The 134,493-nt window shown below is 37.8% G+C and overlaps 5 protein-coding genes across 25 annotated transcripts in view; 2 read left to right on the top strand and 3 right to left on the bottom strand.

Moving 5' to 3' along the window:
* The window catches only part of msi2b (musashi RNA-binding protein 2b), a 337,078-nt gene extending 333,017 nt beyond the window's left edge, over positions 1 to 4,061 (bottom strand). For 7 of the 19 annotated variants that reach the window (XM_051861130.1, XM_051861128.1, XM_051861129.1 and 4 more), the window contains exons 1-4: positions 3,833 to 4,060; positions 3,527 to 3,567; positions 3,221 to 3,302; positions 2,038 to 2,122 (exon numbers count right to left, since the gene is read on the bottom strand). In XM_051861130.1, the coding sequence (XP_051717090.1) occupies positions 2,038 to 2,122; positions 3,221 to 3,302; positions 3,527 to 3,567; positions 3,833 to 3,894 (270 nt within the window). In that variant the 5' untranslated portion in view covers positions 3,895 to 4,060. Of the gene's footprint in view, positions 1 to 2,037; positions 2,123 to 3,220; positions 3,303 to 3,526; positions 3,568 to 3,832 lie in introns of all 19 variants that reach the window. The other 12 variants (XM_051861138.1, XM_051861133.1, XM_051861140.1 and 9 more) reach the window with 5 other exon arrangements.
* Positions 4,062 to 18,300: 14,239 nt separating this feature from the next.
* On the bottom strand, positions 18,301 to 38,153 carry akap1b (A kinase (PRKA) anchor protein 1b). Of its 2 annotated transcripts, none has more exons than XM_051862020.1 (11): positions 37,978 to 38,153; positions 30,654 to 32,212; positions 26,663 to 26,796; positions 25,749 to 25,875; positions 25,525 to 25,652; positions 25,037 to 25,214; positions 24,806 to 24,956; positions 21,591 to 21,658; positions 21,430 to 21,503; positions 21,274 to 21,339; positions 18,301 to 20,971 (listed from the first exon to the last, which is right to left on the bottom strand). In XM_051862020.1, exons 2-11 carry the CDS (start codon positions 32,185 to 32,187, stop codon positions 20,909 to 20,911), a joined length of 2,523 nt encoding a protein of 840 aa, XP_051717980.1. In that variant the 5' UTR covers positions 32,188 to 32,212; positions 37,978 to 38,153; the 3' UTR covers positions 18,301 to 20,908. The 2 variants fall into 2 exon arrangements, with proteins under 2 accessions (XP_051717980.1, XP_051717981.1); XM_051862021.1 differs by lacking the exon at positions 37,978 to 38,153 and adding an exon at positions 37,128 to 37,292.
* A 2,694-nt stretch (positions 38,154 to 40,847) lies between these two features.
* nf1a (neurofibromin 1a) lies at positions 40,848 to 133,994 on the bottom strand. 2 transcript variants are annotated; one of them, XM_051861368.1, is made up of 59 exons: positions 133,686 to 133,994; positions 120,205 to 120,348; positions 119,715 to 119,798; positions 116,117 to 116,307; positions 115,767 to 115,873; positions 115,517 to 115,584; positions 115,323 to 115,398; positions 115,079 to 115,236; positions 114,730 to 114,903; positions 114,496 to 114,624; positions 110,213 to 110,287; positions 109,269 to 109,400; positions 109,058 to 109,186; positions 108,508 to 108,621; positions 107,010 to 107,089; positions 106,800 to 106,923; positions 106,386 to 106,632; positions 106,020 to 106,093; positions 105,808 to 105,891; positions 105,386 to 105,730; positions 103,797 to 103,936; positions 103,544 to 103,666; positions 103,147 to 103,230; positions 102,916 to 103,032; positions 101,787 to 101,968; positions 101,498 to 101,709; positions 100,942 to 101,103; positions 100,248 to 100,351; positions 98,861 to 98,996; positions 94,634 to 94,696; positions 91,297 to 91,455; positions 91,036 to 91,133; positions 90,623 to 90,769; positions 90,282 to 90,428; positions 89,276 to 89,386; positions 68,524 to 68,956; positions 67,062 to 67,402; positions 66,518 to 66,720; positions 65,468 to 65,661; positions 65,184 to 65,324; positions 63,592 to 63,871; positions 61,197 to 61,411; positions 58,785 to 58,846; positions 58,520 to 58,661; positions 56,281 to 56,382; positions 55,921 to 56,061; positions 54,694 to 54,820; positions 53,277 to 53,408; positions 53,064 to 53,199; positions 52,781 to 52,944; positions 52,560 to 52,682; positions 51,795 to 51,913; positions 51,504 to 51,604; positions 49,983 to 50,125; positions 49,633 to 49,679; positions 47,200 to 47,416; positions 46,656 to 46,733; positions 46,101 to 46,154; positions 40,848 to 43,504 (listed from the first exon to the last, which is right to left on the bottom strand). In XM_051861368.1, the coding sequence occupies exons 1-59, from the start codon at positions 133,743 to 133,745 to the stop codon at positions 43,362 to 43,364; spliced, it is 8,418 nt and encodes a 2,805-aa protein (XP_051717328.1). In that variant the 5' UTR covers positions 133,746 to 133,994; the 3' UTR covers positions 40,848 to 43,361. The 2 variants fall into 2 exon arrangements, with proteins under 2 accessions (XP_051717328.1, XP_051717330.1); XM_051861370.1 differs by lacking the exons at positions 46,101 to 46,154; positions 46,656 to 46,733.
* On the top strand, positions 73,437 to 76,253 carry LOC127495011 (protein EVI2B). Its single transcript, XM_051861371.1, has 2 exons — positions 73,437 to 73,684; positions 73,966 to 76,253. The coding sequence occupies exons 1-2, from the start codon at positions 73,665 to 73,667 to the stop codon at positions 75,488 to 75,490; spliced, it is 1,545 nt and encodes a 514-aa protein (XP_051717331.1). The 5' UTR covers positions 73,437 to 73,664; the 3' UTR covers positions 75,491 to 76,253.
* omgb (oligodendrocyte myelin glycoprotein b) lies at positions 78,681 to 86,407 on the top strand. Its single transcript, XM_051861372.1, has 2 exons — positions 78,681 to 80,761; positions 82,646 to 86,407. Exons 1-2 carry the CDS (start codon positions 80,748 to 80,750, stop codon positions 83,823 to 83,825), a joined length of 1,194 nt encoding a protein of 397 aa, XP_051717332.1. The 5' UTR covers positions 78,681 to 80,747; the 3' UTR covers positions 83,826 to 86,407.
* Positions 133,995 to 134,493: the final 499 nt, after the last annotated feature.

The raw sequence follows: 134,493 nt of genomic DNA, 5'->3' as shown, positions 1-134,493 counted from the left end.
AATTAGCCACCTGATCTGATCTAATCAGCACAACTTCAGACTCATAACCTTGGCTTTTACATCTTTATTCTTAAAAGAATGATAAAAAGATACACGTTTTCAAATGTTAAAATAAAACCAGATCATTTTTATTATCTTAATTTCAAATTATATGTTTAACAAAACATATTTACAACAAAGTGTTCCTAGCAAATACCTACTCAACTAGGAACAGAAATTATACATTACACATTTTTTTGAAATGGAAGGCACTGGGAATGCCAATCTGTAGTGTTCTGGGAGAAAAGTATTAGCCACAAAATTCCTAAGGGAAGTTATGAACCTCTGTGAACGCCTTTAAATACAGTCCGTCTCTTGATATGAACTTGCAGCAACATGGCATCCATTAAAATAAGCCAGTGAAGGCAGTATTTGTCCACACCCTAGCTAACACAAATAAAAGGCTCTTTCACTCTGGACTCCTACAGGTAACTAGCAGCTGCATCCACAAACAGGAAAGATGGTGACTTTATTAGAGAAAAAAAAAATAGATTCCACATTAAGTTTACTGATACAGCGTCTGCTCATCCTGGGGTTCAGTGTCACACACAAATCTAAATGCATTTCTGCTTGAATTTAGGTAATCAAACAGGTAAGGCTGAATAAGGCAACCCTACTTCTTGCTGACAGAAATATACATACGACTCAGTTTACATGAGCAATGTAAAATAATGTAAATTATATAATTTATATATATATATACACATACAGTCAAACCAAAGTGTATTCAGACACCTTGAACATTTCATTCATTAATACAGTTTATTGACTATAGTTTAAAAATGGTAAGAAAATATGACAAGATGTGTCAGAAAATATGAATCATAACTATGTCAGATAACACTTAAGCAAAACATGGTCATGTCAAAGTGTCTGAATAATTTTTAGTTCCAAATGTTTATCAATTTTACTGGTAGTCCACTGTATGAAGAATTTTTGGGTATAATATGTCACAGTTTACTTTATTTTGCTATCCTCACTTACATAAATGAACTATAGTGTCCTGAACACACTAGTAAAAATATATCAAAAATATCTGAATAATTTTTGGTTTGACTGTACATATATTATATATATATATATATATATATAAAAATGAATAAATAATAACCCTAACCACTACAGGTAAAAACACACTTCAAAATCTTTTTAAAAATTAGAATCTTTATTTAAAAATGTACAAAAAAATATGACTACATAATCTAAAACTTTAAGTTTATTTCAGGGTCACACGTTTCAAGCACCTTTTAATGTTGAGACAACAGCAAACTCCAGGCATGAATAAAACAACTGAAAGATAAATAAGAAAAAGAAAAAGAAAAGAAAAAAAAAAAAAAATCAATAATTAATGAAACAAGTTGAATGTAAAAATAATTAAATGTATAATAATGGAAAAGCGTACACCAGTGCACACACTGACCTGCACCACAAATGACAAAATAACAACATAACTCTGGAAATACTTTGAAAGTAAAAAAAAGAAACAAAAGTATAATGATATTAGTTTACTATGTAAATAATGTCACATGCACATGAGCAAGGTTTAGAATGCATCCTTGCCCTGAGCAACTTCCGTGTCTGGAAAATTCAGTTATGAAGAAGAGTGCAAAACACTACATCACTGCAAGTCTTACGTCACAAGAGACACAGAACACGGCCGGCGTCACAGCAGGTAATAAGTCCCTTCTTGCCCCCATGCCTTAATGGGATTTAACCCCTTGTTCCCCAGTCCGAGTCTGGCAAGCAAGGGGTTAAATCCCATTGAGGCATGCGAGGAAGACAGGACTAATTATCCGGCTACTTATTTATGTCAAGTGCCCCGCTGTTGTGTGTGTGGTACAATGACAAATGCTGCAGAGCACCTCAACCCGGGAAGAGATATGATAGGGAGACTGTGTGTCTTTTTCTTTTTTTTTCCCCTCACCACTGAATGTCACAGATACAAGCATGTTTAAGCAGCACTTCACAAAACATAAACGCAAATGGAAAAGAACATACCGTCTTTGAGTCTAATTCGTGGTGAGGTTGAGCTAGGACCTTATCTACACTGGCCGCATCCGCAAACGTAACGAAGCCAAATCCCCTGGAAAACAAAACAAACAAAAACACAGACACACATTAGGAGCTGACAGCGATGGGTTACACGTGTTTGACTGGTAAGCTTGTTAACACGTCTATTATTAAACACTACATCTATAACACTTACAATAACGTTACCTTAGAAATATAGTGCGTCAAGGACAAGAGTACAGCAGCGCACAGAAAAATGAAAATTCTGTCATCATTCGCTCACCTTCATGTCATTCCAAACCCGTCTGAGGAACACAAAAGAATGTGTAGAATGACAGCTTCAGTCACCATTCACTTATTTCCATGTATGGGGGGGAGAGATGCAAATGAAAGTGAATGGTGACTGAAACTGTCAGTTAACATTTCCTTTGTTTCACAGAACAAACAATGACAGAATTTCCGTATGAAATATCCCTTTAATATGTTCATCCTCTTATATTATTTAACAAGAACATGGTTGACGAAATAAACATTTGCCATAACGTGTTACCTCCTGTCAAGGACACATAAGGACTTTTCACACCAGTTAATCTTGGGTTAACGCATTTTTAAAGGCCTCGTTTTAAGAATCTTTCATTTTAAAGGTAGCATCATATATCCGAGTTGTTTAGCAAGAAACAACCAATCATAAACCGCTTCATTGAATATTCATACGCAGAAACTTTCACGCGCGGTTTAATTTCGATGTTTAAGCGAATTATTTAACATATCCACAGATATCAAAACAGGTCGCAAATGCAATATGCAAATGTAACGCTAAGGTACAGTACGAACTCCCACAATCTGACACAGCGATTACTAACCCAGGGTAAAGTGCGAACACTGTGAAATAACCCAGGGTTAAAAACGACAAGTGTGAAAAACCCACAAACGCGCCAATGTCAAATCAAAACACATGCAACCCGCATTAACCACTCGTTTACTAAAGACAGTTGAAGAATCCCAAATCAATGTCAAGCTGTATCCTATGCAGAAACACACCGACCGAAAGCGCATAGCAGCCGAATAACAGCGCGAGGGCAAAATCGAGCATTAATGCATTAGGATAAAAACCTCAAAGTGACAGGGATGATTTAAAAAAAAACAAAAAAACAACAACATTGTGTTTTACCTGGAGCGTTTTGTCGTGGGATCTCTCATCACCATACATTCTCTGATTTCCCCGAATTTACTAAAATAGTCTCTAAGGCTGTCTGTGGAACAAAACAGAAAGAAAAGAGCACACATAAGCAATGCATTCGTGCGTTACACACCAGTTTGTAAATTAAACGCCCCCCTGGATGTCTAACAGGGGTCGAATAGAGGACTTCAAATGACGGCACATATCCCGCACAGCGCGCCACGCTGGATACAATGAAAGAAACACAACACAGCCCGACAAACGCGCGCAAATGACAGCGAACCATCGGTCTCTTACCTGGTGAAGTTTGCCAGCTGAGGCCACCGATAAACATTTTACTGTAAGGGGAAAACACAGCAGAAGTGAGTCCAGATGTCAGATCGGCCATTTTGACGTGTAGCTAGCGACAAAAAAGCAGAGCTATACGAAGGCAAAGCAGAGCGGTGTGTGTTTACTGAGCCCCGGCGGGCTGTGCTCACTAATATACATCAAACAAAGGTGTAGTAGTTGCGTGCACCCGGAAGAGCCTTTTTAAAACATGCTCACTGGAGAAAAACACACAAGAAAAAAAGTCAAGTGCTGTCAGCATTGGTTCTGGCTTACCCCGGGTCGTGTTGCGAATCGTTAGGGCTTCCAGATGTGGCTTGGCTCCCGTCTCCCTCCATGGCTAACCCAACTATGGCCAGTAACTAACACACACACTGTCAGAGCTAAGAGAATATTACTGAGCCGGGAATGCGAGCGTCACACGTGGGATCAGCTCTGCCTGGCTCCCTCCCCCCCTCCCGTCACCCACACGGGGCGGAGCGCAGAAGGGGCTCGTCACCTCACCCATTCCATTGACGTCATTAGCATGGCCCCGCCCACCCGGGGCTCACAGCATCAGATCAGATCGCATCACTTTTATTGTCACATCACCGTGTACACACAAGCGGAGCGGCTACAGAACGCGCATTAGTGAATGTAAACAAGCTGCAGAAAGTCATACATCTGAATATGACATCCTGGGTCCTTTAGCAGGCCTACATAATGCAGCCACATTACATCTCAGATAGCCTGATATGTTAATAAGCACATAATACTTTCCCCCCGTAGAGAATTCATAACTTACCTTCAATTTGTTTTGAGTTGCTCGAACATGTCCAAAAAGCAAGTAGGGCGTAAATTAATTTCCAGACATACTTGTTTGATGAAATCAGTGGTTAATGTCTTTTTTTTTCTCCCTCAAATCTACAGGGATTATAATGGGCAGTGACAGTCTGATTATTTCTTTTTAAACTAATTATTTGCGACCACATTTGTAAACATGCCGTACACTCTTATATATGCTTCATTGAACATCAGTGGAATCTTTCCGTTCCACAAAAGGTTCTTTATACTTGAAAACACTATTAAAATGTTCTTCACATTAAGATAAAAAATGTGTTCTTTAAAGAACTGTTTGCTGAAAGTTGCTTTGGGGAACCAAAAATAGTTCTTCTACACTCTAAAAAATGCTGGGTTAAAAACAACCCAGCGGTTGGGTTAAATGTTCACCCAATGTGCTGGGTAGTTTTATTTAACTTAACTATTGTTTAAAAATTACTGTATTGCTTGCTTAAAATTAACTCAAAGTATGTTGGAAATGAACATTTATTAATAAGTTTAATGCATAATAATTGCACAATAAACATTTATTAAATGTTCATCTTTTGATTATTATTGTTGCCTCTAGTAATTATGTGTCTGATTTTTAATTTTAAGACAGACATATAGTCATTTTTAAACAAAAGTTGGGTTAACTAAAACTGCCCAGCACGTTGGGCAAACATTTAACCAAACTGCTGGGTTAAAACAACCCAAGTTGGGTTGAAAATGGACAAACCCAACAGCTGGGTAGTTTTATTTAACTCAACTATTGTTTAAAAATTACTATATTGCTTGCTTAAAATGAACTCAAAGTATGTTAATGCATAATAATTGCACAATAAACATTTATTAAATGTTCTTTTGATTATTATTGTTGCCTCTAGTAATTATGAGTCTGATTTTTAATTTCCAACCTATTTTGGGTTCATTTTAAGACAGACATATAGTCATTTTTAAACAAAAGTTGGGTTAACTAAAACTGCCCAACACGTTGGGCAAACATTTAACCCAACCGCTGGGTTAAAACAACCCAAGTTGGGTTGAAAATGGACAAACCCAGCGGTTGGGTTAAATGTTTGCACAACCTGCTGGGTAGTTTTATTTAACTCAACTATTGTTTAAAAATGACTGTATTGATTGCTTAAACTCAAAGTATGTTGGAAATGAACATTTATTAATAAGTTTAATGCATTGCACAATAAACATTTATTAAATGTTCTTTTGATTATTATTGTTGCCTCTAGTAATTATGTGTCTGATTTTTAATGTCCAATCTATTTTGGGTTCATTTTAAGCCAGACATATAGTCATTTTTAAACAAAAGTTGGGCAAACATTTAACCCAACCGCTGGGTTTGTCCATTTTCAACCCAACTTGGGTTGTTTTTAGTGTATGTCATTGCTGCGAAAACCCCATTTTCTTTCTTTTTTAAAAGTGTATCATGCACTCATCATATAACACTACACACAATACATAAATAATGTACAAAATGTAATAAACGTACATTGGAGTAGATCAAATCACACCGCAGCAATAAATACCATCTCGCTGACCAAAGAAAACAGGCCTTAAACATGAGCACATCATAAATCAATATTTGTAGTCACATTCTCAGGCACGTATTCAAATATTATGTGCCGTGTATACTCATATATAGTAATCGTACAGAATGCACCTCCATCTGTCATGTTGAGATGTTAAACTCGAAATATCTGAGCTATCACACACCGCCTGAGGGTCTGTGGACCCCTTGACTTCTGCAAAATGCAGTTTTACACATCAATTAATGGTCTTTAAAATGCACAAAAAGGTTAAGGGATCTTGTGCTTATTATCCATGGAGAGGGGCGAAGAGAGTCTGGGAAAAAAAAAAAAAAGGGAAAGAGAGAGAGAGAGAGAGAGAGAGGCTCAATTAAGGCTGCCTGCTCAGTGGATTTTCAGTCATGCTACAGTGATTGCTGTTTATTTCCTGTAGCCCTGTTTGAGAGAGGCTCCATGGCCCAAAGACACCTCATCATTCTTCCTTTTTGCTTTTTTCCCCCGTTCTCTATACCTATACCAATTCATATTTCCTCTTCTCACCTCTCCTGCTAAAGATAGCTTCTGAACAACAGTCAGAACTCTTGAAGTAAAGAGCCCATATAAAGCCAGCGTCCAGATGCTCGTGATTGGCAGGTGAACCCGCTGTCTCACCTCACTGCCTAGCGGGCTGCTTGTTGGTAAACTGACACACGGGTACCTGTGGGGCACAACCCAGAAAAACTAAACATCTCCCCTCTCAGTTTATTCTCTCTTGGGCTTTGAGCAAGACAAGACCACCGTTTTAAAAAAGAAAAAAAGCAACAATGTGTCAAAGATGCTCATAGAGCAATTGTTTTCGATCTTTATTGACATTATTAATTATGATAAGTATTAATAATAATCATTATCAGCTGAAATTAAGCTCTTCCTGCGAGTGTCATTTCTGTGAAGTTCAAATATGCATCAGCACTGCTGTTCCATTTCATTGTAATTCAATACGTAATTAAATTTCTGGCAGAACGTTTTACAGGGTATTTAAGATAATCGAAATGACATAATTTCATAATAGGATTTGATAAGCATAATGGTGGGCAAAATAGTTTATTCAGCACAGTTGCCTTTCATTTTGGAAGAAAGTACAAAATAACATTTAATCAGACCACCTGAAAGCATGTTGGGTTTTTACGCCGTTACAATAAAGCGTAATGCCAGATCTTCTCAACTGGGCCATCAAAGCGGGCTTTTTTTATTTTTTATTTTTATTTTTATTTTTTTTTAGAACCATGGCTCATTGAGATTTGGCGTAATTGAACAGGAAATTACTGTTCGGAGCAAGGTTTTAAATATCAACACAAGTGTTTCATAGCATATAAGCCTTAAAAACCATTTAGGGGTATTGTTATTGTGAGGCCAAACATTTACTGGTTCATTAAAGAACACTGAGAACCTCATTAGACCTTTTATTAGCTTCTCATTTACTTGTTAGAAATGCATTATGAACTGTAGAATTAGCTCAAAACATCTTTGACACCTTTATTTGTCTGATCACACGAAAAAACAAATCTATTCATGTACATTTCGCCGCGTAGATCAGCCATAAAATCATCTACATAATAAATACACCGCTGCCTTGAGACGAGGCATCAATTTAATACGCTTATGAATATTACCATTCACCATATGCATATTCATGTTGCTTGTGACATAAACAGAGACACGGCTGTCGGGTTTGATGAAAATTAAATTGAAATTTAACTTTAAAAGAAACACACATCAAGAGGATATTTAAATATACACATTTGCATTCGGCGGTTTTGAAGGCACGCTTTATTAATGCTGCAACCCTCGCCATTATTAAGTTAAATCTAATGTCTCCGGAAATCCATTAAGTCTTCAAAAACAGTGGAGAAATACGTCTGAACTGAAGACCCTTATTAAAGACTAGACTAAGTGCACAACACAGATCTGTCCAATTAGAGCCTGTGCATTTAGCAATTAGAGAGAAAAATGTAATGTGCCAAACATTGCCTAAAATGGACAATTTGACAATGGAGTTAGAAAATATCTGCTCAGATCTTTAAATGGATAATTAGAGAGATAATACTTCATGTTTAAGAAACAGTTTTAATGGATGTTGAAATAATAAAGAATGGAGTCTCATCGCGTTGTCAATTTTCAAAGCAGTCTTCCGGTTCCTAGTATAAATGATCGTAAAAGTTCTTCAATTTGATAGATTTGCTTTCCACATCAAGCCCAGGATGATCACTATTCAAAACTGAACATATTTTACGTATTATCTTCTTTTTTGGACGAGTACCTACTATCCTTTCTTGCCATTGTGAAGAGAATAAAGCACAGATAGACAATCAAATTGATGGTTATTAATTTCTAATTGGCCAACCTTCCTTCTTGTTTTAATTGGTACGCATTCCTGATCATTCCCATTACCTCATTGGTTCATTTTAAATTTGAACTTTGCATTTATTTTCACTTATTTTCCCCTGATAAAGGCCTAAAAATCTGTTAGTAGTGATACCTTTACCTCTTCTAAATGAATAAAAGTTATAGTCTGTGTAGATTTAAGAACAGTTTCTTATTATAAATCACACATTTCCGGTACATACATAAGAATAATTGGGAAAATAATGACCATTTTGTCTTTTGAAGCAAATTGAGAATCAATGGAATCAATGCAGAGATTATCAGTCGTGTTACTGACACGGTCAGTATGTGAATTACAAATAAATCAATAGTCCTGTCACATAATCACTAAACGACCATTGAGCACTTCCTCAATCGTGTTATCTGATGTCCATTATCCTGTCACATAAAAATGCTCTTTCTTATCACATCCAAACATCCATTTGTGTTTTATTTCCCTGCACAGATTGTTCCACAAACAACATTTGGCTGTTGCTTTATTTACAGAAATGTTGCTTCGATGAATCTGTCATATTTTCACGAGCCCAATATAGCATTTGAGCTATTGTGCCCCTGTCGGCATTATGAGATGCCCACAGCTAATGTTCCGACAGCATTATTTAAGCCACGTGCGATTGACTATATTCAAATTCAAATTGGGATCTTTCCTCCTTTATCCACACCTGTACACATCAAGCAAAAAAGGCCACTCAGAAAAGATGTTAGCGCTCATTCTAATGATCTGCCATCAAAGTTATTGGCACACGCTACAAAGCAGACGCTCTATTCATCAGCCGCTTGAGAAGCTTCGCACAAACAGAGGCTGTGCCGTACGTGTGAGTTCACATCAGTGCCGAGCAGATGGTGTCAGTGCTGCTGAGGGCCTTTTACACGCTTTTATGTGAACCTTCAGTTACTTAACTCAATGTCTCAAAGTGGCTGTCCTTTCGTCGCACGTCACTGCAGACTCTGAGGATGTCAGAACTATCGAGAGCAAATAGCATTCACAGAAGCTACAGTCACACAGCAAGCATGAACTTAGAAACAAATGATTATTAGGGTTAGCATTATTTTCCTTAACGTAAGTAACAAACAAAAAGGCCCTTTTCAGAAGTAACCTGACATTGTTGAGCACTTTTGCAGTAGCAAAATCACATGTGTAGCCATGTTTACAAAGATTTCCATTGTTGCATCATTCACTTTCAGAAAAAAAAAGGTACAAAAGCTGTACACTTTTGTACTTAAAGAGTGCATATGAGTACCTCAAAGGTACATATTGGTTCCAAAAGTGTACTTATTAGAACCTTTTTAGAGGCTTTTGTACCATTTTTAGTGTTTAAAACTTTGCAAACCTTGAAAAGCAATGACCTTCATGTTTTTAGGCATCTTAAATACTTTTTACAGCCACTGCGTCTGTTAAAACAGGTGTTTAAAAGTCTAAAAAATAAATGCTCATTGTGTTTTAAAATCAATTTGTTCCTTAGACTGTATTAATGAAAGGATAAATCAGCCTTAAGCCTTGCTGGTCAGAATCGCCCTTGCGGTGGAAGTCTCGATTATTGCGTCTGGAAAGGTTGAGATCTCGGTTCTGCTTGTAGACAGAAGACAGAAACAGAACATTCAGCCTCATAATGGACGGTAATAAAGAAAAGTGTACTTGGTGGCCACAGAATGGACTTCAGCCTCTGCTCGTTCATTACTGAAAATGAGAAGGGAGGTGAGATACAAAAATGTAAGTGTAATTTAGCCGTGCCCGAGCAGAACAATCGAATGAGAAATGTGTTGATGTTAAACGGCCCCTCAGGAGACAATAACATTCATTTAATTCCAGCACTGGCATAACATTGGAATGACAGAAGACGTCTGAATATCCATTGTGTTCGCACACGGTTCTCAAAGATTTAAGGGCCTCGGCTGTCTGGCGGCAGAAAGCGAGACAAGGGTGACCTCGGATAATTACCACTGTCCAGTGATGAGCTAAAAAGCACAGCCTTTCAAAACGCCTGAATAAAGGTTGTGTGTGCTTGAGTGCCTTCATTAGATTCATCTCGGCTTGTGCGAGCGCACGCATTACCACTAGTTGACGGAGATCAGACAGACAAAAAGCTCATTTAAGTGCCCTGTAATGGAGATGGTCCTGACACTCCAGAAGTTGATGATCTCATTGAGCAAAAAAAAAAGATTCAGTATGAGCTGAAATATCAAACTCCAGCTCCATCTAGTGCTGATGTTATCACATCGCATCAGCACCCGACACGTGAATCACTCTATTAGAGTACATGTGTCATATTATATTAAAAGGAAAGCAGAATACTCACAGATTTATTATGCAGAATGAATATTAATAAATGAGGTTTTCTATTCCAGGGATGGCACAGAGTCAGAGGGATGAGTCAGACATTTATATCCGTTCATGAAACCGCTACTGGGAGACCTCTGTGAGTGCTCCTTGATCTCTTATTACTGTGTGAAACAGCACATTATAGTGTGAACAGAGTAGAATTGTACAGTAAATTGGCAATATTACTGAAATAAGGTCCATTGTTTTTACATTACAAGCATCATAACATATCTAAAAAACTGTAAAAAAGAAACTTGGACTTATTAATATATATATATATATATATAAACCCAATTCCAAAAAAGTTGGGACACTGTACAAATTGTGAATAAAAAAGGAATGCAATAATTTACAAATCTCATAAACTTATATTTTATTCACAATAGAATATAGATAACATATCATATGTTGAAAGTGAGACATTTTGAAATGTCATGCCAAATATTGGCTCAATTTGGATTTCATGAGAGCTACACATTCCTAAAAAGTTGGGACAGGTAGCAATAAGAGGCCGGAAAAGTTAAATGTACATATAAGGAACAGCTGGAGGACCAATTTGCAACTTATTAGGTCAATTGGCAACATGATTGGGTATAAAAAGAGCCTCTCAGAGTGGCAGTGTCTCTCAGAAGTCAAGATGGGCAGAGGATCACCAATTCCCCCAATGCTGCGGCGAAAAATAGTGGAGCAATATCAGAAAGGAGTTTCTCAGAGAAAAATTGCAAAGAGTTTGAAGTTATCATCATCTACAGTGTATAATATCATCCAAAGATTCAGAGAATCTGGAACAATCTCTGTGCGTAAGGGTCAAGGCCGGAAAACCATACTGGATGCCCGTGATCTTCGGGCCCTTAGACGGCACTGCATCACATACAGGAATGCTACTGTAATGGAAATCACAACATGGGCTCAGGAATACTTCCAGAAAACATTGTCGGTGAACACAATCCACCGTGCCATTCGCCGTTGCCGGCTAGAACTCTATAGGTCAAAAAAGAAGCCATATCTAAACATGATCCAGAAGCGTAGGCGTTTTCTCTGGGCCAAGGCTCATTTAAAATGGACTGTGGCAAAGTGGAAAACTGTTCTGTGGTCAGACGAATCAAAATTTGAAGTTCTTTTTGGAAAACTGGGACACCATGTCATCCGGACTAAAGAGGACAAGGACAACCCAAGTTGTTATCAGCGCTCAGTTCAGAAGCCTGCATCTCTGATGGTATGGGGTTGCATGAGCGCGTGTGGCATGGGTAGCTTACACATCTGGAAAGGCACCATCAATGCTGAAAGGTATATCCAAGTTCTAGAACAACATATGCTCCCATCCAGACGTGGTCTCTTTCAGGGAAGACCTTGCATTTTCCAACATGACAATGCCAGACCACATACTGCATCAATTACAACATCATGGCTGCGTAGAAGAAGGATCCGGGTACTGAAATGGCCAGCCTGCAGTCCAGATCTTTCACCCATAGAAAACATTTGGCGCATCATAAAGAGGAAGATGCGACAAAGAAGACCTAAGACAGTTGAGCAACTAGAAGCCTGTATTAGACAAGAATGGGACAACATTCCTATTCCTAAACTTGAGCAACTTGTCTCCTCAGTCCCCAGACGTTTGCAGACTGTTATAAAAAGAAGAGGGGATGCCACACAGTGGTAAACATGGCCTTGTCCCAACTTTTTTGAGATGTGTTGATGCCATGAAATTTAAAATCACCTTATTTTTCCCTTAAAATGATACATTTTCTCAGTTTAAACATTTGATATGTCATCTATGTTGTATTCTGAATAAAATATTGAAATTTGAAACTTCCACATCATTGCATTCCTTTTTTTATTCACAGTTTGTACAGTGTCCCAACTTTTTTGGAATCGGGTTTGTGTATATATATATTAGGAAACACTTCCGTAACAACATCATTTTGTGGTAATATAAGATTTTTGTTAAAGGGTTAGTTCACCCAAAAATGAAATTTCTGTCATTAATTACTCACCCTCATGTCGTTCCACACCCGTAAGACCTTCGTTCATCTTCAGAACACAAATTAAGATATTTTTAATGAAATCTGAGAGGATTTCCCTGTCCCTCCACTGATTGCCTTTGCAACTGGAACTTCAACGCTTCAAAAAGGTCATAAGGAGATCATAAAATTAATCCATATGAAGTAGTCTAAATTTTCTGAAGAGACTCTGTCACTTTATATGATGAACATATTGAAGTTAGGTTTATATTCACATGTAAACATTCATCAACTCACACGTCAGATATGGTAAACAGAAGCTTGAAGTGTGCGAGAACCAGTGAGGTTCATCCTCATGTTTGAACTTCTTCAAGAGGTTTGTTGAGTTTCTGTTTCTGTTTGCTGATCAATGTTTATATGTGAATAAAAGCCTAAATTCAAATCTGTTCATCAAATAAAGCGATCGTGTCTCTTCAGAAAATTTGGACTAAACCACTCAATTAGTTTTACGATCTCTTTATGAACTTTTTTAAGGATCAAAGTTCCAGTTGCAAAGATATTCTATGGAGAGACAGAAACCTCTCGGATTTCATCAAAAATATCTTAATTTGCGTTCTGAAGATGAACTTACAGGTGTGGAACGTCATGAGGGTGAGTAATAAATGACTGATATTTCATTTTTGGGTGAACTAACCCTGTAGCAAGATGTTTTCTTTTACTTGTCCCCTTTAATAACCAACTCTTGCTGTGTAAATGTGGTTAAATTCTTAATATTTTTCTCCTAATATTTAGCAGAAGAGAGAAGTGAATCGCGCCGACTGTCTCGCGAGAAGTGAATTGTAGTTCCACTGCTCTGGGGCTTCATCATGTTATTGGCTGTTCCCTACTGATGTCACACTTTCATGTGCGCATGATCCATCTATTTATAAACTCAGGATCAAAGCCTGAGTTGACAGAGAAAGTTGAAGATCAGCATCATGGTATGGGCCCCAGCTATCATGTTCTAAAAACATGTTTGTTGCTGAACCAAAATTAGTTTATCAGCACTACAAACTGACCAGCTCTATCTAGCTAATGACCAAGTTTGAAGTGGAGTTGGACTAGCTAATTATCAGCTTAGACTAGCTTGGCAGAAACTACAACAACACAGGTACCATCTTAAACTAGACTTGCATATCAGTAATATTGATTTCCCAAAATGCACTCTAATGAGATAGTCTATTGTTTTTTTTTATTGTACATATTCCCTGGGGTTTCAGTATGGTGGTTTGACCCAACATGAATGAAAACAGACTGATTATAGTCATATATGATGGCTCGTATATTGACTCTGGATGTATGGTAACGCCAGTATGATTAACTGACTGACTGTTACGTCAATCTTAAATCTCACCCTCATGTCGTTCCACACCTGTAAGACTTTCGCTCATCTTCAGAAACACAAAATAAGATATTTTTGATGAAATCCGAGAGCTGTCTGACTCCTCCAAAGACAGCAATTTAACAACCACTTTCAAGGTCCAGAAAAGTACTAAAGACATTGTTAAAAAAGTTCACGTGACTGCAGTGGTTCAACCTTAATGTTATGAAGCGATGAAAATACTTTTTGTGCACAAAAATAACTTTACGTTCAGCGCTTCCAGGTTCTACGTCAGAACGCCGGCTCAGTATTGGCCGACGCTGATCACGTGATCAGCACGACACATGTGTGTGATGCTGACAGAGGAGCCGGCCAATAATGAGTCGCCGTTCTGAAGTAGAACCTGGAAGCGCTGAACCGGTCTTACGGGTGTGGAACGACTAATTAATGACAGAATTTTCATTTATGGGTGAACTAACCCTTTAAGATGACTTGTTTAGCCAGCATACTGTGATGAATAATCTTCATGTTTTGTGATTTTGAATTGCAATACCTAGCAATCACAGCTATAAAAAGCACATTCAATGATTCACAGTCTAATTAAAATGTACAGAAAAAGCAAACTGGAGAAAGTTTTCCACTGTCAGCGCATTAGTTAAACCAAAGTCGCCATTTTAGCACTTTATTGCCAGATCCATTACCTTGTTTGTTTCTCATCAGATAATTTATTGTGGCATCATTTGCCAATTTTATGATGCGTTTAAATGGCAGAACAGTCATCAGTAAGTAATAAATATACTCTGAGGCTTCTAGAGTTTAAACCCCAAACGAGCCAGTTGGCTGATGATGAGGCATATGTTTCTATTTTTACTGGTTGTTTTTTTGCACTTGCAGGAAGACTTATGATTTGCCAAAACCAAATTGAATAGAATTACAGCACTGGGAGAAGAACTATATAGTCATTGTGGAGTCTAGACATACAGTATCTCACAAAAGTGAGTACACCCCTCACATTTTTGTAAATATTTTATCTTTTCATGTGACAACACTGAAGAAATGACACTTTGCTACAATGTAAAGTAGTGAGTGTACAGCTTGTATAACAGTGTAAATTTGCTGTCCCCTCAAAATAACTCAACACACAGCCATTAATGTCTAAACCGCTGGACACAAAAGTGACTACACCCCTAAGTAAAAATGTCCAAATTGGGCCCAAAGTGTCAATTTTTTGTGTGGCCACCATTATTTTCCAGCACTGCCTTAACCCTCTTGGGCATGGAGTTCACCAGAGCTTCACAGGTTTCCACTGGAGTCCTCTTCCACTCCTCCACGACGACATCACGGAGCTGGTGGATGTTAGAGACCTTGCGCTCCTCCACCTTCCGTTTGAGGATGCCTCACAGATGCTCAATAGGGTTTAGGTACCCTCAGCTTCTTTAGCAAGGCAGTGGTTGTCTTGGAGGTGTGTTTGGGGTCGTTATCATGTTGGAATACTGCCCTGCGGCCCAGTCTCCGAAGGGAGGGGATCATGCTCTGCTCATTCATGATTCCCTCAATGAACTGCTGCTCCCCAGTGCCGGCAGCACTCATGCAGCCCCAGACCAAGACACTCCCACCACCATGCTTGACTGTAGGCAACACTTGTCTTTGTACTCCTCACCTGGTTGCCGCCACACACGCTTGACACCATCTGAACCAAATAAGTTTATCTTGGTCTCATCAGACCACAGGACATGGTTCCAGTAATCCATGTCCTTAGTCTGCTTGTCTTCAGCAAACGGTTTGTGGGCTTTCTTGTGCATCATCTTTAGAACAGGCTTCCTTCTGGGACGACAGCCATGCAGACCAATTTGATGCAGTGTGCGGCGTATGGTCTGAGCACTGACAGGCTGACCCTCCACCCCTTCAACCTCTGCAGCACTCATACGTCTATTTCCCAAACACAACCTCTGGATATGACGCTGACCACGTGCACTCAACTTCTTTGGTCGACCATGGCGAGGCCTGTTCTGAGTGGAACCTGTCCTGTTAAACCGCTGTATGGTCTTGGCCACCGTGCTGCAGCTCAGTTTCAGGGTCTTGGCAATCTTCTTATAGCCTACGCCATCTTTATGTAGAGCAACAACTCTTTTTTTCAGGTCCTCAGCGTTCTTTGCCATGAGGTGCCATGTTGAACTTCCAGTAACCAGTATGAGAGAGTGAGAGCGATAACACCAAATTTAACACACCTGCTCCCCATTCACACCTGAGACCTTCTAACACTGACGAGTCACATGACACTGGGGAGAGAAAATGGCTAATTGGGCCCAATTTGGACATTTTTACTTAAGGGTGTACTCACTTTTGTGTCCAGCGGTTTAGACATTAATGGCTGTGTGTTGAGTTAGTTTGAGGGGACAGCAAATTTACACTGTTATACAAGCTGTACACTCACTACTTTACATTGTAGCAAAGTGTCATTTCTTCAGTGTTGTCACATGAAAAGATAATAAAATATTTACAAAAATGTGAGGGGTGTACTCACTTCTGTGAGATACTGTATGTGCTTAACTTGGCATTTTGCAGAAGCTTGAAAAACCTGAGTGTGGTGTCACCTACAAATCATACAACATTCAAATCCATTCACCATGTGATGCTGCTGATGGATACTTTCATGTCACTTTATAACCAAAGACTGCAACTCATAAATCAGCCAATAAATTAAATAACAATTAAGCAACAAGGAATTGTGATTTTGTACCACACAACAGCGCTACCCTGAAGCCTCTCAAATTAATGTCATACACTTCAAATTAAAGTCATGCTAATGGCTAAACCTTACCTATAGTGAACAGACTTGGAAAAATTCAATTTAAAAACCCTCTGAAATCATCAGGGATTTGCCAGGGGCATTTTGTACATGATTAAAATGAAAATATCAAATCAGTTCTGCACAAAAGCTCAGGTACAAGTGTCACTTATTGTCCCTGTCAGCTGCAGCAGAGTGCAAAGGTGGCTCAAAATAGTCCTTTCTCTGGTTAAAAAACGCTAAATTTTTCAAGCTAAATACCTTCCTCTCTTAAAGTCAACTGGAAGACTCGCTCCACTTTAGCTGTGTAGCAAATAGAGACGATTCGTCAACTAATGCTGCAGAATTAGGATGGATAATAGAGGTCTCTCATTTAGAAGTGTTTACACCGACACGTCTGAGAGAAGATCCTTGTTCTTGGAAATGTCATTGTTGGGATTACACTGCTCAAATGCATGAACTCAGCCTGGGAGAGAAGCATGATCATAAAATGGTATTTAACTCCCTCTACAGGTTAAGAAAAAGAACTACTGACTACTAACAGTTTCTGTAATGGCAAAGCTGAATTTTCAGCATCATTACTCCAGTCTTCAGTGTCACATGATCCTTCAGAAATCATTCTAATATGATGATTTGATGATCAAGAAACATTATATTGATGTTTGAATAGAAAGTTAGAATATTTTAGAACAGTAGTGCACAGACAACTTTATTTTCATTTTTGGGTGAACTAACCCTTTAATGTCATTAATTCCTCACGCTCATGTTGTTCCACACCCGTAAGACCTTCGTTCATCTTCAGAACACAAATTAAGATATTTTTGATGAAATCCGATGGCTCAGTGAGGCCTGCATAGCCAGCAATGACATTTCCTCTCTCAAGATCCATTAATGTACTAAAAACATATTTAAATCAGTTCATGTGAGTACAGTGGTTCAATATTAATATTATAAAGCCACGAGAATATTTTTGGTGCGCCAAAAAAAACAAAATAAGGACTTATATAGTGATGGCCGATTTCAAAACACTGCTTCATGAAGCTTCGGAGCGTTATGAATCTTTTGTGTCGAATCAAAGCACCAAAGTCACGTGATTTCAGCAGTTTGGCGGTTTGACATACGATCTGAATCATGATTCGACACAAAAGATTCATAACGCTCCGAAGCTTCAAGAAGCAGTGTTTTGAAACTGATTTAAATATGTTTTTAGTACATTAATGGATCTTGAGAGAGGAAATGTCATTGCTGGCTATGCAGGGCTCACTGAGCCATCAGATTTCATCAAAAATATCTTAATTTGTGTTCTGAAGATGAATGAAGGTCTTACGGGTGTAGAACGACATGAGGGTGAGTAATAAATGACAGAATTTTCATTTTTGGGTGAACTAACCCTTTAAATATCCTCTAGATACATTTATAGTCTATTACTTACATTTTAAATTAAGCATTTAATCATAAGGCATTATCTTCAGAGCAAAAGACTTTGGTTTGTTTGGTACAGTATATTACAAGCCAAGCCACAATGATTTCATAACTAAAATAAGACATTAAATGTTTTTAATAACTTTATTCTCTTTTCAATAGATCTGTACAACCAAAGAATCAAACCTTGTAATGAGTCTGGCAAAAACTGACCTGTACATGTCTATGCAGGAATTCTTACACTCATTTAAATAATCAAATGATTAATTATCTAGCTAAGCAAACATTGCAAACCATTCCTACCAACAGAGAACAAATGAACCGATTTTGGAAGGTGGAAAAAAAAAAATGTTCCCTTTTGCTTCCTACACTCGCTCCAAGTGTTTTACAAAAGTACAGTGAAACATCTTATATATATATACACACGCTTGGACAAGTCTAAAGTAGCGTGATTTCTCATTACACAAGAGCGGGTAGGAACATGGATGCGTACACATTTGAACTGGTGGTAGGAAGCCATGTCAGTGAAGATATGAGAGTATGCAGAGGTTAACTGGACTTGATCAATACATAAACCGTAAAACAAACACAGACCTAAAGACAGAACAATGAAACGCTTCGAATCTGAGGTCGGTGTGGTTCCTTATTCATTCCCCTACTGTAGTGCAGATATACCTACAATGGGCCGCGAACGTTCACACAGGTAAAGTACATCAATGAAAGAATGGGACTAATAACTCTCCTCGAACACAAAAAGGTAATAAATGAAAGCTCATACCTGAGATGAACGTAAGAGAGTACATAAACAAGATCTTGTGAGGGAAATGTTACAGAAAAACCTCGCAGCATAGTGGAAAACCGTGTAATTCCCCTCACAGACATCTAAAACTGCTTTCTTTCAGTCGACGTTACTTTCCGACGCTGTCAGTTACTTAAAGCTCAATACTTAAGTGAGCAGGGTGTAATATCGTTTCAAAATAGAAGTGTAAAAAAAGAAAATTATTTCTGATTTTGTCCAGAATTTTTCTGGAAAAGACAAATATATGAAGTAACGGGGAGCTTTTATTTATTCCTGACACTGTGGACAATTTATCAAGAGCATTAGAAGCTACCTGCAGTGCCAACAATCAAAACTAATCAAACCAATCATAACTGAACTAAAAGCATGGAAATTTCCTATGCAAGGACGCCCTTAGACATTCTGGAGTCCAACAACATTAGTTTAGCAATAATTCAGCAGCAGAAAAAGGGACGAGCCTTGGCCAAAAAGCCATTAAACAACTTAAAGAGCATGACCAATGACAAGATACAAAAAAAAAGGGAATATTAATCTTTGTGGCATTATACTTTAACAAATTATACAGTGATAAAGCAGACCTAATTACATCCCATGTAAAACCAACATAAAAAAGAGCAATGGATAAGGCTTAAAGCTTTACTGCAAGACAGGTAGGTGTCTCGACAGCTTCTCCTAGGAGCCAATTGGGTGGGTTGTTGGGATTGGACACAGTTGTAACATGTTATTTACAGAATGCAAAGAGACATTAATGGCAACGTGTCTACTAGTCGTGATGTTATTGCGAGAATGATCTTGAGTGAGACGAAAGCAAGCAGCCCATCATACTGATGATAATGCGACATGTGACTTAACGTGCTTTTGGAGCAGAATTACATGCATACAAAAACACACAGACCCATTGAATGCAAATTATCCACCCAGAAGGGAAGTGCCCCGCTGTCCCCATCACGCAGTAGTGTTCTGGTTTTTGTAGTCGTTCTTTTAGTGTTTCCACAGATATGAATTAGGCGTACAGGCCCTTTTGTCATCTACTGCAGCACCATTCAAGCTCTAGTGTCCCTCTAGGGCTGAAGACTCAGTGTAGTCTTTCCTAAAAAGGCCCAAAGGTCAGGAGGGCACAGACGTCTCCTGGATTAACAGAATCAGTGAAGTAAATGAAGTGATGCTTAGTGTCAGGCCTACTGATGTTGAAGGCAGTTGGATTCCTACAGATCCAGAGTGTGGTGAAGAGGGAGGTCACAAGATGGGCTGAGTATTACCCTCTTAAGGCCACACTGTTGTACAGACAGACATCGAGATGAAGGACATGGAGCTGTGGTCATGGATTCCTTGCCGGACTGTACAGAGACCCACCTGACTGGAAAGTGAAACACTGGGACGAAGCTGTGATAACGTAAATGCAAACATGATGTCTCAAGTCTCAGGATTACATCAGCAGCAACAACACTGAGTCTTAACTGCACCATGGTTATCTTCACAAATGTACTTTTTTATTACTACAGATTTTTCATCCACGGCATGATGATCCAGTCTGTTTTGTTTTGTTTTTTTTTGTGCTGGAAGGAGTCTGATCGGACGGAAAACATGATTAACCTTTATTTAGTTGCAATATTTAAATTTACAGGAGCACAGAGTCAAGAAAACCTCAGTCCTTGTTGGTTGTTCAGTCATTTTTTTCTTCCTTTCATACAGTTCATTGATTTCTTTCACAAGGGGATAGAAAAGAAAAAGAAAAATTGGAAAAGGCAGGATGGAGGGGACAGCAAACCAAAAAAGAAATTCCCAGAGCCAGTGACGCAGACTTCAGGTAGGAGGTGGTGGAGGACACAGTGGGGTGAGGAGGACAGGACCTGCTGATATTCATGATGAGTGATGATAATTAAGGGGCAGGTGGGCCACGAGGTGAGTGAGGAGAGGAGAGCGAGGGAGCTCTGGAGGATCAGAAACTGTCCACCCAGGTGCCATAACCTCGCTCTGCCAAAGTGCGGTTGAGCAGGACCAGCTACAAAAAAAAGGAACCAAGTATCATCATGTTATTCATGCGACTCATTATTGAAGACAAATGTGAAGCATGAAAGACGACCCTCAAAATGAGGGTACAGAACTGAGACTGACCACAGTTTCTCAATATTTCACAGTTTTAACCATTACAAGGGTTAGATTCTGCTCAACATCCTTTTGTGTTCCAAAAAAGAAATGAAAACATACAGGTTTGAAATTTGAGGGTGTGTTAAAAAATTATAATTTTACTTCCTTTCCCATTATTAAATAAATAAAATAAAAAAATGATAATGATAATTTTACCTCCTCTCCCACCATGTTCCACATGTGTACTAAAGGAAGTCCTGTATTATTGTCGTAGTTGGTGACCTATATGAGAAAATTGCCCATTAAATGATCTGTTGGTTTAAACAGCATTAACATAAATGTCATCCATTAATGAATGATTTAAAGACTCACTTGTGCCAGCATTGGAACCCCTCTTGTCATCTCCTCCAGCGCAGAATTGGCCTCTGCTGAGAACCGATCCTCTCCTAATGAAGATGTGAATAACAGTGAGATCCAGCTGGGACGAGGTGATGAAAAATTCAATTTATAAGATTTAAAAGAACAAGGCAAACCTGGAAGTGGGGCAATGTTGTCCAATAACACTTCTGTTCCTTGGAAAGGTAATGTCACAAAGTCCGACCTGAAAAAGAAAGTTAGGTGGGTCCACAGCAGAAGACTGATAAAAAGTTAAAAAAACACTGAAAAAGATAATAGTATATAAAGGTGGGAGGTTGATCATGATCAACTTTGATTTCAACCAATCATATCATATATTGCCATCATAACTGCATAAAAATAATGCAAATTACCTGTGTTTCTGTATAACATTTTGTTATGGACAATGCATGTTTACTTCAGTATTAGGAATAGGGCTGTCAACATTAACACACATGATGTGATTAATTCAAAATCCTTAATGCGTTAAAATAATTTAACGCAAATAAATTACTGAAGCATGTGTAATTGCGTCATTAACGTAATTTACGACATGCGGTTAGATGATCTTCAAAGTCAGGAGTTTATCATGCTGAGCATCTACAATGGTGCAAGCACTTATAACCGTAGATATGTATACGTAGATGCCACATTCGACTGCTCCTGACACATCGGTGCTCCGGCCATATTGGAACGGTCAACATGTAGTCACTCACAGTAAGAATCAAAGATGCCACAACATTGTGCAACTTCTCGAGATTTAAATTCCCAAAAAATGGCATAACCTTTTATAGGTGAGAATGTGTTAGTTGGTGTTTTTATATGTATTAACTCAATGTTACAGGGTTATAAACTATGGTAACTTTTTAGTGCTGTGTTAGCTGACGCCTTCGTCCGTCTTGTATCGTGTTAAAGGATTAGTTCACTTTCCAATTAAAATTTCATGATAATTTACTCACCCCCATGTCATCTAAGATGTTCATGTCCTTCTTTCTTCAGTCGAAAAGAAATTAAGGTTTTTGTTACAAGTATTCCAGGATTATTCTCCTTATAGTGGACTTCAATGGTCTCCAAACGGTTGAAGGTCAAAATTACAGTTTCAGTGCAGCTTTAAACGATACCAGACGAGGAATAAGGGTCTTATCTAGCGAAACAATCAGTCATTTTCTATTTTTTTTTTTAAATGTATATGCTTTATATAAACAAATGATCGCCTTCCAAGTGCTTCCGCCAAAACCGCACTTTCGTATTCTTCAAACAGCTTACGCTGAATGTCCTACGCCTTCCCTATTCAACTTAAAGAACGGTTCATTCAGTTCCGTTTTTCCGCAAGTAGAATAGGGAAGGTGTAGAACATACAGCGTAAGCTTTTTGAAGAATACGAAAGTGCGGTTTTGGCGAAACCACTTGGAAGGCGATCATTTGTTTATATAAAGCATATACATTTACATTTTTTTAGAAAATGAATGACTGTTTCGCTAGATAAGACCCTTATTCCTCGTCTGGTATCGTTTAAAGCCCTTTGAAGCTTCACTGAAACTGTAATTTTTACCTTTAACCGTTTGGAGACCATTGAAGTCCACTATATGGAGAAAAATCCTGGAATGTTTTCATCAAAAACCTTCATTTCTTTTCAACTGAAGAAAGAAAGACATAAACATCTTGGATGACATGGGGGTGAGTAAATTATCAGGAAATTTTAATTGAAAAGTGAACTAATCCTTTAAGGCGGGTGCACACTGTGCGATTTTGGCTACGATTTGGTCAAATTTTGAGAATCCTAAAAGATTTCTATAATCCTAGGCAAAAATCTGTAGTCTTTGATCGCTAGTTTGACATGTTCACCGACAGCCGATTAATGACCGTTGCGATCAAATTTTACCTCCGATGAAATTCTGTCAGTGTCAGAAGATTTGGCGCACAGCCCTGCAGTGTGACTTCCCCTTCAACGAACGTCAAATTGTCTTCATTTTTCAATGATCAAAATCGTGATCAAAATGAACGCTAGAGATGTCTTTGTTAGCCACCATTTCAGTCCCCCGTGTAGTGCAGCTCACTGTCACCGAATGTGTGTGGCTTGATGATGTAAAACTTCAGACAAGTTTAAGTGCGCGTCCGTTTTTAACGCGTCTTGACTGTCATACAGTCTGACATATAGGACAGCTGAGATCCCACAGTGTGCACCTGACTTTAGTTTAGAAAAATCATTTGCTGAAGTCTATTGCAGATATAGATATTCATACACGCGCCCAACTACGGTTGCAGACGCACAGTCTACTTGCTCTTGAGTGTTGACGGACCGGCTTTGATTGTTCCAATATGGTGGATGGCAGAAATTTCTATTCTAACCCTTTAACTCAATTTCACTTCCGTTTGCTATTAGATCATTTTAAGCCGCTGAACTCTGGAAAAGTTCTCAGTCCAATTATCCAGTAAGCGAATTCATTCAAACAATCAGTCCAAAACAGCGCTAATGTAAAGAAAACGAGGCAGATTACATCAGAGATAGCAGAGAGAACAGAGACTCGTGTTGCGTTTTCAGTAAATTATTCATTCCAGTGTTTCACTTTAAAACACAAGCCCTGTCATATTCTGTGATTCTATGTGTTTTGGCTGGATAAAGCAAACCAGCGTCTCGCTAGTAAAGTTTTGATGTATGAGGACTGCAATCAAGGTAAAGACAACCGCAGAGTCGTACAGTAAGCGCAACTGAGTCTGTTATATTGATGCTCAAACAAACCATGTGTGTCCGAGTTCTCGATGCACTGATCGCACATTGTACACATTTCACTATATTCAGTACATTGTTTCCACACACATTCAGGATAATGTTTTCATTTGTCGTGTGTTTAGTAATTCTGAATGGATCTGTGTACTGTAGTAGGTAAATGCAGTCAGATCAAGGCGGTTGGTTTAGGGCTTTTTTTGGCATCTTCATGTTGTCCTGTTCGGTATTGCAACTTGACTTGTCTAAAATGTAAATGCTCTTTGCTGTCGCACTGTTATATTCTGTTTGTTTTTCAAGAGTGCTTTGGTGTGCATAATTGTATGAATTATATGGATTCCTTATGTCAGTTTTTGTGAGAACCACCCTTCAATCTGATGGTTTACTTTGCTGGATATAGCAAATGATGACAAAATCAACGTGTTAAACAAGATAAAATGGTTCATGCTTAATTTCCTAAGGATGCAATTAATCATGATTAAACATTTTAAATCTATCGACAGCCCTAATTAAGAACTTTAAAAAAAAATTAAAAAAAATTGCACCCTTTACTGTAGAGAACTCATGAGAGGGAGAGATGAAAAATAAAAATTATATATACATTATATAAAAGGGGGGTCAATAAACCTGATCTGTCGAAGGGTGTCAATTTTGACTCTGTCGTAGCCTCCATAATCAACATATCGGATTTCCACTTCGGTTGAATCTTTGTAGAAGGAGATGACCTGCGCTCGCCACCAGGCTCCATCGACAGCTGGGGCCGCACAAATCACTCCAACTGGAAAAGAGATGAGAGAGAATATGAGTAATTCTCTGCAGAATGAGGAATGTGAAAAGAGAAAAAGGGGAGCATCTTACCTTCAACAGGTGATGGTAATGGGGGAGTGCCGGGCTGTGAATAGCACAGGTACATCTGCTGGTCCAGACTGCGCAGGGCGTGGTACGTAGGGTGAGTGTGCTGCTGGACAAACAGGTGACCGGCTGATACAATGTTCACCACGATCACCTCCACTGTCACCCCATTGGGCAACAGAAGCTGTACCAGAAAGATCAAATGACGCACTGTTAGTATGTCAAAAAACAGGAATTATCTGATGTCTTTTTGTTGTTTGGTTGAAGTTGGATTTTATTTAAGAAACAGGACCAGAATAAATGCATAAAACCTTAATGAATCCAGTCTTACAGGAACTGTCCTATTGAATTTAATGTGATTATTTATGCAACAACCACCAAAAAAAATCCTATGTACAGTTAACACAAAGTGTTAGCAGATTGATGCATAAGAGTCAGAAGGTAGCTGCAGAAAACGGATAGTATGCAGGAGAGGGAAAAGGATCCAGTCTTACCCAGGAAGTCATGGGCAGAGAGGGCAGCGTTAGTGGTGGGGGCGGTGGGGCGTACAAGTTGGTCAGGTCCAAGTCTTTAAACTTCTTCCCAATCAAAGCTAGCGCCTTATCTACCTGCTGCTGGGTTCCTAAAAACCAACCAGAACAAAAACAAAGAGGCTATGGCTTTCAAAGAGGCTATGGCTGAACTGGAAAAGTATGGCACTTCAGAGAGACTGACTTACCCTCTATATGACAGATCTGAAACTCTTGAGTGTAAGGCAGGGTTGAAATGTAGATCTTAGCACCAGAGCTCTGCTTCAGGAAGCTCACATATCGCCCTTGTTTGCCGATTAGCCGTCCCACTAGATGCTACAAAACCAGAGGAGAACCACAGATATAGACAGGTTTTAATGAGTTCATAAATAAAGCCATGCATTCATATGTCACTGGCCATTGTGTTTACAAATGTTGCTCTGTGCTTTGACATTTAGGCTGTTCTTACACTTGGCATTAACATGTGATCACCGTGATCTGATCAAGCAGATCAGACCGTTAGCTAACCAGGACACGGCACATTTACATTTGTTCATATTCAAGGGATAGTTCACCCAAAAATTAAAATTATCTCATGATTTACTCACCCTCAAGCCATCCTAGGTGTATATGACTTTCTTCTTCAGAGATATATTTAAAAATATCCTTAGTCCTCCAAGGTTTATAATGGCAGTGAATGGGAGAAAAAAAAAAAAGTAATCCAAACGACTCCAATGGGTTAATAAAGGCCTTCTGAAGCGAAGCGTTTTTGTAAGAAAAAAAATATCCATATTTAAAACTATATAAATTAAAATAACTAGCTTCCAGCGGACAATCTTACATTGAGATCTGATCACAATCGTCCTCGACTATCTCTGGACCGGGACACACTGATCGTATAACATTCCAGTCAGAAGTGCATTTACACATCTTTTCAACGTGTATGTGGACAACATCCGGATACAGGTCGCATGTTAATGCCAAGTGTAAACGCAGCCTTAGATAAAGTGTTGTTAGACAACATGCAATGAGTTTTTCTTAATTCTAAAATGGTTTTAGAAAAACTTTTGATTGATGGAAGTAGAATAATGTGGATCAGAATCAGGGTTTAATGGAAACGCACCTTTGGCACCTCAATCTCCCACACAATAAGCTCTGAGCTCTGTGACTGACAGGTCTGGCTGCCACTCAGCTGGCCGTCTCCCACCCCCAAGGTGGAACAGCTGTCCACTGAATCCATGCTATTCACATCTGAACCTGTCGGGGGAAAAAAAACACATGTCAGCTGTGTCAAAGTATAAACATGTAGATTAATTTCATTTATGTCAGCAAATTTGAAAAATTGACTTAGTTGATTAAATATATAGTCAATTTACTATTTTCAAAAAAACATTTGCAACACCTTAAGATTCACATTGGTTAAAATGAATAAAGGTATTATATATATATATATATATATATATATATATATATATATAAATAAATGACATGCATAAAAAAAAAAAGATATTAATAAATAAATACATTTAAATAAAGTTCTGCCAACTGAATAAACCAATCAATATTACCTGCAACTATTCCTGAGATGATCCTCATCTCACTGAAATATTATATATAGTATTATGTGTATAGAGAGACACAAAAAGGTAAAATGTAGAAAATAAATTCAAATAAATATATTTAAATAAATGTATAACATGAAAAAGGTCTGCCATCTTAAAGAAATCAATAATCACCTGCAACTAATCCCAAGATGATCTGGATATAGTAAAAACTATTGTTAGCATAGTCAGAAAAAGAAAATGGCATCCATTCCACACATTCTCCCAACAACATTACTGCAACCCAAATCAATGACTTTAAGGGGGTCTAAACAGACCACTCTTTAACAGACTGAACGCAAATGCCTGCTTAGCCAGGTCATCACTGTTTGCTAAGTAACCATGGGGTAACAATAACAAACACAACTAATACAGATGACAAGGACCATTGACAAACAAAACAACCAGCCTCTTCCCTCAGGACGAAAAGCACTGCAGCTATTGTTCTTGATTTATACCATTAAAGAAGTAAGCTTGACACTTTTCCTACTACTTGACAGCATCAACAATTGCCCACTTACTCAGATTTAACTAATGGGAAAGAAGCATCGAGGGTCTGTTACATATTCTGCTTTCATTCAAGAGAGGACGGGGCTGAGACACTAGGTGCTGCCAGTCTCCACATCTTTCTCAGGTCACAATATGGCAGGAGAAGGATCAGAGAGCAGCAGCTGGTGTGGCAACACCTCACAAAGGTTCAGGCAAATCACTCACACACCCCAGACAGGTGCTTCCTGTCATCAAATCAACAGAAAATTACTCACTCTGCCTTAAAATACATACATTGAAAATGGCCAGTGTGCCGGTAGCGCCACTTTCTGGTAAAAACATCTGTTGAACAGCCTAACTAATAACAGACCAACATTTTTAGCACCTGCTCTGAAGTTTAAAAAGCAAGACACCACTGATATCCATGTAAGGAAGTTGCTGTAGTAGGGAGCGTTGTGCTCATGTAACATTCGCTGTTTGGGAATTTGAGCATCTGAGGTTTCCAGAGAGTCTATTCACAGTTTGAGAGGTATCCTTGACTCAGGCTTTTTTGCACTACTACATCTGGCCAAATGTCAAGAAGAGGATTGACACTGGTTGGATTTAAACACAAAAACAAAGCCAATTGAAAACAGTGAGTATGTCAGTAAATGGTGCCAATCCTTCATTTTGATGCACAAGTAAAAATGTTTGACACTATGCAACATAGGTCTACATGGGGAAAAAGCAAACCTAGATTGCTCTGCATTATGGCTCGTTTCCACCGAGTGGTGCGGTATGGTTCAGTTCAGTACAGTACAGTACAATTCAGGATGGTAAACCCTGATCTGGCTTGTGTTTCCACCACCAACAGTACCCTTATTTGATAGGCGTGGTGTATGCCGGAAAGTACAGACACTGTGCTGAGTTGTCACGGGAATATCCCAGCTGAAGATAATGAGGAAATTACGCCGCTCCCTTTGCCAAGTGCATTCCAAACGGCTACATACGGCACGCGCGTGCCCTGCTCACATAGGGGTGATCACTTCCATTTGGAATTTGCCCCGTGAACCGTTCGGTACGAATACGCGTACCGTTACACCCCTACTAGGTACCCCAACAGAAGGGTCCGAAAAAAGTGGTACGGTTCAGAATTAGGGTACCAGTCACAACTTTTGACAATGAAAACTGCAAATATTGCGTACCGTACCGAACCGTACCGCTCTGTGGAAACGAGCTATTAATGCACAATAAGTGTACCACATCCCACACTATTAAGCAAAGCACAATCAAACAATCTCCCAAGAGGGAGCTCATGTGATGTGTGCAATACTTAGAGATGCTTTGAGACTGCTGAAATGAATGGAATTCATTGTGAATGTGAATTCAATCTCTTTTAAAATTAAGGGACTTGTAAATAAAAATTGTCATCTTTTACTCTCCCACATATTTCCAACCTGTTTTTTTTCTCCTGTGAAATTACATGATATTGTAAAGGATGTTTCAACTGTTTTATCCATATAATTATAAAGTCAGTCAATGGGTCAAAAACAACAATGGACCCCATTCTGACCTTAACTGTACAGACAAAAAGACATTTTTTAAAATATCTTGTGTTCCACAGAAGAAAGCCTGAGGAATGCTGATTGACCAAATGTTGCTCATTTAAAGTGGTCATGAACTGCATTTTTTTTTGTTTCCTGGGGTGCACTTATAATAGCATGATTTTTACATTAAAAATGGTCATAATTTAGAAATAAAAGGCATTTTTCCTATCCTGATTTTAACGCTCTGTTTTAAGGGGCGTGTCTGCTGCGCGACTTCAGTGTAAACGCACACTGCTGTGATTGGCTGACATCTTTGCAATATGAAAAAGCTAAGTATTTCATGTGGAATTCTTTTAAAAACGTACTTTTTTACTATTACAGTTCTCAATGTTTGTGAAAAGTGTTGATTACAGCATTATATTTAGATCATGGCATGAAAGGTTGCAGTGATGAGCATGTAGCCGATCACAGACATGTTGACACGTGCAGTGATCTCTTCATTGTAAGTCGATTTCTGCACGCTAATATGCTTTTATCATAACTAATGCAAACACAATGTAAATAAGAGATTCGTTGAATCTAACAGGAGTTTTGTCGAGTGTCTAGAACACTTGCACTGTTTGATTGACAGCTCCTGCGATTGTAAAGGGAGCGTTATTTGATCGCTTTCTACATATATAATTTTATTATCACAGTTTAAATGACAGATTATTTTCAACCTACTAAGAGAAACAATGTGAAGTTGACTGTTAAGTCACTGGTTTGATTTACTGACAATAAACGATTTTGAGACAAAAACATCTGACTGTAGGCCTACATTAATCAGTACATATCAGAAATCACTGGTGATTTTGGTTAGACATATACAGGTTAATCCGTACATATCAAATGATCTGTAACAAAGCAATAGTAACACTCCCATAAGTGTGTTGCGCCATTCCTGTCGGATCCAAAATAGAAGGCACAGCATCATTTTTTTTTTTATTTCAGGCTCTCTGGAAATCCAATGCAGCTGTGTTTTTCCACAACCTGGCACTGCACAATATTTTGCAGTCTTCAAAGGCATGTTTATTGCTTAGTTGCTCGATCCAGTGTTAGCGTCACGTCTGTTATTTACCTACTACTACTTGTTGTGCTCGAATCAGTGGGCGGGGCTACTGAACTTTTCTTCACCAACCCGGGAAGAAGCTCGTTGTAGTCCCTACCAACTGTTTGTTGTAAGCAATTTCTATAAAAGAAAATATCTCTCTTTGCATTAAACTTTGAGTAACCAAGGACCCCATTAAATAACTGATTATGCAAACTTGAGCAGTGTGCAAAAGTTATATTTGTATAGCTTATATTGTATTATCCAACACATCTACAATTGATTCAAGTGTAAATCACTATATTTTTTGGCTCCCACAGAGGAAAGTAAGTGAAAAAGTTTTGGAATATCTTGAGGCTGAGTAAATGACAGAATTTTCATTCCTTTAAGCCCTTAAGAACTTAAACTCACCTCCTGATTGGTCAGCGTCTACCTCGCTAGTGGTGCCATTCCTAAGGCCTGTTCCATTCAACCGTGCTGCTTCGCAAACTGTAGCAACGTTTTCTGCGGTAAGCGGGGACTCCTGAGGAGCAAGACTCTCCTGCAGTCCATCTCCATGACCCTCTGAGGCCCTACAAGTCCCTGAAATTTGAATGAGGTCCTCCTTGCTTTCAAACACTGTCGAGGACAATCCCGTGCTGTGGAGGTCCTCACTGCTGACGCCATCCTCAGATTGGCACGTACTACATCCTGAGTCCTCAACCAGAGCTTCCTCTGCCTGCAGCTTGGCCAAAACTGGCGTTGACTCCAACTGTCCCCCAGACGGCACAGTCAGCAAGGCTTTTTCCTTCTCATTCTCTGGCATCTTCCAGAGCGAAGGTGCCAGACAACCGTTGACAATCTCTTCCGCTATCTGCGCCGCCCGAGACTCTTCACTTTCTGTACTTTCAGGAGGTACACACGACTCTACTTCCTTACCATTTACAGCCGGCGTGCTGCTGTTGGCCTCTTCAGGGCCCTTGCTGTACCGGGACTCACAGCTGCTGACCGCCATGACCTCCTGGGTGGCTGCCGAGATGACCTCAGTGATCAGCCCCGCCGCGAGACGCTGGAGCTCCTGCATGTCTGGACTGGTCTCAGCTGGTAGGCCCAGGTCTCCGTTTTCATGGTGCTGGGCCTCCGTGGAGCTTTCTGAGAGGGGTGTACTGGTGGAGTTGGGGAACGAGGTCAGAGTCAGAGGTGTTTTTAGACTGCAGGTCTCCAGCAAGACAGTCTCACCTTCCACTGAGGACGCAGCAGAGGCCAGCTCAACTTTTGAAATGTCAGCTGGCAGATTCTGAGCACAAGTTAGTACCGAGGTTTCAGTGGCCACCTCTCCCTCAGGTTCAGGTCGCTCTGCTTTAGCTAGCTCTGCAGGACGCTGCCTAATTAGTGGTTGGTTATCGACCTGCTTCTTGATTGAACTAGTACTTGCTAGATCTGGCGGTAACTGGCTTGAGGGTTTGCTGTCAGTGGCGGCTTCTGGTCCTTTGTGATGAGGGCTCTCCTCCACTGTTTTTGTTGGGGTTGAAGATGACACAGGAGTCGACTGCCTGGTGGTCTCTGGGTGGGTTTGTGGGGGCACTGATTTTGCACCGCTCTGAGGAGCATTTAGCTGTCCACTTGCCAAGACAACCGGAGGGGCGCCAAGAGCCTCTCCCGCAGTGGCTTTTAGCACCGGCGTGTGAACCTCCGCTACAACTTCCTGCTCAACAGGCCTGTGCTCTTTGGCCTTGACTCTGTCACGGCTGGTTCTACGGTGTGTGCTGCTAGCTGCAGGGCAGCTCTTGTCAACCATCCCATTGCTGCCCTCTCCAGAGGAGGTCCGCAAGCCCATAACTGACCCCTCCTCACTGTCGTGGCTGGTGATTCGCTCTTTCTTGCGGGAGATGTACCACCACCAGCCTATGAGCGCCAGCACTCCAGGAAGCGTATACGGAACAAAGGACCGGAACCTCAGTGGCATCTCCTCTAGACCCTAGCAGCTACACCTGCAGATCAAGAAAAGAAACAAAAGTTAGTCAAAACGTGTCAAAGCAAGACTTAGCACAGCAAATTACAGTGCTGTGACATGTTGAACTATAATGGACAGAGCATAAACTTGACATACTCATTAAGCAGAACTATTCTATCCTAAAACCAAAGTTAAAATGTACATAAAACAATTATATGTATTACTTTAACATAAAAGTACAGTTTATCAATAACCACAAATCAAAATTTAGTATTGAACCATTACTGATGTTGAATCTGACCTATTGGTAATCCTGTTACCCATTCTAGTATAAGTTATTTTTTCTTTAATTTTAATGTTTAATGAAAATAAAAAACACATGAGAGTTTAAACTATATTTAGATATGCACCCAAGATTGCAAACCTCCTAATAAAGATAACAAAACCAATATTTTTAATATTAGCACAGTCCTTAAGGATCACAACTAAGTCATTTTGTAATAACCAAAAGACTAACGACACAGCTACTTAAATATTTAAATGAATAAATGGACACGAAATATCGATTTTTGAGTTGAAATATTTTATTTTGCAAGAAGAGATCAGAGTGATATGGGACATTAAGCATTTCTAGCTGGGAACCAATTGCAAACATTTGACCTCAGACAGACCAATCAGAAATCAAGACAGATGTGTAATAAAAGGTTTTATTTCTGGTTTAACATGTGTTGCCTTTGGGAACAAGTGAAAGAGTGGGTGACTCATCCTCATCTTGGGAAATTACACCCTGGTCACTCATTACTAGCTCACAGTTATATAAGACGCATGGGCATTAAATCTTGCATTGAATTATACACATATGGATAATAATATAGCATGCAATTAAAAACTGCATCCTTCCAAGACAACAGATGAGATACAATCATAATGTAAGCAATCAATCAACAGGAAACTTTACTAACATTGCATTCCATACAGCATTGTTTGCAGAACTTTTGGTCAGGCAGCGTTACAGTGAGAGAGGGGAGACTTCTGGGCAGCCATGCTGAAACTTCAGGGACAATATCACATGGCTGACATTCAACCTCAGAGGCTGCTGGGAGCTACGTGCCATGTCTACCTCACTGCTTGAATGGGAGGGGCATCCTTTCAGTTAAAAAAGGACATTCGTGCATGCCTTTCCATCAGGGGAGCAGCATATTCCAGTCTCCAGGAGGAACACATATACAAACCCCTCCCATTCACTCCTGTACATAGTAACCAAAGATAAAGGGGTTTCCGTTTCTCTTCAGCCTTCAGATAGTGTTTCAAAAAAACAGACTGCCAACTGCCTCTCTGACTGTCAATGAATAATGACTACAGCATGTAGCATATGAACAAATACACTGCAAGAAATCAAAGTTGGTTTTGAATATGCTAAAATGTTTTGAAAAACAGTAATAAGTACAAAGCCATGTCTTGAACATGGGGGGGATGCAATGCTCTTTTTCCTATAAAGGAATTAAATAAAGGATTTAAAAAAAATTTAAGGGGGAAAAAAATAAAGAGTGTAAAATAAATAGAATTTATTGTAATCAATTTGAACTATTTGCAATTTGGCCATTTCTAATTATTAGGAGGACTTGATGACTACAGCCCTGTTTAAGAACCATGGTAATAGCATCTGAAATCATTTTTTATATCCACCTTATTCTTGACTAGCCTACTGCGTTTCGAATTATGGGTTGCACTTACAGTTTGGGGAACTTCTATTTAAAAGGCTGAAATGAATCGGTTTAAATCATAAGGTTGCCCTACAAATAAAGCTTATCTGTCAGTTTGACTGAATGAGCCGTCAATTTTTCTTTCACATCATGAGAATAACGTAACGCTTGGTATTTTAACGTAACATGTTATAACAAGAATATCTATGGCAAGAGCTCTTTTCAGTCGCTGCTCTCTATCCTCGTGATTATTTTCTTTTGTCCCTTTGCATACCGCTGTAATAGTATGAAAAACGACAACATATACTGCACATTTGTGGTCCGTTCTCCCGTTATAATTTACGATATATCCCATTAATAATTCACTGGAATGCACGAAGAATCTCTTGTTTTTCTCCTCAAAGCCTCACGTCTCTTTCCAGGTTTGTTTTCACAGGTAAATACAAATTCATGGGGCGTAGGAATAAGGTGGATAAAAGGTTCTCATGCTATATCAGCGGGAACAAAGTCAAGCATGCCGCCATATCATCAAAGTTGTAGCAGTCCCTGTGAAATATCTTTACCCATGAAATATTATTTGGAGCCTTTGTACAGCATTGCAAGAAAATAAATTGGGTCAAATTTTGGTCAAAAACTAGATATAACCCTACTGAGTGACAGCATTAAAGAGGTAGTTCACCCAAAAATGAAAATTCTGTCATCATTTACTCACCCTCAAGTTGTTCCAAACCTGTATGAATTTCTTTGTTCTGCTGAACACAAAGGAAGATGTTCGGAAGTACAGATCTCGCCCCCCCATTGACTACCATAGTATTTATTTTTACTTACTATGGTAGTCAACGGGGGGGCGAGATCTGTTTGGTTACTGACATTCTTCCAAATATCTTCCTTTGTGTTCAGCAGAACAAAGAAATTCATACAGGTTTGGAACAACTTGAGGGTGAGTAAATGATAGCAGGGCTCGACAATAAGGACTGCCCGATGGCCCGGGGCCAGTGTGAACGGTCATTTGCCCGATCGGGCCAGTGCTGTAGGGTGTGCGATATATATCGTCTATGATATCGTAACTGTTGATTTAATGATCTGAAATTATAGAGTATTTCCCTCACTTTACAAAAACTAAACAAAACACTCATTGAGTGCATGTATGCACTACTACGTGACGTAGTCTAGTAGGTTAGACTAGTGCGCATGCATATTTAGAGTGTACACATTTACTGCGTAACAGTCTACTGAAATGCCTTTAGAATGCATGACCCTGTATATCTGTCATATTTATATAATTTAATATAGTTAACCAATATTAAACAAAGAGCTCCGTTTTTCTCCAAATATCAGCATGATTACAAATGTGATATTGATTTTATACAGCGTACAGTTTAATGAACAAGAACTTAATATCAAGTGACTTACATTTTAGACACCAAATCGCCTGTTTCGCTCTATTTCGCCAATGAAAATAGTTCCAAAGTCCACAGAATTGTTTTGCGTCTCTGAGCAATGCTTCCTGAATGAATCAGCCGTTTGAATGAATCGGTTGAATCTCAATGACTTAACAGGGACTTGCTGCCACCTACTGGCGAGTTTCATGTTTAAAGTGTCTTTTCATTTTTAAAATAATTAACGTTTTATATTTCCAACATTTCAAAACATTATTTATGCATCTGTAACTGCTCTTGACTGATTAACTTTAATAAAGTTTAATCTTTAGCTATACATTAGATTACAATTTCTGTACCTGAAAATCTCCTATTTAAACCTACATGAAAAACTTGACAAGCACCGTTTATTACATTTATATGTTTGTTTTGTTGTATTTATTTTTGCTATTACTCATAATTTGATTATTTGTTACTATTACTTTATTTGTCTAACAATATTTAAAATTTAAGTGAGTTAATCTAGTAGCTTTTGGTTTATTAAGGTTACATGTATCAAAAACAATAACGAGCTTATTTTATAGGCCCATTTTCTTTTACTTTATTAATTTTTTGTTGTGGGGAAAGTGAAAATTTTGGCGGGGCAAGTAAAAAACAGAACCACTGGCCTGGTCGGAAAAAAATCCTTAGCGTTGAGCCCCGGATAGAATTCTCATTTTTGGGTGAACTATCCCTTTGAGTTAAATTTACAATGCCGTCACCCATTCTGTTGTATTGCCCAACCCATTTCATACAAAACCCATGTTTTGATGACTAGATTGCAAACCGCTTAGAAAATGAAAACTTTTAACTTGACCTTCTGAAACTGAAAAACATCCCATTAAATAAAACGAAAGAATTTGCCACAAACAGCTTCCAAACACCAAACAAAGACATTATTGGTAACATCCATGACCCACTCTCCACAGCTATAACTATTCTCTCTGCTGAATGAAACTGTGATAGTAATAGCTATGGAGAGCTGGGCTGGTCATACAATCCACGCTATATAATCATAATATTAATACTATACTGTCTGTTAGCGCTATCAGTCTCGAGAGCACGTTTCAAGTAGCCACGCTAAACTACAGTCACGTGTTACAGTTTCTACACAGTAAACTGATTCAGGAAGACTGTGTTCACCTTCAGCATGAGGTTAAATAAACGCTCGCCGAGTTAACGCGCGCTGTCATATCATGGCCTGAGCGCGTGCGCGAGCGGACCATAGAAAGAGACCCGAGCGCGTGCTGCACGGTGGCTGTTCGACCTTGGGGAGGTGTAGAGATAACGGAGAGGGCACCGTGGCTAGTCGTTCGCGCAACACGTTACATACGAACCCATTGATCGCAAGTAAGCGGCTTACTAGTGCTGCTGCATTCAGAATACAAAAAGCGAACCTCTGAACCCTCCAGCACGCGCGGTGATCGTTACGCGCACCGGCTGCTGCTGGAGAATCACAGGAGAGCCACAAAAGTGACGTGCGCGTTTTACCGCACCGGCAATGCAGCGAAAGTCAATAATATAACACGACATAAGTGTGCGAGACAAATATACACATTGCGCCAGATGTCTGCGAGGTTGTAATGCATGCTGCGTGTGTTAGCAGTCAAGCTAACTGTTCACTGCTGCTATAAGGAGTAAAGGGCGAAATTAGTAAAATATAAAGCAGGAGCTTTCAGTTTATGACAGCAATGAAACACACATAACCGAGGTCGTTAAATAAAGCAGAACACGCATAACCAGTTAGTGAGGTGATGCTGACCTACAGTGCGCGTGGTAGGCCGCTGAATGAATTACAACCCAATGCAGCTATTCAGTCTGAAGTACTGACCGCTTCAAGTATCTGGACTTTAATACGATTTCACCGGGGTAACCCTCCACCAAGTGCTCGTTCAGAGAGGCCCTGAATTATCCATGAGTTCACAGAAACCGCTCGTCCATGTGGCACAGCTGAATGAAGGTGTTGAGTTGACTTTAAGGCGCAAAGACAAGAGAACAAAGCAGGAGAGCGTGTTTTCCCTGTTATTCTGCAGAATGACCACACAAATTACAATAGCCTTAAGTAACATTATACACTGGATCTCGAAAATATCCAACTTACAACTCCCTATTGGAAAATCCAGATTGCTAACGGGTATGAACAGCAACAAATCAGCTACCAGCTTGTCAACCTAGCCTAAAATGGTCAAGATAGTTTGTGGAACATCTAACCTGGTCAACCAGCTATTTAGTAACTTAAAAAAACAGGCAACTTGTTCCAAAACACGCTAACTCCACTGGTCATAGCATCTGAAGGTGGTCAAGCTGATTTTTGCGATATGGTACCTGGTGTACTAGCTAACAGTAGTTGCTTAATTAGAAGAAGTTAATTGACGTGCAGGACTACCATCCATTAGGAATGAATTCGGATCTGACGACTGTTAGCCGCTGTAGCTAAAGCGTTTTGGATAGCGGATAGCACTGGCGCAATGTCAAACACACACTGTCGAACCGATGAAGGTGGAAATCGTTTGTCAAGATTAGATGATTGAATTTGAGAAGGTTAATATCTGACTAAGCATAGCACAACAGCAGACGGCAGGACTAATGAAGAGAGGCGGCTAAAATGGGCTCCCTCTTTGCGGTATACGCTTCACCTATCAACATATGAGGTAAAACCCGAACCCGCGATTTATACTCACCGTGTTTATGCGTCCCTCGCACCGCCACCGTATAATATTAATGTTACGTATTCAAGGCCCAGCACAATCCCAACGTGTCCCCCCGCTTCGTGTGTGTATGTATGTGTGTGTGCCTCTTGTCTCTCCTCCCCACGTGTTGACCGTCCGAAGGCACGCTCTAAAAACAGAGACTCCTCAGCTGATCAAATCTCGCGATACGTCCGCTCTCACTGTAAATGTGTGGAAATGTCGCGAGATCATAGTGGTCTCGGACTTCGCGAGGCTGTTGAGGACGTAATATTATTGTTAAGTTATCATAATTTAGGGAATTATACCGTGACAGATTTAAAATAGATCCAAGAAACAGTAACTCAAAATATGTTTTTAGTTAAAATTAAAAGAGCAGCACTTATTTGGTGTTATATTACATCGTTAGCTTCTAAACTTTGAACTTTGCCCCTGTATATGATAACGTCTGGTACACTTCAGCATATTGGAGGTTTGTCATATTTTGAAAGATATGTTATCTGTTTGTGACCCGTCAAACAGTGTGTATTCTCTCATTTAAACTATTTTAAAAAGCGTTTAAGGAATATTACTGTATAATTATTATACACGCAATTTGTATGACCTCATATTGAGAGACAATGGGATATTTAAGAAAACCTGGAAAAAAAAAAAAAAAGCAAAAACGTGATTAAAACTGAGACAAACTTAAATAAATTCTGAACTTGCAAAGTACCTATATGTTAAAAATATATTCATATATTAAAAATCATATGAAAAAAAAATAGGTTAAAGTTCATCCATGATATTTGACAGTTTCCCTAATGCATGTGTACATTATCTATATGTAACCCCTCTACACAGGTCCTACTCGCCCCGCTCTGCGCGGGTCTCGAACCTGGGTCCCCGGCATGGGAGTCGGACACTCTAACGAGGAGGCTAAAGGCTGTAACCTCTAGTGTCAGTCGCTAGAGCAGGGATACTCAAGTTCGGAGCCAAGAGGGCCGCACTTAAACCACATAAAATGCAAAGGGCCACAAAATTACAACTTGTATCGCAAAACTTTTATTTAGGCCTAGAACATGAAAAAAAATGTATTCATACTCAGAGTATGAAAAAAAATTCCAAAATGCATAAGAAAAACATTATCGAACAAATAAACTTAACAAGAACTGATGAAAAGAAGTCCTTATTCCTAGTAAAAAGTCTGCATTGTTATTACAAGTAATTTCAGGTCTGGCTTTTCCTCAATTTTTATACTCCATTGCACCTTTTTTAATATTTTTTATAGTGCCTATTTATATTCAGGCTCACTTTACAAAGGTTTCATTAGGACTATTGTCATTAATTATTACCTCTACCGTTAAATTAGGTCAGAATCCCAATTTTTATTTTTTTTCAGTCACAGTCTCAAGCATTTGATAGCGTGCGCAAACACAGGCGTTTGACACATGCACACCAGAACGATTCATTCTTGTCCAGTCTCTGCACTTTTGCTGGTTGCTGGTACCTTTAATCCCCTCACACAAGCGCTTGTTAACACGGGTGGCTATTGTGTTTGTTGATGTTCCGTCTTCTCCGTTTCTATTCAGACTGTGAAACAACGGCTGTTTCAGTGTTGACACCTTGTGGACAAACTATAAGTGCAAAAACTATTCAAAGCGCACATGCAAAGTGACGTACATTTATTGTTGGTTGTGGTTAGAAAAACCGCGCTGTGCGTCTACCCTGTGCGCGTTCTGTGCTGCTGATGACTATGTGCGTCATGCGCAGTGTACACGTAAGAACCGAAGTAATATTAACAGTCATTTTGAATGCAAATTATAATAAAAATACATTTATGTTTAGCATGACGCGGGCCACAAATTTAATGCTGACGGGCCGGATGAGGCCCGCGGGCCGCCTATTGAGTACCCCCGTGCTAGAGCATCTCATAGATCAGAGGAGTGAGGTTTACTCGCACAGCGCCTCCATTACACTCACCCCCCTAAACCTCACTTCCACCCGGGTCACGGCACCAATGTAACCCCTCACCCAGGTCCTACTCGCCCCGCTCTGCGCAGGTCTCGAACCCGGGTCTCCGCCGTGGGAGTTGGACACTCTAACAAGGAAGCTAAAGACTGAAACCTCTAGTGTCAGTTGCTAGAGCATCTCATAGATCAGAGGAGTGAGGTTTACTCGCACAGCGACTACTAGCTGGCCTCCGTTACATATACACATTATTTAGCTTGTGAAATGACAATTTCACAACTGATAATTAACAAAGACAAAAGATTTGGGTCCTCCCAAATGTTTTTGAGCCACCAAATTGTCTTCTTAGTATTTGCATTAACAAAGTTTTTTTTTTTTTTTTTTTAAGTTATATTTATAGGCTTTTTATGCCTTTATTCAGATAGGACAGTAGAGAGCAGGCAGGAAAGCATTGAGAGGGCACAGGATCGACAAAGGACCTCAAAACAGGAATTGAACTCGGGTCGCCATGAACGCATTTGCACCACGTGTCAGCGCACTAACCCCTAGGCTATCGGCACCAACACAAAGTTGGTTTTTAACTGTTATTTTGAATCAAATGCAATATTACAAATATTATATTACAAATATATTATTATATTACAAAACCAAACTATCAACTGTTAGCTCCTTTACCATGAGAAATTGAGATTGTAGAGCAGATGGAGTTGTTCGAGTCAATGAGTTTAAGCCACAGAATATTTTCTGCATTTAAATTTCATTACAAGTCAGGTTATAGTCAAGTTTTCTGATACATTTTTCAATGAAACTTCAAATCACTAAATCTTTTGGTGTTCACGCAGATTTAAAGTTTCCAATGTGATAAACATCTGATGAACTACAGAATAAAAATTTCACATTGAACAGCACAGTAACAGGGTTGAGGGAAACTTTTATTACGAACACTGGTATAATTAAATTGCCATGTTATACATGTACAGCAACTAACCGCTTTACAAAAAAGCAAGTAATACAATATCACATATATTTACACTTGTATTTATATACCTTCCGATTTTACACAAACATATTTACAGGTGACAGATACATTGTTTACAGATGACCAATGCAATTAAAAATCTGGCAAATGCATCAGACAAACACACATCTTGAATTATATAAAATAAACCACTTTTTAAGTCTGTTTATGATGAGTACATAAGACAGTTTAATTACATATGCAATTTAAAAGGCTTAGGGGACATGTCATGTGTCTAACCGCTGTTATGGCAGTCAAGACTGTGCCTTCATTATGGTCTTAAAGTATTGAAATATCAGATTAGGTCAGTTTTATATTGGTTGTAGCAATGCAACATCTAAGATTCAAGAGAAAGGAGTTATATTCTTGTTATTTAGAGTAATGGACACAAAAAAAGGCAAATCTTACACTTCAAACACTCAATTGGGTCATTTACGTTCCTTCATATTTTTAGTTTGCTTTAAAAAAAAAAAAAAAAAAAAAAGTGTACATTTGACATGGATTGATGCAAAATTCACCATTACGACATGTAAAGCAGGAATAAACATTTCAAGTTTCATTTTTGATCATAACAAAACACTGATCTGAAATCTGCTTAGTGCCCTAAAATAGCCACAAGTCAGGATGAATGTACATTTTTGGATCTGCAAGAGAGCACGGCTGTAAAACAAAGAAAAATGTAAAATAAATCTACAGATAAAATGGAAAAATGACATCGATTTGGTCCCAATTTTAAGTGTGAAACATCTGGTACTCGTGTATTTCAAAGAAAAAACAAAAAATTAAAATTATGCATAAATATTCCGTCCTCAAACATTTGGCAGGTACCCTTTTTTAGTAATACAAGTTTCCCTTTCATAAGAATTTCAAAGAGCAAACGCATGTACTTTGAGTTTGTTAATAGGTACACCACCACTTCCTCCTCGTAGATTTGCAGATCGACGTAATAATGACAGAAAAATAATGCAGAAAACAAATATTGCACACAAAAATCGGCCACTTGTACTGCTAATGGCATCTTAATTCAAACTTAAATGGCACTTAAATTGTTTAATTTAGCGATTCACTGGTTAGGTGCCAAGTGAGAAAACAATTACATTAAATGCCAAAAACATTGTTACAAAGCTAGTGAGAACTGTGTGGAAGAAATAATTATTTTAAGGCATACAACATAGACAAGACAGACATAAAAATATACAAAATGGAGTTCACAACAGTTTCCCCTCACAATATTGCAAACTAGTCTTTGGTGCAATGTTACTATGTCAGCGTGTGGTGGGATGGGGATTTCTGTGCCGTACGTGAGCCGTTAGTGAGACGGGAACGGGGGAAGGTAAAAGTGTGCACGGATATTTCCTGATCACACACTTTAATCATGTGCAATTTGTACACACACATATAGTGTTCAACGAAACAAATAAAAAAAAGAACATATTGCACCACAGTGAGACGATGAATATTAATGCCAATTTGTCGTGTTTGATTTGTGCATTTTGGGAAAATACTACATACGGATACATACCGATCCGCTGAATCGTTTGACGACTGATGATATAACGATCGCAAAGCAAACCTTCATGTGACTCCGAAAAGATTATCTACATTTACAGAATAAATATTTAGATGCTGCAATATGATATTCTCATATTTCATGGTCACATGGTACTGTTTACACCGTAGCGACGTATGAACAATATGGTAAATGTTAAAGCCGCAACACGTTTTCATAATTAGTACCTGTTTTCCCTTCCTTAGCAAGGTCTTGCCTATTTTACAAACTATACACAGCTGAAAACCCTGACAAAGGCACACAATGGATAAAATAAGAACCCAAAACATGTGATCGTTATTATCGTCAATAGTATAGTACACGTGTCATCTTTCTGTGTATACACCTGGATCACCATCCAGATTTCAAGCATGTGGATATCAGGACAGGACAGGCCGCACGTCCATCCCATGGCGGGTCCAGGACTAAATGGAAAAAGGCCGGATGCCAAGCCAAGATAATGAGCCTGTGAGTCTCCACACGGTTGGTCAACTGTTTGCTGTAGTGGTTAATCAGATCAGATCAGTTTCTCATTTATGTGTTTCTTTCAGACATCGATGAGGACATAATCTCAAGTTTGTGCAAAACGAAGAGTGGACGCCTCAATTTAGCATTTCAATGTGGTCAGTCCCAAGACATTTTTGATGTTGAGTGCAACACGGAGAGTTCAGTGCATTCTCCAGACTGGTTCATTTAGGCAAGTATGTGGCAAGCTTCAACTGGTATATAAAAAAAACAAAAAAACAAACACTCAAGCGGTTCTTCAATGCAAGAACCTTGTTAAACCGGACGACAGAAAACAAAAAGGATTCGTGGAGAAGAACGATGGCCGCGGAGTAGTTAGAAACGCTTCAAATCTTCTCAGACGATCTTTTTGATGCTTGGCCGTTTGAAGCTGCCTGCACTGCGCTGCTTCTGTACCTGGCTGGCTGACCCGTGTCGCGTTCGCCCACTGGTGGAGAGACTCGAGGTGGGAGAAATCTCAACGTTCTCCTTGTCGATGCCTGCAGGAGAGAGATGTTATGTAACACCACTGAGTGCATAACTGTAGCCTATTTCCTATTTAAAACCTTAAAATTGAATCAATTACCTTCACAATATTTTATCTTAATTTAAATTTATCAAAAGTAAAAAATATTGTCAAACAATAACTAAAGCATCAGATTTCACAGACGTGCTTTGACATGGAGTCTGGCTGTAAATACACGTACTGATCAGTAGGTGTCTCAGTGCACAACATTATCACTCTCATGTAGGGATCCTGTGAGCGTTCATGATAGTGTGAAACGTGAGTGTGCTTTTAAAATGTGCCTGTTGTTCTTGTGTCAATTATTAAAAGGTCTATATCAGCATTACTATTCTCATTAGGTTCAAATTCCCCAACTATAATAAAATAAATAAACTATAAAAGGCTTTTCACACTGGGTTAATATCTTTAACACTTTTTAAAGGTTGTTAACACAGCTTTTAACTTTGGGTTATGGTGCCTTGCTCGGTGCTAAATTTCAACTGTGGAAAACCATGCGGTCCTGTAATAGACAGCCAATCATAAACTGTCTCAAATATCAATTTTAAATATATTTAAATAAATATTTGTAATGTTACACACACACACACACACACACATATATATATATATAAAAATTAAAAATATTTAATTATATTTAGAGATATATATAAAATTGAAAAATGAATTCAATTCAATATATATATATATATATATATATTGAATTGAATTCATTTTTCATGGGACGCGTGTGAGATCCGCGTCATGTGCAGCTGCGGCAGCTCTTAAAGGGACAGCAATCACTAATGCCGTCTGTCACTGAAAATAATGAAAGAACAAAGGTAACAGAAAATAACTCACTGCTCTTGACTAAAGAACTTTTATAGCTTTAATAATGATTATCTATATTTAATATCTATATTAGGCTATAAATCATGCAGTGCAGACTGTTCAGTAACCTTATTCAATTTCTGTATTTTTCCTATCTGTGAGACAGGTAGGTACACAGGTAAATATGACATTTATTATGGGTTTATGTGAGGATTGTTCTAAGTTCACTTAAATTAAAAGTTGTTATATTTTTGAAGCCTAATAAATGTAAAAAAAAAAAATGATATAGCTTTCAGTTACACTGTAATGTTGAATGGCTATAATTCATGTTTAAAATTGGGGAAAAAAATCAATATCATGGAGACATCAGTAGCAGTATAAGTATCAGTGACACTGGCCTTCATTCATAAACAAGTTTACTGTCTTCATGTTGTTTCTTTATGTTGTTTCAATTTGGAGATTAACTGTGAAATTATTACATTATAAAATATATTAAAACCGTATAAAAACGTAAGTAATGTTTTGGACTACTCTCACTAACCGTAAAGATTCCTGAGGAACACACTGTTTCGCAATAGCAAAAAGGGTCTTAGTGTATTTTTGGCAAATGGTGTTTTTAATTGCAATTAATCACAAAAAAAAAATTAATCAATGTGATTAATCAAGTTATTTTTTTTTAATCGATTGACAGATTGATGATGTATATAAGGTTCTATCTGACATTTTTGTCAAAATTGAGTTATTTACATATTCTTATTCTGTGACAACTTATTTACATTATGTGATTTTTTTTAATGTTGTGTGCATTTTGGAACTTTATTTAAAAAAATAAAAAGGTTCTATCTACAAAGCTGAATGGAATATAATGGAATAATATATATATATATATATATATATATATATATATACACACACACACACACACACACACACACACACAGTCAGACCAAAGTGTATTCAGACACCTTGAACATTTCATTCATTAATACAGTTTATTCACTATAGTTTAAAAAAATGGTAATAAAACATGACGAGATCTCAGAGTTAAACTGTGTCAGAAAACATTAATCTTAATTATGTCAGATAACACTTAAGCAAAACATGTTCAGGTCAAAGTGTCTGAATAATTTTTGGTTCCAAATGTTTATCAATTTTACTGGTAGTCCACTGTATGAAGAATTTTTGAGTATAATATGTCACAGTTTACTTTATTTTGCTATCCTCACTTACATAAATGAACTATAGTGTCCTGAACACACTAGTAAAAATATATCAAAAATATCTGAATAATTTTTGGTTTGACTGTACATACATACATACATATATACATACATATATATATATATATATATATATTATTTTATTACACATATAATACAAGAATTATATTTAATTAAAATTATATTAAATTAAGAATAATAAAATATTTTGAAAACATTTTTTAAACATTTATTATAAATTTAAAAAATTAAGAGAGGTAAGTAACCAAGCGTAAAGTAACTAAGGGTTAAAAATGGCACAATTTCAAGTGTGAAAAGCCTTTAACGATGCTTTTAAAACTGCAAATGTTCCTCAGCTGTGTATGTAAGTGTTTGGCTAATACCAGGCCCTTGTGATCTCTCTTCACAGTTCCTGTTAAAGTAGCCCCTCTTGCTTTGATCTCACAGTAGCATCTACTACTGACTCCAGCAGCAGATTTACAATTCAAACACTCTACGAATGGCAGCAACTGCTTTATTCACACAACGGAGGTCGATGAGTACCTGGGAGGACGAGGTGAGGTGGGAATACAGCCGACTTAGAGCAAGGCAGACAGGCTTCACACAGAGAGAGTAGAAAAGAAAAGAAAAGAAAAAAAAAAAAAAAAAGACATGAGTGACACATTCACAACTCAAAAGAGGACAGGAAGGACAGATGAATGGAAGAAATAGAAACTCAAAATAAAAATATGGCAGCTTACAGATACATCTGATTGCATTTTACTCTTAACGTTCTGCTGAACTGTAAAGCTAAGAAGCAGTTGATATTAGCTCAAAAAGCAGATTAAATTTATATCAAAAGGAGAAATTAGTGAGAAGGAAGGTGATTTAGTGCTTTCTGGATCATCTAATGACTTCTGTTACATATATGTGTATATAGAAATACCTCCATTATGATTATACACCCTTTAACGGCCAATTTAAACTGAATAGTATCACACTGCCACCACTGAAAAAAAGTAAAGACAAGAAATAGGCACTTAAATAAGTTACCACAGTTTGCAAACTATAGAACTGGACATTAATTGCCCAACACAGCTCTATAGTTTAGGTTTGTACCAGCTGTTTTCGGTGGCACCTCCTCTGTGGTTCGTGGATGGGAGAGAGTTGGGGACCGTCTATAAACTATAGGGCCCTCTGAACCGACAGCACATTCCCAATGAAAAGGAGACAGAATGCAGTGAGGTTAATGAAGATACAAACGCAAAGCAAAGGTGTCAAATGCACACACAACCACTGTCAAAGCCCTGCACGGTGGTCTAGTCTTCGTCTTGCACATCTAGCAAAGCCCGAGAAACTGTAAACTGGCCACGCTTTTGGATATGAAAGCAGACAGAAAAGCGCTGATGACTGCGATTCCAAACTGCAGCGTGGATACAGCTGTTACTGTGTTATTTTTTAATGCTAGGGAATGTTGCAATGACATTACATGTGTTAGCGTGATGGCTACTCACGGCTCACTAATCACGATTACGCGAGCGGGTGTGAGTAGCTCGGGAAGAGTGCGACGTGTGAAGTTAAGTGAGCGACTACGTACTAATTTGCGTCTGCATGTGTGAATTAGGGAATGAGTGCGCGTACGATGCAGGACGTGAGCACTGACCTGGTGAGTGCTGTGAGGTGGCGAGGGACGTCATGGAGTTGGACAGGTTGAGGTTGGCCGTGATGCTGAGCTGACTCTGGACAGTGGGCGGGTACGGAGAGGTGGGTGTGCGTAGTGACTCCTCCCCTCCTTCTTCCTCAATGCCAGGAAGGTAGGTGTCAATCAAAGCATCTAGGAATTTAACCACAAGCTCGGCATAGTCTGGGATCTGGGTTTGCTGTTGGAGAGAGAAAAAGCAGGTGTGATTAATAATCAGTCAGCATTATCGTATTTGGTCCTTAGTAGGGCTGGGAGAATAAATCGATTCATCTCAATTCGTGGATTCTTTCTGAGATTTTCCAAATGCATTGTGCTGAATGAATCGATTCTGAGCTTAGTTTTTAACAGCAGATGGCGCTCTAGGCTAGTTTTTAACCACACGCTCAAATGCTCACTAAGAAGAGCGCTCGTGCATCTGGCTATGTTCCGTTGCATTATTCAAGGTATGACAGCATATTAAAAACAGGATTTCCAATCGAATGAAAAATGATCTCTTTTTCCAGTATATAAAAATATGTTGCTAAAAATGAATAACAACAACAACAAACCATAATTTATATAATACATTTTATATAATTAAACCTTAAAAGTGCAATGTGTACATTTTAGGAGGATCTATTGACAGAAATGCAATATAATATACATAACTACATTTTCAGTGGTGTATAAAGATGTTACATAATGAACTGTTATGTTTTTATTACCTTAGAATGAGCCATTTCTATCTACATACACTGCGGGTCCCCTTACATGTTAAGTCGCCATTTTGCACCGTCATGTTTCTACAGTAGCCCTAAACGGACAAACTGCTCTACAGATCGCGTTTGCTTGACTGGCTACTCTCTGCTGTCTCAGATAACGACATCTTTGTCCTGTGTTGGCCACCGTAGCGTCTCTATATTGCAATTCGCAACCTCACCGCTAGATGTCGCTAAAATTTACACACTGAAGTTTTGGTGATGAAGTCAGTTAGTATATTGGCCGGGCAAGTAAAACTCAGAATTAGTGTTCTGATAAGGCTAGCAAAATAAATAAATATTTTTCCAGCACACATTTTAATTCATATAATTAAAACAGACTTTTTAAGTAATTTAAATAATTAAATAATTCAAATATTAAAACATGTTACAGTAAAAATATTGGCAAGGCTAGTAGAAAACATTGTGAAGAAAGAAAACATTTTATGAAAAAAAATTTCCAGCACATAAAAATGTGTTTAAAAATATATAATTATTAAATTAATATAAAGATAATTGAATTTTAGGTAACACTTTGCTATGGGGAACAAATATTCAATATTAACTACGACTTTTGCCTCAATATAATAATGTCATTTATTACTCACCCTCATGCCTCATGTGAGTACAGTGGTTCAATATTAATATTATAAAGCGACGAGAATACTTTTTGTGCGGCAAAACCCCCCCCCAAAAAACGACTTTTTAACAATATCTAGCTGATTTTAAAACACTGCTTCATGAAGCTTAGGAGCTTTACGAATCAAATCAGCGGTTCGGAGCGCCATAGTCACGTGATTTCAGCAGTTTGGTGGTTTGATACGCGAACCGAATCACTGATTTGACTCAAAAGATTCATAACGCTCCGAAGCTTCATGAAGCAGTGTTTTGAAATCAGCCATCACTAGAAATTGTTAAAAAGTCATTATTTTATTTTTTTGCTGCACAAAAAATATTCTCGTGGCTTTATAATATTAATATTGAACCACATGAACTGATTTAAATATGTTTTTAGTACATTAATGGATCTTGAGAGAGGAAATGTCATTGCTGGCTATGCAGGCCTCACTGAGCCATCGGATTTCATCAAAAATATCTTAATTTGTGTTCCGAAGATGAACGAAGGTCTTACAGTTGTGGAACGGCATGAGGGTGAGTAATAAATGACATTATTTTCATTTTTGGGTGAACTAACCCTTTAATATGTGCTTTACAAGTACTAATAAACTCCCAATATGCAAGCTAATAAGCAACTAGTTAAAAATGAAAATTGTTCCCCATACTAAAGTGTTACCGAATTTTAAAGTGATTAATATAATAATTTAAATATTATAACATGTTACAGTAAAAATATTGGCAGGGCAAGTAAAAACCTGCATTATGACAAGGCTAGAGGAAACAAATCATTATTGCTGAGCCATGAAAGAAGGAAAACACTTCCTTCAGCGAGGGATACATAAGCAATACATCTCTGTCATTTATGCCTTCTTAAACCACACAGCAGAACTGTGGGAGAGTAACAGGCCGGAGACACCGGACGGGCGCGGGAGATGTTTGGGAAAGCCGTTTTGGTCAATAAATCTAGAAAGCAGCACACAATTCCTTCACTGCACTCCGTTGGAAAATGAAAAGCGTTTATGGGAGCAGTTAATCATACCTTAGAGAAGGGCCCGGCAAACCTCCAAAGGCCGTTGAAACCGAAGCCTGTGAGATAGAGAGAGAGGGGACAGCAGAGATAAGATGACAGAGAAAGAGAGTGATGGAGAATTGAGAGAAAAAAGGGGGAATTAGGTCAGACATCTGAAGGTGAAGTAACACTAAACCCTCTAAACTAGGGTTGGCAATAGTTTAAACTATAGGCATAATTTCACAATGCACAATTCAATAATAACTAACAAATAAATTAATGCATTAAGTTGAAAGCCCTACTTTTTAGATAATTAAGAAAACATCTGCCAAGAAATCTGAATGTTAATAAATGACTGGAGAGATTGCACTAGGCTTTACTCTGCAAGCAGGAAGGCTGGTATTGAGGGGGAGACTCCTCATGATAGACCACGTTCTGAATGATGCCGTGGACGGGGTTCAGGAGGTTGGGGTCCTGGCACATGGACAGGACGGTGCTTAACTTGGAGTCCAGCAGGTTGTGTCTATGATAACAATGACACAGACAGAATGAATGTTGAAGTACAGGGCCAGTACCAAATATACAACCGACAAGATAATTATCGTGAAGGTTGCAAAAGCTAATGACTGAAGATTATCTAAGCGGATCTGAAAAGCTTGTTGCTAGGTAGGTGTAGTACAAAACAAAAAACACATTATTGAAATATTTTCTCATGGTATTCAATAGGCTAGTGGGTCATTATTTAAATTGTGTTTTACATGTATTACACCCATGGGTATGAATCACTTTGATTATAGTGACAGTTATGAATCATGATGTGGCTGTAATTACACGGAAATAGTAATACTTTCCGTGTTTTTAAATAAATATTTCCTGGTATTTCAAGATAAATTAATCTCCGGCATTAACAAAAATTGTGGCATTGTTTCCGTATCTAGTATATTTATATACACTTCAATTACACAAACATACACTACCACTCAAAAGTCTGTAGTCAGTAAAATGTTTTGTTGTTGAAAAAATTTTTGTACTTTTATTCAGCAAGGATGCATTAAATTGATCAAAAGTGACAGTGAAGACATTCATAACGTAACAAAAGATTGCCATTTTAAATAAATCTGGTTCTTTTGAACTTTATATTCAAAGAATCCTGGTTTGCAATCACAGGAATGAATTACATTTTAAAATATAAAACAGTTATTTAATTGTAATAACATTTGATAATATTACAGTTGTTTTGTAAACTTTATTTAGTTTTGTAATATGACATTTGTTTTTGTTTTTTTCAGAACAAAAAGGTCCAAAAAGGTACAGTATACCAAATGTATAAAAATAAGGGAAATATTACAATTTTTACTGCATTTTTCATCAAATAAATGCAGCCATGGTTAGCATAAGATATTTCCAAAAATCCTACCGACCCCAAACTGAACAATAATGTTCCAGTATCATAGCCAAGTCATTTATGAACAAATGAATTGAGAGAATATATCAACAAATGTTCATTTTACAATTGTAATAAATAAATAATATTAAATATTTTAGTTTATAGTTTTTTACATTTAATAATATTAAATTATATAATATTTAATATTACATTTAAAAAAAATTAAACATTAAAACATTCCATCATGTTGGATAATTTTACAAAAACAAAATAAAATACTGAAATCTATAAAAAAAAATAAAAAAGATTTTTGTTTTCACCGTGGCTAAAGGTAAACGGAGCTGCATAACCCATAATGCTTATTTCTATTCTCTATAAGTTTCTGATTCTATTTACTGAAAAACATCAAGGTCAACATTTAACCCTGAATCCTGTGAAATGTTTTTAGCGTTGGAAACAGATTAATGGATCTTGACTGAGTGATGTGTTGGTATATAATATGGCAGACACTCACACTACTGGAAAGACCTTGGGGAAGACCACACTGGCCTCAGCCAAATACTCGTACAGGATCCGCTGATGAAACTCATCCGTAGTGTATTTCACCAGCGTGGCCTGCAATAAAAAAATAAATTACAGTACATGACGTATAAAAAAATGTCATAGCTTGAAAAAGAAAATGAATCATCTTAATTTAACTTTCTTGTGCTACACAAAGAAAATGCAAAAAAACTTTCTATATACAATTTCAAACATAATTCCACCTGCAAGAGGATTTCAAGCGCAAGATCAAGTGAGCACACACCAGTACAGTGAGGAGCAGCGTCTGGATCTTCGGGTCTGTGAGAACATTCTCATCCAGGAGGACGTTGGACTCGGACACGGACACTTTGCGTAAATGGGAGTTGGCTATTCGCTGGGTTTCTGGAATGAAGAAGAGCTTTCAATCTCTCATGCCTAATCATTATTTACACATAGGCCTTGTTTATACCTGGTATTATGATGCATTTTGGTTGATCGGATCACAAGTGGACGACACTAAATACATGTGCAAACGGGGTCTAAAACATTTGGGCTTCAAGAAGTAGTTGAAAACTCATTCAACCGGATTGCTTTCGTAGTGTAGACGCTCATGTGGTCGAATGTGCTCAAACAGCCACAAACGACCTTCTACTCTCCATCTACTGACCTAATACGTAAACATTATGGGAAGCGCTCTAGCCAGATGGGATTTAAACTATATTGGCTAGAGACCCAAGTTTGGTTTAAAGACAAAAAAAAATGTACCAAGCACAGTGTTCTCTCACAAGCTTATTTTGTCCATTAGATGGAAAGATCTGAAAAAAAGCCATACACTTACCTGCCCATAGACCCTCCCCTCGAAGAAATCAGGACAGAAGTGATTGAAAGTGGACAAAAAAAGATGGATTAAAACACCAGGTGTGAACGGGTGTGTCTCTTTTGTCTACTTGTGATCCGATCGACCAAAACGCATCTTAATACCAGGTGTAAACAGGATAGATCAGCACTGGCCATCACACACTTGATTGCTTAGTGCAGAAAAACTCACCGATCTCATAGTCGTTTTCAGAAACCCGTCTCATCTTTGGAGGTGTAGTGATGCCCGACTCCATGTCTGGTCTCTTCGGGGCTTTCGAGTCCGATATTAGGTGATCGAAGCTCTTTCTAGTGCCTAGAATGAACATAAAAACACGCAAATATGATGATAAAGTAAAGCGGGAGCGTGTTCAAAAACCACTTTGAAAGGATGAAGCCACAGACCGCTCATACCCAGTAGTTTCTTTGCATTGGCCTGCGACGGCTGGCCCATGTCCACGCTCATGGATTTGCGTGGGCGAAGGCTGGTCTGTCCCATTGCAGAGTACGGAGGTGCAAGGCTGCGCTCTGACACTTTTGGAGAAGCCCAGGGCTGGTTTTCACGCAGTAGCCTGACACTTCAGAGTGTTAGAATCAACAAAACAAAGAGTCAATACAGTGTGGTTGGAAAGGCAAGTGAATCTTAGAAAGAAAACGGGAAAATCCAAACCTGTTTGATGAAAAGAAAAGTTCTCACCTGCATCCAGGTTCCGTTTCGAACACCGTGAATGTGTCCATTGGAAAGTTCTCCATGGTAACTTCTGAAAGCAGCAATGACTTCCTGTGCTTTAGACTGCAGCGGCTCCTCACCTCCTCAGATACTGTGAGCAAAGCTGAAACACAAACATCCACTTTAGATGTTTTCATCAGAATTTAAATACAAAACACTTCATAACAGGCTTTAAATTACCCGCCAGATACGCCACACTCTGCGTGTTCACTTCAAACTTGTCACAGCTGCGGTGTTTTCCCACCAGGCCCAGGAGTGTATGAAGGATACGGACCGTCCTCGCCACCGTGGTGGAAGAAGGATGTCTGTATCCTACAAGAAGAACAGACGAAGATGAGGAACCAGAGAGAAGGAAGACATTTTACTGATCAACACATAAATGCTCAATGTGATCAATCGCTAAAACCTCTCAATACATTAATTGGTCTGTTGATAAATTTATATTGATGTCAGTAATGACTTAGATCATCAATATAGAATCCGCTTGTTACGTCGTGACGTAAGGAACGCTGTTTCTGGGTCCAAGCCTCGACTCGTTTCACTTGAGAATGGCATCTCCACGCCCGTTTATGAGCGCTATTTATTCATATTAAACATTTAACATTTTAAAGTTAAACATTTAAAATACTTAGTCTACACAACAGTCTCCGTGCTCACAGATATTAATATTTTAACGATTTATAAAAGATTAATCACTGTCTGGCCATCTGGGATTTTGGTATGGAGATAAAGGTTATGATTATAATTTTTTGGAAGTATTACACCACATCGTGTGTGTATATTAGCACCATTTGTTGTTTTCTTGTGGTATGAGATAGAGCGTTTGGAACCAGAAGCGCTGCAGCGTGACGTCAGACAAGGGGTCATGAACTGCATTGTTTTACAGTGTTTCCTGGGGTGCACTTACAATGTTAGTATGATTTTTACATCAAAAATGTCTATAATTTAGAAATAAAAGGCATTTTTCCAACCCTGATTTAAACGCTCTGTTTTAAGGGGCGTGTCTGCTGTGAGACTTCAGTGTAAACACCCACTGCTGTGATTGGCTAACTTGTTTGCATATGAATTAGCTAAGTATTACACGTGGAACTCTCTAGAAAACATTTAGCATGTTTTTATTATTACAGCTCTCAAGGTTTACTAATCGTAAAAGTGTTGATTATAGCATTACATTTACATCTACGGCATTATATTTAGATCGTGGCATGAAAGGTTGCAGTGATGACTGATGTACCGAATACAAATAAATAAAGCTCAACTGAGACATTCTCATTCTTAAAAATAATTAACCATATTCCTAGCATTAGGATCCTTTGAAAGGTAATGTTATTTTTAGTCCTGTATCGCTCTTCTCTCCTCATCATCTCACTGACACACCAGTGGGCGGGGCTAATGTTGCAATGATGAAGCATGCATTGATTGTCTTCAGCAGACGCGGAGTTTCACCTATCTATCATAGACAGGCACATTCCACAACGAGTCGTTATCTGGGCTTGGTTACAATAAAAGCTGTTTTTGGACTAACAAGGAAATACACTCACAGAAAATAGCTTCCGCGTTGCAAAATAAGGTGGATAGGTGATCTTTTAGTCATTACCTTTGAGTAAGTGCCCCACTAATGCAAAGTTAAAGTTGGAGGCAAAGTTGAGTCCCACAAAATGGTCCATTTGTTTACAGTGCCATTCCAGTGGCTTCCGGATCTCCATGAAGACCTCCTCAGGACTCTATAAAGAGATGAAAACATGTTAATAAGTGCTTTGAGTTCTTACACTTGATTTTCTGAGAGGCTGCTACAGAGCCAATGGGTGAAGCTTGACATCCCCCCCCCCCTCTTTGGACATAATGGGTGGAGCTTGAAGGTCCAGCCACACCCTAAACCTGCTTAGGTTAAACTCCACTCATTACGTCCAGAGATGGGGAGCTGGACATCATTTGGCTCTGCAGTGATTACCGCTTGGATGTTTTATCTATTTATGTGAAATAATATTAAGGATATCAACATGTTAAAGGGTTAGTTCACCCAAAAATGAAAATAATGTCATTAATTACTCACCCTCATGTCGTTCCACACCAGTAAGACCTTCATTCATCTTCAGAACACAAATTAAGATATTTTTGATGAAATCTGATGGCTCAGTGAGGCCTGCATAGCCAGCAATGACATTTCCTCTCTCAAGATCCATTAATGTACTAAAAACATATTTAAATCAGTTCATGTGAGTACAGTGGTTCAATATTAATATTATAAAGCGACAAGAATATTTTTGGTGCGCCAAAAAAAACAAAATAACGACTTATATAGTGATGGCCGATTTCAAAACACTGCTTCATGAAGCTTCGGAGCGTTATGAATCTTTTGTGTCGAATCATGATTCGGATCGTGTGTCAAACTGCCAAACTGCTGAAATCACGTGACTTTGGCGCTCCGAACCGCTGATTCAATTCATAACGCTCTGAAGCTTCATGAAGCAGTGTTTTGAAATCAGCCATCACTATATAAGTCGTTATTTTGTTTTTTTGGCGCACCAAAAATATTCTCGTGGCTTTATAATATTAATATTGAATCACTGTACTCACATGAACTGATTTAAATATGTTTTTAGTACATTAATGGATCTTGAGAGAGAAAATGTCATTGCTGGCTATGCAGGCCTCACTGAGCCATTGGATTTCATCAAAAATATCTTAATTTGCGTTCTGAAGATTAACGAAGGTCTTACGGGTGTGGAACGGCATGAGGGTGAGTAATTAATAACATTTTCATTTTAGGGTGAACTAACCCTTTAAGTCTTTGGTTGTCTAAATGTAGATTACAGTCGAGCACCTTATCATTAAACACCCGGAGGCTGTCCAGTGTGTGCAGGTTCTGCTCCATTAGGGCGGTACCGGCGGAGTACAGATTCACTTCATCCAACTGAAGTACAGCCACAGCCACCCAGAACAGAGCTTTATGCATGGGAGAATCCTGCAGATCATTACACAAGCACACACAACGCTATTAATAGGTGAAGTGTGTCATTTCTGAGCCACCAAATGGAATTGTAAAAATAGGTTTCACACATGTACATATTGAGAGAAGTAAATTAAAACATTGTTACAGTCGTGTTATATCATATGGTCTATTATACACTGACATAACTGCTGATGTTTTAATAATTGAATCCAGCACACAACAAGACTGCACCTGATCGAGGAGAGGCTGTAGTTTGGTGAGAGCGATGACGGTGGCCTCGATGAGAACCTGGCTGTTGTAATTATCCGGCCCCTTTAAGCAGCTCTCCAGCCCCTGTGCGGGAACAGCATTAATCAGACAGAGCGGCGGAGCATGACGCCAGCAAACAGTCTGAGCGAATGACACTACAGCAGTTAGACTAGCGCACTGCATTTCTGCACAGAACTGAATCACACTACATATACAACACAAATATTCACAGTGTCCAGGCAAAATATAGCCACAGTACTACAAAAATACAACAAAAGATGCCCACCGATCATCTTCAAAACACAAATGAAAAAATTTGAATCTAATCGGAGAAATTTCTGTATTCTCCATTGACAGTCCACGCAACTACCACTTTGATGCTTCAAGAAGTTCATAAAGAGATGGTAAAACTAATCCATATGAATCGAGTGGTTCAGTCCAAATTTTCTGAAGAGACTTGATCGCTTTATATGATGAACAGACAGAATTTAGGCTTTTATTCACATATAAACATTGATCAGCAAACATAAACAGAAGCTCAACCGTACTTGCTTTGACGTGCGAGAACCAATGAAGTTTAGTCTCGTGTTATGCAGCTTGTTTGAGCTTCCGCAAGAACCAATGAGGTTTATTCTCGCACATCAAAGTAAGCATGGCTCTTCGCGGTTCTTTCTGCATCCTGTCGACAACCTCAAATCAAAAATTAGATTGGATACTTATTAGAGATCGACCCATATATCGATTTACCAATATTTTCCCTGATATTTAATAGGATATTGGTTTTGTAATATTGGATTTACCGATAAACGCCGCCATCTTGTGGGTGTTTTGAGAATTGCGCGCAGGATCGCCATTACAGCGCATCTGAGGGGAGACGAGACAACGGCGTGCACAGGCAAAGTATACTAACCTGCTTTCCTGTAATTAGTAAACTTTATTTAACATAACAGCCATTAATGCACAAATTAGATGTGTGACATAAATGCCTGAAATGTAGCTAGTTTATGCAGCTTGTCTATAAGAAATAGAGATAAGATCACGGATTCACGTAAGATAATCCATCAAGTCTTGTCCAAATAAAGATGTAACTTTGCATGAATTAAATAATACAGCCATGAATGAGCACGTGTTGGAAATAAAAGCACTGAATTTAATTCTCTCTCTGTCGTCTATGCTCATCATTAGTCTCGTGAAGTCGTCTGCACTTTGCTGTTCACTCAGCGGGTTGATGCTCAGGAAATGCTCCAGTACGGCCACCGCAAGATTTACTTGTTTAAAACAACGTAATTATATAAACATTTACTATATAACCATTAATTCGCTAATAAACATCCAAGTAAACGTAACTCTATGGAAATTAATTCTTTATTATCTCCACGAGCGATCGCAGTTTGAGTATAGTTCTGTGTAAATGCAGATAAACAGCGCTTTGTCAGCAGATATTTCATAATCTAAAACGACAAAAACATTATTAATAATTCTGATATAACATACCAGTTGAGAAATGCAATAAAATACGATGTTTTGTTTGTTATATTCCAATATTATTCAGTTGTTTAACATTATCCAGCAAATTATTCTCCACTCTTTAGCCTATTAAACAGCTTATAAATCTACTAAAACTGTAGTTTAAAATGAAGTATTACAGTTGATATGACTCCTGTCTTTCATTTATTTTCTCCATTTGACAACATTAGACATTCTACATTTAATTTGCTTATTAACATTAGTGTTGCTGCTGATGCTTTTTATAAATACAATTATTTTTGTAATGTGAAGATTAAAATTAACATGAAAGACTACTAATTTTCAACAAAAACAGTTTAGTAACAGTGCACTTTTTTATTTTTTGAACTTTCAGACTATTTATTGGTGTATAAATAAGATTTGTTTTGTTTTCTATGCAAGGAGGGAGTGATTGTTATAAATAAAATGGTTTGTTCAGTTCAGTGGTGTAATCGTGTCAAAAACAGAAGTATAACAGTAAATAAATATCGGTTCTGCATATCGGTTATCGGGCACATGAACACAAATTATCGGTACTAAAAAAAAAATAAAAAAAATAAATCAGTATCGGTCGATCACATACTTATTCAGTTCAAAATGGGGCGCAGCTGTGCATTTAATGAGCTTTTTATATATATATATATATATAAAATTCAGAATCTCATTCATATCTAAAATTCAGAAGTTTGAGAAGTAGATGAGAGAAAGAGCTCACCCGATCAATGCTGAGCAGAGGACTGGCTTTACTGAGAATACGAATGATCTGCTTGAGCTGCCCGTGAGTCACACGTTTACTGATGCAACCGAACACCACCAGCGCCCGTGGCTGAAGAGATGGGTTATACTGGAATGCAAACCTATCCAAAAAAAGAACACGTACATTAAGGGGATGTAACAGATTTTGTGTTTTTAATGTGATTGCACTAGGATTTTCAGCTGCAACTGCTTCAAAAAACTCTTGTGAAATGTTTTCAACATACTTTTGTGCCAATTCAGTCCACTGGTCAAGCCATTTGCATCCGGGGATGTCCCTCATACAGGCCTGGGGAAAAACAACAATTGTTTAAATAACACATACATAAAAGACTTCATGTGAAATGGTGTTACGTATCAGAACATTTTGGCCCACTCTTCTTCACAACATTGCTTCAGTTCACTGAGGTTTGTGGGTATTTGATTATGCACAGCTCTCGTAAGGTCCAACCGCAACATTTCAGTTGGGTTGAGGTCTGATCTTTGACTGGGCCATTGCAACACTTTGATTCTTTTCTTTTTCAGCCATTCTGCTGTAGATTTGCTGGTGTGCTTGCTTGGGATCATTGTCCTGTAGCATGTCCCAATTTTAGCCAAGCTTTAGCTGTCGGACATATGTCCTCACATTTGACTTTAAAATACTTTGGTATACATGATTGACTCTGTGGCTACAAAACAAGCCCAAATCATCACCCCTCCACCACCATGTTTGACAGCTGGTATGAGGTGTTAGTGCTCATATGCCGTGTTTGTTTTTCACCTAACTTATGGCCAAACACCTTCACTTTGGTCTCGTCTGCTAAAGGACATTAACTCTTGAGGTTTGTTCAGATGCAACTTTGCAAACATAAGCCGTGCTGCCATGTTTTTGAAGCTTTCTCCTGGCAACCCTTCCAAACATCCCATTTTCTCTAATTGTACCGCCATGAACTTTAACATTTAACATGTTAACAGAGGCCTGTAGAGTCTGAGGTGTAGTTCTTGGGTGTTTTGCAGTTTCTCTGAGCACTGCACAGTCTGACCTTGGGGTGAATTTGCTGGGACGTCCACTCCTGGGAAGACTGGCAACGGTCATGAATGTTTTCCACTTGTAAATAATCTTCCTTACTGTAGAATAACGGACTTCAAATTGTTTGGAAATGGCCGTATTACCCTTCTCAGACTGATGGCAGCAACAATTGCTTCTCTAAGATCATTGCTGATGTCTTTCCTCCTTGGCATTGTGTTAACACACACCTGAAGGCTCCAGACCAGCCAAAACGTCTGCTTTTACAGAGGTGATCACTCTTGCTGATGATCAGTTCATCAAAGGCATTTGATTAGCAGTGCCTGAACATTACGTACCCTATGAAAGCAGTAAGGATGTACATAGTTTGTCACCCATTCCATGGCTTTTCCAGTTTGGTCTAGTTTTTGTTAAATAAATAATGACACAGTGTAAAATGTCATGTGTTGTCGTTCATCTTAGGTTGTATTTACCTAATTTTAACACCTGCCAAGGACAAGATGATCTATTATGTCCTGATACATAAAACACTCGATTCATACATATCAAGAAAGATCCGAAAGAAAGGAAAAGAAAGATCCACACTCTTTTATCTTATTACATTTTTTAAATATGTTTCATTATGCAACACAGCACATATAAAACAGACGTTTCAGCTATTTGCCTTCTTCAGTGAATCATTAAATATTATTACCACAAAAGAAGGCAAATAGAAAAAAATGTCTGCTTCATATGTGTTGTGTTGCATAATGAAAAATGTAAAAAACGTTATTAATAAGATAAAGGAGTTCGGATCTTTCAGTTTTTATCACAAAACTGTATTTTTCAAGGACCTATGCACCCTGAGTCGTTGGTAGAGTGCAGTGATTTCATCTTTTTTGATCCCCAGAAAGGGAGAAAAAAATAAATTAATTTAATACACATCAGTAGCAATACTACTGATACTGGCCTTCATTCACTGCACTTACTAAAAAGATGCCGGCCAGATATTTTAAATATACCATCTTTATGTTGTTTCTACATTCATTTGGAGAATCAATGTCAAAATATGTATTAAAACATAAAATACTAATTGTATGACTAACATACATTAAATCGTATTAATATTTCAAATATGTTTGAAATGCCACCTATAAAAGTTAGCATTTAATTTCTATATTTTATTTAGTAAATTAGGTTTGCCATAACATTAAAGAATTACATATTCAAATAAACAAACGGTTCATTTAAATTGTAATAATTTGTGCTGCCAATCAAATAAACAAATGAATCACACATTTCTCTAAAATTCCTTGTAATTATATGCATATCATTTAACATTTTAATATAGCTATATTTTAATATTAATATATTTATTTTTACACATTTTTTACTAAGTACTATGAATGAAGGCCAGTATCACCGATATCAATACTGCTACTGATGACAATATTAAATAGATTTATTTCTTAATTTCTGAGATTAAGTGAGTGTGTGTTAAACCATTTACACAAAATACATCCTTTAAATGGATAAACAGTGCTGGAGATGCATAAACAGATCATAAATACACTTGAAAATGACATCAGCAGTTAAACAAAACAAAACGTGGTTAGACAGCTCACTTCTATAATACACAATGTTGGTAACTGACCTCCATGATCTCCAAAAGAGCCTCTGTAACCGTTTCCAGAGACGACAGAGCAAAGGTCTCTCTCTCGTAGGAGCCGGGGGAGAACGAACGGTCTCTGTAGCTGGAGCGGAAGGCTATGACCGCAGCAGATTTGACCTTACTGATGCCGAACAGCAGGTAGAACTTGGGCAGGGAGAACTCGGTCAGACTCAGACGCAGCACCTGTTTAGTCTCCTCTGCAGAAGCAAAAACCAGAACAGCAACAAATCAGACTCAGGTTTTTTTCAATCATATTTTTTGTTTGTTTTTTTTTTACATTTATTTTAATTTTTTTAACTAAATTTTTAAAAAGTTTAAACACTTTTTATGTACACATATTATGTACAATAATGTTCTTTATACAAGTTTTTTTTTTTTGGTCATCATTCAGATTTCAAACAATTAATTCCGGTTTAATTACTCATTTCATACGTAGAAGTACATCTGTACAGACCTTCATTCATAGTACTTAGTAAAAATATGCCATTAAATAAATATACTATATTACAAATTTTAAAATGTTAAGTGAGATTACTTACAGAAAATTGTGCAATTAATTCGTTATTGACAGCACTAATTATTACATTTTAAATTAACTGTTTTTTATTTTAATATATTTTAAAATGTAATTTATTAATGTGATGGCAAGCCTAATTTATTAAATATAAATAAATATACAAATTAAATGCTAATTTTATAGGTGGAATTTCAAATATTGAATATGAATAACATTTAATATGTGAGTAATAGGGCTGTCACGATATCAGATTTTTCACACCACAGGTATCGTGGTCAAAAGAATTCACGATATCGATATATTGCGATATCTATAGAAACCTTGAAAAAAAACCTAATGTTATCAGTCAAATTCATCTTTATTTTGTCTTTTTCATTCTCTTTTAAGCCAATCAAATCACACCATTGCAACAACTACACTTAACTGTAATCAGATACTGATAAACAACTAATAAACAAACAACTGATAAACACAAGACACAGTTATGTTTACTTTTTGCATTCTCTGTCTTTAGCAAATTTGTATGAAGACAAGCATTTACTTTATTTGATTTCAAGCTGGAGTAAAAAACACTGCCTGAATGTATCCCGAAGAACTGAATGCACATTTTAAAGACCATGCTGTGTGATTTTATTCAGAGGCAGAAATTATATTATTTATAGTATTCTATACAGTGATAAAGTCTATGCATAGCATTATAAATATTCATTATCCTTATGAAAATAACCAAGATGGCTTGAACACAGACAAACAATATACTGTCAAAATGGTGTTAATTCTCTTCATGTTAAATCATTCAAATCATCTCTATTTGCATTTTAAATGGCCATTTCATACAGATTAAATAATCAGAGAGTAGCCTATTTATTTTCGTTTTGAATTATTTCGTTTAAAAGTAGTCATTTCAAGTTTTCTATAGCCTATGCACGCTGTTTCGGTTCATTTATGAGACGCGCTCCAGTTCACGTGCAAGTGATTGCGCCGGCGCCTCCATTATATTGCCTGCTATATTTGCTTCTTATTTATTAAATCCAGGCAATTGGTTGATGAAGCATTGATTAAAATTAAGATCCAATTTATACAAGACGAAAATCACTTTAACGAAAGACTTTCTACAAAACAAAACTTAATGAAGTGGTCAAAATCATGTCTCACCCGCTCCATGTCTCCCGATATATTGCGCATCTTATGATGTAGCTATCCTATCTTACTCGTGCTGTTCACTTTTCAAAATCAACATAGATTAAATGTAAAAATAACATAATATTTAAAGATAAATATGAAACTAAAAATGTTTTCTCTCACATGCTCTGCTGTGTAGAGAATCTCCTCTGTCTTATCAGGCGACATGAGTTTGCAAGGCAATAGCAGCTGCACGCACTGCATCTTCTGTTTTATGTCAGATGGCAGCGTTAAGGTGCAATACCGCCACCTATTGTACTTTGGGATGTCAACCAGGTACTGGCACTGGATTATTTTCGTGTCATATTATCATGTGTATTATTCATTTTAAATATTACGGTCATCACGATATATTGTCAGACCTATAATTAACACAATATCGATTTTTCATGTTTTAAATATCACGGTTATCGTCAATACCAGTATAATGCGACACCCCTAGTGTGTACATACCCCCATATGTTAGGTATATGATACATAGTTGTGGGCAATTAATGAAAAAGTTATTAGAATTTCATACTTGGCATAAGAAGTCCTCAAGCTTGAGTTTAAAAAAAAGAAAGTAAAAAAAAACTGTGATCATTCCTTACATGTTTAAAACATTTCCAAACTCATATTTATTTTTAACATGGAGCAAACAACCCTTAAAATCCTAATCTTCTGTGACTTATTCCTCACCACTGAAGTTAAGCTGTGAGCAGGTGCAGAGCGAGTGGATGATGTTAATGACGAGGCCGTGCGTCGACGCTCGGAGGGACAGCGGGCCGGTGGCCACCAGCAGGGTGACGACGTGGAACAGGTAGGGCAGATGAGCGGCCACGTCCAGAGAGTTGTTGAAGGAGAGCATGAGCATGTAACGGGCCAGTATGGCGATGTCGTCCCACATCAGGTGCTGCTCAAGGGTGGGCGTGGGAGACAGGCACGTCTTATCGATGATCTTACACATTCGGCCAATCACCTGAGAGATGAATTAATAAAGCAGTTTTGTTGTTACATTGCAATTTTGTGCTAATAAACAATATAAGAAATCAAGCTTGAAAATGAAAACTAATAAGTCTAATTGAACGCTAAATCAAACAAACATCACTGAAGCTGTTTATGTTTTCAAAATTATCAAAATGACACTTTGCATAATTTATCACTTCAAATCAGAAAGTCATACAATATCAGATAGAATGCAGACAATGTGCCCTTTATCCTAAACATTATTTGCTCTCTCAATAAGATTATACTTGGTCCCTTACTTAACCTCAGAGTCCCACTGCGATATGAGTCTTAGAAAAGCAGACGCAACAACTGGACAAAGCCTGTCCTTGTGCTGCTCGCTGTGACATCAGCAGTGGCTGGCACATGCTAACCAAACAATATTTTGGCTTTTGGCATTTGGGAAAACAGCTAAATATGTCCAACTAGTTAAAACAGCAGAAAATATATGATAAAGGTTACTGCGTCAATCAAGAACCATAAAGATTGAGACCCTAGAGTTATAGGAGTCGCAAATGTGTCTCTCCTTCTGCCCAAGTGTCTGACAATGACGTCCATTGAGCGTAATGACTAACAGTTGCCCATATAATAGGAGCGACTGCCCCGCTAGCTAACTATTGTCTGTCTGTGCGCACACGTACAAATTGGGCATTTGTGCACAAACACTTAGGATAATAGATGTTGGGTAGAAGAGCAAGTCAGCCTGGATAAGATCACAAGAGGAATGATTAAGGAACAGAAGAGCCAGAAACACTTCAAGCGGTAAGTCGAAATCTGTTTAAAAGAGCGTTAGAGGGCTAGAAAAAAAAACTTTTCTAAAACAAGATTTTTGCAGACATGTTAACAAGAAATAAAACTCGTTTGACTGATAATTGAATATTGTATCATATTAAATAGGACTGAGTATACATTTCAACTGAAATAAATGGAAAAATGGATACAATATATCTGAAGCTGTTTCAGGGCCTTTTGAATCACCCTTGATTTCACTGCGTAAATAAATAAATTATATATATTTATATATACAATTGCAAAGCAAAAATATCTGCGCTTACAAAATGACTGCGTATTCTGTTACTACAGTATGAAGGAAAAAAACAAAATGGCTTACATTTTGGTTTTGGTTCCGTTGCATTTTCTATGTCTTAAATCATTTATTGCAGGTCAGTTTTTAATATCTAACTGAGTGCTCTGTTACTAGGTTATCTTAGGAACAACATTATATTAAAAACATATATTGATAGGGATTTACAATACAATATGGTAGCTGAGCAGTAAGCATTTACCTTGCTGGACACCAATTTGACATTTCCTGAAGCCAGGGCTACAGCTGTGTCAGCCATCACTTCGGCCTTGATGGATCCCAAACCTCCAGTAGCACTGGTCTTTATGAAGCTATCCAACACCACATCCAGCAAGTCTGTGATCTATACATGTATACATAGAAATATACAGTTTGAAGTCATGTATCATTGTAATGCCTGTTATATCAGATGAAAATGGATAGAATAAGCTCATAAAATCAAATTCAATCAATGAAATGATGTTTACGAGGGTTTGAAGGGCCTACCTGACCCAAGCTGCCCCATATCTTTGCCTGTATGGAGGGGTACATCTGCTTCTCATTGATGGTCATTGTGATAAGCTTGTCCAGGATAGCCGTGACGCGTTGTCGTTTGGCATCGTCATTGTGTTTACAAAACCGCACCAAATTACGGAGCCAAGGAGTCATATACTCCAGACACAGATGCTTCAGCTCAATACCTAAAGGCCAACAAAGGACATTTTTTGTAAAAAATGACAATGACAATGCAAATTCCTCAAAAAACACACTATCGTTCAAAAGTTTGGGATCAGTAAGATTTGTTTTTGAAAGAAGACTCTTATGTTCACCAAGGCAGCATTTATTTGATTAAAAATACAGAAAAACATCAAAAAAACAAAAAAAAAAAAAAAAAAAAAATTTATATATATATATATATATATATATATATATATATATATATAAAAACAGCAATATTGTGTATATTACACTGTAAAATGTTTTCTTTTTATATTTAAAATGTTATATATTTCTTGTGTTGGAAAAGCTGAATTTTCAGCATCATTACTCCCGTCTTCAGTGTCACATGATCCTTCAGAAATCATTCTAATATGATGATTTGGTGCTCAAGAATCATTTCTTATTATTATCAATGATGAAAACAGCTGTGCTGCTTAATTTTTGTGGAGACAATACGTTTTTTTTCATGATTCTTTGACGAATAGAAAGTTCAAAAGAACATTTATTTGAAAAAGAAATCTTTAAAATTAAGAGTCTTCACTGTCACTTTTTAATAAATTTAATGGATCCTTTAAAAACAACTGGTAACACTTTATTTTACAGTGTCCTTGTTACAAATGTTACATATATTTACTATAGTAATAACAGCAAATTATGCATAATTACATGCAACTAACAAAACCAAACCCTGATCCTAACCATAACCCTATAGTAAGTACATGTTGTTAATTAATATTACTCTGTACTTAAAATGTAAAATTACACAGTAACAAGGACACCGTAAAAATCGAATGATAGTGTATATATTATTTTTTGTTTTTTGCTTGTGACACTAACTTGACTTGCTGAAGCCAGAGATGCACTCTTCCAGGAACTCCAGAGTGAGGTGGGGTTCGTTAGCTGCTAATGTTTTGCTAATGGACACAATAAAAAGGGTGTTGTTGGCTGGGATGCACAAGCCAGACGTTTCCAGGAGTTGGCCCTCAATCTTCAGGTTGAAGGTGCAGGTTAAGGCACAAAGTAGATTGTATGCAGCTGACCTGTTGAAGGAGTTAACAGCAAGTCATTTTAGGAAGCTTTAACAGCATGTTAGTTTCCATATTTGTAGGAATTAATGTGATTTTTTATTTTTATATAACAGGTTTATGATTCTAACTGTGGGGCGGCAAGTTCAAGAATGGCCCCAGTTGAACTGAAGACACAAAGCAGCAGTATTAGCATTTCTAATCAGTTCACCACAACAAAGACAGAAGCCTGCGAATAAAAGTCTCATTGTCAAAACAACAACAGCTTGATGCATTGGACTGTTCAGCCAAAACTCAAGCTGTTAGGCTGAAAACAGCCTGAGCATGGCCGAAAACTCAAGCTCAATGTTTCTCACCTCAGACTGGGGTCAGAGCTTCCCAAGTTGAGGAGGGCGATGTTGAGCAGGGTGCCAGGAACATCTTTAGGCCTGATCTTGGTGTGTTGAGGAATTGAGTCCGGTTGGGAAAGCTCCCAGCGTGTCCGGATGTGGATGATGGACTGAACGATGGCTTCGCACTCCTGGTGCATGAACGTAAGAGGAGTGCCCTGGTTAGCAATAGTCAGAGTGAACTGGTTCTCGTCCACCAGGCATATCTCCTCAATCTCTGAAGCGTAGTATATGTCGTTCAGGAAAACGGGCTGTCCTAGGACACGTGTGCGTTCAGCCGAGGTCACTTGTACAGCTGTTGATCCCACCTAGGTAGGGCAATGATATACAGTCAATCCAAAATGTATTCAGACACTTTGAACATTTCATTCATTAGTACAGTTTATTCACTATAGTTTAAAAAAATGGTAATAAAACATGAGAAGATCTCAGAGTTAAACTGTGTCAGAAAAAAATTATCTTAATTATGTCAGAAAACACATGGTCAGGTCAAAGTGTCTGAATAATTTTTGGCTCCAAATTTTTATCAATTTTAATGTATGAAGAATTTTTGGGTATAATGTGTCACAGTTTAGTTTATTTTGCTATCCTCACTTACAGAAATGAACTATAGTGTCCTGAACCACTAGTAAAAATATATCAAAAATATCTGAATAATTTTTGGTTTGACTGTATCAGTACCATATCAGTTACGAGCCAATATTACAGATTTTACTTTATTGAATATTTAATTGTGCATGCTCATTTCTTCTGTTTTTATAATTAGATTACCTTTGCTGTCATCTAATGCTCACTTAATAAAAAAAAAAAAAAAAAAAACAAAACAAAAAAATTAATAGAAGGTAAATCTTGATCTTTAGCAGATCACAAAATGAATATCCTTTTTGTTTTATATTGTCCATTACAATGATGTGATGCCTACATTTTTGTATAATTTATTTATTTATATTTACATTTTTATTGTTTATTTTATTTAGACAAAACTTGAGAATTTCAATATTGGTCATCTATCAGTTATCGGCCATAACATGAAAATCATTATCAGCTTTAATACTGGTGCATCCCTAAATGTCCAGCAGTAGAGTTGAAGGGATAGTTCACCCAAAAACTAAAATTCTGTCATCATTTACTCTCCCTCAGATCTCACCCACCACTGACTATCATAGTAGGAAAAAAAAAATACTATGGTAGTCAATGGGTGGCGAGATCTGCTTGGTCACAAACATTCTTCCTAATATCTTCCTTTGTGTTCAGCAGAACAAAGAAATTCATACAGGTTTGGAACAACAATTTGAGGGGGAGTAAATGATGACAGAATTTTCATTTTTGGGTGAACTATCTCTTTAAGGAACATTGAAATGTAGCAAATATTTGTACCTAGCCAAACTCAAAATAACATCTGGGTTGAGTTTTAAATTTTTTTTTTTACCTTGATCGAAACCTTTGTGTCCTTGTGTGCCAGTTTCAGAGCATTATGGAACACTTTAAGGTCCTCTTCCAATGCCAGGGTAGCAGCGGGCAGCTTCTGCTGCTCGGGTTCGATGTGTTCAGCTAGACGTGCAGGCGAATCGATAAACAGCAGCTTCTTGCTCCCCTTGAGACCGGTCAGTAGTCGCTCGTGGTATTTGGTGTACTCTCGCACCCAGGTGTTACAGTTGTAGATGTAAACGGCAGCCACATTCTCATAGGCAAAGTTTGGAAAGACCACAAACCACTTGGATAAGAAGTCCGTCTTGAAGCGGTTACTGGGGCCTACATGGGTGAGGTCTACTACGATCTCGTAGTGCTTGGCGTAGTATGGTTTGAGGGTCAGCAGGACATGGTAGATCAGAAGATCACCATTGATTTGTCCAGTTTTGAACCTAAGAGAAATAACAATTACAATTCAGGTTTGAATTTTAATGTCTTTTTGGTTGTAAAGCGGATGGGTTGCACATCTTTGAGAAGTGTATTTCTGGAAATAATGTCCAAAAGCACAAAAAAGCATTTACTGGGGTTTTATATTTTATTTAGCAAGCATGTAAACACTTAGATCATAGATGGAAAAGACCATTTACAGGCAATAGAGGCAATTTAGTAAGGAAAAATATGGTTTTTAAGGTTTTTTCGACAGTTATAGCGCCACCTATTGCCCAATCTCCACCACTTTTTTTGGGTGTCCTCAGATTGTGCCCATACATATGCGTGTTAATTTTGGTGAAAATATCTCATTTCGTTTTGAAGTTATAGATACTTATATATACACGAGAGCATAAAAAAATGACCCAAGAACATCTTTGATTGAATTTTTTTGGCACTTCCTATCAAAATTTTGACATTTGGGCTTTCACATGTAGTTAATCAGCTTAGGTTCTGTTTCTCCTACGCTGGTTTCGTCTCGATCGGACTAACAGTTTCGAAGATATTCGCAAACATTTTTTTAAGCGCTAAATCACAACGTTGCACAAACCATAAGCCGAAACCTGGCAAGTCTGGTAACGTTGGACTCGGCAAGGATTCAGGAGTCTAAGGACGTGACTCCCATGAAAATAAGTTGACCACACCCAAAGTTATACACATTTTCATCCAAAACCATTAAAAACATATGTTTTTAAAAGGTTTTTAACAGTTATAGCGCCACCTATGGTCCGATCTGCACAAAAATTGGTGTGCTTCTTTAGAGTCATATGCTGCATTTTTCGTGAAGTTCTGAGTTTTCATTTAGGTTTTATAGGCTTTTGGGTATATTTAGCCATGCCCATTTTCTAAATGACCCTGTTATAGTGACCCAAAGGGTAAAGTTCAACATTTTTTTGTTAATTATTGATCTAGAGAGTCCAGAGAATTGTCCTGCACTTGTTTCGTTCCGATCGGGTGAAAAACTTAGGACTAGTTCGCAAAAGTAGGTTTTTCACGTATTTGCGAATAATTAATAAACGATTTGATTGACAGCATTGGTTCTTGAGGCAAAGTTGTTCAGCATGAGGAGATCTTTCAAATGATATGCATATTGTGTGGATCTGTGAAACACCACGTGATTACTGAGGTGTAAAAGTCATTAGCGCCAACTAGTGGCTGATTTCTTTCAAAATTCTTACAGACCTCTAGGCCCATGAGTCGATCATGCACACCGAGTTTCGTTCCGATCGGCCTCCGTTAACCTCATCTAATAGGTGCTCAAACTTCATTGGCCATGTTTTTTGAGATACGTCAATGTCCTCATAGACTATCATGCCCCCTTGGACCAAGACACTGCATACCAAAGTCGATAGTGTTATAGTGTCACCTAGTGACCAAAGATTGAGCCCGTAACACGTGTACCGAGTTTGGTGCAAATATCTAATTTCGTTCTCGAGTTATAGCCATTTTAGTAAAAGTGGCTCCGCCCTAATCGTACGTTTTGGCGCTCCTTAGCGACCGTGAACCAAAATTTCTACTTTTTTTTTTTTAATAATTATTGATATTCAGACTCCAGAGAACATTTCTGCACTGGTTTGATTCCGATCGGGTGAAAAACCTAGGACTAGTTCGCAAAAGTAGGTTTTGGACAAAATTCAAAATGGCGGAAAGATTTGCAATGAAATCAGAGATATACATTTTGTTTGTTTTGAGCCAAGGATTACAATGATATAAAGACACTTGAGTCTACGACAAACGGTCTGAGTTATGAGCCGTTTCGCATTTTTGATCGCTGTAGCGCCACCTATTGGCCGATTGGGGCCATAACTTCTGATGTTCTCCCCAAATTGAGGACTATCATCTGGCAAAGTTTCAAGTCTCTAGGCCTTACGGTTTGGGCTGCACGATTCATTTTACGGTGGAAGAAAAATAATAAAAATCCTTACAATTACAATAGGGTTTCAGCACTACGTGCTTGAACCCCTAATTAAGGAGCAATAATTGAATTTAAGGATATATGCCAAAACCACTACACATGAACTTTTACTTCAAACATTAAAAACACTTCAAACATGAGCAGCCTGTTCTATTTCCTTTAAAGAACCATCAGACAGCTTACACAAGAATGGAAACCTGTAATCCAAATTTAACCATGTTTTCTACCGTTATAATCACAGGTCAAAAGCATCTCAACTGAAAAACACCATCAAGCGTGGGGACAGGAAGTGATTGTGTTCTGCACTGTGATATATCAAGCCTCATTACTTCAGGTCGTTGTTCTACACCTGCCAGCGCTCCAGATACATCTATAAGAAAGCTTCTATATCCACTTTAGTAAGTACTGCACCAATTATCTCTAAAGCTAATGTGTAATTGAGAGTTTGGAAAACAGAAGGGAGGAAAACAAACTACTCATTAGCCCGTGTTAATCTTTTTATAATACAGTTTAAGTGGCTAAACAGTCCTAAATAATAAAGGTATCGTAACAAAATGTTTGGAGCATTTAAAATCCATATACACCAATTAAAATTACAGTTATGTGTGTTAAATGATTGAATTAGTATGATTTTGAATGTTTTTGAAAGAAGTCTCTTATGCCCACCAAAGCTGCATTTATTTGATCAAAAATTCAAATCATTTTTTTTTTTTCTATTTTAATAGGTTTTAAAATGTAACTTTGTCCTAAATGTTTTTTTTTATTATTTGAAAAATATTTTTTTAACATTATAAAATGTCTTTACTGTCACTGTGATTATTTTAAAGTGTTCTTGCTAAATAAAAGTAAACACTGCATCGTGCCTGTACTGAAAAGTTAAATCAACTACCACAATATTCAAAAGAACATGTCCTACTGAATAATGGCACCTTTTTTTTTTACACAGATCTCAAAATACAGTGACAATGCAGACCACAGAACATGTCATGTCCTACACCACCACTATCCAAGAGCAAGAAGACCTCAAAATTTCATTTGCGACGTCGAGTTTGCCTGCAACTGGTGCCTCTGAGATCAGCTGCTTTATTGACGCCCAGTTAGCATTTATAGTGACTGCCACTGCTGGGGGCGTCATCCTGATCCTTCTAACCTCCACCATAGTGTTGGCATGTACCATCTCCAGGCTGAAACGTCGTCACCGGACCCCTCGTCCATCCCGAAGCAATGCGGATCTGGTGAGTGGAACAGGCTATTGGGGCACCGAGAGAAGAGAGGGAGGAATTGTGGGCCCGGGCGAAACCAGCGTTCTACTGGAGGACGTAAAGACCGATGGTGAAGAAGAAGAGGTCCAAGATGGCGCGGCAGGGCCAAGCCACTACAACACTTCTAACGCAGCCACCGACTCGGAGAGCGTCCCGACAGCCATGCAGAGCTCAACCTCTAGGGATTCATGCATAGATCCCATAAGTTTGGAAAACATGCCTCTGATGGTGTAAAGTATAAGAGTTTTTTTTTTTTTTTTTATGCTGGGCTCAATGACATTTTTATTTCTCTTTTTTAAATAAATGGCTTCAACAGTTCAACTACTGCAGTAAAAAATTAAGCTAACAAAAGTGCACAGTTACAAGTGGTCTTACAGAATTTGAGAAATGTTTAACTAACTACAATTATCTGCTTATCCTGTTAAAAAGAAATGAATTCAAAGATGAAGTCAAAGCAGTTTTTTCCAATCAGCTCTAGAGATCTGTTTAGTGAAGATGACAAGGACAATACGTAAATGAAATTTCGGTGTATTATTGTATATATATATTGTTTAACCTCAGCTTTGTGTCACACTTTGGCTACTTTTTAAAATATGAACAGCAGCATCTACTCAGAAACCGATGAGCATATTCACTGTAAATAAAAACCCAAATAGGTAACTCCATACACAACTGTGTATAACAGAACAGGACAAGTATATGGTGTCATTTCTATGTCATTGCAGTCACCAAACTGAAGTGCAAAAATAATGATTTTTGAAACATTTATCTGCCATTGGTCAGTCAAACTGTTTGGATCTACCAACCTGCGAATGGCTCACTTATAGATGACTCTACCTGTAAAGCAGGGACTGCAGAAATCTTTAAAATTAGCAAAGCAATGCCATTCAACTTTCCAGATCCTTTAATAAAGAGCATTCCTTAAGTTTTTGTTATCTCAGAACTCTGACATCAATAAAAAATAAAATAAAATTCAATGCTAATGATAAAATTCTTGTTCAGTTTCTTATTTACAATATGATTTTGAAATTTCCTGAAGTGTTGCTTGCAGTGCAAAACTCACTGCAACGATGAGACTGCTAAGGTAGTTAAATGTTATTGGTGGTTGAAAGGTGGGTGTTCAGTAAAAGGAACTTTTCAAGATTACAAAAAAAGAGGCATGAGATCATTTCCCTTTATACGACTTCTGCTCTACGTTCTTACTCATATATATATATATATATATTTGTGAAGATAACAGCTGTTTCTTTTACAAAATGAACAGCAATGCTCCAAAGCAAACCTCAAAAAAGCCTAATATCCTGAGACGAGAGTTTAAACAGAAAAGCGTTATACAGTTTTACACAGTCTGTCACCACAGTCTTTCCTCAGGAAAAAAAAAAAAAAAAAACCTCTGCTATTAGCAGAAACAAATGCAGCCATTTCACAGCTTCATTTCCTGTCAAGTGAAGTGACAGTTCCGTATTCATCAGAATATACTTCAGTCTTTAACTAATGCTGCAGAGGATGCCTGGGTAAGATTACATTCTGCTGTTTCGTCTAGCATAAGCCAATGATTATATTAATTGACATTGCACAACAAAACCTTTAATTTGTATTTTTTTTTTACATTTAAAGTAACTACATGATACAACAACATATTAAGTAGAAAACTAGTTTTCCAGTCTTGACTTTTAGCTGAATTCATTGAAAGTATTCACTTTATATTAAAAGTATATTGCTTGTGGCCTTTAAGAATTTAGGAGATGAAACGGTCTGTTGAATCTTATGTGCAAAAATGTCTCTTTTTGGCAAGATTCTCTAAGGACACCATGAGGACTACTTTTTGCACACTTGTCTTCCTCTTCTCTCTACCATGGAGCCTAAATGGCCATTTAACAACCAGCCAAAAGAATATTGGCGTAACAAACACAGCAGACGATGCATCGGGGCAGATGAACTACACTACTGATTCTGGTACAAACAACGTGGTTTCACTTTCAAAAAGTGCTCAGACGCAGCATGGCATCGGGCTGAGGACACCCGACGGTGAAGACGATACATCAAACAAGACTAAGAGAAGGAACATACGTGACAGCGAAAACAACTCGACTACTACGCGAGCACAATCTGAAGGGCAAATAATAAAGGAAGAGGTAACAACTCCACAAAGGGAACTACAAAAACCGACAGAAGGTTCCCACAGACCGCATGCATCTCTTTTGCAAACAGAGAATGCTACAGAATCGAATGTCTCGAATGAACCGCCCAATGCCACATGGACAGATGTTTTGCCAGAAGTAAAGACAAGCAGAGGACCTATGGAGGTACAGGAAGCCACTCAGGAAACACCTTCTACTTCTCATTTCACTGGACTCCGTAGTGCGCATACAAATAAAACAGTCTTGGAGGGCAACAACAATAATACACATGGAGACGTTCATACTACCCAGCCCACAATGGAGACTACAGACCAACCAAACCCAATGACTCATGCCCACACTTCCGCAATAACAACGGCAACAGATTTCAATACGACTGTAAGCACCAGTGGTATGAAAACCACAAAGAGGGGAGCCGTCACAGACAAGTGGACAAGCACTCAAGGTCCTGATCTTAAGACTTCATCCATGATTAAGCCAACAAAGAAGTTGACGACCACTGAGAAAACCACCAAAAAGCAAATTTACCAGCAAGCAAACCCAGGTCCTGCTGTGGCGTCTGTGATCGGTATCACTTTTGTCTTGATGTTCATAGCGATCATACTTATCTTGTTAAGGAAGCGCAAACTGCAGAGAAAGCGGCTTGAAAACCCTGAATGGGCCGGACCCTCGCCGTTTCTGGATGGCGATGTTCAACCGAACATGGCAAATATGGATGAGTCCGAGAACATCAACAGACATGGCTTTAACCAGGTGTCTATTTCCAGATACCTCCCCCAACGGCTCTCCAAACACCTGACGCTTGGGAGGAACACAAGTGAGGAAGTTCTAATGGGGGACATCCTGCAAGTAAGCACATTCGGCAGACAAAATCCAGATGAGGTCCAAGCCCCTAACGGGAAGCCAAAGGTTGCTCAAGACTCAACTGAGAAGAAGGAAAATGAAACCCAGGAAGGTCAAGCATCCGTGGATTCTCTGGACACCAAAACATCTGTGTCAGGAAGTGCACAAGAACCTGTGCAGACTGATGGCCTCACTCTCTCTCCGTCTTCTGGCATGGACACTACAGTTAAACCTCCACCTTTAGTGTCTATAGATCTTGATTCCCTTTCAGAAGAAGCAGCTCCTTTGCAAACATCAGATGGGGGGATTGTTCCACCTGCTCCACCACTGATCTAATCGCACGTAACAGACAATCTTCTCTGCTTCTGCCTCTACAAACCACTCAAACGAGATAACCAACACACTCATATCTGCTTTCTAAAAGTCAAAATACGCAAAGACCTTTTTTTTTTCTTTTTTTTGCAAAGGATTTACAACCTACTGCGCTTGTTCAAGACTCTAAAAAGAAGACTGCTCAACAGGTGCTGTTTTCTTTCCTGCACTGATGTATTGAAACACATATTTCAAGACATATTGAAGAGATTGTGTTATTTTATTATTCATTAGACTCTAGTTATGTCACAATTGCTGACCATGATTTTCTGCTTGAAAATGTTTAAATGTGTATATCTGCTAAAGGTCAGTCAAAGGTTAGTCAAAGGCTAAAGATTAGTCATTTAAGCAGTTTGAAAAGCAACAATCTACTATACAATAACAATGTCTCATTAAAAGTTCAAATCAGCACATTATGGTGTTTTAAGTCTTGGTCAAGGCTGTACTATTCCTCAGGTAAAACGGTGTGTAGTTATGAGAATGCATGGCTAGCTTGGACAAAAACTACAGCATGTGCAATCTTTGTGCCTACATGTACTGCTTCACGGGTGTAAACTAAAGAGTGAATTTAACCCCAATGGCCAGTTTTCTAATTAATTACTGCACTGCTAAAGCCACTGGGTGCATGTTTGAGCTTAAAACCTCGAGAAGCTGTCAAAAGAACATTACAACAGACAGCACAAGCTCACTTAAACCACGCACTCAAAATAAAAGTGTTGCAACAACACGGTCATGCTTCCTTCTTTCCTTCAGCTGTAAAACAAAAAGCGTAAATGTTATTATTTAAAATATTCAAATCAACTTTATTAAAACTTTATTGTACCTTACTGGAGCTCATCTAACCTCTAATGCCAATTAATCATATGTGACGCTGGACCACAAAACCAGTCATAAGTCACACGGGTATATCTGTAGCAATAGCCAACAATACATTGTATGGGTCAAAATGATCAATGCCAAAAAAATCATTAGGATATTAAGATCATGTTCCATGAAGATATTTTGTAAATTTCCTACCGTAAATATATCAAAAATTTATTTTTGAGAGTGGATATGCATTGCTAAGAACTTTAAAGGCGACTTTTTCAATAGATGCATCTTGGCCAAATATTGTCCTATGCTAACAAATCAACTGGAAGGCTTATTTACTTAGCTTCCAGATGATGTATAAATCTCATTTCCAAAAAACTGACCCTTATGACTGGTTTTGTGGTTCAGGGTCACATATGAATAATTAGCATCAGAGAATACAATTGCCTGTCACAATCAATTCTTTAATTATACGCAAGTACAAACATTATGTTTGCTTGAAAAAGGCAAACAAAGTTGCTTGAATCACACAAATAAAATATAAAGATTAGGACAAAGGATACAATGGACACTCACTTGACATTTATAAAATTATAGCTTCACAAACTCCAGTAGAAAGATGCTGTCTAAACACTGTCAGACTATATCTCAAATGGTGTTCTGTCTGCACCAAGACACAAATGAAGAAATTCAACTGAACCGAACACCGTGAAAATCACTCCACAACCGGTTCTCGGTTTCCAACGCTAAAAAAAATCTGTCTAGGGATATAGGCACTACTGAAGTACTACTATTGAGCAAGGTAGGAAGTTAGTACAAGTAGCATACTGTGCGTCTTCTGCAGAGCGATGAAAGCAGGGCCTGTGCACCGTCTGCAGCAGAAGTGAGAGGAAATGTCACAGCGAAGTCAAATTGGGAAACAGACCACAAGACTATTTTCTCCCTTTTGATTTCTTTTCAAGCAAACTTTCTTCATCCGGTGGGATTCAGTTACACTTCAGTGGTTACATGAGCCAATAACTTTAAACTACTTCCTTGAGGCACAATAATAATAAATAATAAGATTATTATTATTTGAAAAGCATACCACAGTATTTTTTTGTGAGGGTTACGACACATTTTTAATTTCTTCAGAACAAGCTCTTATTGGTATGATTTACTGCTGCAGGATTTCTTGCTCAATAGCTCAAAGCCTCACTCTGCTGCTTTGCAGGTGTTCACACATTTGCTATGCTGCTTCGCTCCACGGCTACATTCATACCTCACTGGTGCTCTTAAAAGTTGAACATGCACATTCAAAACACTAGGTGGAAACAGATGGAAGACAAGTGGAGCATCTATCTATCCTTCCATCCATTCATCCATGAAGATTTTTAGTTCAAACACTAGAATTACAAGAAAGAGTGTGTGTACATATATGTACACACACACACACACAGTACCAGTCAAACGTTTAGAAACATTACTATTTTTAATGTTTTCAAAAAAAAAAAAAGCCTCTTATGCTCATCAAGCCTGCATTTATTTGATCAAAAATACAGAAATAAAAACAATAATGTTGTGAAATATTATTACAATCTAAAATATTGTTTTTCTATTACAATATACTTTAAAATATCATTTATTTCTGTGATGCAAAGCTAAATTTTTAGCATCATTACTCCAGTCTTCAGTGTCACATGATCCTTCAGAAATCATTCTGATATGATGATTTATTATCAATGTTGGAAACAGTTGTGCTGCTTAATATTATTTTATAACCTGTGATAACTTTTTATTCATCAAAGAATCCTGAAAAAAGTAAAAGAAAAATAAATATTTTGTAACAATATACACTACTGTTCAAAAGTTTGGAGTCAATATATTTTTTTCTCTCTTTTTTTTTTTGGAAGAAATTAATATTTTTATTCAGCAAGAGTTATATTGTTAGAAAATATTTCTATTTTATATAAATGCTGTTCTTTTTAACTTTTTATTCATCAATGAATCCTGAAAAATCTATCACAGTACCCAAAAAATATTAAGCAGCACAACTGTTTCCAACATTGATAATAACTGAGTATCAAATCATCATATTAGAATGATTTCTGAAGGATCATGTGACACTGAAGACTGGAGTAATGATGCTGAAAATTCACCTTTGATCACATAAATAAATTATATTTTAAAGTATATTAAAACAGAAAATCATTATTTTACATTGTAATAATATTTCACAATATTACTGTTTTTTTTTCTGTATTTTTGATCAAATAAATGCAGGCTTGAGTATAAGAGATTACTTTCAAAAACATTAAAAATAGTAATGTTTCCAAACTTTTGACCGGTACTGTCTCTGTGTGTGTGTGTGTGTGTGTGTGTGTGTGTGTGTGTGTGTGTGTGTGTGTGTGTGTATATATATATATATATATATATATATATATATATATATATATATATATATATATATAACAGATGCACCGATGTATCGGCCAACAATCGGTATCACCTGACAAAAGCTATTATTATCACTACCGGCCATCGGCTCGATTGTTTAAAAGCTACCGATGATCAGGGCCGATTATATCCTGTCAATCAAAAGGGTGCGGAAAGACGTGTTCAGACTGCAACTCATACATACTGTGTGTGAAGAAAATCAGTCTTGTTGAATTTTAACATATTAATGGTTTATAAATAGTGACGCTAAAGCAGGCTCTTTTTGACCCTATGAATCACCCGTAGTTCAAGCCAGGGTTGCCAGGTCTGCGGTTTTTTTTTTCCCTACATCAAATATTATTTGCAGCGCCTCCCATCCAATAATCGCAAAAAGATTTGTGCTTTGTTACTTCTGATAAGAATTAAAGTTTCAGTTTTCAAATTCTGTCAATTTAATTATGAAATTCAAACAATAAATGGCGTTTTGACGCTCTTAAATGTGACGTGTCAGATCGCTGTAACGCCTCAGTTCAGGCGGCAGCTCGGAGCGCAAATCTTTTCTTCCTCTTCAATACAAGTTAAATCTCGAAAAACATGCATGAACATCAAAGGTATGTTGAAATATATTGTACAACTTACCAGAATGTATCATGTCTCATGAAATCACTTTATTTGTGTTTCAACCGTGGAAAGACGTCAATAAAACAGCTTGTGAACAATATGTCACATCATGTCACTTTTACCTCAGGAATATTTTCCAATGTTCACAGTTCCTTATATAAAAAACACTAGAGGAGCTTATTTACTGTTAATTATGTTTATGCAAATTTGCCATGAAGACAAATGCTTATGAAAACTACCTTATGTGATACTTTTATACAAACATTTCAGTTTTTATTTGAGTGTAATTATTATATCTGAAAATAAACAGCAGCTGAATATAATACCTCTGCTGTTAATTGTAACCTCTAATATTGTAGTGTACCAAATGAGAGGTTCCCTGTATAGTTTGCAACATTATTTGGGAGAGATTTTTTTTTTCCTTAAGAAAAACCAAACTATCGGTATCAGCATCAGCCAATATTCTGAATAATCGGCTATCGGTATCGGCAAAGAAATTTAGTATCGGTGCATCTGTAATATATATATAGTGAGTTTAAACTCACAGACCTATACTGAAATCCTTAGGAATGGAATTAAAAACACCTCAACTAGAGCACTGGAGCGCATCAATAAAAACAGCTGTCACCTAAATGAGGACATGGCCGTAGAGGGATATTAAACCACATCAGCCCGTCTTCTGCATTTAGCTGCGTCACACAGAATAAATCAGCACTATACGGTAACGTCGAGCAGGGTTCATTTATCAAAGCACTGGGCTGTGTGAGGAATGGGATATCTAAACATGGTACATACAGAGACCATGACATGAGAGTGAGAGAGGGATTGAGAGAAAAAAGAAAAAAGAAAAAAATCAGGGAGATGATTTGGTGGCGTGTGCAGATCCGGAATATAAAACACCAAAGTCAGCACCCCCCACCCCCACCTCATCAGCAGCAGTATGGGTCGACTCTGTGCTGCATTTCACCACCTCCCCCTCCCCACCATCCCATGATTCTTCAATCTCCCTCCCTTGGTCCCTCCTTTCTCTCTCTACCTCCTCTCACAGCTAGCCCTGAAACAAGTGCTGTAAGCAGGCAGTCAGCAGCAGCGGAGGCTTTCCAAGGGTGCAAATACACTGCATGACCATGCCTGGAAGAACGGAAAGGCAGGAAAACGGCTAAGAGAGGGTAACTCACGGCTGCCAATGAGGGTGGGTAGAAGAGGGGGAGCGAGATCAAAAACGGACAGGAGTGCGAGACAGTGAAGATGGACCCTGCGGTCATAAAAGACTGAGAAAACAAAACACCAAAGCAATCTAAATCACCTTCTACTGCTCTAGAAAAGGGGGAACAGGAAGAGAGGTCAGAACGGACAACAACATGTACTCAAAGTAATGGAAAGAATCAGGTAAGCGATTTATGACATGAAAGACATGCATAAGGAGTGTTTAAAACATGCAATTAAGTTCAACGTACATGATCAATTGCAAAATGCACAGTGATGCTAGGTCAGAGCGAGTCTGCAGTAGAGGATTGTTATTCAAAAAAACAGGGACACTTCTATCAGAGTACAAGACTTTTTTCCCCCTAACAATTTCTAGATCTCTTAACATTAAGTCTTTAGACTGTGGCAACTTGAAACTGCTCAAATGGACTTACTAAGGTAACGCAAATGATTTGGGCTTTAATAATCACCACTATTTTCTGCATCCTGACGTGGCGACCCAGAACGTGCAACTTTCTAGAACAGAGCATGACATGACTATGTGCACACAGGCAGAGATACTGTGCAACGCTGTCCCTAAATGCCCCACAAATGAGTGGGTGGGAGGGGATACAGCTAACATCTCACTGCTGCAGCATGGCAGGGTAGCTCCTGGCAGAGCCTCAACCTATTAGCACAGAGCCATTTAGAGAGAGAACTGGGCAGATCCGTATTGGTTGTAACAGCGAAACCTGTTGTTAATGGACAGAGAATGCTCAATAAATGATACTGTCCCTGTGGCATGACGCTTTGTTGATGTGTTACATTGTGTGAATCAGGAGTGTTGGAGTGATTATACAAGGAAAGTGACACATTAAGGTGTGAGTCTTTGAAAAGTGCTTTTATAATAAGGTGTGATGGGCATGTCTTGCAATAGTTGGGACCAAGCGTGGACATGTCCTCATAAATAGTTCAAATGATTGCTACACACCTCTGCAAATCTGTAAAGGACCAAGCTATAAAACTGTAAAAAAATAAAAATAAAAATAAATGTTGAAGACAGGGGGACAAAAAATAATGCATTGAGGGAACTGAGGTTCTCTTTGTTGTAATTTTAAGTTGATTTGGTCTGTAAAGAACAAACGATGATAAGGTTCACAAGAACATTTACCATATTGTTCCGAATGTACGCCAAATACGCATAAAACGAGTAATACGGTGTCAAAGTGTAATGTTAGAAGATTACAAAAGCAAAACGACAGTTTTAAAAAGGCTAACGGTCAAAGAAAAGCTCATCGTCATGACTTTCATGTTTGTGTGCCTCGCTGATGGGACCAAACTTCCCCCGTATGTGATTTTTAAAAGACGGTACCCAGATTTCACTACAATAAGATGATTTTCACTATGCTTTCAAATGCTCTCGTGTGTATCTGTGTAAGTGCTCGGTGTAGAGCGTCAACAATGTCTATTTTTGAAGCGTTGATCACTGTAGCCAATCACAGACCTATCTGTTGAGTGCGTGAACACAATGGCCAAACAGAGGCATATGTTGAGCGTGTGAACATAATGACCAATCAGGTGTTTAAAAATCTGTTCAACAGTGCTCAAAATGCTGGTATTTTTTAAAATTTAAGTAATGACTTTGTTCCAAAGTCGGTATTTTTGACAACACTAATGTGTGTTTAAAAGTTGTACTTTGTGATCGTTGGTACATTTTACCAGTATTTACCATACTTTCAATACAAAAGTTAAATATGAAAAAAATATGAAAATTATTTTCAAATAAAACATTTTCTTTATAAAAATTTCTCTTTATAAAATACAAGATTTGGGCTTCAAAAAGCCTTTTTCCAAAAGGTACATCTTGAAAAAGGGGGAGGTTATATTATATTAGGAACAATACGGCAACATGGTACATGCTAATCATATTTGTAGTTCCAACTTCTACTGGGATACCCGGGACTCGACCTTCCACTAATATCTAAAAGAAGGCTTTGGTGTATCTAGTTAGCATGGATACTAATAATTTACCTTAAAAAAACCCCAAAGAACAAAGGTTGTGACAAGTTTCTCTTTGTCTTTTTACAGGACAGCCCACATCACCCCTGCCTCCATGCCGGCTAACCTGTTGCTCCTCCTCCTGTTTGGGGTGCGTGTGCTGGCCATTTGCCCACCAATGTGCACCTGCAGCAGAGGCCATAGAGTGGTGGACTGCTCTGCCAGAGGATTGGGTATACTTCCTGACAGCCTGCAACACAACATTCACTTCCTCAACTTGTCTCATAACCGGCTCCAAGATCTTGATGGGCTCCTCAATCATTTTGACCACTTAAGAACTTTGGACATCTCCTTTAACCATCTGCACCACCTTCCTGTAGGCCTGCCGAGAGCTCTTTGGGATATACGTGCCTCTGGAAACTACATCCGTCAATTGGAAAAGAATGATACGGCCTACCACTGGAACCTTCAGAATCTAGACTTGTCACACAACTTGCTGGAGCGTGTGGTCTTAATAAACAATACGTTGTCCAATCTCCAAGCTCTCAATCTAAGTCACAACAAATTCTGGACTGTCCCGACAAACATGCCCTACAATTTGGAGATTGTGGACCTTTCTCACAACTACTTGTTGCAGATCCTACCTGGCTCACTGGATCGCCTTCCCAGACTGTCGAGATTCTACCTGCATGCTAATCGTTTTACCTCATTAAGTGAAGGTGTCTTCAATCGACTAGATGGACTGCAGCTCCTCACACTTGGAGACAACCCATGGGCTTGTGAGGATGAAGAAAATATAAACCATTTGCTGACTTGGATGCAACAAACCCCTGCGAAAGTCTTGGGCTGCCCCTGCTACACCAGGCCCACATGTGGAGAGGTACACGTGGCTACTAGGAGAACCTGGCACTCAGCCGCATTCACAGAGCCGCCACTGGGTGCCGACGCCCGTCATCCTATCCACCGAGCTCCAATGGAGGCAGTTACTTCTGGATCCCTGTCCAAGTCAGCCCAGTTGAACGTAGCTCACAATCCAAGCCCTGTTAATACCTCTGGGGCGGGCGTGAAGGTATTAATCGTGGGTGGAGGATTTCTCACATCAACTCCACATAGCCTGTCCACACAGTCAAGCACAACAATCCGAACACGTAGCACCAAGAAGGTCCTTCCAGACAAAGCTCACAGCACAAGCCATCAAATCCACATATGCAGCTTTGAAACCACCATTTTGAGCCTTTTATGTACAGTTGTCATCCCAAGTGCTTTGTGATTCTGCATAACAATCTCTTGAACTAGGACCTGCTGACTTGAGTTTAGAAAACAAAAAAAATCCACAAAGAATGCAAAACGAGAGACTCACTTTATTTTCACATTGTTCTGGCTACTTTTAAGCATTCTTCAACGTATGCAATCTCTGCCTGCTTCCAATAAACTTTCAACCTTCTACTTAAGGTGACTGGGTACTGTATGGCCACGCATATTCAACATCTAGATGCATATACAAGTACACTACAAGTAGCAGTTTCTTGATATGGAGAATGGATTGCTCTTTCCAATGTTATGCTTGAGCATTGACAGAGATTTGTGCATTTCATTGTTTATATTATGTATCAAACTAAAACACTGTGTAAAGTGTAAAGCTGATGTGTTCTATGAGTACAGACATGCTGCCTTTAACTGTTGAAATAAAAATACAAATCGGAAAACCCATAGCATTTTACTGCAATTATATAAAGTCAACAGGCCATGCAGCAGGACTGGAAAATGACAAATGCTTCGACACACAGTAAAGCCGAGCTGACAGTCCACATCAAAAAAGGTTTCAACTAAATGGAGCTATACAAGCGCGCAGGTCTCATGCTTATAATGGGGGAAATTCCAGCAAACATTTATTCACTTTGGCATGTAGGTTGTATAAGTAAATTAATCCTTACAGATAAAATAAGTCATTTTTGATTTGCATAATTTCACAAACAGCGTGAATGATTCAGTGGCGACACGTTTTCTCTCTTTTAAAATGTGCAAATGGCGTCACATTACTACAATGCATCTGTTGATGGAAGTTGATGGAATTGTCACTTGCACAATCGGGCCAGTGTTGCATCGTCACTCAAGCTTATCTAAAGTTTATTTGAGTATTTAAATATTTCGGGTATGGCACATGATTCTGGCTATACAACAATGACATTCCCAAGTATTCATATTATATCTAAACAAAATGCAGACAAAAATCCACCACTTTAAAAGAGTCCACAGACATGCACAACAACAATACGAAATCAATGCAAATTCTGAAACAGCCCTTTTACACTGTGTCCTAACCAGACACGACAACACGTGAGAAAATGTATCTGTACGTAATGTGTCTATATACAAATAAAACTAAAACTAAAGAAGAACATGATGTTGTATTTTAGCCTTTAAAAATGGTAAAAGTATGATCTATCACCTGATATACAAACTCTTGTTTATAACTCTAACTTCTACATAAATAGTCTGGATTAGTGACCAACCTATGACTACTTGAGACTGATACGTCCTACAGCTGATTTAAAGGATTAGTTCACTTTAAAATTAAAATTTCCTGATAATTTACTCATCCCAATGTCATCCAAGATGTTCATGTCCTTCTTTCTTCAGTCGAAAAAAAATTAAGGTTTTTGAGGAAAACATTCCAGGATTATTCTCCTTATAGTGGACTTCAACAGATCCCAAATGGTTGAAGGTCAAAATGACAGTTTCAGTGCAGCTTCAAAGGGCTTTAAACGATCCCAGACGAGGAATAAGGGTCTTATCTAGCGAAAACGATCGGTCATTTTCTAAAAAAAATAAAAATGTATATGCTTTATAAACACAAATGCTCGGCTTGCAAGTGCTTCTGCCAGACCGCCTTCTGTATTCTTCAAAAAGCTTACGCTGAATGTCCTACACCTTCCCTATTCAACTTACGGAACTAACGCAGCGCCAGTTCCGTTTTTCCGTAATTTGTATACGGAAGGTGTTCTGGCGGAAGCTAGATATTTGACTTCATATCTTGTTTAAATATGGATATTTTTTATACAAACACATCGCTTCACTTCAGAAGGCCTTTATTAACCCCCGGGAGCCGTGTGGAGTATGTTTATGATGGATGGATGTGGATGGAAGCACTTTCTTCAGCTCATACTCGTTCACTGCCATTATAAAGCTCAGATGCATCAGGATATTTATTAATATTTCTCCGATTGTGTTCATCAGAAAGTAGAAAGTCATATATACCTAGGATGGCTTGAGGGTGAGTAAACCTTGGGCTAATTTTAATTTGAAAGTGAACTAATCCTTTAAAGCCTTATGCCTTTAGTCACATGGCAGAGGGAATAGACCTTAAAAAGTATGTATAGAATGTAAGAATATGTATGTAAGAATAAATATGTATATATAATGCTGGGTGAAATTGATATGAAAAACTACAATTCCATCAAACCCAATTATATAAATACATAAATAAAATCAGTGCTAATAAAATAAATTAGGCTGTAAAAGCTACACTGTTGATTTCAAAATCTAGAAAATTCTTCTGACAATTTAGATTCCCTAATATCCTACTTTAGTTCAACAGATTCAGATTCAAGTGTGACATCAGTGCCTGTATATATCATCAATTAAAGGGATAGTTCAAACAAAAATGAAAATTGTCATCATTTACTCACCCTCATGTCATTTCAATGTTATTCAAAATATCCTCTTTGTTTTCTACAGAAGAAATTCAAACAGGTTTGGAACGACATGAAATTTTCCTTTTTGGGTGAACTATCCCTTTAAGTGGAAGAGTTTTATGGAGGAAATAAAAAAAAAAAAAAAAAAAAAAAAAAATGCATCTCCGCCTCTTGAAAGGGTGTTGGTTTAAGTACTCAAATAAAGGGCATCATTTCACTCTGTCATTCACACTAACATCCTTCTAGAGAACTGAAACACACGAACAATCATCCATGGCAAACGGTAAATATGACTATTTTATATAAATGAGTTATTTTCAAGGTGATGGTATCAAACCCAGTAATATTGTCAAAATTTGGATGTCTTATATAGCATAGGGCTGGACGATTATGACCTAAAATCAAAACCTCGATTAATTGAACGTTTTACCTCGATTACGATTAATGTACGATTATTTTGTTTCTGTTTTTATTTTTTGCCCTCAAAGTTTACTTACAAGGTTCGTACTGTAAATATGCTTGATTATTATTAAAGGTGGGATATTTTTTCCTATTGAAAGTGATCTGACATAATAGCTCACTTTCAGCAGTTATTTTATCTATGGTTCGTAACATTTCTTACAGATTCCTGCTCGTTGTAAATCAGATAAATTAGCACAGTACCAGTACGTAATGAGAGCGACTGTGTGTGTGAATTAGTCATACCGTCCCTCTATTAATTGTGAAGCTGTGGGTTGTAAATAGTTACTTCAAAAGTAGAAAAATATATGCTATAATAACTTTTGAGTTTCTAAGCTACTTTAGTGATAAATCACAGGACAGCGCTGACAACTAGTTTCTGCGTTCCTCTCTGTGCACACGATCTTTACGTTTTGTGCAGCTACTGTTTGAGTGTTCGTACCATAGTGCGGCTGCGCGAGCACGGCAGCTCGATATAATAATACACATCCGATCGCCTAAAATCCGAATGTCCAAACTGGCAAACCTTAAAACACATACAACTGACAAAGTTTAGTGAAGACGCAAGTAAAAGTAATCTCACTTCAGGGCTCGTGAGCCGTCTCTGTGTTGACTCGGCATTGCTTTCATACCACTGACTGGACAGGACGGAGTCACGTGGCTACACACACGGTAGTATGTTTTTAAGCGGGAAGTATTAACAGGATTAAAAAAAACGAAATAATCTACATGGGAAAATTAAGTTGGTTACAGGTTCTGAATTTCAGTTTTGATTACTTTTCGATTAATCGTCCAGCCCTAATATAGCATTATAGTAATATAGGCCTAGTTATTAAATACTATTAGAATGAAACATTTAAAACATCAAAAAGGAATATTATAATTTTATTTTGTTGTTTCCCTATTTTAATAGTGAGAGAGCTGAATATGTCTTCCAAAACTCATATACTCCTACTGCTAGTGGCTGTTATGATTACAAGCTATGGTCTTACCAATGGTACCAGCCCCACAACCAGCTCCACTGACGCCAAAAACACCGGCTCAACAAACACCGGCTCAACCGGCACCACAAACACCGGCTCAACCGGCACCACAAACACAGGCTCAACTGGTACCACAAACACCGGATCAACAAACACCGGCTCAACCGGCACCACAAACACCGGCTCAACAAACACCGGCTCAACCGGCACCACAAACACCGGCTCAACAAACACAGGCTCAACCGGCACCACAAACACCGGCTCAACAAACACCGGCTCAACCGGCACCACAAACACCGGCTCAACCGGCACCACAAACACAGGCTCAACTGGTACCACAAACACCGGATCAACAAACACCGGCTCAACCGGCACCACAAACACCGGCTCAACAAACACCGGCTCAACCGGCACCACAAACACCGGCTCAACAAACACGGGCTCAACCGGCACCACAAACACCGGCTCAACAAACACAGGCTCAACCGGCACCACAAACACCGGCTCAACAAACACGGGCTCAACCGGCACCACAAACACAGGCTCAACTGGTACCACAAACACCGGATCAACAAACACCGGCTCAACCGGCACCACAAACACCGGCTCAACAAACACCGGCTCAACCGGCACCACAAACACGGGCTCAACAAACACGGGCTCAACAAACACGGGCTCAACCAGCACCACAAACACAGGCTCAACTGGTACCACAAACACCAGCTCAACAAACACAGGCTCAACTGGTACCACAAACACCGGCTCAACAAACACGGGCTCAACCGGCACCACAACCACCGGCTCAACCAGCACCTCAAACGGCACCACAAACGCCGGCTCAAACACCACCTCAAACGACACCACAAACGCTGGCACAAACACGGCCGGTACAAATAACAGCACAACCAACGGAACCACCACAGGTACAAATCCCAGCACTTCTATTGCTGCATCTCTTTCACTTATGGGGAGCATGGGACTGCCTGGACTGCTAATTTACACTGTCACCTGCACTGCGGTTCTTAAACTCTTCCACCAGTCCTGATCATCAACACCAGGAGTTGACAAACCACCCGTGTTTGTCAAACAGCTAAAACCTAGACATTTCACAAATACTTACTGCTCTGATAAATACTTGCACATTATAAAAATCTAGAAACGTGTATATGATTGTATAAAGAATTCAAATGAAGAATAAAGATGAACCACTTTTGTTGACATTGTTGGCATTTTTAAATGACCTTAACACATGAAGAATGGATGGGTGTAATGTAATTATTAAGCGGTATGTATGTGTCATAATCTATACAACGTCATATAATGACATACTACAGTGTGACGTCAATAAACCAATTATAAAAGTTGCTATTCTGCTATTCTGTGTATTTATGCAAAGCTTCTTAAAGGCCATTTGATTATTTAAATACGCAAAAATTACTTAAGGAAAGAGAACAAACATGACAAACAGGATACAGGAGGAGTGAAACCTAATGCCCAACTCAAAAGTTACACAAAAGTTAATACAGTTAGCAACAGGCCGGGCATTACACAAAAAGAGACTGAATCAAAAATAAAGCTCTTACCTGCGGGCAATGTAGTAAAATACAGGGTTGCCATTCTTAGATGTGCCAGCTTGGTAAAAGATGTTAAGGGTCTTTAAAGCTTTGAATTCCTCCTTCTCATGGACTTGATGCCTGAAAAATAAGATTTTTTTTTCTCAGATTATAAATTATGGCTGCTAATTTATTAAAAATCACAATTTTTTTGAATATTTTTACATAACTATGTATTTATATAACGTATTTTTCTATGTATTTATTTTAAAAAATCCACACTAGAATATAAGATGCACTGGGACAAATCACAAGTTGCATCACTGTATAAGTCACATTTTATTTCAAATAATGTAAAAATACAAGTAAATTAATCTTAAGGTTTTCAAACATTATAAACACTATAAATATGTAGTTTTGTCCTCACTCACACACACACAAAAAAAATGTTCAAGTTTATCAGTATAGAGAACAAGATTAAAAAGAGACCTAAATTAGTGGCAAACAACGTTTATTATAAACACCAAGACTGAACAAATGAAAAGTGAAACTGAACTGCAGGTGTGTGGGAAATGCACTCTACAAATATTGATGTTCCTTGCCTAACAAGCACAAATTGTTAAAGTTAACAGTAAGGAGAGATAAAAACAGAAACCCACAAGAAAAATCTTTTCTGTACGAAGGCACAGACCGATATTTTCTATTTCGCAAACAACTCGAGTAGAGCTGACCAATATTTACCACAAATTTGAAAAATATCAAAAGAATAAATGCTTTCTGATATTTTGATGAGTAAAAATATATCTGATCTAAAGCCTTTTTTTAAATCCATAAATTATTTATAAATAAACCATAATATGGATAAATGCATAAAAATAAATAGGGATAAATAAATATATTATAAACAGAGAAAATGTCAGAATAACACCAGCAAAAACACGCTGTTAAGTGGAAAGCGAACTTTACTCTTGCTATTTCTGGGTAAAAACTGAAGAGAAGAGAAACCCGAGCTTTTGGCAAAATCAAGAACAGTCACCTTGTCATGAACTCCTCAAACTTTGAGCTGGTGAGGTTGAGGCTGGACCAGTGTGTGTCAGCTACTGGCTTATGTTCAGGGGGGCCCAGGTACGCCAGGAGGGTGGCCATCTTGTCAAATGGTCTACGACCCACTGCCTTGTGGTCCCTTTGGTTTAAGGTTTGATTATAACATTTGACATTACATATTTTTTCATATTTAAAACTCTTTTACATTTACTGTAGAAACAGGACAAAGACTATCTAATGGGTTAGTTACTAAAAAAAAAAAAAAAAAAAGGAGGAACCTTGTGTACCTTCTACCTGACGTGACCTTCTTTGTATATTTAAAAGCTATCTTACCTGTTACTGGAAAGGTATTGGCCAATTCTTTCCTGGTTGTTCCATAACAGACGGTGCAGGGCGAGCACGTTTCCGTCACTGATAAACGACAGACTATGGTTCACTGAGTCACTTGGTGGAGAATCAGATGCAATATCCAAGAAGAACCTGCCAAAACAAAAATTAAGGATTTTGAAGTCCAAGTTTTATGGCTTTAAGTTTTAAGGCCGCATAAAGTTACTGTTAACAAATATGCATATTTAAAATGTACCATTTTTCTCTTCCAGGTTAAATGATCAAAAATATTAATGAACATCTAGCACAAATTTAGTCCAATCAAGCACTCTCTGAAAATACACTTATAACACATGCCTCTAACTAGCTACTAGCTAAACAGGTAGTTATGATACATATTATGTGAGAAAAACACAAACCTTCTGGCTGCATCAAAGTTGCTTTTCACAAAATCATTAAAGGGCCGCATATGCTCTTCTTTTGTAAAGAGGACGTGATTAGCAATGCTCTGGAGAATCTGGGAAAAAAAAATATTGTTGCTTAAATATGTGTAGTAATACTAATTTTGCTATTAATTGAGGCCCAGTGTTATGTGGTATAAATCAACATTTAACCTTGTCAGTTAGTCATCACATGATGAAAGATCTGTATGAACCTGGCATAACTTTACTCACACTTACCTTAGACATGAGTTTGAGGCCACGCTCGATGCGAGGTGGGGGTTTCTTGTCTAGGATGCCCGCCTCATACGGTGATACGATAGCTGGGTTAATAAAGCGCAAGAACATGGCACTTCCTACTGCACCAATACTGTTTTGAGGAAACCGCTGGCTGACCACCTGCACAAACGGATGGAGGAAAGCAAGAGGAAAGACAATTGAGTGCTGGAAGAATACATTATATGTAAATGAAAGGCACAAGTCAAATTCTTTCTGATATGTTGTTGATATTTTGATACATTTTCATTTAAAAACAACAAAAAGAATACTAATATTTTCAATAGGTTTACAATTCAGGAAAGGATATTATGAAGGAAAAAAAAAGATATGTGAATGACAAGGGACAAATGGTTGATGTTTTATACAAAAAAGAAAACTGTGTCATGAGACTTGAAACACTACATAGTGTTTGTACAGTACAAATTAACAATCAGACGTCAGACTTGTATGACGGCAAAGATGCAGATTAATGTCCGCTTGTGGATTGAGACATTAAAATGCATCAGCTGTACTAATAAACTTTACCACAATCGCATTACAACACGTAAAATAATCTCTTACTAACCTAAATAAATATTTGTAGAACAATGTGTGACAGAGAACACACCCTATATATAATACTGTGTCAATGTGTGTCTGCAGTTCCACCGCACCTACAATACAAATTCTTTGTAGAGGACTGAATTATTTCCATCTCAAGAGACTTCAAGTCAGTCTAATTAGACTGAGACTTAAAATAGGCTATGAATGATAAGAATCCTCATTTAAATTTGCATATAAAAAACTAATAATAATCATCATGGGAAATAACATTCTTTGTGCATCATTTTTAGAAAAATCAACAAACTGACAATTTTTAAAGGGTTAGTTCACCCAAAAATGAAAATAATGTCATTGATTACTCATCCTCATGTCGTTCTACACCCGTTCCACAGACCTTCGTTCATCTTCAGAACACAAATTAAGATATTTTTGATGAAATCCGATGGCTCAGTGAGGCCTGCATAGCCAGCAATGACATTTCCTCTCTCAAGATCCATTAATGTACTAAAAACATATTTAAATCAGTTCATGTGAGTACAGTGGTTCAATATTAATATTATAAAGCAACGAGAATATTTTTGGTGCGCCAAAAAAAAAAAAAAAAAACCACAAAATAACGACTTATATAATGATGGCCGATTTCAAAACACTGCTTCATGAAGCTTCGGAGCGTTATGAATCTTTTGTGTCGAATCATGATTCGGATCGCGTGTCAAACCGCCAAACTGCTAAAATCACGTGGCGTTGGCGCTTCGAACCGCTGATTCGACACAAAAGATTCATAACATTCCGAAGCTTCATGAAGCAGTGTTTTTATAATATTAATATTGAACCACTGTACTCACATGAACTGATTTAAATATGTTTTTAGTACATTAATGGATCTTGAGAGAGGAAATGTCATTGCTGGCTATGCAGGCCTCACTGAGCCATCGGATTTCATCAGAAATATCTTAATTTGTGTTCCGAAGATTAACGAAGGTCTTACGGGTGTATTTTCATTTTTGGGTGAACTAACCCATTAATTACTCACCCTCATGTCGTTCCACACCTGTAAGACCTTCGTTCATCTTCGGAACACAAATTAAGATATTTTTGATGAAATCCGAGGGTATCTAATCCACAGCAACATCATTGCACCTTTTGACATCCAGAAAGGTAAAAACATTGTTAAAACAGTCATGTGACTGCAGTGGTTCAACCTTAATGTTACGAAGCGACGAGATTACTTTTTGTGCGCAAAAACAAAACAAAAATAACGACTTAATTCAACAATTTGAACCGTTGTCATACGTAGTGAACTCAGTGCAGGCTTCCTTGTTTAAGTCCAAACGCCAACTCAGTGTTGGCCGAAGCTGAACATGTGCGCAGCACGACGCATGCATGTGATGCTGACACAGGATCCGGCCAATAATGAGCCGGCATTCGGACGTAAACAAGGAAGCCTAGGTCACTACATATGACAACGGTTCAAATTGTTGAATAAAGTCGTTATTTTTGTTTTGTTTTTTGCGCACAAAAAGTATTCTCGCCACTTCATAACATTAAGGTTGAACCACTGTAGTCATGTTGCCTATTTTAACAATGTTTTTAACTACCTTTAAAAGATGCCATGACGTTGCTGCCTATGTGTGGATCAGATACCCTCAGATCTCATCAAAAATATCTTAATCTGTGTTCTGAAGGTGAATGAAGGTCTTATGGGTGTGGAACGACATGAGGGTGAGTAATAAATGACAGAAATTTCATTTTTGGGTGAACTAACCCTTTAATCTGTTTATGTGCATCAATTTTACACCTAACAATTTCAAAATATCATGTAAAACATTTTCCTTGTGTTTTTATAGCTTTATGTTTTTTTTCTGTAATAAGCAATAAAAAAGACAAATAAAATGCACCATGCTTTATAACATCATGGTCATGTGAAGGTCCCAGCAAATGCCAAAGAGAAAGGAAAGGAAAATACAAACAGACAAAAAAAAATTAAAAGGTGTGAACAGTTAGACATTTTACACCGTTACATACATTTTTATCCATGCATATGCACCAATGGTTTCTTAAAAGTGAAAACATGCACAACCATTGACGAAGACGACCCATAGAGCACATGACAGAAGCCAGAGTAGCGCCAACATGTTCATCAGATCGTATTTAACGCATGCAAATCACTTAACACCTTCATTAAAAGTTTTCCAAGAAAGACGACTCTTCCAGAAACCTAAATACAGATTCATAATGTTTTCAAATTTAAACCTAGATGTTTTTCAAGTGTGTACACTCTGAGAAGGTAGACCAAGTCAGTACCAGGCTCCAGGTCTGCATATCTGTGGATATTTTGTCCTCATGTTAGAATAGACCCTAAACCCACACAAAGAAACAGTCTGCTGCTTTACCGCAAGACTCAGAAAAGCTGAACTGATCCCACATGCCCACCATCAGTCCACAACAGTTGGGGAAAAAAAGGAAGAAAAGAAAAAAGGGTGGTCCAAAGCAGTACAATTATCTTATTTATTTATCTGTGCGTTCTCCTCACTATGTTGAAAATGGGCGTGTCTTCATAAGAAAACCATGTTTACACAGGTGTTTCTGAACATGTTCTGGCGAAAAACAATTCAAAACCATGAAGAATCAAATTAAAAAAAATAAACAATTAAAATAAGTTTTAAAAAAGCAACACGTTGCATTTGTGGAATGAATAAACCCAAACTAATAATAAATGGCAGCTAAAGAAAAAATAAAATGCTAAAACACTTACGGATTTTTTGTTTTCCTTTTTTTCTTTAACAGTGGCTTTATTCAGAAGGGAGTGGCAAGTAGCCTACAGGGCAGAGATGAGCACAGAGAGGTCACAGCAGCTACACAACTGCACTCAGCACAGCCACAGTGCATACAAACACAATGAAGGAGCAGACAACACAACCACTGCCTTCCTGACAGCTGATCTATGAACAGTTTCATTCATGATTATTTCAGTGATTAAGAAACACCGGCTGATGCTCTCCAAGCAGAACGTAAAGCAAAAGCTGCAAAGATGCTACAGTGGAGAAGGGAGAGCGAGCTCTCGGCCCAAGCAAACAAAGTAAGAATACAGTAAGTGTGTGAAGATATTAGAGGAAAATTAAAGACCAGAATAGGTGCCGATGAGGATGTAAGTGGACCGTGCAGAAGATACAAGAATGAGTCATCAATATTTTCAGTCTGTTATTCCAGAAAGGAAAGACTATGTTTTTAAATGTAAATATCTACTAAACAGAAACTTTTAGGAGCTCACTAGCATAGAGATGTCCTCCAAGCTATCTAGATGCCACAAAACTATTATCATTTTTGATTTAATGGGGACTAAAACATCACAACCCGATCCTCGTGATTACAAACAAGACAAGAAAAGCCATGAAAGGAAATGACAAGAAAGGAAAAGAAACTACATGTAATTAAGAAAGAGGAAAAGAAAATGTGTTTTGTCAGTCAATGCTTTATTTTCTCTGTTTAAAAAACAGCCACAAGATGGTGCCCTTGATGGTATCTGAGATGTGAGAAAGACGGATGGTACTTTCAAATGAAAACTTGGTACTTTCATTTTGGTAAAAAGAAGCTACACTACCAGCTACATTAACACCCCCCTCAATTTTCACAATGGAAAAAAAAACAAAATAAAATACTGTTTTTTGTATTCTTAAGTAGAAGTGACATAAAATGTGTGATGAATACGTTAACATTAGGGCTGGGACAATAAATCGAGAAATGATTCTTAAATTTTCCCGAATGTATCACGATTCCCTCTCTAATCGATTCTGAGCTTAGTTTTTAACAGCAGATGGCACTGCGTGCTTTAGAAACAGCCGTACTCTGCTTGCTTCCAATTCCTTAAACACAACACTTGAACTTTCTATAATCATTTATAAAGTTCGAAAAGGTTGAAGCGAATTACAAGTGTGTTTGCAGCAGGCTGTTTACATTAATATAGTGTCATAAAAGTACCTTCTCAGACTCAGGCGAAAGCACGAGCGCTCTTCTTCATGAGCATTTAAGTGTGCGGATAAAAACTAGCCTAGAGCGCCATCTGCTGTTAAAAACTAAGCTCAGAATCGATTCGAGAGAGAATCACGATGCATTCGGAAAATCTCAGAATCGATGCACAAATCGAGATGAATCGATTTATTGTCGCAGCGCTAACACATTATCAGGGCTTGACAATAAGGACTGCCCGACGGCCCGGGGCCAGTGTGAACGACGCTCGGGACAGTAGGCAGAACTGTCACTTGCCCGATCAGGCCAGTGCTTTAGGGTGTGCGATATATATCGTCTATGATATCTTAATTGTTGATTTAACGATCTGAAATTATCGAGTATGTCCCTCACTTTACAAAAACACACCCACTGAGTGCACGCATGCACTACGTGACGTAGTCTAGTAGGTTAGACTAGTGCACGTGCATATTTAGAGGGCACGATTTCACTGCGTGACTTAGTCTACTGAAATGCCTTTAGAATGCATCAGAATTCAAGATAAGGAGCAAAAACGACCCTGTATATCTGTCATATTTATATAATTTAATATAGTTAACCAATATTAAACAAAGAGCGCCGTTTTTCTCCAAATATCAGCACGATTACAAATGTGATATTGATTTTATACAGCGTACAGTTTAATGAACAAGAACTTAATATCAAGTGACTTACATTTTAGACACCAAATCGCCTGTTTCGCTCTATTTCGCCAATGAAAATAGTTCCAAAGTCCACACAGAATTGTTTTGCGTCTCTGAGCAACGCTTCCTGAATGAATCAGCCGTTTGAATGAATCGGTTGAATCTCAATGACTCGCTCATTAACAGGGACTTGCTGCCACCTACTGGCTGGTTTAATTTCATGTTTAAAGTGTATTTTCATTTTTAAAATAATTTCAAATAACAGTATTTAACGTTTTATATTTCCAGCATTCAACTGCTCTTGACTGATTAACTTTAATAAAGTTTAATCTTTAGCTATACATTAGATTACAATTTCTGTACCTGAAAATCTCCTGTTTAAACCTACATGAAAAACTTGAAAAGCACTGTTTATTTCATTTATATGTTTGTTCTGTTGTATTTACTTTTGCTATTACTCATAATTTGATTATTTGTTACTATTTTATTACTTACTGTTTATTTGTCTAACAATATTTAAAATTTAAGCGAGTTAATCTAGTAGCTTTTGGTGTCATAACCCTATTTATTAAAGGTTACATGTATCGAAAAAAACAAAAACAATAACTAGGCTTTTTTATAGGCCCATTTTCTTTTCTTTTACTTTATTAATTTTTTGTTGTGGGGCAAGTGAAAATTTTGGCAGGGCAAGTAAAAAATGTGAACCACTGGCCCAACCGGGCCAGTAGAAAAAATCCTTAGCGTTGATTATATCAATGTAGAAATGTTAACTTCAATGCCAAGGTCATTAGAGCCAAACCCCATGTGTGAAGTGTGATACACAGTATATATACGATTTATTGCAGCTGGGAGAATTGTGATGTGTACCTACTCATGACATTTAAACTTTCATAACTCTGCAAGCAATGTCAATATATGTTTGCTTACTAAAATTAATCTGTAATATCTGTTGTTGCAAATGATTCAGCAGATATTTTTTGCCATTTGAAATCATACTCTGATACATTAAACTTTAATTCAGACACTGGAAGTAGAATTATATCAAACTTAAAATGTCATTTAATTTTAAAATTCAGTATTAAGAACAGGTCGTAATGATTTAATAGTGACATTTTTAGCACTTTCAATGCCACAGTCCAATTTTGCCATTCAAATAAAAATACATATTCCCTTTTGGGCTTACTATAAAAGTGACAGAAATGAACATTTAATAACCATGGCAAGCCTATAGGAAAATGCTGTAATGTACAATTACCTTTCAAAAGTTTGAGGCCATTAAGAATTTTTTAAATTAAGATATTAATACTTATTCAGCAAGGATGCAAGGATAACCTTGCTTCCCAAAGAACCCAGCGTTAAGGGAACAGTGGATGCAGTTTGTTTTTCCAGGGGAAGTTGTGCAAGTGTGTTTGTTTGTTCCCGGCATTTCGGTGACAAGGCCCAGATCGACGCTGGGTTTGCAGATCATTTGAAACTGAAAGATGGAGCGGTCCCAACGATAAAAGATCCCGGTCATGAGTCAGAACCGCAGCCGGTGAGTAAAACTGCATCAAATGTCTGTTTTGTTGGTAATCAGCGTGTAAGTGCATATAATGTAAACAACACGAACGTATAGTGAATCAAAAGTTGTCCAGGGATAATGCGACGATGTATTGTGTGTGTGTGGTGAGAATTTCTTTAGCTCCACCCACAGCACGGCTACAGCTGTTTCTATAAATCTGATAAAACTAAAGACTCTTCGGAGATATGAAGGATGCTATACTACACTATAGGTACTCATGATTAACATGAGATTGGCAGAAACTGGGGGTGTTGTGTCCCCTTTAAGCAGCTAAATATTGACAATATTAAGAAAGGTTTTTTGAGCAGAAAATCAGCATATTAGAATGATTTCTGAAGGATCACGTGACACTGAAGACTGAAGCTTTAAGCTTTGCCATTACAGGAATAAATTACATTTTTAAAATCTATTCAAATAGAAAAGTTATTTTAAAATGTTTTTAACTGTATTTTGATCAAATAAATGCAGCATAAGAGACTTTAAAAACATGTCAAAAAAAAAAAAAATCCTATCGACCCCAAACTTTTGATTGGTGGTGTATCTGAGAGAAACAGATAAAAAAAAAAAAAACTGTCTGATATATTCGTTCACAGACGGGCAGAGGTGAGCAGTGGTGCAAGAGAGGATAAGAGCAGTTTCCCTTGTTAGAAGTGACTGGAAGACTGATCAGTGGATGCCCAAGCATGAAAGACAGCCTCAATGCAGTCATTCAGAGGATGCAGTGGTTAAAAAAAAAAAAAAAAAGCAGACTGGCATTAAGCAGTGAACATACCTGATACAGACAGTGGCACACACTGCGCAGCTGTGGAGGAAACTCGCTTGAAGAGTTGATGATGGCCAGGAAGAAGCGATCTGTGATCTGCAGCAGGTTCTTCTGGTTCTCCTCCAGGTTCTCTGCTGGTTCGAGCCTAAAGAGGAGACAGAAAAGTTAAACATTTCGGAAGAATGACAATGATAGAAACCCCTTTGTACTTTGAAGATTGTTTAAATGTACAGCATGGAGAATTTCTTTAAAGGGAACCCCTGGTGTTAAGACTTGTATGGCTTAATATAGCATAAATGATGTCTCTTACTGAAATATGTAGTAGAAAACCCATGAAAGATTTACGTTATTTAAAAAATCCATGACATATTTGGACAAGCGGTGCCATTTTGTTTATGTTCTGTCGATGACGTCAAATGGTTGCACTCACTGACAAAACAACTCAGAATATATAATATACGATGCTACATTGTGCAGCTTTTGACTTTGAGGCTTTTAGTAGACCACAGCTGAAAGAGCTTACAGCTGCCGATGGATATAAGTGTATGCTTTAACCAAATGCCACGCCTGTCGTGGTAAGCCTATAACACATCTGGATTGAGACAGACTGCCTCAAAGCTCGTATGTGCCGTGATGCACGAGATATCTGTGATCGCATAAACAGTAGCATCTTCTCAGCATGTTTAACTGTGTGTATGCATTCAGGTGATCAGACGATTTTAACACGTCAATCATACGACAGCAGTTCGAATAGCCACAGAGACATTGCACAGCTTCGATGTTTTCATCCTCACTAATTTTGTGCTCTGACTCAAATTGGAAAGGCTGATTGTGTTTTAAAAGGAACCCTGTGGATATTAAGACATGTATGCGTTACTAGATCACCGTTGCACCAAAACATACAGATAAAAAGCCTCAAAGTCATCAGGGCTAAAGTGAAGAGAGCAAAGACGCAGTTAGGAAGTTTTATTCATCCACGTTCTGCACAATTTCCTATTCTTTTCTCCTCTCATCACTAGTAAAGCAGTAAAGACTTACATCGCTTCTCTTGTGGCTCATCGACTGAAAATTACAACCAAAAGCTCCACAATGTGGCATCATATATTATATTCAGAGTTGTGTTGTGTTAAAAATAGCAATATAGTGAGTGCAACCATTTGACGTCATCGACATAGAACACAAACAAAATGGCGCCGCCCATTGTCCAAATCGGTCCAAATATGTAATGGATTTTTAAATAACGTAAATCTTTCTACTACATATTTCAGTAAGAGACATCATTTATGTTATATTAAGCCATACAAGTCTTAACACCAGGGGTTCCCTTCAAAAGTAAAGAGAAAGCATGACCTGACTAAACAGTGTCAACAATATGAGTTTAACTATGTAAACATGCCTGGTGGGGTCCACTTCAAAACTGATTTGCTGCCACTCTGGAGTCGTGATGATTCCTTTCAACAGCGGTTCCAGAAGCTTCTGGAGATACGCAGCTCCATACACCTGAAAACAGCGTGCCAGATTTTAAGTGCGTATACACTACCGTTCTAAAGATTGGGGCCAATAAGATTTTTTTTTTAAGAAATTAATACTTTTATTCTGCAAGGATGCATTAAATTGATTAAAAATGATAATTATAATGTTACAAAAGATTTATATTGTAAAAAAAAAAATGCTGTTCTTTTTTAATCCTGAAAGAAATACAGCATGGTTTCCACAAAAATATTAAAGCAATGATAATATTAAGTATTGTTTCTTGAGCAGCAAATCATCATATTATAATGATTTCTGAAGGATCATGTGACACTGAAGACTGGAGCAATGATGCTGAAAATTCCTCTTTATCCTCACAGGAATAAATTACATTTACGATAGCAAAACAACTATTTTAAATTATAATTAATATTTCACAATATTACTGATTTTACTGTATTTTTGATCAAACAAATGCAGCCTTAGTGAGCAGAAAAGACTTTCAAAAACAAAAACAACCTTTCCGAAACCAAACATTTGAGTCTCTCTTGGAATATTTTTTTCTGGGAATAACTCATGCAAAGACACTGATAACTGTGACTGTCACCGTTTCACGTTACCTTAAAACAAAAGGTCATAATCTTGCTGGCTAGGCTGTTTCCTCTGAAGAGGGTCTGCATAGAGTCGGCCAGCTCCACCTCTTTTGAGAACATGTTCCACAGCAGCTGATACAGCAGATGGCGAGAGTCGAACAGTGTCACCAACACCCTGGCCAGCTCATCCTGAAAACCATCAGAACATTGAGCACAACAGCTCTCCAATGACCATCAATACAGCCAATGTATTACTCTTAGTGAGCAAAACAGTGTTAAAGGGACTTTTTTTCTTCTACAGAACACAAAAGAAGATATTTTGAAGATGGCTGGGGACCAAACAACAACTGACCCCATTAAATTCCAGTGTATGGACCAGAAAAAACATTGAGACATTTCTCAAAATATCTTATTTTATGGTCCACAGAAGAAAGTCATACAGCGTTGCATCTGAACCTAGCTTCTGAGTAAGGAAAAATGATATTTCTGACTCAACATGAGTTTATAGAAATGCATTGCTTTACTTTTCATGCATGTTTTTTAATGTTCTTATTGTCAAAACTGTAAAAGTTATATCTCTCACCCATTGAGAGCAAGGGACCACATTGGCCAGTGCCATGGCTATAGGCAGCTCGCCCTGATCTCCCATCATGGTGACCAGCTCGACGAGTCTCTCAAAGCGGTCTGCAAGCACGGTCTCTGCGAGTGTGTCAAACTCTGTCCCTTGCTGAAGGATCTTAGTGAGCACCTCCATAAACGTAGCCCGTGTCTGCAGGTCCTTATGGTACCCTAGACCTGTTCAGAGATATCAGAATCACTTTCTTCAATAAAAATGTACGGTAAAAATAAATGATAATGTCAGCGCTTCTCACCGATGGAGTGCATGAGGCCGCTGTCCACATTGGCGTTGAGCAGGTTAGACATGGCCAGCACTGTGCAGTGCCGCAAAGATGCCAGTCGTCTAGACATGCCACGTTTCCGCCCTGCCACCTGCTGGCCGTCTTCCTCAACCTCGCTGCAGTCATTCAACAGGTTCATGAACAGTGTGAAGTACCTGAAGGAGAAAGAGAAGAGATGACAGCCTGAAAATGGACCTTAAAGAGGCCATGTTACGCCCTTTTGCAAAGTCTTGATTTTGTTTTTGGAGTCTATTAGAATATATTTTCATGCTTAAATGTTAAATTTTTTACATTACTGCAGCACCTCTCTTCACTATGGAAGCTTGTTTCAGCTACTAAATAAATAAAAAAAGGTAATTGCTAGTTCACATCTCACAATTCTGACTTTTCACAGACTTGCGAGATAAACTCACAAATCTGAAAAGTGTCAATTGCTTTATAACACACAATTGTGAGTTTATATCATGCAATTCTGACTTCATCACTCTAAATTGCGAGTTAATATCACGCAATACTGAGAAAAAAGCCAGAATTGTGAGATAAAGTAACAATTACCTTTTTTATTTTTTATTTAGTGGCAGAAACAAGCTTCCATACTTTGCAGTCTGCCTGTAATGCTCTTTTTAGATCCTGTCTTGATAAAGTCCCTCCTTCTGAAAAGCACAATGTTCTCTGATTGGACCAGTGTGCTGTGATTGGTCAGCAATTTTGAGTGTGTTTTGGAAGTGTCACGCCCCTTACCATAACTGCAAATTTCAATACACAACTAAGGCAACTCAACCAGGCCTTGCCCCCCTTTATTTTGCATATGTTGTGGATGGGAATTCTTTAAATAAGTGATATTATTATGTGGATATTATGTGTGTTCAAGGAAGAAAACAAGACTACAACTGAGGCATTTCAGCTAGTTCAGAAACAATGCTCACTGAAACAGAGAATAACTCCCTTTGGAGCGGACTTTGTGCTTTGCAGACATTTTTTCATGCTCAAACAGCAATATTACACTCTAAACAAAGTTGAAAATGTAAAAACACAAAACAACAACAACATAATTGGTCCTCTATAAAAGGACAAAACAAAAGAGTTGGATGAATGATCCTACTTGAGGAAGAGCTGAGATTTGGCTTCCATGAGCTCAACACCATCACCCTCCTCAGGCTGCAGGGGAAGACCAGCCAACAGTGAAACTACTGCCTCCATACTCGCCTGGTCCAGATCCCTGTACGACACGATTGAATAAACACGGCATGAGAAAAGAACAGGCAATGGACAAAACAACAGGTTTCAAGGCACTAAACATTTAATGAACGCTATGAAACTGCAAAGGCGATACCGGGTCAGACATTTGATGTCATCGTCCGCTGCTTGATTGGAGGTTCCCATCACCCAGTCCGTGAGGTACTCCACCATTTTATTTCTGAGAAAAGCAGCAAAGCCAGACATTCCATAACAAATCAAAATGACAACTGTGTGTTTTTATGTGACAAGCAGAGAGCAAATCAGAGATGGATAAAAACAAAACTTATTACAAAAATGAATACTTTTATTCAGCAAGGATGCATTAAAAAAAATAAAAGTATTTTAAAATAAATTAACAGATTTTAAATTGTAATAATACTACAATATAACTATTCTTATAGTATTTTTGATCATATAAACGCAGCCTTGGTGATCATAAAAATACTTATTTCAAAAAACCCAGATTTTTGAACAGTATAGTGTAAATCTACCTGAATTTCATCTCTTGGCAGAAGGAGAGGTCATCCCTGCGTTCCATCATCACCTCCACTAGCTGACACAACTTGGTTTTGATCTGAATGGCATGGACAACATTCCCTAAAATACGCACGTACCTGAGAACGACAGAAAAAGGAGACGGAGAGAGAAAGCATTAAGAAAAATCTTTTCATTCATGCAAATCCAGAGCTAATATTAAAATAGCTTTAGGTGTGAATAAGAGCATATGAAAGGGTAAAGTCTTACCTAACCAGGTTGAGCATCATGGTCTCAATGCTGGCTTGACCGAGGTGCTCTGAGCTTCCTTCAGTGTGACTGTCAAGCAAGTTCTTCATGATGGCGATGGTCTGCTCTACAAATAGTGTGTTAGTGTCTGTAATGGGAACCTGGAGAAGAAAATGAGACCGAGTTTAACAAAGATGCTGATGCCTGCGGAGAATGTGGCTGATGCTTATGCAGAATGTGACATGGTGCTGATAAAAGGAAAAGTGACAAATTTACAGATACAGTTTAATGCATGTCAGAACATTCTTGATTAGACAGACCATGTGTTCTGAGTGGACTGTATTTAAAGGGTTAGTTCACCCAAAAATGAAAATAATGTCATTAATTACTCACCCTCATGTCGTTCCACACCCGTAAGACCTTCGTTCATTTGCAGAACACAAATTAAGATATTTTTGATGAAATCCGACGGCTCAGTGAGGCCTCTATTGAGAGCAATGTCACAGAAACTCACAAGATCCAGATAGGTACTCAAAACATATTTAAATCAGTTCATGTGACTACAGTGGTTCAACCTTAATATTATAAAGCAACGAGAATACTTTTTGTGCAACAAAAAAATAAAGTAAAATAAAACGACTTTTCAACAATATCTAGTGATGGGCGATTTCAAAACACTGATTCATAAAGCTTTACGAATTTTTACGAATCTTTTGTTTCGAATCAGTTGTTCGGATCACGTATCAAACTGCTGAAATCATGTGACTTTGGTGCTCCGAACCACTGATTCGAAACAAAAGATCCGTAAAGCTCCGAAGCTTCATGAAGCAGTGTTTTGAAATCGGCCATTACTAGATATTTTTGAAAAGTCATGTTTTTTGTTTTTTTGGCATGCCTTTCTGGATCTTGAGATGATCAATGACATTGCTGGCAATGGAGGCCTCACTGAGCCATCAGATTTCATCAAAAATATCTTAATTTGTGTTCTGAAGATGAACGAAGGTCTTACGGGTGTGGAACGACATGAGGGTGAGTAATAAATGACTGAATTTTCATTTCTGGGTGAACTAACGCTTTAAAAACACTGCATAGTCTGAATTGTTCTGAGAACAATGGTTTCCTGCCACCTTGTGGCCAAAACTATACATGGCAGCTTTTTAGGGAAGGCATGTCAAGTTAATTTGATGTATATGTTGTCTACTGTATTAAAAAATGAAGCATAAATTTAAGAGCATTTTTGCCTTGTGCTATTTTCATTTCAATTATTGTAATACAATATTATAATACATTTAATTGTGTTATAAATAAATATATAAAAATACACAAAAATGGATTAAATAGATATTTAACTTGTATATTTAATATAATACAGAATAATATAATAAAATGCACAATAATGCTCCTGAATGCTTATTCTTATATAACAACAATATTTATTTCTACACTAATTTATGTAATATTAAATATTATATTTATTATTTTATTTATAATTAATCTTTTTTTTTTCTTTGTAAGACTGATCTTTTTGTTCTGAAAATGTTATAAAAAGTGCACTTTTTCAAACATAATATCTAATCCTACTTTTGCACGTCATAGCTAGAATCCCTTACCGGACCCTGGGTGTCAAAGAAACGTCCGATGCTGTTGCGTAGCTTGTTGAAGAGCATGGGGTAGAGAGCAGGACTGAGTTCAAGTCCCACAAGGTCTTTGACGTTGGTGCGAATCTGCATGCCCACCTTCTCATGTGTACAGACCATCAGAGCCAGCAGACGCTCCAGAAACCTGTTGAGAGACGTCTCGCTGTTCACCTCACAAGATCCCATGGAGATCATGGAGCCCTTGCGTTCGGTCAGGGGGCCCATGGGAGGGCTGTAGGTGCCTAGGCTAGGAGTGCTGCGCTGCTGGAGACAAACTCCTCCAAGGGCACATAAGAAACCTGTCATGTTGATCCACTCCTGAGGATAGAGAGAAAATAGTTGGCAGGGGAGGAAAACAAACTGCATAACTGACTGATTAGTCTTGTTTTAACTACCTGTCCATCTTCCACTTTGTTTTTTGGGTGGTTGATTATCTGTTTAGTAGCCTGCTCCCATTTTGCATGCGTGTCTTCCCATGCCTAATGTGGAAAAAGGTCAAATTTGAGTCAATTAAAGATTAAAGCCGCAATGGGTGTAAATGATTAGCAATTAATAACTAAACAAAAATATACATCTGAAACATCCACATACACAATGATATCCTCACCTCTATGTTTCCAGCTGTAGGGTGCTTTATCCTTCTTAACAGCGCCATCACTCTCTTCTGAAGCGTGTTGCGTCCTGAACGCACAAATGAACATAGTTTTAGGGCTGTTTTATTTTGCAATGAGACCAAGAATCCCTATCCAAGAAACCATACCACTAAATCACAATTTTAACTTCAAAACAAATCACTGAATGATTCATTTTTCCTTTTTTATGATTCATTTATCAGCATCAAATGCTTTATCTGTGGCAATAAATAAGTAAATGCATACATACATATATACACACACACACATATATATATATATATATATAAGTTTAAAGCTGGCAGTCTGATTCCATGTCACAGAGATGGTAAACCACTGACCTGTAGCCATCATATTGCTGACGGAGGCCAGCTCTATAAAGGTATTGTAGTTGGGCAGGACCGCGTGCACAGGCAGCTCATCCACACTGCAGCGGATGTCCGCCTCCTCACAGAGATGCCGGAAGCAGGACATGGCCACCAGAACAGCCTCTGCGTCAGGGCTCCACAGAAAGGTGTAGAGACACACCTCCAGCTTGGTCTGAGCCTGTTTGCTGATGGGGATGAGACTGCCTTGTGTGGCACACTCCTGCAGACCAACAGAGAGAGAATGAGCTTATTTTAGCCAACTTACTGAAATATTGTTCAAACATCACATTTTATACATATAGACTTAACTAATAATTCTGAACTAAAGAGCACAGAACCACGAGTTAGAAATAAAGAACCTGATCTCAGTTATGATTCACTGTTTACCTTGTTCTTTAGGAGAAACTTGTTCCTGCATATGAGAATCTCTCTGAGCCACTTTAATATCTCCGTACTGTTGATCATCTGATGTCCAATCAGCTTCTTACAGATCAGAAATAAGACCTGAGAGCTGAGAGGAGAATAAGGAGAATATAGTAAGACAATCTTTCCACTCACCAACTTAACAACTTTAACCAACCTTAACAACATGCCCACCTGATGTCCCAGAAGGTCTCAATGGGCGCGTCAGGGTTCCACAGCTCAATGGTTTCTGGCTGATGTAAGACCAGCAGTGCCTGGGGGAGAATAAGAGAACAAGCAAATCAATTTTAGTGTTGATAAAAATGCTCAATTATAAGGGTTCAGAGTGGCAATGATATTTTAGTATTATTTGTATGCTAATCAGTCCCTCCAGGATTCCGCGATCGCAGAATTTACCGCAAAATCAAGCAAACACTGCAAAATTCGGAGGGGCTTGCAATTTTTCTAAATTGCCGAATATTTTCCGCAGATTTTGGGCCTGAGTGCGTCGTGTGACGTCATCACAATGTACATTCAGCCAAAGGAAAGCCCACTTCGAAGTAGGCTATGTGCGCTGAACTTGAATCAATTGATAAACAACTGTTTGCGCTGTTGCTTCGGCAATGCATCTGTCAGTCAGTCAACCAACGCAACAACCCCACTCCCGCTGTAAGTGCGCAACTCTCTCTCTCTCTCTCTCTCTCTCTCTCACACACACACACACACACACACACACACACACACACACACGAGCGTGCACGCTCTGAGTGACATCGTTTCCATCAATCGGTTCAGTTTATCAATAGTGTCTGTAAAATAAAAATGTTAGAAGAATATTGATTCTGGTGTATTTTTACTGAAAAACTACACAAGGAATGCTGCAAATATTGCCGCAAATTTTGAGGAAAGCCGCCGCAAAATCAGTCATTTTAGGCCACAGAAATCAGAAAAAAGTCCCGCGAAATCCTGGAGGGACTGGCTAATATAGTATTTAATAATATTTTGCATTTTTAAAAATTTTATTTATTTATTCATTTTAATTTTAGTGTAAGTTAATCATTTTGTCATTTTCAATAGTTTATTTTTTATCATTATTTTTTTTTTTATTTCTATTAAAGGCACAGTATGTAAGTTTTACTAAGGCATAGCTTGATGATCGTGAACAAGCGTGAAAACATGGGAAGCGTCATCTTCACCTCCACAGTCGATGGGAAGCAATCCGATGGGAAGCAATCCGACAGGACTCAGAAATCGTGTTCATGGATGAGTTAATGTATTAAAGTTTTATTAACATTACTGTTACTTAAAACAGGCAAACTTTTGCTGACAAATAAATATGAATTTCAGTCTAGGTAACACAGAGAATGAGTAAACATTGTTCATTTACATGTACTACTGGCACTGCAACAATACAAAGCGGGTGAGAAAATCTGCGAAGTCAGACTTTATTTCATTTTTAGTAATTGTAGTATTTAAACATTTTATTTCAGTTAGTTGTCAAAGCAACATTTCTCATTTTCGTTTTTAAGTTTTAATCTAATATTTATATTTTATTTTAATTTCAGTTTTATTTCAATTAACAAAAGCAATTTTTAATAGTTTTAGTTAACAATTCCCACATTGCATAGTAGTGAGAGATACTATATTTAAGAAATATATATATATACTATATATAAGAAACCAACAGTCTTACCTCCATGGCTTCCTGCGAATGCTCAGCACTGTGGGTGAGAGGAACCAGCTGGACCAGACCTTTGATGAGCTCAGCTGTGCTGTTCTGGATCTCTTGACCAGGTTTCCCTGGGTTCTGATGGTGTGAAAATGCAATTAGTGGAGTCCAATTTGATCAAAACTACAACTCTGCTGCTAACTACTTTAGCCAAAATCAGTTTACATTAAATCATGTTAAGAAAAGAGTGCGAAAAACTACAAGTTCTCTAAAAATAATAGTAATAAAGAATAATAAATCCACATGTACAACCTAATCTGGATAATCCAGTATTTACACCAATCAGAAAACATTTACGCTAAAAAAACACAGGATTAGAGCTTCTTATGAGAATTAAATAAAGGAGCAACAGGTCGTGTTTAGCTGTTCTGATGTCAAAATACTTTCTCCAATCCTAGCGTAACATGCAGGGACAACTGTAATTAAGCCAAGTACTTTTAATACAAAAGGTGACTTGACTATAACAATAGTCATCTAAATGATTATTTAATTCATAATATTGCCCTATACTCACATGCAGCATTAGTTTGGGGTCAGCGTGGATGAGTTTGACCAGCGCCAGCAGCAGAGAGCGTGAGTCAAGGTCTGTGGACTTCTCTTTGAACTTTAAACTAGTTGTCATTTTCTCTTTGAATGTCAGACTCTGCAAGAAAAAGACATGTGCTATTCTATACATAATGAACTGTATGAATGATAATGTGTCTCAGTGTATAGAATTGTCTTACTGATGTCATCCTCAGAGGTGGATGGGCACTGAGACTCTGAATCACTCGGCCCAGTGTGTCTGCAAACATGGTGCGCAGTTCTCCTGAGTAGCAGTAGATGGCGTCAATCTTCGGCCACCAGTCCAGGTGAGACTAGCAGGAACATGAAATATTAATAAGGAATAAACAGTAGCACTGTATTTTACAGTCCTGTTCCCCATATACATACTATGTACTTATTATAGTAATTACAATAACTGGCTAATAACAAGATACTAACCCTTAACCCATGTAGTTACCTTATATTAACTAGCACTTTCTTAGGCAAGTACACTGTAACTACAAGTACTGTAAAATAAAGTGCAACTCAATAAACATGAGAATTAAAGGACACTTCTGTAGTGAGACGGCGCCAACTCACAATGCTGTTCTCACTGAATGCGATTTCATTGCTGGAAGTTTCAATAAGGCATTTTTACTGATGGATCCTAACGTTAATTTGTCATACCATACAATACGCCATCAAAATGATGAGTTTAATTACTCCAGATGCTGTGAGAAAAGGCTATAAATGATCTGTCAACAGCAGCATCCTCACATGCGATACTGCCTACTAGCTGGGACTCGTTCTTTATGTAAACAGAAGTAATGTAGTGATGCAAAGACATTAAAATGTTGTGAATCAGGCTAAGATAAGGAGACAGATTTGAACACTGGCTGGTTTTGTACATGCTCAAATAGATTTTGGATCATTTTTAACCAAAAAAAAAGTTATGGACTGCAGCTTTACAATTTTATAATATATAATAATTTGCAAAATATCTAAAAAAAAAAGACTTGATGAATCGTCAAAAGGTCACTTTTACGCATGCCATTGGAAAAGGTCAACTCTCATTACAAATGAATGTCTTCAGAGCATGGCAAATCACTGTCAATGTGAATGGCCATAAAGAGATCATACTTACATTGGTGATAATTTTGTGCAGGGAGTTGACCAGGACAAAATGGAAGGTAGGAGGAGAAGTCGAGGCCAGACATACCTAGTAAAGAAATTAATTTATTAAAAAAAAAATAATATTATATACAGGTGCTGGTCATATAATTAGAATATCACCAAAAAGTTGATTTATTTCACTAATTCCATTCAAAAAGTGAAACTTGTATATTATATTCATTCATTACACACAGACTGATATATTTCAAATGTTTATTTCTTTTAATTTTGATGATTATAACTGACAACTAAGGAAAATCCCAAATTCAGTATCTCAGAAAATTAGAATATTTTGAAAAGGTTCAATATTGAAGACACCTGGTGCCACACTCTAATCAGCTAATTAACTCAAAACACCTGCAAAGGCCTTTAAATGGTCTCTCAGTCTAGTTCTGTAGGCTACACAATCATGGGGAAGACTGCTGACTTGACAGTTGTCCAAAAGATGACCATTGACACCTTGCACAAAAGGTCATTGCAAAAGAGGCTGGCTGTTCACAGAGCTCTGTGTCCAAGCACATTAATAGAGAGGTGAAGGGAAGGAAAAGATGTGGTAGAAAAAAAGTGTACAAGCAATAGGGATAACCGCACCCTGGAGAGGATTGTGAAACAAAACCCATTCAAAAATGTGGGGGAGATTCACAAAGAGTGGACTGCAGCTGGAGTCAGTGCTTCAAGAACCACTACGCACAGATGTATGCAAGACATGGGTTTCAGCTGTCGCATTCCTTGTGTCAAACCACTCTTGAACAACAGACAGCGTCAGAAGCGTCTCGCCTGGGCTAAAGACAAAAAGGACTGGACTGCTGCTGAGTGGTCCAAAGTTATGTTCTCTGATGAAAGTAAATTTTGCATTTCTTTTGGAAATCAGGGTCCCAGAGTCTGGAGGAAGAGAGGAGAGGCACACAATCCACGTTGCTTGAGGTCCAGTGTAAAGTTTCCACAGTCAGTGATGGTTTGGGGTGCCATGTCATCTGCTGGTGTTGGTCCACTGTGTTTTCTGAGGTCCAAGGTCAACGCAGCCGTATACCAGAAAGTTTTAGAGCACTTCATGCTTCCTGCTGCTGACCAACTTTATGGAGATGCAGATTTCATTTTCCAACAGGACTTGGCACCTGCACACAGTGCCAAAGCTACCAGTACCTGGTTTAAGGACCATGGTATCCCTGTTCTTAATTGGCCAGCAAACTCGCCTAACCTTAACCCCATAGAAAATCTATGGGGTATTGTGAAGAGGAAGATGCGATATGCCAGACCCAACAATGCAGAAGAGCTGAAGGCCACTATCAGAGCAACCTGGGCTCTTATAACACCTGAGCAGTGCCACAGACTGATCGACTCCATGCCACGCCGCATTGCTGCAGTAATTCAGGCAAAAGGAGCCCCAACTAAGTATTGAGTGCTGTACATGCTCATACTTTTCATGTTCATACTTTTCAGTTGGCCAAGATTTCTAAAAATCCTTTCTTTGTATTGGTCTTAAGTAATATTCTAATTTTCTGAGATACTGAATTTGGGATTTTCCTTAGTTGTCAGTTATAATCATCAAAATTAAAAGAAATAAACATTTGAAATATATCAGTCTGTGTGTAATGAATGAATATAATATACAAGTTTCACTTTTTGAATGGAATTAGTGAAATAAATCAACTTTTTGATGATATTCTAATTATATGACCAGCACCTGTGTGTGTGTGTGTGTATATATATATATATATATATATATATATATATAAATGAGGTAATGATTTCACATCTAACAAGTGAGAAAATCATGCACCTTGAGCTATGTTTGTATCCACTTATTTTTATGTGCATTTTGGGATATCGCATAAAAAAAAAAAAAAAAAAATGCTGGATGCATAAATTCTTAAAATGTGCATTAAAAACATTTGCGCTCAATTGAGGTGGATACATTTTTTATCCGATAAGAAGACAACGAAAAACCAAATAAACACATCAAAGCGCATCAAAAAACTTGTGCAACTTTGCCTCAACTGAGGATGTGATTGAACAACTGGACAAACCAGCAAACCAATTTCACTGCACAGCATTTTGAATGTTGGTTTGGTCATTCTGAAATGCCTGAGCCACAGTCTGTCATCAGAATAATTTGGTATAAGGACCTTCCAGAACTGTCTCACACTAGGGCTGTAGCTAACGATTATTTTGGTTTCGTTCGATTAATCTATTCTCCTGACCGCGGCGTAAACAAACATGGCGCGCACATATAGCTCAACTACTAACGCGATCATTATAAAGGTGCTTGCGCAACAAAACACATTCACTTACACATACGGCTTAAAAATAAATATAGCAATAACACAATAAAAATAGATTCAAGTATGGAAAAACAAGTAATCGTATGGTTTTATTAAACAAAACTGTCAAAATACATAATGTATGTAATGAATTGTACAACTAATGTTATTTATGTATTATAACAAATGCCTGCAGAGGGCGCCAGTGGCCTGACGATTGTTTTTACACTTTACAACGCAATCTAATCCTTGTTTAATATTGGCTTACAACATTTATTTCAAATGTCCAATTAATCTTTAATATTTGGCCATTTCTTTATCATGCTACAACCACTGTAATTTCTTGAACAAGAACATGTGGACTTAAACGAGGGCTTAAACTTTTATTTTGAAATCGCGATGAACAGTAGAAACATACTGTATAATATACTCTCCTGCGTTTGCTAAGGTTTATAGATGACTTACCTTACAAATCTGATTAAATGTCGCACATTGCGTTTCCAAATGAACATTAAAAGCAATCCAAACTCACAGTATATGCAGAGATGGAGTTTGAGATATAAATAACAGTTCACGTGAAGCTGCATTTACTGTGAATGGAGCCGCATGAGATGCACATAGATAACCTACACGTATTTAAATAATTACAGCGCATGGCCTATATCAGTGGTTCCCAATCCTGTCCTGGATGACCCCCAGCCCTGCACATTTTGTATGTCTCCCTGTTTCTGACACACCCATTTCAGGTCTTTCTGTCTCTACTAATGAGCACATGAGTTGAATCAGGTGTGATATATGAGGGAAACATACAAAATGTGCAGGGCTGGGGGTCTTGGTCCTCCAGGACAGGTTTGGGAACCACTGGCCTATATATTAAACCAGCAGCACATACATTTATTTAATTAATTAACAGCCTTTGTAAAGTCACAATAGCATTATGCTTTATTATGATTTTTAAACGGGTTTAATATCGTGCAGCCTTAGAAAACGGTCTAATAATGCGTTTTAATGGATTCTCGTCCGTGGAAAGCACCACTTCCGGTATTTTACCGGTTACTCGACACGGGCAAATTGAAATCGCGGATTTTTTAAAATCGAGTATTCGAATTTAATCGAGGAATCGTTACAGCCCTATCACACACGACTATGCTCTCAAACACCAGGCATGATTTGGTATCCAAACGCAAGATAACATGACAGCGATTGCATTTCACCTGAGGTGCACGTCATTTATGTAGAAAAGAAAAAAAAAAAAAAAAGAGCACAGTGGCTTTCTCAATTGCAGCAACTTCCATTTTTTTAATTTTAGGTATTTTGCGCCAGGGATGGTATTTTGAACTGCAAGTGTTTTATGCGATATTCCAACTTTTGTGCACAAGTTAAATTCAAAACTTTGGATGGAAACAAAGCTATAGACATTTGACATTTTCATATTAATAATTTTTAGGTTTGTGCTGTTATGAATGTTGAATAGCTCAGTACAGTGTAACAGTAATAATATTAATCTTGGGTTAGTGATCGTCTCTTATTTGCTATTCGGTTGTTGATCATCTCTTATTTGCTATTCGGTTGTTAAGTCTGACGTCACGCTGCAGCACTTCCGGGTCCAAATCTCATACCACAAGAAAACAACAAATGGTGCTAATATACACAGACGATGTGGTGTAATACTTCCAAAAAATTATAATCATAACCTTTATCTCCATACCAAAATCCCAGATGGCCAGACAGTGATTAATCTTTTATAAATCGTTAAAATATTAATGTCTCTAAGACTGTTGTGTAGACTGTAAGTATTTTAAATGTTTAACTTTAAAATGTTAAATGTTTAATATGAATAAATAGCGCTCATAAACGGCCGTGGAGATGCCATTCTCAAGTGAAACGAGTCGTGGCTTGGCCCCAGAAACGGCGTTCCTTACGTCACGACGTAACAAGCGGATAATGACTTTGCATCATGCTGGACACTATAAGATTCAGTAACCGAGCTTACCTTAAAATGCTGGTTGTTACGAGGATTGACACGATAACATGACACAAAGCAGTCAATCATTAAATCCACATCGGCACTCTGGCAGCCCGCACCCCTCGAAAATGGCTTAGTGGGGTTAAAAAGAAGACCCTGAGTGAAAAGAGGGAGCAAAGTTACACACAACGAGCAATACAGAAATGAACATCTCTCATTTCCTTCAGACTTCCACTGCTCTGTGAAAATAGTCCTACTCACCTTAAGGTCCATGACGATGGACTGAACTAGGAGAAAGATTACGGAGTTGTCCTCCCAGTTGATGTAGGTGCAGGCTTTGCAAAGTTTGACACATGCAACGGCCGCACTCTCAGTCAACTGTCTGCTGCCGCTGTGTTGTGCCAGAGCCTTCCGTAGACTTTCAACAAATGACTTCTGTTGAAGACAACAAAACAGCTAGATTTGTCTGCAAAGCATTTCTGTACACTAAATATACGTCTGTCATTGGTTGCATTGCTCAACTGCTACATAAAAGACTCTGGGAATAAAAGGAGTAGACTTAAATGATAAAACACCGAGCAGGAATAGTAGTCACTGTGTGAACTCTGACCTTGTTAGCTTTCTCCTCCCCCCCTACTTCTTTGGTGATGCTCTGAGTGATCTCTGGACAGAGGATGAGGAGGATGATCTGTAACGGCCACACAGCAGCCTTTCTCTTTGCGCTTTCTGCAAAACTGTCCACCAGGTCGAACAGTCTTTCTGCACAGTCTGCATCCATAGAAACGCACAGTTAAAACTTCATCAAACATTATAGTAAAGAAGTCAATATGGATATGAATTATTGTGCCACTCACCAGCCATGTCAGCCTGAGGTCTCTGATAGAGCATAGTGAATTCATCAGGATAGTGTTCAACCCAGTTCCAGAAGGCCTGACACATACATATCAGATATATATATACACTATTATTACCTTCCATATGATGAGAATTATTAAAGAAAGTAAAAAATACATCACATATGCTATTGTACGGTTTACAAAGCACATACCTTTTCCAAACTGCTGATTACTGCAAGCTGGGCCGGCTTTTTCAAAGATTTGAATTTAAGTACTGTTTCTAAAGGGAATATACAGGAAGTTATCAAGCAATTCAAGACTATATATTTATTTAAATCACTGCCTTTAATTGCACTGTGCCAAAATTGTGATTCTGATTTTAACTGTGGAGCCCTAAATTACATATAAAATTAGTCCGAATACTGAGGCAAAACAAAATCTATAAAACATAGCATGCTTTACCTTGTAGCAGTCGCTTTAACTTGGAGCAGTCTACGTTGATGTACTGAATAAGCTCAATGTCATGGACATCCACTGTGTCCTCTGTACAAACTGTGAGCTCCTGCAACCTATGTGACGACATTTATGTTAATAAATTGTGAAGACTTTAACTGGTCAATTTGTAGCAAAACCCAGCCCAGCATTCATACAAATCACAAAGACTTATACAGGACTTATATTAGGCTTACGATGTTTACAATAAGCAAGTTTTATTAGTTATCATGGGGGTATTTTTGAGGCTGATTCGCACATTGAAAGAGGTCCTAGAACAAAGCCCTGTGGAACCCCCAGTGTGTTAGACAGAGAGGTACCTGGTGGAGATACGACTGAAGACAGCATTGAAGTTGTTGCAGCTGAGAGAGAAGAGCACGGCAGAGGCGGAGCTGCGCAGCTGAGCGGCGTGCTGCTGGCCTTCACGGTACGAGTGCAGGAAGTGACAGATTTCAGGCAGCAACTGTTTTACTAACATGGCCTCATCCAGCCTCAGGCAGTCCTTGGGTTGCTGATGATGCACACAAACACACGGTATACTTTATTATTTATATTCTCTTTTGTACTGTGTTTTAAATGCTAATTCTTTTCGTATACATTAATTTACTGCTGTGGTGTCTGCTGTTTTTGTAAAACACAAACAAGCATAAAAATAGGGTTGTCTATAGGTGGCTAACATTTGTCAAAATGATGAGAATGACTTTCAGCAAGCTGAAAACCGCAATAAAACTACAGCAAGTGGAAAGCACTTCAGGATCAGCAGCAAGCAGGAAAGGGGGAAGAGAAGAGAAATGAAATCCAATGACAGAGCACCCAACTAACACATTAGTGGATCAATGCACTGCACGCATACTGGGTCAAGCTAAATGAGTAACAGTAATGGCAAAGGTGAGGTTCAGTACTATCAGGCAAAAATTCATGAAAAAAAAAAAAAAGTAAAAGTATAATTGTCTTGAAGGTTCTCAAATTTTACTGAAAGAATTGAATCCTGAACAGCAGTAAACAGTATTTTCTGTTAAGTATACGTCCCCATCTCAATGATACAAAAGGAAATGACAAAACAAATTTTGCTAAAAACAAAACCAAATGCACAGGACAGAACAGCTGTGTAGCATCTGGTAAAGCGAAAATTCATAATCTATACAGGAAAAGCCAGACGATTTCAAGGCGAGGAAACACCTGCAAATGTAATAATCTCCTGACGGGGCCGGTTCAGAGCGCTCTGTCTGGGAGTAAAAACTAAAGATTTAATTGTTTTACCAGAACTCTGTTTCAAAAAACATTTCTGGACAGTTCCTGCCTTTTGAGACCAAAACAGTACATCTGTCCCATAATGTCCCCATAAAATCATCTAAATACAGCCGTTACAGCACCATTCAGAAATTAGTAAGATTCTAAAATGTTTTTGAAAAAAGTCTCTTAAGCTATGGTCTGCATTTATTTCATCTAAAATACAGCAAAATAGCAATATTGTGAAATATTATAACAATTTCAAATAAGTGTTTTCTATTTTAATGTATTTAAAAATATAATTTATTTATATGAGAAATCCTTAAGAAAAGCTTATTCTTCAGAAATCATTATACTATGCTGATTTCTTCTTATTATAAATGTTGAAAACAGTTATTGAGGAAACCATGGTACTTTTTTTCAGGATTCTTTGATGAATACAAAGTTCAAGAGAACAGCATTTATTTGAAATAGAAATATTTTGTAACATTATAAATGTTTTTATCACTTTTTATCAATTTAATGCGTCCTTGATAAATTAAAGTATTTTAAAAATTCTTACTGACGCCAAACAACTGTTCTCGTGTATCTAGTTTTGATTATACCATGGCATGGTTGAAAACTTTATTCTGGTTAGCTGACAGATGAGATTCCAAGATGTTGATTCATTTTCTATAATCATGCAGCTATGAAGCAGTTCCAGTTTCACCACATTCAGTTTATTCCATAGAGCTATACAGCCTACCATAGTACAAGAAAAAGACAGATATTGGTCAAGGAAAAAAAAATGATTATTTATATATATATTTATATATCTCACAGAAGTGAGTACACCCCTCACATTTTTGTAAATATTTTATCTTTTCATGTGACAACACTGAAGAAATGACACTTTGCTACAATGTAAAGTAGTGAGTGTACAGCTTGTATAACAGTGTAAATTTGCTGTCCCCTCAAAATAACTCAACACACAGCCATTAATGTCTAAACCGCTGGCCACAAAAGTGACTACACCCCTAAGTGAAAATGTCCAAATTGGGCCCAAAGTGTCAATATTTTGTGTGGCCACCATTATTTTCCAGCACTGCCTTAACCCTCTTGGGCATGGAGTTCACAAGAGCTTCACAGGTTGGCACTGGAGTGCTGGCAACACTCATACGTCTATTTCCCAAACACAACTTCTGGATATGACGCTGTGCACTCAACTTCTTTGGTCGACCATGGCGAGGCCTGTTCTGAGTGGAACCTGTCCTGTTAAACCGCTGTATGGTCTTGGCCATCGTGCTGCAGCTCAGTTTCAGGGTCTTGGCAATCTTCTTATAGTCTACACCATCTTTATGTAGAGCAACAACTCTTTTTTTCAGATCCTCAGAGAGTTCTTTGCCATGAGGTGCCATGTTGAACTTCCAGTGACCAGTATGAGAGAGAGAGAGAGCGATAACACCAAATTTAACACACCTGCTCCCCATTCACACCTGAGACCTTCTAACACTGACGAGTCACATGACACCGGGGAGAGAAAATGGCTAATTGGGCCCAATTTGGACATTTTCACTTAGGGGTGTACTCACTTTTGTGGCCAGCGGTTTAGACATTAATGGCTGTGTGTTGAGTTATTTTGAGGGGACAGCAAATTCACACTGTTATACAAGCTGTACACTCACTACTTTACATTGTAGCAAAGTGTCATTTCTTCAGTGTTGTCACATGAAAAGATATAATAAAATATTTACAAAAATGTGTGGGGTGTACTCACTTCTGTGAGATACCATATATATATAAATAAATGAAGACATTTACATTTAGTCCGCATCAATAGAAATTTACAAAAGTGATTTTATATACATAATACACATTAAATTATTATATATATTAGCACATTAAATGCAAGTAAAATGTCTACTTTTAAGGTTTCAAATAAGTTTTAGAAGAATAAAATGTCAAAATGTGGGTGAAATAATGTTCCACTGTCATTCAGTGTAACACTTATATTCATGTAAAAATTGAAACTTATTCTTCTTATTCTTCTTATTCTAGTACTTATTCTGACATGTATGTATTAAAATAAAAGAATAAGTGAGCATACTAAATTTTATTGCATTTTACATTAGTAAAAATTCTTACTGACAAATGGCCAAAACCTAGGATAGCAGTTTAAAAATGTGAAAGTAATTAGTCTTTAATATGACAAATAGACTTTTTGTTGTAAAAATCCCTGACAAGATTGTTACACTGAATGACATTTTAGTGGGTGTCTTCTGTAAATCAAGGTAAAAATGTATGATATTTTTGCTCAGAAAAAAAAACAAACAAATTAAACAGGACCCATGTATGTATTCCGATGTTTTGGGAAACAACAACAATTCAAAGCTGTATTACACTTATTGTTTTGATGCCAGAAAACCCTTTTTTGTTTTTGACTATATACACCAAAAATTACTTTCAATTCATTATTTCATTATAGATATTATCTACAATGAAATCTATGGAAGTCTTTCAGGTGTTACAGGTCAGGGCGTGGACAGGCAACACTAGAACAATCGTGATTGTAAAGCAATACTGCGTAGCTTTCAGCAATAACGTTGAAACCACAGCGTGGGACAATGCTGTTAAAAGCCAGAACAGAGGAGAGTCAAAACAAGCGATAGGTCGGACAAAGTTCGCTCTGGAATAGGACGAGCTACTCACCCCTGCCAGACACTTCTCCAGTGTGTCCAGGATAATCAGCTGGGAGAGGTAGAGGTTCTTCTCGGCAGCTTCGCCGAAGATCCGCTATGAGTGAGAAATACACAGTAATGTGATATTAGCTCTATAGAGCGCTACCTCTCTAGCCTACATAGGCAGCATCCTAACACAGATGGAGCCTTATAAGTGTCTGAATTATAACTCTCTACATAAACGGCAACTTGTACAGAGGATACTACTCAAAAGTGATACCAACAGAGTTTGAAGTTAACATCCTGCTAAGCTAACAGTGCGATACTCTAATAAGCTTAAAAAAAAAATTTCATTTTTTTTAACCTTTTTCAGTACTGAATAAAATAGTCAAATTACATTCAACATTTCTCTTGCTTTATCTGCCATCTTTGATTTTTTTCAATGCCGCAGCAGTTCACTTGTAAGAGTGACTAGAACTTTATCAAACTGGGAAACATGACTATTATAGATGTGGACTTACCATGTTATTCACATTTTTGAGGATGTTGGTCAGGCCGTTGATGACGAGGGCAAATTTGTACTTGGAGATGTTGATCAAACATTCTTTGTTGTGCTCTGTGCTCACTTTGGTGTGGGTGCTCTGCTGTCCTGTTTTAATAGGGAGCTGTGAACGAGATACAGAGAAAGAAAGTGATTAAAACCAGCAAACTTTCCAAAGCATCCAAAAAAAGCTTGACTAACTGTCAACTAATAATAGGGTTTTCAATGTGTGATGCTGTTATCTAGACCAGAGGGCAGGCCAGTAAAAATGCAGATTTATACATTAGCACTGAAATTGACAAGATTTTTTAAAAATGTCTTTAAAAGAATTCTCTTATGCTCACAAAGACTGCAATAATGTGATCAAAAATCTATTAAAAACAGTAATATTTTGAAACGTTAATTCAATTTAAAATAACGGTTTTCAATTTTGGCCTATGGTCACAGCAGCCACAACTACCAGAGGAAGATCAACGAGACATTCCCAGAAGGTTCACAACAAGGTTACAATATGCCCGGGATATGTGGTGTTGTTAGCTGTAACAACAGTCTTCAGAGAAACCCCCAACTACAATTTTATTCTATCCCAAATGAGTTTGACCAGCAGAATAAATGGTTGGCTTCAATCAGAAGGGACCACTGGCAGCCAAACAGCACTGCACAACATTAATAACTGCTGGGACTGTCATTTACATAACATTATAATGAGAACACTATTGTAATAAAGCGTTGTGAATTCGCTGTGTTTAGTTAGTACATAACTTAGTTCAAGCTTCACTTGTGCATTTGCATCATTTTTGTCGTAAACTCATAATTAGTGTTGTCAAAAGTACCGGTACTTCGGTACCAAGTCGGTACTGAAATTTTGAAAATGTGACGATACCAGCATTTCTGTAGTACCGGGAGTACCGAGTATCCAGGTATATTCGGTACCCACTGATAGGACTGTGGCAGTATTTACTTGAATATGACACGAGTGAAGCACAAAGCTTTGTTTACAAAATAAATAACAGGTTAGCAATTAAATGTGACATCGCAGCCATGGAAACATTTTGGTTCATGCCGAATGAGAGAGGTACGTGAGTCCATACATTTAAGCTTTGTATTCTGTTTTGCGAATCGCGATCTGGTCACCTGATTATCAGAGAATTTAACAATATTCCATTAGTTATTCCACTGAACATGGAATCTCTGGTTCTTTTCCCAAATCTTTATTCAAGCAGGGGATTATAAACGTTTCTTCCTTTCTTTCTACATTCTTTACTGTGGTGAAGTAGAAAAAACACCGTAGGACAGAAACCTTTTTTGCTTGCACGTCAATTTCTATTTAACACAGTTTGTGCTTGTTATTAGACTTGATAAGGCGCGTCAAGTTTATTTGTATAGTGCGTTTCACACACGCCGGTGATTTTTAGTTTCGCTTTCTCTGGCAGTACAAAATCAAATATAGCCTGAATGTGTGAAGATAAAACTCGCTCTTCAGACCTTTTACAACAAGTGTCAGCTGCTTTTAACATCAGAAGATAACATGAAGATATTATTAAAGAGAAATGGTCTCTTTGCTGCTCGTGTCCCACATCCCTCTCAAAGAGCAGAGCAGTAGGCTTTATGACGCATCTTTGTGTGGAAATAAAAAACAAATGTTTTTAAATAATATTTAACTTTCTTATTATTTAGGTTACCATTATATATTCATATTTATTTCATAGTTTTACAGGCTATAGTGTGTTGTTTCACTGACAGAAGAGCTTAAATAAACATGCACGTCTGTTATAAAATGAATGTTTAAGTATTTGTTTATTTATTTATTTTTTATATATTCAAAATGTATTTAAATGAGATATAGATATATATATATATATATATATATACATACACATACACATACACACACACACACACACACACAATCCAAATATTTATATGTATGATTACCATCATATTTAATCAGTTTTTTAAAATAGTAGTTAAATAAAATAGTGAAATAGTTCAAACAGATTTTCCTGTGGTACCGAAATTGGTACAGAGAACTGTAACATTTTACTGGTATTGGTACCGACTACTGGAATTTTGGTACCGTGACAACACTACTCATAATATTAAATTTATGAAGTATAAATATCTGATTAATCTCATATAGGATGCATTTCGTTGAGGTAAATAACCTGCAGTGGTTCTGATGATAATCTCCTTTAGTTATTGTTCTTGTATTATTTTCATCAACAATATGGTTTGATTATAATAATTTCCTTATTGTCTGTACGGAGGCTATTTAATTTTATTTATTCATGGTACATGCATTTTGAATTTTTAATATATGGAGCCTAAGTAATGTTGTCCAATGACTAGTTTGCATTCAGGTAATTTATGTTATTTTATTTTTATGTTTAGGCAATAGATTTTTTGGTAACACTTTCTCCGGTGTACTGCGATGGATTATCCACCTTATTCTCGGGGACGCTACTGTAGAAATGTTTTTAAGGGACAAAACACAGTTGGAGGTAATAAATAAAGATCAACAATAACAGTTTTTTTTTTTTCAAATCATCTCATTTAGTATGTGCTGTGTTCGCTGCCACGTCGGACACAAAAATGGCGGCGAGCATCGTGGAAGTGACGTCTTTGGTACCGCATCTACCAACAGCTAATTTGTTTTGAATTTCAAGTAAACAATACAAATGTAAAAAAAAAAAAAAAAAAAAAAAAAAGCATAATTAAATTAAAGTCACAAAAATAACCCATATATTTAGTCTTATCAAAGGAAGTTAGGATGATAGAGGACCCACGGGTCTGGTTAACAGGTGTGAATGTTGGGTTCCTGTGGCCCAGCTTTCAAAGGCTCCGTTATTGAGAGCACTGGGTGGAGAACAGCTTGTAACATGTGGGACGCACAGACCGTGGAGTGAGAGGTTGAACGGTTTTAAATTTGACACACCCACCCCTTGAGAGAACATGCAAGCCCTTAAAGCACCAACCCACCCATTCTGGGTCTAAAATCTCAAACTTTAGGTGTTAAAACAAAGCGCCTCCAGCTCTCCAGACTTCCGTCCTGTGCCGCACACCTGCGGGCCAGCACATCTGCTCTTGTTCTCTCCAACACACACACAAGCAGTTAAAGTCTGTGCGGTGGGAGTGTTGAAAGCACACATGGCCGTCTTAATGAAGCGTATGTGGAGTGAGGGGGTGGAGGCCTCTCCCCCCTCTAAGCGTTCCCTGATGAGGAATTGGTCTTCACTGTTTCCGAGTACTATGGCTCTTCTCTGGATCAAAAGAACTTTGACTGCGCTAGAAGTTATACAGCTTGCGAACAGCTCACAAACGCCAACTAACTGCTCTGATATAGTGATCTGTGGTGTTTACTTGGCAAAACAAATTTGAACCAGGCTTGCAACATGTCCCAGCCCTATCCTCCCCTTTCTCCATCATTTCTAATCTTTCCTGTACATTCTATCCGATTAAGAGAGATGAAAAGGCAAGAAAAAGTTCCCATAAAAATCCATTAAAACATCTCCAGATGAAATTTCACTAGTATGATTGAAACATTTTTATTTGTATGCATTAACAATCCATAATAATTAACAGCTATATTTACCTAAATATTACAATGTTTCAGTAAGATTTATTTATTCATTTTTATACTTTTATTCAGCAAGGATGCATTTACCTTGAACTAGGGCTGTGCAATTAATCGCAAAACAATCGCGATTTGAGCACATGCAATTTCTAAATCGCATAAGACTGCAATTTTATTCATTAATTTATTTATATTTTAATTCAGAATATTTCAGAGTATTTTGGATTCAGGAGAAAGGTTGTGTCAGAGAGCAAGGTGATTTGCAAGACCTGTGAGATTATTGCAACGAAACGGGGCGATACAACAAACCTGTTCCAGCACTTAAAACAGCACCATAAAAAAACTGTATGATCAACGCATGTCGACAAAGTCCATCGAAACTAACAAAAGCACACCTCAAAGCCAGCCTGAACCGACTGAACAAGTATCCGTTGTTCAAGCATTTGCAAGCATCACGCCTTATGAAAAAGGATCAAAACGGCACAAAGAAATTACCGACGCGATCACCCAACATATATGCAAAGACAATATAAACACTCGACAAAAGATGCCATCTCTGTTTATCAAGCTGTTAATACTGTTATTTAATTGTGAAATGTTTAGTTATGCACTTCTTGTGCACTGAATACATTTAGAATGTAGCATATTTGAAAAAGCAAAAACAATAGCCAAAATCGCAAATAAAATCGCAATTGCAATAATCATTTAAAAAAAAAAAAAAAAAAAAAAAAAAAAAAAAAATCGCAATATGATTATTTTGTCCATATTGCACAGCCCCACCTTGAACCCTGAAAACAATGTATTGCGATAAAGTGGAAACATTAATATTTTGATGATAATCATCATAAATGTTTCTTGAGCAGCAAATCATCATATTAGAATGATTTCTGAAGGATCATGTGACACTGAAGACTGGAGTAATGATGCTGAAAATTCAGCTTTGCATTCACAGGAATAAATTACATTTTAAAATATATTTATATTAGTGATGCACCGATACTAAATTTCTCTGTCGATACCGATAGCTGATTATTCAGAATGATATCGGCCGATACCGATAGTTTGGTTTTTCTCAAGGAAAAAAAAAAAAATCTCTCCCAAATAATGTTGCAAACTATACAGGGAACCTCTCATTTGGTACACTACAATATTACAATTAACATCAGAGGTATTATATTCAACTGCTGTTTATTTTCAGATATAATAATTACACTCAAATAAAAAACGAAATGTATAAAACTTAGTATCACATAAGGTAGTTTTCATAAGCACTTGTCTTCATGGCAAATTTGCACAAACATAATTAACAGTAAATAAGCTCCTCTAGTGTTTTTTATATAAGGAACTGTGAACATTGGAAAACATTCCTGAGGTAAAAGTGACATGATGTGACATATTGTTCACAAGGTTCTTTCCGCGGTTGAAACACAAAGATTTCATGAGACATGATACATTCTGGTAAGTTGTACTATATCTTTCAACATACCTTTGATGTTCATGCATGTTTTTCGAGATTTAACTTGTATTGAAGAGGAAGAAAAGATTTGCGCTCCGAGCTGCCGCCTGAACTGAGGCGTTACAGCGATCTGACACGTCACATTTAAGAGCGTCAAAACGCCATTTATTGTTTGAATTTCATGATAAATGGACAGAATTTGAAAACTGAAACTTTTATTATTATTAGAAGTAACAAAGCACAAATCTTTTTCCGATTATTGGATGGGAGGCGCTGCAAATAATATTTGATGTAAAAAACACAGACCTGGCAACCCTGGCTTGAACTACGGGTGATTCATAGGGTCAAAAAAAGCCTGCTTTAACGTCACTATTTTCAAACTGTTAATGCGTTAAAATTCAACACAAGAGTGATTTTCTTCACACACAGTATGTATGAGTTGCAGTCTGAACACGTCTTTCCGCACCCTTTTGATTGACAGGATATAATCGGCCCTGATCATCGGTAGCTTTTAAACAATCGAGCCGATGGCCGGTAGTGATAATAATAGCTTTCATCGGCCGATACTGATTGTTAGCTGATACATCGGTGCATCTCTAATTTAAATAGAAAACCGTTCTTTTTAATTATAACCATATTTCATAATATTACTGTTTTACTGTATTTTTGATCAAAGACATGAAGGCTGGGTGAGCATAAGAGACTTTTCTCAAAAATATTAAAGTGTCCTATCAACCTACCAATTCATCACCAACAAAACCACTGCGAATACACAGTGAATATTTGAAATAGTCACACAAAGCCCAAGAGCAGACCACCAAAGGTGCCAACTTAACAAGTACACATTTAGCAGATTAGCCAGGAATAGGCTTACTTGTAAGCAGTACACTTAGCGTCACCTACAAATGTGTCAAAGTAGTCCAAGCAAGATTAAACCTTTCTCAAATCATATATTTCAACAAATCGTAGCTGTTAATCAGCTTTAGGTAAGCAGGCCTACATTTGTGGTGCAAGGCAGGCACTATTGGTTGCACTGTTTAAGTGGTCTGACAATAGCAATGTCCAGTGTGACGGCACGTCAGGAAAAAATTTTAGAAACCCTGAGGTTCCCTCCTTCTTTCCGGCCCACTACTGTGTGGCCCTAAGAGAAAAGCGCGTGGCTGGAAATGAAAGTCTCAAGACCGGAGAAGAACCCAGCGCACACACTGTCTGTACGCACATAAAACACATGCACTCTCACAGCACGCATAGCCCAGCCCTACTGACATCCATTTTAATGCAGGATGCCGATGGACAGTGAGCACTTTGTTTCCCAGGAATGGTTTAAAATTCCAGAAAGGTCAGGGACCAGTCGCTTCCCTTATGTGCACTTTGGCAGAGCAGGCTATGGAGAGTGGACGATAAATGAACCGAAAACACAAAGACAATTAAAAATATTATCATATAAATCGACCGAGACAATTTAAGATTACAGTTTAATGAAACTTTCATTGGCCACCATTCAAGAAAAATATGAATTTTCACCCCTGTCACATCAGTTGGAAGGGTCTTCTTGGCTAATCTTTTCAAAACTGCAGGAAAATTTGCACCTATGTTGTTTTATCATTTAATCTTTTTCCTGGATATTGCTACAGTACAACCGAATCTACTAATGTTAAAAGGATAGTTCATCCAAATGTGAAAACATTCTCATTTATCACCCTCATGTTGTTCCAAACCTGTGTGAGGGTCATTGACGAAAAAGGTTTTTAAAAGTGTAAAAAAAAAAAAAAAAACATAATGGAGATAGAATTAATTTTTAAAGTTTTATTAAGTGTTAACAATGAGATTATGTGGTTTTTATAATCAATTAACACTGCTTTTGTCATTTTTCACAAGATGGACAAAATTTGTCACCAAAAAAGTCATTCTGTTTAACCAAAATTTTGGTTTTACCGAATGACACTTGGTTATGCCGAATAAAGATATTTTCAAACAATGCTAACAGGCTGATATCTAGCTAGCTAGCAAAAGGACAATCAAACCTTTTATATTTAGTACAAGTTTTTAAAATAATACAACATTTCCCATGTTTTATAGCGGTTGTACCGAATGACCTGATGTTTCGGGACATGCGTATGATCAAGTGAAAACATTAATTTTTCAAATAGTTAAGAGAGAATTACTTTGCTTCACGACCATGGTTGCGTTCCACTCCAATTTTAGACACGCACTCGCGAACTTTCCTAAGCACTTCCCCTCGGGGGAATCCCTGCCGCCATTTTGAAGTGCGTTCCACTTCGTGAAGTGGACGAGGGAAGTTTATATGGATAGACCCCTAATCGAGGGAGCGAGTCTACATGTACCACAATGCAACATGATTGTGACAACAAACAACTCTATGATATATAAAAAAAATTTTTTAATATCTAAAACAACCCAAACACAACTATATACATATAGAAGGCTGCATTAAACAGTTTTGTAAAGAAAAAAAATTTAAATAATAAAGCAACTCCATAGATTCCAAGTGATCAAGGGCTTAGGACGTTCCAATTCAGCTCATTGCAATTAAGGGTTCTGCCAGTAGTGGGCACTCGTGCAACGTAACACCGTGTCCTAACCAGACGTGCCGCGACAAGCAATAAAAAGTATCTTTTCCATGTTAATCAGAGTTTTTGTCCTAACCAGCCGCGACGGCGACACGCAAATATTCTATTTTAGAAACGGTTTCTATTTCTCCGTGACGTCGCGGCTGGAACAGCAACACAAAGTATGGCAATGATAATATCAGGTACTGTTTATGTGCTTTATTTAATGTTAAAAGTGTCTAATGAGAGTTTGAATATCATTCTGTGTTCCCAGCTTTTTAGCTGTAATGAAAACAACACTGGCTAATTCACCTCAGATCTTGAAAATGAATAAATGTTTTTCTTTGTGTCTGCTGTGCTCCTGCTGAGAGAGCCCGCCCACACTCTCTTCTGATTGGCTGTGGTTTTTAATTGATTTTAATCGCTTCTCATTGTTGCGTCGCGTCTAGTGTGGACAGTCAAATTGTTTGTCGCTGGAATCTTATTCCATCGTGTCTGGTTAGGACAAGTTAGCGAGGGTAGACCATAAAATAAAAAAAAAACGAACTGGAACGCAGCCCATGTGGTCCTTTGCAGAAGTCTGAATGATGTCACATCCTGTCACATAATACTGACCGCATGAATTGATCCAAAATGGTCCCTTTATATTGGTTATTCCGAATGACATCAATGAAATTAATTTTTCTGAATTTAATTTTTCTTTCTCATAACAAAGCAATGACTTCTACACATAATTTTAATACCATTTTGCACTTTGTTGATATATGATGTTATAAAATCATGCCAGAATAAAAAAATACATTTCAGGGCTCCTAATGAAAAAAATTTAGGAGCACTTTCCGATCAATAACAGACATTAACTTTCCCATTACAGGGCGATATTTTCCCCTTTAAATTAATTTCCAGGGGCATTTTTACCATTATAAGAGCATTTTTTTTCCTAAACTTATTAAATGTATGCATCATATTTTGTCAATTTCTTAAATTAAAAAAGAAAATTTGTTTTTAAATGTTAAACAAATTCAGTTAGAACAATAACACCCAATGAGACTGTTACCAATCAAAAGAAATCATCAAAAAAAATCCATCGTTGCACTGCAGAAGTGACACAGAAGCTCCATCTGAAGTGGTATTATTTAGACACATTTACATAGACTGCTTCATGCAGCTCATTGGTAAATATAATTTTTTGAATTTAGAAATATGTAAAAAATGAAACTTTAAAAGTTGGATATTTAAGTAAAAACAGTCTATGTAAAGTGTAAATATGAAAATAAAATCACCAGTAGGTGGCGGTAAATCTTAATGTGCGAATCATTCATTCAGTCGTATAAAACGCAGATTCATTCAAAAGCACCATTGCTTGGAGATGTGCAACAGCTCTGGTGTGGCTTTGTTTGAAACTATTTTCACGAAATAAAGCTAAAACAGACAGTATTGTGGCTAAAATGTTAAGTCACTTAAAGGGGGTGTATCACACACAGTTTCTGCCAATCTCATGTTAATCTTGAGTACCTATAGAGTAGTAGTGCATCCTTCATATCTTCAAAAAGTCTTTAGTTTTATCATATTTATCAAGGATACATACGCTGTACCGTGTATTTCCGAAAATAGCCAAGTGCCTGGAGGCGTGCCGTGTGAGCGGAGCTAAAGAGTGACGAGCACGCGCAGCTTTTGTGTAGCAATCATCTACAAGCTATCAATGGTCAGCTAAACTAATGTATTTAAACACACACAATAATATAATCGCATTATCCCTGGATAACTTTTGAATCACTATAATGAATATAGCGTATAGTGAATGATGAATAATGAATTTATGAATTCACTACGTTCGTGTTGTTTACATTATACGCACTCACACGCCGACTGCCAACAAAACAGACATTTGAAGCAGTTTTACTCACAGACTCGTGACTGGGATCATTACTGCTGTGACCGCTCCATCTTTCAGTTTCAAACGATCTGTAAATCCAGCGTAGAACTGAACCTTGTTTATGAAACCATAAGCGCCGATCCTAAAGGCTCGAGCAGCCACGGAAAAACATGAGATATTCTCCATTCATTTTAACCAATAAAAACTGATTGCAACTATCAGTTTCTAAGGTTATTTTAATAACAAATATCGAGAGCGCATCAATGTAATGCGTGAGCACAAATCTGTCAGCTCCACTGAACACTGGGTTCTTTAGGAAGCAAGGTTATCTTTCCCTCACAACCAAAAACACACTTCTTTGGTGACATTGTTGATTTCGTGAAGTCCTGTGACCTGTGCAGCGCTGCCGACGACTTCCGTAAACCTGAACGCGCGTTGATGGGCGTGCTCTTGCTCCCTCGCTCTGGTCGACATGTGTGCGCGCACGCCCTTCCGGGAGAAGTGCCCGTACAAGGAATTCCGACCTTGTTTATGTCACTCAGGCCCATACTCAAAAAAAAAAAAACCTGAATCCTGTAAGAATTTGGCAGAGTATTTTTGGCACGTCATTCGTCCAACTCGTGTTTTGAAACTTTGGCCATGTTTAGCATGAGAATCCAACTCTTTAACAGTGTAAATATGTCAGAATACATGAAATGGCATTATACCCCCCATGCAATCATGCCAATACTCAGAAACAGCTGCGATAGACGGTGTTACTGGTGTTCAGCAGCAACACCAGTTATATCACTTGCCCACCGTGACCGCGGCACCGCCCCCAACATCGTTTTGATTTTTTTATAGTGATTTTATAGTACATTTAGTTCAGTTAGAGAATAGACACTATAGTTAAAACTCAATTCAGTGAACCGAACGAGAGTCGCAGCACAGATCAGCAGCAGGAGTCAGATTTCACCTCACTTCACCCACCTCACTTTACTGGTGGATGAAGATTTGATTGCAAAGCGAAATGTAAACGTGTTGTTGTGTTTTTCATTAAGAATAATAACGAACCCACCCACCATTCAAGCAATTGCCGCTACTTCAAAAGTATGTGCACAGGCATTCATAACGGTGTGTTTTTTTGTTTTATTAATTTTTGGACGCATTTTTGCCCCAAGCCCCTGTTAATTTCCAACCTTACTTATGATAATCCAAATGTAGTATTTCCAGTTAATTTGGCTGAAACATCAGCAGCATGAGACGGTCTGGTAAGTGCGTCATACCCGTTTCAACTTTATACAATCCTTGAAGTGTAGTCCTTAGCACACGTCTTTTGCACTCGCTCTGCTGACTGAAGCAAAGTCTTTGAATGAAGGTATGAAAAGCAGCCGATTGCAGTATGAAACAACTGTTGTTCAGCGTAGATGCATTTTGGGAGTTTATTCCGATTGTATTATAGATCTGTTCATGAGAATCGATTGAGTCACTCGCACCGGTACGCCTAAATATTTTCTCACAGTCGCACGCAGTTATTTTTAGTCGCAAATGCGACCGAAATGGTCAGCCCTGCATTTATTACATTTTAAGATATTTTAATCACAAATGAAATGACTGTATTGGCCTTTGGACGGTTAAACCGAATGACCTTTTGACGCTTCAAAATCTAAATCTAATTAAAAAATTTTGGATTCAATAAAAGAGATCTAGTTGTACAAACTTTGGATGTCATATCTTTGTTTTTTTATTATTATTAACGCCTTTGGACAAAAAAAAAATGACCCGTCACACCATTGACCCATGACCAGAAACTACCGAACATCATCACATCAAAATGTTCTCTTCAATTCAATTATCATATAAGAGGAAAAGAATATATTCAAACAAGTGTGATCTTCTTCAAAATCTCTCAAACTGGCATCGATGTAGAACACAATGCCTCATCAACCTCTCATTCCTGACTCAGAGCTCTCCCCAGAGAGAGGACAGATTAGTTTTCCATGACCATGCAATGGCATCTGTGAGGTCATTGTTTCAAGGTGCTCTTTGCATTCATACAGCTGCTGACAAGGCAATAACCACCACTGAGAACTTGCCTATTGCAAGCAAGAAAAAGCCACACATCACTGACGATCACCTTAAACAATCGATCCTTGTGTTATCCGGTAGTTTCCATTCAGGAATCTTGCAATTTATAATCTTCTTGCAATTGCAATTGTGGTGAGCAGCTGTCATTCAAATCATGAAAACATACAGAGCAGCATATTTCGCTTTCACCAAACAAGTGCCTTAAGCTCTCGAATTTAAAATGAACTAAACCGGCTTAGCGATAAAACAGCCTAAACTCCTTTTTACACTTTCATTAAACTGTTACGAGCCCCTAATCTGCAGCATGAGAAGCCAAACCCTGTGAAAAGCCTCTAAACTAGAAAATAACAAGCACACACGTGGAAGGGAGTACTGTCAAAAAGAGTACTTATTATGGAAATAATATACTTTAAAAAGAGTATACTTAAGTGCAAACTGAATGTAATGTTTTCAGACAATACAAAGTTATTTGCAATTAAATGAAAATGTGTTATAATTTAAATGTATAATATAATGCTGTTAGTTTGACTTAAATGACATAATTAAGTAGAACTTATATACATCTCATGTGTAATTTCTTAATCACTTCTAATATTGTCTATGGAATTCAAACAACTAAAATTTAATGCTATTTCTATTGAAACTTGTATGTCATGCATTTAAATATATTTGAAATTATAGCATTGCAATTTAGTACATTTAAAATACATTAACTTTAAATGTATTACAGAACAACTACCGTTAAAATAGAGTACTTTACATGTATTTTAGTATGTTTTCAACACATAAAAATAAGTACTTTAAATCATGACAAAATATTATTAAAACTAGGATTTAAAATTTAAATCTTTAGTTTAACATTATTAAAAGTGCACTCTTTAAGTGTGTTGAGAAAAGTGTACTCTGTTAAAGGCCTTTTATTTCATCAATATCATATTGTCTTCAAGTACAGTTTTTTAAAAAATAATTACTTTTAAGATTAAGTACACTACAAGTGTACATTACATACAATTAAGCACACTTTTTTTCCACAAGGCCACGAACAAAACACAACTGCTATGAGCAGTCAGAGGAATACATGCATATCAAAACACTAAACGAAACTTAGAAATGCCCAGCTATTTAGTATTGACTACTATTAAAAGGTGCATTTAGTACATTTACGTCTTTTGTTTGTCCCAATAGTAGAATAAAACATTTTGTCTAGAAGACTGATATGAGTGTTCATCACAATAAAGCCATTTTTCAAAATTGCTGTTTATTTCTTTAGGTGTCAAACTTTTTAGATTAGTAAGAAAAAAAAAAAAAAAAGAGTGCACCTTTAAGGTCATATGTAGCAGAATCCACAGACAGACAATGGTATTAAATCCATGATAAATGCTTATGCTGTCAAAAACACTGTGCTGTCATTGCCACTTCAGGCTCATAAAATGTGTTATTCTGCATTCAACACCGTCTTAAAGTTTCAGACAACTTGGAAAAACAAAGCATGGATAACTGACCTGATTATTTTGTTTAAGTTTGATTTAAACGTGTTTGCGGGAGCAGGACTGTGTGTTCCTGTAAGGCTCCTCTAGCTATGCAATCTCATCTCTCTGTATGTCAACAAGCACGGAGGGAGTCTGATTCCTTTTGTTTATATTTAGCCAGTGCGCGCGAGCGACTCAGCTGAACATTCATCAAATCAATCACGACGTTATACTACCCAATATTTGGCTTTTGCTGGCCAAATGCAACACATCAGGCCTGAATCAAGACATTTACGTATTGTATTTGGCCAGTGCAAGCCCAAAACCACCAACCTCACATCTTCAACACAAACAACGCGTATGCATGCAAATGCACCAAGCATTTCATCATTTGCACGCTCGCTTTTTGGCCTTGAAATGTCAAATCCCGCCACCAATGTTTTCTTTACCTGTTCGTCGAATCTATTAATGATGGCCTGGACCCATTCCACGGGCTTGTGCGCCGCCATGCTCAGGCGGATGCGCGCTCCGCTATGCCTCCTATCAATCACTTTTGCGATCCCGATTCCTGCTCCCGAATTGCCCCGGGCGCAACAAATACCCCCTAAACCGCTCCGCAAAATAATCAAGGAGGAAAACAGAGGAGGAGGTGGAGGGAGGAGGGGGGTTTGGTTTAGTTTTTCACTTCAAGCATACTCCACCACGCCGCCATGACACACCACCGGAAGTTTGAATCCTCCTCTCTCCCTGGCCTCAGTCTGGGTGGGTGCGCATGCGCAGAAATGCTACTGAAGAACTGGACCATTACAAGAGCAATGTATGTGGTTTCACTTGGGTATTTTTCTGTCTGTCTGTCTGTCTATCTATCTATCTATCTATCTATCTATCTATCTATCTATCTATCAACTAATAGAGTTTGATGTTTCTGGTAAATTAATTAGGCTACTTTCAGATGCACATAGGCCTACATCGGACAAACAAATACAAATAGTTATTTTAGTTCTTAAAATGTGCCGTTATATGATCCTCTGTAAAAGAAAGTAGGCCTGCTGTTGTGGTTTGTCCATTATTCAAACATAACGCAGAGTCTATTCTGATTAAATCTACAAATTGTGTTTTCCTTGACATAATAAACCAAAGCTTTTTCATATTCATTATTAAGAATTATTAAGGATGAGCAATCGTCTTGGAGACGTTTTGACATTTTAAAACATTTAAACGTGGTTTCATACACGCAAAGTGATCAATACTGTAAAA

This window comes from Ctenopharyngodon idella, chromosome 15 (genome assembly GCF_019924925.1).
Source record: "Ctenopharyngodon idella isolate HZGC_01 chromosome 15, HZGC01, whole genome shotgun sequence".
Taxonomy (NCBI): Eukaryota; Metazoa; Chordata; class Actinopteri; order Cypriniformes; family Xenocyprididae; genus Ctenopharyngodon; species Ctenopharyngodon idella.
Note: the sequence above shows the minus strand (reverse complement) of the source record. Positions and strands in the feature narration are given on the sequence as shown.

Excerpts from the sequence above, each read along its gene's own strand:
- nf1a (XM_051861368.1), bottom strand. The coding sequence starts at position 133,745 with ATGGCGGCGCACAAGCCCGTGGAATGGGTCCAGGCCATCATTAATAGA. Across the intron at positions 101,710-101,786 it reads CGGCCTCATGCACTCCATCG|GTCTAGGGTACCATAAGGAC; the intron begins GTGAGAAGCGCT and ends ATCTCTGAACAG. Across the intron at positions 90,770-91,035 it reads AACTTTGATGCAGCCAGAAG|GTTCTTCTTGGATATTGCAT; the intron begins GTTTGTGTTTTT and ends TTGTTTTGGCAG.
- LOC127495011 (XM_051861371.1), top strand. The coding sequence starts at position 73,665 with ATGCTGCAGAGGATGCCTGG. Across the intron at positions 73,685-73,965 it reads ATGCTGCAGAGGATGCCTGG|ATTCTCTAAGGACACCATGA; the intron begins GTAAGATTACAT and ends CTTTTTGGCAAG.
- akap1b (XM_051862020.1), bottom strand. The coding sequence starts at position 32,187 with ATGCCACTGAGGTTCCGGTCCTTTGTTCCGTATACGCTTCCTGGAGTG. Across the intron at positions 26,797-30,653 it reads AGACGCTGACCAATCAGGAG|GTTCAGATGTGAATAGCATG; the intron begins GTGAGTTTAAGT and ends TTCCCCCGACAG. Across the intron at positions 20,972-21,273 it reads GGAACATGGTGGGAGAGGAG|CTGGTCCTGCTCAACCGCAC; the intron begins GTAAAATTATCA and ends TTTTTTTTGTAG.